The 144,179-nt window shown below is 41.2% G+C and overlaps 1 long non-coding RNA gene across 1 annotated transcript; it reads right to left on the bottom strand.

The window, feature by feature from the left end:
* Positions 1-27,493: 27,493 nt before the first annotated feature.
* Positions 27,494-129,884, bottom strand: LOC140186783 (uncharacterized). Its single transcript, XR_011882946.1, has 4 exons — positions 129,846-129,884; positions 128,604-128,706; positions 42,872-42,945; positions 27,494-27,621 (listed from the first exon to the last, which is right to left on the bottom strand). It is a non-coding gene; the product is annotated as an uncharacterized lncRNA (long non-coding RNA).
* Positions 129,885-144,179: the final 14,295 nt, after the last annotated feature.

Raw genomic sequence — 144,179 nt, 5'->3', positions numbered from 1 at the left:
AAATATATAGAATGGTAACCATAACAGAATCAATGAAAAACCTCACTACCAAATACTAAAAGAAAGAAATAACGATAAACAATAAATATCAAGAGGATGAAATGAAGAAACTTTGAAAGTGAATCCATAGTTTTTGGGAACATTTCAATATTGGGATAAATGAAGTTGAGTGAAGTTGTCCCCTTTGGTTCACAGATCATTGAAAGGTATTAACTGTTCCTGAACTTGGAGGTGTGAATTCTGAGTCTCCTGTACCTTCTTCCTGATGGCAGCCGCAAGAAGAGAGCATTCCTGAGTGGTGGAGTCCCTGATGACGGATGCTGCTTTTCCGCGACAGTGTTTCATGTAGACGTGTTCAATGGTGAGAGGGTTTTACCCATGATGGACTGGGGTGTACCCATTACACTTTGTAGGACTTTCCATTCAAGGCCATTGGTGATTCCCTACTAGGCTGTAAAGCAGCCAGTCAATATACTCTCCACTACACATCTATAGAAATTTCTTGAAGTCTTAGATGGCTTGCCAAAACTTCGCTAATTCCTAAGGAAGTAGAGATGCTGCTGTGCTTTCTTCATTATTACAGTTACATTCTGGGCCCAGCACAGGTCCTCTGACGTAGTCATACTAAGGAATTTGAAGTTTCTGATCTTCTCCAGCTCTGATCCTTTGATGAGGGCTGGCTCATGGACCTCTAATGACCTTCTTCTGAAGTCAAAAATCAGCTCCTTGATCTTACTGGCATTGAGTAAGAGACTGTTGTTATGGCACCACTCAGCCAGATTTTCAATCACCCTCCTAGATTCTGATTTGTCACCACCTTTGATCCGGTATCATCAGCAAACTTGAATAAGGCATTGGAGTTGTGATTAGCCACACGATCATAAGTTTGCAAAGCTCAAGGCAAAGGCTGCAAAGGTTTCAGGGAATGTAGGTGATGGGGCCTCCTTGCTCTCATCACTGGAGATACTGGTGTAGCCTAGGCCAGTGGAATCCAGGAGATTCAAGGTTAAAAATTTTAAATTGTTTAGTGCCATTTCCAGTATATACATGTGAAGGAAAATGAAATAATTCTTACTCAGGATCCAAAGCAGTACAAAAAAATGCTATAAGATAAAAAACGCAATGAATACGAATACATAAGATAGCTTATATACTTACAGTAAATTGCTTATATCTACAGTATAGAAGTAGAGGAGTGTCTGCACATAAGTTGGCTCTGACATGAAACAATAAATAGTGGTGCCTGGGAGTGTGATGGGGTGAGTTAGCAGGTGGAGGTGTTGATCTAGCTCGCTGCTTGGGGAAAGTAACTGATTATGAGTCTGGTGGTCCTGTTGCGGATGCTGCCTAGCCTCCTCCCTGATGGGAGTGGACAATCAGTCCATGAGCAGGGGGGTGGGATCCTTCGTGATGTTACTGACCCACTTCTAGCACCTTTCTGAATTTATGCCCTTGATGGTGGTAGGCTGGTGTCGGTAATACATTGGGCAGTTTTGACTACCCACTGTATAACCTTCCTGTCAACCGCAGTGCAGTTTCCTTGCCATGAAGTGTTAGGATGCTCTCCTCTGTACATCTTTAAAATGACATGAGTATAGGTATACAAATCCAACTCGCTTCAGCCTCCTCAGGAAGGTGTTGGTGAGTTTTCTTGACTGGATAGAGTGTGTTCTGAGACCAGACGATGTTGTGTAAGGTGTGCACTCCTAGGAGTTCGAAACTAGTTGTAGTTTCCACTGACGTTCTATGTAAAGAGAGGAGTGAGTGGTGTGGGTTCTCCTGAAGTAGAGAACCATCTTCTTTGCCTTGTTGACGTTAAGGAATAGGTTATTTTCCTGGCACCAGGAACTTTTCCACCTCTGCTCTGTAAACCATCTCATTGAGCCCCACCACTGTCATGGCATCAGCAATGTGACAATGTGATTGCCTGGGTGCATGGCTGTGTACTCATGTGTGAGTGGTGGGTACAGCAATGTGCTCAGCACCCAGCCCTGACGGCACCAGTGCTGAGGATTACAGGGAGAGTGGAATGCTAGTGCATTCTGAGTATCTGAGGTCTGTTGGTTATCAAGTCCAATGCCTCGTTGTACAGCAGTGAGGCGCTAGCTGTCCATTCTATCTACCTATTAATATCTTGTATACAAGATATGTAGTGTATCTAAGTTTGCTGACGATACCAAATTGAGTGGAAAAGCAAATTGTGCAGAAGGAGAGTCTGCTGAGAGATATAGATAGGTTAAATGAGTGGGTAAGCATCTGGCAGTTGGAATATAATGTTAGTAAATGCAAGGTCATCCACTTTGGAAGGGAAAATGGAAGAGTAGATTATTATTTAAATGGTAAAAATTGCAGCATGCTGCTGTGCAGAAGGACTTGGGAGTGTTTGTGCATGAATCATAAAAGGTTGGTTTGCAGGTACAGCAGGCTATCAAGAAGGCAAATGGGATGTTGGCCTTCATTGCTAGAGGGAATGAATTTAAGAGCAGGGAGGTTATGCTGCAACCGTACAGGGCACTGGTGAGTCCGCACTTGGAGTACTGTGTGCATTTCTGGTCTCCATACTTGAGGAAGGATATACTGGCTTTGGAGGCAGTGCAGAGGAGGTTCACCAGGTTGATTCCAGTGATGAGGGGGATAGACTATGAGGAGTGATTGAGTCATCTGGGACTGTACTCGCTGGAATTCAGAAGAATGAGAGGGGATCTTATATAAACATATAAAATTATGAAAGTAGTAGATAAAATAGAGGCAGGACCGCTGCTCACCTGAGAAGAGGTAGCATTTGTGGCCACTGTTGGTAGCATGCTACAAGACATGAAAGAGTACCTTTATTTGTCACATGTACGTCAAAACATGCAGAGAAATGCTCTGTTTGCGTCAATGACCGGCGTAGTCTGAGAATGTGCTGGGGGCATCCGGCAAGCATTGTTTCTGACACCAGCAAAGCATGCCCACAACTGACTAACCTGCAGTAGGAAACCAGAGCACCCACAGGAAACCCATATAGTCACAGTGTGAATATACATACATATCTAATGTTTGAGGGAATGAGTCTTTAGGGTGGTGGATATGCTGTCAATCAGATCAGCTGGTGGTTCATTTCTTCCTGATGAACAGGATAAAACAACAGGTCAAGCACAGACAAGATATAATGGCAGTTTGGGAGTGTCTAGTTGATCATGAGAGTTCTTCAGGGCATTTAAGGAGAGAATGAATTTTAATATTCTTGATTATACTGAAAATATTCAAGCACTTAATCAATTGTGTTGGGTATGCCCTGCTTTTCTATTTATGCATATTAATAGCAAGAACTATTTACAATTGCTAATCTGATAGCCCCATATAAATCCAAATGTATTATATTGATAAAAATAGAGCAGGAATTGAGAGATTCTTCACTTAATGCCTCTTCACACGGCCTGAGACCACCAGGACAACACAAACACCTATATCAGGATGCTGTTCATTGACTATAGCTCAGCCTTTAATACCATCATTCCCACAATTCTGATTGAGGAGTTGCAGAACCTGATCCTCTGTACCTCCCCCTGCAACTGGATCCTCAACTTTCTAACTGGAAGACCACGACCTGTGTGGATTGGTGATAACATATCCTCCTCACTGACAATCAACACTGGTGCACCTCAGGAGTATGTCCTTAGCCCACTGCTCTACTCTCTATATACCGTGACTATGTGGCTAGGCATAACTCAAATGCCATCTATAAATTTGCTGACAATACAACTATTGTTGGTAGAATCTCAGGTGGTGATGAGAGGATGTACAGGAGTGAGATATGCCAACTAGTGGAGTGGTGCCACAGCAACAACTTGGCACTCAACATCAGTAAGATGAAGGAGCTGATTGTGGACTTCACAAAGGGTAAGATGAAGGAACACATACCAATCCTCATAGAGGGATCAGAGGTGGAGAGTGTGAGCAGCTTCGAGTTCCTGGGTGTCAATATCTCTGAGGATCTAACCTGGTCCCAACATATTGATGTAGTTATAAAGAAAGCAAGGCAGCAGCTATACTTCATTAGGAGTTTGAAGGGATTTTGCATGTCAACAAATACACTCAAAAACTTATATAGATGTACTGTGGATAGCATTCTGACAGGCTGCATCACTGTCTGGTACGGGGGGGGTGGGTGGTGATGGGGTGTCTACTGTGCAGGACTGAAAGAAGCTGAAGAAGGTTGTAAATCTAGTTACTTCTATCTTTGGTACTAGCCTACAAAGTACCCAGGACACGTTCAGGGAGCAGTATCTCAGAAAGGCAATGCCCATTATTAAGGACCTACAACACCCAGGGCATGTCCTTTTCTCACTGTTACCATCAGGTAGGAGGTACAGAAGCCTGAAAGCACACACTCAGTGATTCAGGAACAGCGTCTTCCCCTCTGCCATCCAGTTCCTAAAGAGACATTGAACATTTGGACACCACCTCACTTTTTTTAATATACTGTATTCCTGTTTTTGCACGTTTTTTAATCTACTCAATATACATATACTGTAACTTATTTATTTATTTATTATTTTTTAAAACTTTTTTCTCTTCTATATTACGTATTGCATTGAACTGCTGCTGCTAAGTTAACAAATTTCACGTCACATGCTGGTTTTATATAATGAACTGAAATGAGAGAGAAAACTTCAACTTCAAATTTAGTTTATTGCCATTCAACCATACACATGTATATCACCAAATCAAACAACATTCCTCCAGACCAAGGTACACAACACAATACATAAAACTCACACACAGCACATAAAGTAATATTACCATTCATAAATTAACAACTAATAAGGTGCATTTGCAATGCAAGTTAAAAAATAAGTAGTATATTGTTACTGGCACTTCTCACGTGGGGAGACTTGGGTGGTGGCAGTGAGTTCATTAGTCTCATTGCCTGGGGGAAGAAGCTGTTTCCCATGCTAACAGTCCTTGTATGAATGCTGCACTACCCACTGTCTGATAGCAAGAGGTCAAAGAGATTGTAGGACAGATGGGAGGGATTATTGACAATTCGAAGGGTCCTATGTATGCAGCGCTCCTGATAAATATCTCTGATGGATGGAAGAGAGACCCTGATGAACCTCCCAACCATCCTCGCAATCCTTTGTAGAGTCTTGCAGTTAAATGCCTTGCAATTTCAGTACCAGACTGTGATACAGCTGTTCAGGGCATCAGTGATGTTCCTGTAAAATTCAGTTACAATGAGGGCAGGAGTGGGGATTCTCACTCACCTCAATCTCCTCAGGAAGTGGAGAAGCTGCTCCAAGTACTCAGTGACTATTTTATTGCATTGAATGATTTATCTGGACATTGCAACTTTAATGAATTATTAATCTGTGTGCTGTGAGATATATTTGTGTGTAGTTTAATTGGCAAATGCACTCATTTAAAACTCTTAATCAGAGACCTACATTTGACCTGACTTGCACAATTTCAAATTTACTGGAAGTGGCTGTGAAAAATGCCAGGGCATTTCATTCATCATCAGGAAAGAGTATGCCAGCAGTTTGTAATCAAAAGGCAGCAACAAAATCTCCATCTTCAGGACAGGACAGTAAAGAGGAAGATGCCAGAATAAAAAGTTGGTGCAAGGGAAGAAAAGGAGACCAACTAGGTGATAGGTGAAGCCAGGTGGATGGGGGAGGAAGATGAAGAAAGGAGCTGGGAGCTGATAGATGGAAAAGTTAAAGGACTGAAGAAAAAGGAATCTGATAGGAAAGAGAGTAGGCCATGGGAGAAAGGGAAAGAGGAGACATCAGGGAGAGGTGATAGGCAGGGTGAGGAGAAGAGATAAGAGGCCAGACGGGGAAATAAAGAAGGCAGAAGGGAAAAGGGGTAAAAAATAACTGAAGTTGGGAGATAATGATGTTTATGCCATCAGATTACAGGCTACCCAGATAGAATATGACTGAATAACCAAAGGAATGTTATCAATGTGGATAACATAAATCTGATTCTAATGATGAAGAGTGAGATTTGTAAGGTATCTATATTAAAAGAAGCAACAAGATTTCAAGACAAGCATTGAGGAATTAATCAACCAATCAATTTATTTATTTATTTATGTATGTATGTATGTATGTATGTATGTATGTGTATATTTATTTATTTATTTATGCAAAATTAAAACTAGGGCTTATATCATTGGGGCAAACAAGGCCAGCACATTATATAGATATATTGATTCATTTCTTGCATGTTCACTGTCAATGACTTGCATGAATAGACACATATAATTCTTTGAACATTCATGCCATTGATCTCTCACCATTTAAAATACTTTATTTATTTATTTTTAGTCAGTAATTTTACTTAGAGATACAGCATGGAACAGGTCCACTGATCTGTGCCACCCAGCAACATATTGATTTAACCCTAGCCTCATGACAGGACAATTTATGATGATTAATTAATCTACTAACTGGTATATCTTTGGACTGTGGGAGGAAACTGGAGCACTGGAGGAAACTCTTGCGGTTATAGGAATGAAAGTTCAGGACTGTGCAAAACTCTTAGGCACATATACAGTAAGTAGGTAAGTGGCCTAAGACTTTTGCGCTGCACTGTATTTGCCAATGTGGAGCCGAATATACGTTCGTAAACCTGGCAGGAGCAGAGAAAAGGATGTTGGGAATGGTGAGGGTGGAGCACCACGGGAGGTGTGTGGCAGGTGGCAGAGGAGGAGTTCCAGCAGGCAGGGGTTGGCATGTGTGTGAAGACACACCCAGCCCTGAGATACCAGGCAAGGTTATTTGATTCCAAACAATTGGCTTATTGATCATTATAGAATGTCTCTCTGGTGCTTCCTGCTCCCTCCCCTCTCCCTTCCCCTTTTCCCAACCATGATTCCCCCTCTCACTTGCCCTTTCCCATTCTCAGACCAAAACAGAGACTCATATCAGAATCAGGTTTATCATCGCTCACATATGTCATGGAATTTGATTTTTGTTGTAGCAATAGTACAGTGCAATATATAAAATTACTAGAGTACTATGCAAAAGTGTTAGTCATCCTAGCTATATACAGTATATGTGCCTAAGACTCTTACACAGTACTGTATAAACTGGCTTACAGAGGAATTGATCTCCAAACTCCAATGCCCTGAGTTGTGCCAATATTCTGTTAACCACTATGCTACTGTGGCGCCCTTTTATACTTTCTTTACCTATGTACCTTTGATTTTTTTCCATATTATACTCCATCTGCCATATCCTTGTCCATTAGCTCACCCTGCCTAAATTCCCTGAAGTTCTTCTACATCTTCCTCACAGTCCAGGGTACTACTACCACAGTATCATCAGAAAATGTGATTCTCTTACTGTTGATCCCCTCATCCTAATCATTGGTTTAATTTGCTTAGAGCTGGGGCTCTACACTGCTTGCTTGCGGCATCTCGTTAGTCATAAACTCCTGCCCAAAAGTTCTTCAATTTCTATTTTTCAACAACTCCTTAATGCAGAATTCAGAATCAGAATCTTGTTTGTAATCACTGTCCTGTTGTGAAACTTGTTATTTTGTGGAAGCAGTAGAGTGCAAGATATGAAATGTTGTTGTCACGGTCCCAACTGAACAGTGGCAGGCAGCCAAGTTTCGGCGTTCCAATTCCCAGAAGTATGGTTAGCTGCCACTGTCCCTTTTAGACTCAGACTGTCAATTATTGCCTGCCACATTCCTCCATGGAAAGTCTGTGCTTAAAGGCCTTGTGCTGAACACTCAGTGCTCAATTGTAGAAGGTTCATTTCTTGTCTACAGTTTGTGATTTGGCCTTTTGATTTCATTTGTGTTGTCTTGTTTGTTTCAAGTCTGAATCTGAGTTAATTCTGGACCTTACTCTGCACTTAGGCTCACCACCATCCATGGCTGTCTCATTATAGTTGCTATAACATATAATAAGTGATATATAACTAATAAATAGTGCAAAAAGAAAACAAAACTGTGAGCTAGTGCTCGGGGTTCAGGGAAGTGATCGTGGAGGGGAAGATATACTTCCTAAAAAAATGTTAATTGTACATCTTCAGGCTCCTGTACCTCCTCCCTGATAGTAATAATGTGAAGAGGACAGGTCCTTATTGGTGGCAGACCTTAACAATGGATGCCACTATAGAATCAGGTTTATTATCAGCGGTACGTATTGTGAAACTGTTAATTTAGCAGCAGCAGTAAAATGCAAAATATGTTAACATAGGAAGAAAATAAATAAATAAATTACAGTAAATATATGTGTGCAAATATATATGTGTGTGAGAGAGAGAGAGAGAGAGAGTGTGTGTGTATATTAAATAGATCAAAAATAGTACAAAATCAGAAGTAATATCTATTTTCTAATAAGTGAGGTGTTGTTCATGAGTTCAATATCCATTTAGGAATCAGACGGCAGAGGGGAAGAAGCTGTTCCTGAATCACTGAGTGTGTGCCTTCAGGCTTCCATAACTCCTTGTGGTACTATCTGGAATATTCTTCCTTTCCTATTTCTTTACCAAATTGAATATGCTGGTATATTACATCCAATACTGTATTTTTAATTAAGATACAAGATACTGCATATACTGGAATCTGGAGCAAGCTCCTGGAGGAACTCAGCAGGACAGGCCTCTCTTCTGGAGGGAAATGGACCATTGACACCTTGTGTCTCTGGAGCTGTAATCTCAAGCTCCAGCTCATGTGCTACAGTTGCAGTGGGTTTGCAGATTCACTTCTGTTCAAAGTTCAAAGTAAATTTATTATCAAAGTACATTTATGTCATCATATACAACCCTGAGATTCATTTTGTTGTTGGCATTCTCAGTAAATACAAAGAAACTTAAAAATCACACACAACAAAGACAGACAAACAACCAAAGTGTAAAAGACAATAATCTGTACAAATACAAAGATAGGGGAAAAAGAAGATAATAATAAAACCGGTCACCATCATTATGTGCCATGTCATAGAATGTGGAGGATCATGGTCTTTCCATGTCATGATTGTTCTTGGCAAGTTTTTCAACAGAAGTGGTTTGCCATTACTTTCTTCTGAGCAGTTTCTTTACAAGATGGGTGACCCCAGCCATTACCAATACTCTTCAGAAATTTTCTGCCTGGTGTCAGTGGTCACATAACCAGGACTTGTGATATGCACCGGCTGCTCATACGACCATCCACCAGGCTGCTCCCATGGCTTCACATGACCCTGACATGGGCCTAATCAGGTGCTACACCTTGTCCAAGGGCGACCTGCAGGCTAGCAGAGGGAAGGAACACCTTACACCTGCTTTGGTCGAGATGTGTCTCTGTCCCACCACCGTAATAATAAATAAATAAGCAATAAATATTGAGAACATGAGTGGTAGAGTCCTTCAAAGTAAGTCCATAGGTTAAGGAACACAGTTCAGTGTTGGGGTGAATGAAGTTGTCCCTTCTGGTTTAAGCAGCTGATGGTTGAGGGGAAATAACTGTTTCTGAACCGGATGGTATGGGCCCTGCGGTTCCTGATAACGGCAATGAAAAGAGAGTGTGGCTTGGATGGTGGAAGTCCTTGATGATGGATGTTGCTTTCCTGCAAAAGTACTTCCTTAGATGTACTCAACAGTGAGGAGGGCTTCACCTGTGATGGACTGGACCATATCCACTACTTTTCCCTTATTCCTCTGGCACCTTCCATATACACTTTCCCCTCTGCCACCCTCATGACCTGCCTATCACCCACACTTTCCTCCCTTTGATTCCACACCTTATTCCCTTTATTCCACTGCCTAGTCTTCTGCCCTATCAGATTCCATCTTACTCAGTGCTTTGTCTCTTCTACCTGTCACTTCCACTCCACCCCTCCACCTACACATCTTCTGCCTTTTACCTATCACCCTCCAGCTTCTGATCCCCACCACTCCCCCAAGTCTTGGATTCTGGCTTCTGCCTGACTCCTTTCCAATCCCGGTGAAGTGTCTCAGCCTGAATCATTCACTGTTTATTCTGAGTTCTTCCAGCATTTTGTGTGTGTTGCTAAGATTTCCCTTGCTGATGTGATGAAAACTACATATGGAGAGAATGTTTCCAGTAGTGGGAGAGTATTGGACCAAAGGACACAGCCTCAGAATACAGGGTGTCCCTTTTGAAAAGAGATGAGGAGGAACTTATTTAGCCAGAGTGTGATGAATCAGTGGAAATCATTGCCACAGATGCTATGACTTGGACAAATGCTATCCAAGTCACTGGACATATTTTAACCAGAGTTTGGTATGTTCTTGATTAGCAGAGGCATTAAAGGTTACTGGGAGAAGGCAGGAAAGTATTAGCAGGATAATAAATCAGTCATGATGGAATGGCAGAGTAGACTCGATGTATCGAATGACCTAATTCTGCTCAAATGCCTTATGTTCATATGATTAGCGCAGATAGCCCTGCAAAGAAAATGTAAATGATTATCGTGTCATCTCGTCAGGCTGATGTCTGGGGAACTGCTGTATGTTGGTGTTAAGCATTGGAATGTGGAGACAATCATTTTCCCTGGATTGAAGACTAGGAATTTGTCTCTCTGTCAGCAATGTCCCTTTTGCCTGTGTGGTTAAAACCTGCTTTCCCCAATCTACTGAGCGATAGGGAAGTTGCTGTTTTGATGCAACTTTCCATTGGTAACTTTGCTCATCTTCCTGCAGCTGCTCACCCAGTGACTCATGTCCCTCAGCCTCCAAGTCTGCTTGTTACTCTTTTTCCAGACCCTCCTGCTGTCTTCGAATCACCAGGTTTTGCAGAAGACCAAAAAGATTTGCTAACTCCATCATGGATTGTCCCAAGCCTAGCTGCAAAAGCAGGAGAGTTGGACATGGGGCTAGCTACCCCATCCCATAAAAACCTACTGCTGTAGAAACACCAATAGAATCTTCAAAGACCCCATTCCTGGAAGAAGAAGGATCTTTGAAAACAGGCTACACCTGGAGACAACGTGAAGAACTGGCCCAGGACAGAGGACCCTGGTGAGCTGTTCCTGGTGGCCGATGCCCCAGCAGGAGAAATGGGCTTAATTAAGTAATTAATGAGATTTGCTGCAGTAAATCGTCTGCTCAGACTCTTATTATAGCAGCTTTAAATAATTTCCTCAGTATAATTACATCCCTCCAAGAGGATCACAACCTGGTTTAGAGGCTTGCATTCCTTAATGACCTGGAGAGCTGTGTTAGCTGGAGTCAGGTCTTTATGCTTTGGCTCTTGGTAGGGTCACCCATTCCACATAGGTCAAAGGATAGAGGCCAGACTAGTCCTTCACGTTCGGAGTTACAGCTCAGTGCTAACATCACTGATCGGTCATAGAAAAGCAGTGCCCATTATTGGGGATCCCCATCATCCAAGTCATGCTCTCTTCTCACTGCTGCCATCAGGTATGAGGTAAAAGAGCAGTCAGGACACACTCCACCAGGTTCAAGAACAGTTACTACCCCATAACCATTAGGCTCTTGAAAACAGGAGATATCTTCACTCAACTTCACTTGCCCCATCATTGAAATACTCCCACAACCAATTAGCTCATTTTCAAAGACTCTTCATCTCATGTTCTTGTTCATTTATATTTGCATTTGCACAGTTTGGTTTCTTCTGCACTCTGGATGAACGCCCTAGTTGGGTGGTCTTCCATTGATCCTGTGATATTTACTATTCTATAGATTTGTTGATTATGCCCACAAGGAAACAAATACCAGAGTTGTATATGGTGACATATATGTACTTTGATAATAAAATTTACTTTGTACTTTGAACTTGGATAAAACAAAACTGTTACAGGAAAAGCAATGGAGAATCTTTCTATATCTGTGAGTAGCTGTATTCTGTGCGCGGCCACTTCGAAGGTGATGTCCGTTATTTGTCCAGTAGGGGATCGTGCACAATTCTGATTTGATGGAGAGATAGACGTGAGAGTACAGAGGAACATCTGGAAAACTTCTGAAATGCCCACTTTGTTGCCGCTGCTCTTGTGTGGTAACCGGAATCTCCGGAGCAGAAGGCCCCGAAATCCTCGGCTTTGTGTGTTTCAGCAGCCGGGATGAGGTCGAAGGCGCTTGGCAGAGGATGGCGCTCGGGAGGCTGTATCGGAGAGGCTGGTCGGAGGCTCGAAGTTTTCGGACGGATGGGCTCAGTGTTTGCTGTGGTCGGCTGCTTCCAAGGCATTGGCAAGTTGACGGTGCCTGGAGGTTTATGGCAGGGAGTTTCTCCCTTTTGCCACCTGCTATCGGGGACTCAGGAGTCGATCGACTTGGGGACTTTTGAGACGTTATTTACTGTGCCCATGGTTTGTTCTTCATCAAATTATGGTATTGCTTTGCACTGCTGTAACTATATGTTATAATTATGTGGTTCTGTCAGTGTTAGTTTTTGGTTTGTCTTGTTTTCTGTGATACCACTCCAGAGAAACATTGTATCATTTCTTAATGCATGTATGCATTTCTAAATGACAATAAAAGAGGACTGAGTATTCTCATAATCTAATATTCCTGAGTCTCTACCAGGTACTTGCATGGCAAACAGTAGTGAAAACTGAGCTACTGATATAAAGAAGGAAGCACTGGATACTGTCAAAGATGGAGGACCTTCATTGCTGCCCTAAATACCAGCAGCATAATGAGCAATAAATAACTAAACAAGTATGAAGGTATAATTATATAATTTTCCAGCTGAGGTGTATCTCTCTAGATGTATGCAGCAGTTAGTTTGTTGGAGACAGTCAGGAGAGCAAACTATTTAATTCTAGCCTGTCGTACAATTAATTTAATAACAGACAACTATGTATAAAATGCATCGAGGTCGCTCTGCAAGATGGTGCATGCATATTAAATTTCCCATGAGATTTAAAATCTCTTTGATTATATTATGCCTGAATGAATTACTAGTGAATTATGCTTGTAAAAGTGTGTCTACCAATAAGCAGCAGAGCTTTTCCATTGAAGTCCTTGACATTTACTCAGTTTTGCCCTGAACTGAGGGTAAGGCTGTGGTCTGCTCCAGCTGCTCCAGGCTTCGTGGCTGAGGACTCACTTTCATTCTGAATGCTATCTGTTTACTTTTATTGTTTGCATGATTTATATTTCTTTTCTCTCTGCATACTAGGCGCCTGACGGTCTTCTTTTTTGATGGCTCCTTTTGGGTTTCTTTGTATACGTTATAGTTAATAATAGGCATCCGTTAGTCTCGTGAGACCATGGATTTGCACCTTGGAAGGTTCCAGGGCACAGGCCTGGGCAAGGTTGTATGGAAGACCGGCAGTTGCCCATGCAGCAAGTCTCCCCTCTCCATGCCACCGATGTTGTCCAAGGGAAGGGCATTAGGACCCATACAGCTTGGCACCAGTGTCATCGCGTGGTTAAGTGCTTTGCTCAAGGACACACACGCTGCCTCAGCTGAGGCTCGAACTAGCGACCTTCAAATCACTAGACGAACGCCTTAACCACTTGGCCACGCGCCAACCCGTTATATACGTTATACAACATTGACAAATCTCAAGGTTGTATATGGCATACATACTTTGATAATAAATACACTTTGAACTTCATCTTTTTTGCTTTTATTGTTTTTTTTCTTGGATCCATTCAGACAAGACTAATCTAGGACACGTGCATGTATTTCTGAAGGTAGCACTTCACTAAGGGAGTGTGACTAAACCATGGAAGTCAACATGGCCACAGATCTCTTAATGATAAAGCCATGGTACTCTGGCAAGTATTTCTCATTACCTCCCTTAGCAATATGGTTTAATAAGAAAGTCAAAGATGTTATATTGCAATCATAAAACTGCCAAGTTGATCCAAGGAAGAATGACCTATATCATTAAGGCCACTTTAGTATGGTTAATGTCATAACATTTGAATATCTTTTGAACATGGTTTAAGCATTACTCAAATTTCTACATTTTAGTAAAATTATCTCTTCTCAATTATATGCTGTAATTTTTGATAACGTTCTTTGCCATCAATGTTTAATAGAAATTTGAACAAAAACTCATTTATTAAGATTTACTTGAACGATGATGTTTAAATGGAATTTTTTCAATCTTTGGCGGAACTAAAGAGCTAGTCAGCTGGAGAGATATATTCTGAATATATTTTAATTCAATATTAACATAATTTTCTTTCCTGACATTTTTACCACTGCTTCTGAACAATTATCATATTATCTGCCTATAATCCAGTGAACCTACATATTGTTGTATGTCATTTTCTCCCTATTTCAGATAAGTTGAATTGAAAAATTCTTTTTACCTGCATGGTGAAGAGATGACCTTTAATGAACAATTGCTTACAGCTATTTTTAAAATGAAATACAGAAAGAAGGTAATTTAAAGCTTGTATGCATGTCTCTGATGACATCAAACTCAAAAAGGTTAAATTGAATAGAGAGGTTCAAGGAACAGAGAAAGGATTTCAGCATTTCTTTTTAAATAGCCAATTTTACTAAAAACGCAAAGAACAGGATCTGGAGTATGTCACAAAGCCCTTCAATTCTGTCTGCCATTCAGTGAAGTCAATGCAAGCCTTTTTCCTGTCCTCAATTTCTATTTAATTCCCATAGTCCTTGATTCTCCAAAAGGTTAAAACTCTACATGTGGTGTCTTTGAGTGGCAAACCATATAGCATTCTTACTGGCAGCATCACCATCTGGAACGAGTGGCTACTGCGCCGGATCGAAGTAAGCTGCAAAGAATTGTGAACTTAGTCAGCTCCATCGTGAGCACTAGCCTCAGTAGTATCCAGGACATCTTCAAGGAGCGATGCTTCAGAAAAGTGGCATCGATCATTAAGGACCCCCATTACATTTCTTCCAACCATTGTGTAAAGCACAATAGTACACATAGCACGCATTACACACAATAAGAAAGTTAGGAAAAAATCTACAGAAGAATTATGCATAAATAAACAAATTAAAGTGCATAAGTTAAATATTTTGAGGTACAGAGCAGATTACCCTTCGAATTCAATGAAGCAAAGACTCCAGAAGCCTAATGGCTCAAGGGAAGAAACTGTTTCCTATTCTGACCATTCTTGTTTTTATGCATTGGTGTCTCCTGCCTGATGGTAGAACGTCAAAGAGGATGCTGGATGGATGGATGGGATATTTAATAATACTAAGGGCCCCTGTGTATGCAGCGCTCCTGATAAGTATCCTGATAGACGGTAGGGAGACTTCTATGATTCTGTCAGCTGTACTTGCAGTCCTTTGTTGAGATTTCCAGTTTGATGTTGGCCGCTCCCATACCAGGCGGAGATGCTACTTGCAGGACACTCTCAGTAGTGCTCCTGTAAAATTTAGTTTAGAAGGGGGAGGGGGAATCTCGCCTGACTCAATCTCTTTTTGAAGTGGAGGTGTAGCTGTGTCTACTTGCTCAGGGAGGTGACATTACGGGACCAGGTGAGCTCATTCATGGTGTGAACTTCTATAAACTTGCTGTAGTTAACTCACCCTATGGAGCCTTACTGATGACACCAAAATCTTGCAAAACATTTTAAGAGTTTTTTTTTCACCGTCTGTAAAGCCCAGGGTTCAGTTTTATTTTTTAAGGCAATTACTTGATAGTTACTTCAGAGTTCAGCTAAAATGCTCCTTCTTGTAACTTGTTTTGGAAAAATAACCCTAAATCTGTCAAGCTCAAGCTTCCTGAAGAATTCAGATTGTCACTGTACCCTGTCAGTTGATGTGTGCAAATGAATGCTTAGATTCTCAAATCTGAGCTTCTAACTTTGCTTCTTGGAACTTCAAGACAGTAATGCCATCTGCATTTAAAATAAACTGTATCCATTATAGCTCTGCATAGTTACCCAAGGGGTTGAAACATCTCTGTAGGAATGTATTCACTCTTGTCATTTTGAAACTTTCACCCTAATTTCTCTTTAACTCTTAAATTTATAATGAGCAAATTCCCCAAGTTGCAAATTCAAGTTAATCATAATGGCTAGCTTTTATTGTGTGGAAATCTTACATTCAGAACCAGAGATTTTCCAATAATCCTTAACATAAACGGGAATTGTGCACAAACATTGCAAGGTAACTCACTGCATTGATTATTACAGAATATTTGTTTTTTTTAATTACAAGAAAGTAAACAAAATGTGCTTACAACTAAAAAAAAGGTTTATGTGTCTTTTTCCAGAAAGCTTGCAAATAATTTAGAAAAAAACGTTAAATTCCAAATGAATTAAAATTTTAACACTCATGCTATAGATAAAAGGGGAAAAAACTGAAGCCTCAGATTATTCTCACTTCATGGATTTTTTAAGGTGACACTGCTTTGTCAAATAAAAGATCCTGCAACTTTATTTTGCATTAAATAATGCCAAATTTATCCCTTAGTTACTTTCTATTCACTAGTATGAAATTAGTTTAGACAGAACAGAAATAATTCAAATCTCCTCCCAGCACAGATTTAACATCTAATGGCTCTTTCACTTCTTCCCTGTCACACGCTGTCTTCGATCTTCTCCTTGTGTGAATCAAAGAGAACTCAAAAGTTGACAACTCTCATATGCAACATTTTGAATCTCACAGATCACTGAAAAAAATTAAATCAAAAACAAAATAAGAGTTATACCAGCACTGCAACTTGACATATATTCATGTACAATTCCTTCAGATTTATTAAAGTTAAGGCTTTAAACTAAAGTGTTATTTTGTTATTGATCACACAATATGAACTGTACATTCAAACACCAACAAGTCAACTAGAACTCCAACAAGCTTCCAAAGCCTTCTCATTTTCTAATCTCTGATCTATGACAGATGTTAAAGTGTATAACCCTTCCAATACATTGAATGTTGCCATGACTAAAAGACTTGCTCCCAGGAGCATTTCATCCCTGCATCTCCTTGCTTCTATCTACTTATTTATATATTTCAAAATACGCCATGAAATACAAAATCCTTTGAATTAGATTAATGTTTTGAACTTACAAAACATAGCAATATCCATTCAATCTATATGCTCAGCCTCATTGGTACCCACAGACTGCAGTATTCAACTTCATCTGCCATTCATCCCATTTCCTTCGGGTAAAATGGAGGCACGTTCAGGTGCAGCGGCCTCTCGGGGGGCCAACTAAAGATGTTCTTTTCTTTGTTAGATGTGGTTTTGATGATTGTAGGACTATATTAGACTTCAGGAACAATGGGCACAGCAGGTCTACAGCATCAGTGAGCTGCTCACTGCTAGGGGTAGCTGGCTGGGGTGCCGTGTGCGCTGGCTGGCAGGCCGGAGAAGGAGAAACAGACTGCTGCTTCCTGTTACTCAAAGGCATCGGAGTTGGTGCGCAAAAGCAGCATGTCGTGTAACTGTGAGTGATTGTCTTAGACGTTTCACTTGCGATTGCAAGACCCTGTTGGACATTGATGATGTAAGATGCCACAGACTTTGTCTGGTACAGCAACAGGCAGCATGGCCGAGGCCCCAAGCTGCGGTGTGGCCTGCTGTTGCAGTCCAGGTGAGAAGACGCCAGAGGCATTGAAGCATAACGTCCATGCTCGGTTGGAGGGGTGGTGGCGTCTCCCACTGGTGCTGCCCTCTAGTATGCAATCAGTGGAATAACAGCCTGGATTGCTGGGAATTGGACCCTTAATGTGTGGGACAGGTCGCTCAAGATCCTGGACTTTATATACATTTTCTTAAGTGACTATGTTTCCTTTCTTGCAATTTTGAATTGTTGTATATATTTTGCACTTTGGCCCCAGAGGAACACTGTTCAGCTGTATCCATGTATGGTTGAATGATAATTAAATTTGATTTGATTTGTTTTCACAAACACATCATATCATCCTGGGGCCTAAGACTACATCTCCACTTTCAACAATCCAACAATCTTTGTGTCACTTATCAACTGACTGATCATACCACCTACTTCCAAGTCATTTAAAAGTATTACTAACAGCAAAGGTCCCAGCACCAATCCCTGTGGAACCCCCATGGTACATCACTAGTCACAGGCAACCATTTACAAAAACGAAATCCTATACCCTTACCCTCTACCATCTATTGCTGAGCCAATTTTGGATTCAAATTGCCAAATAACCCTGTATCTATGAGCCTAACATTTTAGGTCATTCGTTCATAAGACCAAGGTTCAAAGTTCACAGTACATTTATTATCAAAGAATGTATGCTGTATACAACTCTGAGATTCGTCTTTTCCAGACAGCCACGAAACAAAAATAAATTCATCGAAGCTGTTCAAAGGAAAACATCAAATCGCAGCTGTGTTAAAAAACAAATTGTGCAAATGACAGCGGGGGGGGAGGGGAGGGGGTTTGGGAATTGATATTCTTGTTGCCATTTGTGCGATTTGTCATGGGAACAGAATTAGGACATTCAACCCATGGAGTTTAATCCGCCATTCCACAATTGGGACCTAATTGAAATCCTTATTGAGGTTCATGTAAACCTCATCTATTGCTCTGCTGTCACTACTGTTATCTCCTAATGGTACAGCTGCATTAGTGAAAGTTCCTTATCCTTCCCACATCAGGTGGTAAGACGGCAGCGCTTGCAACGCATTAGCCTCTCGGAGGCAAACGATACTAAGACAATACCCCAAGAACGTTGGGTACTGCAGATCCACTCAATCAGTGAGCTGTTTGCTAATCAGAGGAACTGGACTGGAGATACCCACAGAGCTAGCCGGAGGTGTTGAAGGGGCCGGGTGGGATGCCGGGAAATGGGCTGGACGAGATGCTGGGGAAGGCTGGTCAGGATGTCAGGAAAGGGTCCAGCCAGGATCTCGGAGGAGCCCGTTTGGATTCCGAAGAGCTGACCTGGCTTCAGACCACGTCTCTGCCCGCTACTTGAAGGCATCAAAGTTGGTGCGGAAGGACTGCATGACGTATAACCGTGGGAGATGGTTTCGGAGATTTCACTTGCAATCGAAGAATCTGTGGGAAAGTAAAAGTACAAGCTGCTGCAGGCCTGTTGCTCTTGTCTGGCGATGCAACTAGCTCCATGGGAGCTGCATAGCCTCGGCTGTAGGGAAGACAAGGCCCCAAGCCTCAGGCTTGCCTGTTGCAGCAGAGCAGTTGAGAAGATGTATTTGTGTTACGGCATCAGGTCCGCACTCAGCTTGGTGTTGGCCTCTCCCGTCAATGCTGCCCTCACGTGTTCGAGTAGTGTATAGTAGGCTGGGTTGCGTGCATGTGCACACTCACCGGGAGACTCTACCACTGATTACCAGACATTGTCAATAAGCGCCTTGGACTATGTACTGTATGTTGTGAATTTTGTTGCTTTAGAAACATAGAAAACCTACAGCACAATACAGGCCCTTCGGCCCACAAAGCTGTACCGAACATGTCCTTACCTGAGAGATTACCAAGGGTTACCCAAAGCCCTCTATTTTTCTGAGCTCCATATACCAGTCCAGGAGTCTCTCAAAAGACCCTATCGTATCCATCTCCACCATTGTCACCGGCAGCCTATTCCACGCACTCACCACTTTCTGTGTAAAAAACTTACCCCTGATAACTCCTCTGTACCTACTTCCAAGCACCTTAAAACTGAGCCCTCTCATGCTAACCATTTCAGCCCTGGGAAAAAACCTCTGACTATCCACATGATCAATGCCTCTCATCATCTTATACACCTCTATTAGATCACCTCTCATCCTCCGTCGCTCCAAGGAAAAAAGGCCAAGTTTACTCAAACTATTCTCATAAAGCATGCTTCCCAATCCAGGCAACATCCTTGTAAATCTCCTCTGCACCCTTTCTATGGTTTCCACATCCTTCCTATAGTGAGGCGACCAGAACTGAGCACAGTACCCCAAGTGGGGTCCAACCAGGGTCCTATATAGTTGCAACATTACCTCTCGGCTCCTGAACTCAATCCCACAATTGATGAAGGCCAATGCACCGGACGATTTCTTAACCACAGAGTCAACCTGCGCAGCAGCCTTTAGTGTCCTATGGACTCGGACCCCAAGATCCCTCTGATCCTCCACACTGCCAAGAGTCTTACCATTAATACTATATTCTGTCATCATATTTGACCTATCAAAATGAACAACTTCACACTTAACTGGGTTGAACTCCATCTGCCACTTCTCAGCCCAGTTTTGCATCCTATCAATGTCCCGCTGTAACCTCTGACAGCCCTCCGCGCTATCCACAACACCTCCAACCTTTGTGTCATCAACAAATTTACTAACCCATCCCTCCATTTCTTCATCCAGCTCATTTATTAAAATCAAGAAGAGTAGGGGTCCCAGAACAGATCCCTGAGGCACACCACTGGTGACCGACCTCCATGCAGAATATGACCCATCTACAACCACACTTTGCCTTTTGTGTGGCAAGCCAGTTCTGGATCCACAAAGCAATGTCCCCTTGGATCCCATGCCTCCTTACTTTCTCACTAAGCCTTGCATGGGGTACCTTATCAAATGCCTTGCTGAAATCCATATACACTACATCTACTGCTCTTCCTTCATCAATGTGTTTAGTCACATCCTCAAAATATTTTGTAGCAGCAGTACATTGCAAACCATAATAATAAAATCTATAATTTATACTAAGAAGTAAATATAAATTAAATGAGAAAGTGAATTTAAATATGTAGTACAAAAGGAGATAAAAGAAAGTAGTGAGGTAGTGCTCATGGGTTCAATGTCCATTCAGAAATCAGATGGCAGAATGGAAGAAGCTGTTCCTGAATTATTGGGTCTGTGTCTTCAGGCTCCTGTACATCATCCTTAATGGTAACAATTAGAAGCCAGCATGTCCTGGGTGATGAAGGTCCTTAATGATGGATACCACCGAGCAAGCAACAGGCATTAACAGAGGTGGCAAACAATTGCTATGTTTAATACTGGCACATCCGTCGGGCAGGAATAGGCGGATATGAATCATGTTCATGAATTTAATTTGATGATATGACCATTGTAGGCCAAACGAGCCATTTCTGTGCTTTTTTTTGTTCAAACGTGATTCCACATGGTGCAGTGCAGATGTAAGCAGTTGGTGGATTGGTCAAGCCTCAGTAAAAAGCGTCCCACTGCCATAATAATCCTAATCTCTACACCTGCTCCTGAATACCCAGTATCACTGTTGGTAAATGAAATCTGTCACATAGTTTTCAAGAATCTTGATGGCGGTATGCAGCGCAACGTCTCGCCCAGCCCTCAGAGAGATGCTGTCACACTTCTGGTAAGAATGCAAAATCCATGGAGAACTAAAATCGGTCAAGAATGAAATCCTTATTCCAGAATGCAGCAGGGAACCCATTGTCTGTTGTAAACTTTACAACAGAACATAAACTGAAAGGAAAACTTAAAGAATCTGCTTGTGCAATGTACGTTTTATTTTATTGTTTTATTTTCCATGACACTCTGCTGTGCAGCAATGTCACTATAATATTTCTTTGCCTGGATAGGAAGATCAATTAAGCTTATTCAATCAGTCAATCAATCAAGATTGTTTAATGTCATTTCCAGCACACAATTGTAAAGCAGAGCAAAATAATTATTACTTTGGATCCGATTTAGCACAAAAAAAAACACAAGAAGATAAAGAACACAATGATAAACAAAACACAATAAATATAAATACATAGAATAGCTTATATACATAGATTGATTGTATGTCCATAAAGTTTCAGTTGGTAGAGGAGTGTTTGTACATAAGGTGACTCTGACAGGAAATGATAAAGTAGTGATGGTGGCTTGGTAAGTGGAAGTGTTGATCAGACTTACTGCATTGGAAACGTAACTGTTTTTGAGTCTGGTGGTCCTGGTGTGGATGTTACATAGTCTCCTCCCTGATGGGAGTGGAATAAACAGTTCATGAGCAGGGTGGACGATGCTACTGATCACCTTCCGGCACCTTTCTGTATAGCCTCGTGCCGGAGAAGCATCAGGCGGCTTTGACAACAGGTGAACTCCAGTGTGGAGGAGTCAGTCCGCAAGATGCAATTTAATATGTAATCGTCAGGAGAAAATCTTCATAACATCTTTTCGAATGCTGATGAAGTCGAGCCATTACCTCCATCAAAGCATTATTGTTGTGTTGCTGATGGAACATCAAACAGACCTACAGCAGATAATTCATGGTCTTGTAGCAAGAGTGCGGGTGAAATTACCAAAATGGAGCATTACATCAATACATTGTCATGAGTGTGATTTTTAGATCATAGAGTAAGCAAGCATCAGAGAAGATTAGAGCAATTTGGAAGGTGCTACAGCTGAAAGTGTTGCACATCTGAATGGTCGCCAAGGTGAGTATTGTCTCATCCTTTTTACGAGTGGTGTTGGGGCTTTCTAAATAGTGTCATCAATTAAATGCATTCTATTAATATAATAGAAGATAAGTACTAATTGTACAATACTGTAATAATTTTATATTTTTTCACTACTTATTTAATTTAACTCAATATAATGCACAGTTTTTTCAACATTATCATTTATTGCATTGTACTGCTGCCAGTAATATTAAACCTGATTCTGATTCTGCACTATAATGCTGCCGCAAAAATAAACAACAAATTTCATCTCGTATGTGAGTGATGATAAATCTGGTTCTGATATGGGTCTCTATAGTGGACTGAGAGTGGGAAGGGGCAGGGAGAAGGGAATCATATTTAGGAAAAGGGGAAGGGAGGGGAGGGAGCGGGAATCACCAGAGAGACATTCTGTAATGATCAATAAATAAATTATTTGGAATCAAATAAATTAATTGGTGAGTCAGGGCTGGCTGTGTCTCCACCTGCGCCACTCGCCCGCCCCTGGCATTCCTTCTCTGCCACTTCTCCCACATCTCTCCCGCAATGCCCCACCCTTGCCATTCCCAACATCTTTTGCTACTGCTTACTTTACAAACTCACTCTCCTCTCCACTCCACATTGACAAATACAGTGCTGTGGAAAGTCTTGGGCACCCTAGGTATATATATGTGCTGAAGACCTTTGCACAGTACTATGCTTCCTGTATGCATTTTTATAGGAATTAAATCTGCTTTTGAAATTAGTGCAAAATATAGGATTAAACAGAATGAAGAATATTTGATTTTTTTAAGAGTAGTTTGCAAGGAAACTGCAAAGAGGGGGAAGGAGATGGTGCATGTATGCTTTTGGCATGGCTTATTTGCAAGTGTTAAAGGGAAATGAGGTACAGGAACAGAATCGTATCAGAGGATGACAATTAACTTCATTTTACGTCATACCTTTAACTACCGTGGATTCCAGTTAATTGGGAGATATTTTGACCCAATTAGTCAGCTGTCCCAATTAGCTAAAGTTTCGTGGAAATACTGTAGCTAAGAAGGTATTTTTAAAAAAAGTCGAAGTGCCATTTAAGTGAGTAACAAATTACATATTAAAATTAAACATAGAACAAATTAAAACACTGGCAATACAGTACTGTCAAAGTGTGTATGAGTTTCTAACAGTTATTGACAGAGGAATTCATTCAGTGTACGCCGCCATATTATTTTGATTAATTGTAAATGAAAATCAGCATTGACACCTGTGTAGATAAAGAACTGCCTTCATACAATGCTATCAATGATTCCATTCTGCAAATCTTCATCTTCATTGTAACATTCAAGATGATTGTCAATACTTCAAATTCTTTGTAGTTTCTAACTTGTTGAAGTAGTGAAATTATTTCATTTTCACTCCTGGTCGTCTCTGGCATCTCCAAGCCTGAATGCTTGAAACCACAGTGAGCAAAGTAGTTCTGAATTTCTGCTAATTTCTCACCTTCTACCAGTGACTAAAATTAATGATTTTTGAACAGAAAAAAAACACCTGATGATATTTGAAAACTTTGTTGTAAACATGGTGCAGTGTCTAATGGTCACACAAATGCATCAAGCTAATGCTAGTCTGCAACTGTTTCCCATCCCAATTAAGTGGCATTGTGTCCCAAATAAGGAGCACCTGGCTATATTCCTTGATTAGATTTTGTTCTCTAAGAGTTGTCCCAATTATGCAGCTACTCTGATTAACGGATGGCCAATTAAATATAATCCATTGTAATTCATGTCCTCTTATGCTAAATTATTTTAACATGAATTTTTTTTTGTATTTCGACAATAAAGAGTATTGAGTCACAGAATAGTACAGCACAGTACTTTTATTGTTATTAAAATGTATTACTATTATTAAACACAATTACATAATTACTCATTCCCTTCAAGTCAGTATTTAGTGGATACAACTGTGACAAGAATTACAGCCTTGAGTCTGTGCGGATAGGTCTCTATCAGCTTCGCAAATCTGGATACAGCAATCTTTCACATTCTTCTTTACCAAACTGCTCAAGCTCTGCCAGATTGCTTGGGGGATTGTTTGTGAACAGTACTTTTCAAGTCCATCCACAAATTCTCAATTAGAACAGGAAGGCAGATTATTATCTAAACGGAGTCAAGTTCGAGAAGGGGAAGTACAACGAGATCTAGGTGTTCTTGTACATCAGTCACTGAAAGCAAGCATGCAGGTACAGCAGGCTGTGAAAAAAGCTAATGGCATGCTGGCCTTCATAACAAGGGGAATTGAGTATAGGAGCAAAGAGGTCCTTCTGCAGCTGTACAGGGCCCTGGTGAGACCACACCTGAAGTATTGTGTGCAGTTTTGGTCTCCAAATTTGAGGAAGGACATTCTTGTTATTGAGGAAGTGCAGCATAGGTTCATAAGGTTAATTCCCGGAATGGCGGGACTGTCATATGTTGAACGATTGGAGCGACTTGGGCTTGCATACACTGGAATTTAGAAGGATGAGAGGGGATCTGATTGAAACATATAAGATTGTTAAGGGATTGGACATGCTGGAGGCAGGAAGCATGTTCCCGCTGATGGGTGAGTCCAGAACCAGAGGCTACAGTTTAAGAATAAGGTGTAGGCCATTTAGAACGGAGTTGAAGAAAACCTTTTTCACCCAGAGAGTGGTGGATATGTGGAATGCTCTGCCCTGAAGGCAGTGGAGGCCAAGTCTCTGGATGCTTTCAAGAAAGAGATGGATAGAGCTCTTAAAGATAGCAGAATCAAAGGTTATGGGGATAAGGCAGGAAATGGATACTGATTGTGGATGATCAGCCATGATCACAGTGAATGACTCAAAGGGCCAAATGGCCTACTCCTGCACCTATTGTCTATTGATTGAGATCTTGACTCTGACTTGGCCACTCCAGGACATTAAATTTGTTGTTTTTAAGCCATTCTTGTGTAGCTTTGGCTTTATGCCTGGGGTCATTTTCTTGCTGGAAAACAAATCTTCTCCCAAGTCTCAGTTCTCTTGCAGACTGCATCAGTTTTCCTCCAGGATTTCCCTATATTTTGCTGCATTCATTTTACCCTCTATCTTCACAAACCTTCCAGAGTCTGCAGCAGTGAAGCATCTCCACAACATGACGCAGACACCACCATGCTGCACAGTAGGGATGGTATATTTTCATGATGTGCAGTGTTTGGCTTACTTCAAACATAGCAGTTAGTCTGATGGCCAAAAAGCTCAATTTTGGTTTAATCAGACCATAGAACCTTCTTCCAGCTGACTTCAGAGTCTCTCACATGCCTTCAGGCAAACTCTAGCTGAGATGTGATGTGAGTTTTCTTCGGGATTGGGAAAAAAGAGATGAGAAGTCAGAGCAAGAAGACGAGGGGAGGGGATGAAGATGTACAAAATGGTAGGTCATAGGTGAAACCAGATGAGGGGGAAGGGATGAAGCAAAGAGCTGGGAAGTTGATTGGTGGAATAAATAAAGGGCTGGAGAAGGGTGAATCCGATAAGAGAAGATCATGGACAAAGGGGAGGGAGGAGGAGCACCAGAGAGAGGTGATGGGCAGGTAAGGAGATAAGACGAGAGAGGGAAACAGCAATGGGGAATGTTGAGTGGGGAGGGTAATTACCAGAGTTTCAAGAAATCAGTGTTCATGCCATCAGGTTGGAGGCTACCCGTATAAGATGTTGCTCCTCCAACCTGAATGTGGCCTCTTCACGGCAGTAGAGGAGGCCACGGACTGACATGTCAGAATGGGAAATGGGAAGTAGAGTTGAAATGAGTGGCTATCAGGAGATCTTGCTTTTTCTGGTGGACGGAGTGTAGGTGCTGAGTGAAACGGTCTCCCAATCTACATCATTTCACTGATACACAGGAGGCCACACTGGGAGAACCGGACACATTAGATCAGTGGTCCACAACCTCCGGGTCCTGGACTGATACCGGACCGTGAAGAATGCAGGGGTGCAGCGGTGGCCGGAACGCACCCAGCACATCTTTAAGAAAAAAGCCGAAATAAACGAGCTAATTAATTAGGTGCCGCCCGACACGTAAATGTTGGCCCAGGTCAGAGGCGATTGTCAATTGCGTTGCCTCTGATCTGGGTCGACATTTACGTGCCGGGTGGCACCTAATTAATTAGCTCGTTTATTTCGGATTTTTTCTTAAAGATGTGCTGGGTGCGTTCCGGCCACCGCTGCACCCCTGCATTCTTTGCGGCTATGTGTCGGTCCGCGACCCAGAGGTTGGGGACCACGGCAGTAGATGATCCCAACAGACTCGCAGGTGAAGTGCTGCCTCACCTGGAAGGACTGTTTGGGGCCCTGAATAGTAGTGAGGGAGGAGGTGTAAGGGGTGAGAGAGAGAAAAACAGAGGTGGATTGTTACTGGAAATTAGAAAAATCAGTGTTATTTTCTCAAGAGATGATTGAAATGAATTGAGCTGAACTGAATATGCCTGGACCCTTGATTTTGTGTTTTATATTCTGTGTTTTTGCTCATTCTTCTTCTTTGCTGTTTGCTTTTCTTTCCCGCAGGTTGGGGTAGAGAGGTTGGTGTTATTCTTTAAACTGGTTCCAGGGTTTTCTTTGTTTTGTGGCTAACTGTGGGAAGACAAATTTCAGGGGTGTTCTATATCCTGCATACATGACTTGATAATAAATGTACTTTGAATCAAGATTTCCAGCGTCTGCAGAGTCTCGTTTCTCCATTTTGCAAAGTTCACCTAGGGTCATAGAAAAGTACAGCGCAGAAACAGGCCCTTCAGCCCATCTAGCTGAACCATTTAAATTGCCTCGTCTCATCGAACTGCACCCGGACCATAGCCCGGCACGGCCCTCCCATTCTGTTTTAATGTGCTCTGGTGTTTAAAGGTGCAACGGATCACTGAACACCCCAGATGATATTTTTGTACCCAATGTAAACACAGAAGGCAGTTATCACTGCAAATGCTCAGCAGGTCCAGCAGTGTCTGTGGAATGTTAATATTGCAGATCTGGGGCCCTTCATTCGATGAAAAGTGTGAATGTGTGTTAGGGTAGGTTGGATAAGTGCAACAAATGGGGGCTTAATGATTAAAATGGCCATGGTGAGCTGACGGGCTTGTGTGGTGTATTTAGTATCTGAGAAATCTCATAAACATGTTGCTGATTTAGCATTCTTGTTCATTTAAATAATTCACTCCAGGTTATATGTAAAAAATTATGAATTACATGTATCATAATGCTACGTACATGCCTCGCTTAAAGTAAACATGAAGTTAGACTCACATTTCAGACTCCCATGTCTTCCTTTGATTTAGTTTAATGTTTTGAAGTTACAAAACATAACATTGGAGACGGCGGATTTTTAAAATGATCCTGAGACGACTATTGACCAGAAGAAGTACAGTGGGATGTTCAAACTGAAAAATAATGAATGAAACAAGGAACAGCGAGTTAAAAAACAGCCCATCACATTCAGAGATGGACGTTAAGAAAAGCAGTGTAGCACATGTTCTTCAGAAGGGAAGACATGATTGAATATTTTTTAAAAAGTCAAAAAACAGAATAATTTACGGGTTCACAAACAAGAGAAAATCTGCAGGTGCTGGAAATCCAAGCAACACACACAAAATGCTGGAGGAACTCTGCAGGCCAGGCAGCATCTATGGTAAAGAGTACAGTCGACGTTTCGGGCTGAAACCTGCCTGAAGAGTCCTGCCAAAGGGCTTCGGCTTGAAGCCTCAACTGTACTCTTTCCCATAGTTGCTGCCTGGCCTGCTGACTTCCTCCAGCATTTTGTTTGTGTTTCCCTAATTCACAGGTTCATAAAGAATGAGTATCAGGTGATAATAATCATTAAGAAAAAAAACCAGGAATGGCAGGTTATGTCAGAGTAATTGAACCGTTGATTACGAAAAAGATAACTGAAATATATATACTGAGCAAACTGAATAGTAAATTGAAGCAAATGAAATAACCAATAAGAAACAAGTACCAATTTTGCAGAGTACATTGGATTTAAAGGCATACAGTTTGCTTCAAAGTTTAACTCCTCCAACCAAACCATCAGAAATGAACTTAATGATATTGTAAAAGTAATGCAGAAACATTTTGAAGCAAAACCTAAAGCAGAATGCTTTAGGTTTCATAAGCGGAATCAAAAGGAACAGGAGTCCACTTCAGCATATGTGGCTGAATTAAAGAGATCATCTGAGCATTGTGATGGCCTTAAATATCTACTGAGAGATCGTTTAGTTGGTGGAATCTTACAAGAAAGCATTCAAAAATGGCTCCTCAAAGCTGCTGTGCAGGTTGACAGTGTGTTAAGAAGGTGTATGGTGTGTTAGCATTCATCAACCGTGGGATTGAGTCCAAGAGCTGTGAGATAACGTTACAGCTATATAGGACCTCGGTCAGGCTCTACTTGGAGTACTGTGTTCAGTTCTGGTCACCTCGCTACAAGAAGGAAGTGGAGGACGTATCTTATGAGAATAGGCTGACTGTACTTGGCCTTTTCTCCTTGGAGCGACAGACGATGAGATGTGACCTGATAGATGTGTATAAGATGATGAGGGACATTGATCATGTGGATAGCCAGAGACCTTTTCCCAGGGCTAAAATGGCTAACGGGGGGGGGGGTGGGGGTCATAGTTTTAAGATGCTTGGATATAGGTACCAAGGGTATGTCAGGGGTAAGTTTTTCCACACAGACAGTGGTGGGTGTGCGGAATGCACTGCTGGCATTGGTGGTGAAAGCAGATACAATAGGGTCTTTAAGATCCTCTTAGATAGGTACATGGAGCTTAGAAAATTAGAGGGCAATGTGCTAGGGAAATTCTAGGCAGTTTCTAGAGTAGGTTACACGGTCGGCACAACAGTGTGGGCCAACGGGCCTGTAACGTGCTGTAGATTCCTAAGTTCTATGTTCTATGTTTGATGTTCTATGTTCCTAACTGAAATGCAGCAAATTTAGAAGAGCAGTTGAAATTGCTGTATCAAACAGAGACACAACTGAGCTGCAGTCAGGAATGAAAGTGAGCGTGAACCAAATTGCAGCGTCTAAACAGAAAGCTGCCTGGCCAACAAAAATTGTGTTACCATTGTGGCAGGGGCTCGCATAAACCAGACCAATGCAGATATAAGGCTTAACTTGCAACAAAGAAATGTAACAAAGTCGGACACATACAAATAGCATGTTGGGCAGACACAAATAAACAGACTGCACAGGGAGGAGAAAAAGCTAAAACGTCAAGTTGCAGTTTCAACAAGAGCATCAATCTGCATGTTGTTGATGAAAAACGTGATATTGATGAGAGTGACACAGGACTGACGCAGTGACCCTTGAGATTTACACTGCGAAAACTAACAAGAGACAAGCAACATAGCTTACACCAGAAGTGAGCAGCAAATTAATTAAAATGGAATTAGTAAGTGGTTCAGCTGTTTCAGTCATTCAATAAAACGAGTTTCAATGGCATTTCAGAGAAATCCAAATAAGTACTTATACTTGAGTAAAGACAACATCTGTAACAGTGAAATACAACAACCAACAAGCCACATTGAGGTTGTATGTTGTAAAAACAGGAGGACCAGCATTGAAGGGACGTGAGTGGCTGAGACAACTACAGCTTGATTGGAGATCCATCCCCTATTAGCATGCTATATTTCCAGCAATGAAGCCAGCTGAAAGTGAATTAAGGAAGTTACTGGATGATGCCACAACTGTCTCCATGTCAAACATCATGAACTGGTACCCAACAGAGGACAAACGGGTGTTGATGCCAACCTCTGCACTTCTGGTTGGAAAGCATTTTGGGACCAAGAAAAGACCATGCTATTCAGAGGAATAACGAAAGTTGCAAAAGCAGTGGTCCGACTATAACAGTTTTTGTAGGTAACATGTATGAGAAAGCTTCTGATATGTTAATCAGGTAGATACTTGTGAAATGTGGCTTGGTTTTAAGCTGAAAGAGAGTTCAGGGACCTTCAAAAAAAGTTGTAAGCGTTCAGCTCTTATGAGACTACAGAACCAAAATCTACTTTGTGTGCATGAGCTTCCAGTGGGAGACAGAAAGCTGCTTGTAAAAGTAGATGCAAAGACTAAATCCCAGCTGGATGTATGGAAGGCCAAAAATACAGGAGTCAATGGGGATATGAAAACAGAGGCTTTATTAGATGATGTGTGGACGAGGAAACCAAGAGGAGGGATTAGATTGTTAAGGGAGAAATAGAAGGATTAATAAGAGAATACTCCAGTGAACTAAGTGGACCTTCAGAAGATCAAGTGCACAACCTAGAAGAAAAAAATGTAGCTACCACTATCAGAACCACTTCCTGCAGTCTCAGATTCAACTCCTACAACCACCAGAGAGGACGCCCCAGAACCTGAGGTTGTTTCACAGCCTCAAGTCTCACTAGCTAAGCAGAATGACCTCGCTTGTCAGGAAAGATTTTATCCCACAGGAGTAAAAATTTCTCCACAGCAATTAAATGTTTAGGCCTGAATGGGATAATTAAAAAGTTACTATGCTGTGGATATCTGTATGAAGTAGTTGTTTTCTATAGTATACTATGTATATGGTTGAGATGCATTCTGTATTGAGTTAGAGTTCATAACTAATCAGGGAAGAGTGTTGTGCATTTAGTCTTGCAGATATGTTGCTGCTTACGCATTTTTGTTTATTTAAATAATTCACTACTGATTATATGTAAAACCATGTGAATTGCATACGTTATAATACTACCAGGTGATACGTGTGCGCCTCGTTAAAGTAAGCACAAAGTTAAGACTTTCATTTAGAACTCTCCGCATCTTTCTTTGGATTAGCTTAAAGTTTTGAAGTTACAAAACACAATTGCCTGTTTCCATGCTGTATCTCTTTGAATCTGTTACTCGATGCTAAATGTTTCTCTTTGCCCCGATTCTGTCTGACCCATTAAGTTTTTACAGCACTTTCTGTTCTTTTTTAACTCAATAGTAGTTGGTCATCAGAACACAAAACTTACAACAGTACTGCACAGGAACAAACCCTTTGGCTCACAATGTTGTGCTGAACCAATAAATTAGTAATCAAATGGTCAATTAAACCAAACTAATTCTTTATGCCTACACAATGTCCATTTCCTTCCATTTATCTCACATTCATGTGCCTATCGAAACCTCCCTTAAAAGACTCTAATGTATCTGCCTCCATCACCAACCCAGGCAGAATATTCCAGGCACCCACCACTATCTGTATAAAATTCTTGCCCCTAATATCGCCTTTGAAATTACCTCTCTCACCTTTAATGCTTGCCCTCTGATATTAGAACCCTGGATAGAGTCTCTTTACTCTATCTATGCCTCTTATAATCTTATAAACCTCAATAAAATCTCCCCTCAGCCTCTGCCGCTCCAGAGAAAACAACCCAAGTGGGTCCAATCTCTCGTTACAGCACATGCCTTCTAAACCAGGCAGCTTCCTGGTAAATCTCTTCTGCACTCTTTCCAAAGCCTTGATATCTTTCCTATAATGGGCTGACCAAAACTGTATGCATTATTCCAGGTGAGGCCTGACTAGAGTTTTATGAAGCTGCAACACAACTTTCTGACTTTATAACCCCATGCCTCAAAATTGCTATAATATTATTTCCTGTATTCACATTTGTTCCTATACCATTCTCATGAATAATTGCTCGCATTGCCTTGTCCCTGCAATGCTTAATGAGCGTACAGATTTGGTCTGGCTCCACTTGTTTGCAATTAACTCCAAATAATAAATAAAGAACTGGTTGCACAAGAGGTAACTGCATAGAAAAAGCCAATTCAAGGAAGAGGCATTTACACCTTATCAGTTCTGCAACGTCTCCTAAGGTAATTTCAAATCAAAAATTATTTTTAGTTAACAGAAACAGGTATGGTTTATATATTACTGCACCACCTTTTAAAACTTAAATAAGCTAACATTTCCATCATGCCTTACAATTACTGCTTTGTTACAGTTCCCAAATAAAAGATCAAGTGAGTTCTTCAATGTGATGCAATTATCCTTTGCAACACACACGAAATGCTGGTGGAACTTAGCAGATCAGGCAGCACTGGTGGACGTGAATAATTCACAATCTATGTTTTGGGCCGAGGCCCTTCACTGGTCACATGAGACCTGATAAAGGGTCTTGTCCTAAATCATCGACTGTTTATTCACTTCCATAGTCACTGCCTGACCTGCTGAGCTCCTCTGCACTTTACATGCATTGTTCCGGATTTGCAGCATCTGCAGAATCTTTTGTGTCTACTTGTATCCTTTGCTTTGTGTCAGAACATTCAGATATGACCCAACTGTGGAGTGAGAGAGGGAGAGACACTGAAGGAGGTCAACAGTTCACTGACTTTAATGAGAACTGTTGCAGAATTTAAAGGAAAAGAAAAACAATAAGCACTAGGCCAACAAGGCCTTTAACCAAAACCCTCAAACTAAAAGTTGAATGCTAACACTGTGGCAGGAACCAATATGTAAATATTAAATGACAGCATCTGTTGAAATGATTGTCTTCTTTCCCAGATAAGGACAAGAGTAAGCAGGGAGCGTGAATGTTGTAGGTGAAACTGGGAGAGGGGGATGGGGTGAAGTAAAGAACTGGGAAGTTGATTGGTGAAACAGAAGGGGGGATCTGACAGAAGACCATGAAAGAAAGGGAAGGGGGAGGAGCACCAGAGGGAGGTGATGAGTAGGTAAGAAGAGAACATGAGAGAGGGAAGCAAGAATGGGAAATAGTGAAGGGGGGGTGCAATTACCGCCCTTCGATGCTCATGCTATCAGGTTGGAGGCTACCCAGATGGCATATAAGGAAAAAGGAATAAAGCGAATTAGTTCAATTTCACATTGTGTTTGCTACCCAAATTGTGGACTGCCCCTGTACTCTGTTCTTCTATAGGTGGTTAAAACCTAGAAATAACCACCATGAAGGCCAAGATGATCTTCATTCCATTGATTCTGTTGCCTGTGCTGCCCCGTAAATCAGCAAGTCATTGAACCTTGCTGACTTGCCTTTGTAAACTAATTATATCAATTAATCATTCTGACTCCTGAATTAATCTTATCTGGTAAGCAATCAAACTGCAATCCTGTTTATTTACAGAAAACACCACTGCTTATCTTGTTTCTGTTCTCCAACCTCAGCTTTACTGTTTAATTACAATGACTAACAACTTTTTGTATTTTCACTGAAAATCACTTGACTTCAGTTAATTAATTACAGAGGAATTTTTATATCAATTGAGGGGATTAGGGAAAATGAGAATGTGAAGTTCAGAGAAGTAAGGGAAGGTATCTCTGAGTTTCCAATGTTATCTTGTGTAGCTTTAGCCAATGACCTTTGAAAAGGTGTGATGTAGATTTACCAACTCAAGGATTAAAAACTGAACTGTTTTTAATTTAAAAGGTTGAGATTAACCTGGTTGAGGTCTTTAAATTGATGGGAGAGTGTTGGGTCACAAGAGAAAATCTATAGATGCTGTAAATCTCCTGTGTATTGGTGAGAGCTGACATGAACTGGATCACCGCTTTGCCGAGTACCTATGCTCTCTCCACCAAAAGAAGCAGGATCTCCCAGTAGCCACCCATTTTAATTCCCCTTCCCATTCCGATATGTTTATACATGACCTCCACTACTGCCAAAATGCAGCCACACTTAGGCTGGAGGAACAACACCTTATATTCCATTTGCATAGCCTCCAACCTGATGGCATAAGCATCAATTTCTCAAATTTCCAGTAATGCCCCCACACCCTCCTTCACCATTCCCCAGCCCCTTTTCCCTCTTTCACCTTTTCTCCTTGCCTGCCCATTGCCGCTCTCTGATGCTCTTCCCTCTTTTTCTTTCTTTCATGGCCTTCTATCCTCTCTTATGAGATTCCCCCTTCTCCAGCCCCATTATCTCTTCCACGAATCCACTTCCTAGCTCTTTACTTCTCCCCTCCCCATTTCACCTATCTCCTTATGTTTCTCCCTCTCCTCCCTCCCACCTTTAAAATTTACTCCTCATACTTTTTTCTCCAGTCCTGCTCAGTCTGAAATGTTGACTGTACTCTCTTCCGTAAATGCTGCCTGACCTTCTGAGTTCCTCCAGCAATCTGGAGGCTTGTTGGGTGCCTGGAATATACTGCCTGGGTTGTGTTAGAGACAGGAACATCAGGGACTTTTAAGAGTGTTAGATAGCTATGTGAATATGAGGAAATTCGAAGGACTTGGACATATATAAACACGTAATATGGTAACTAATCGCACAATTTGGGGAATTGATTTGACTTTATCACTTACATCCTTCATAGACATGAGGAGTAAAAATATTTATGTTATGTCTCTGTCCAAATGTGTAATGTGCAATTTATTGTAATTTATAATGAATAGTATGTACAACAGGATCATCAATATAACTTAGAAATACAGTTGTGTCAACATGAGTTAAGCAATCTGATGGCCTGGTGGTAGAAGCTCCCCCAAAGCCTGTTGGTCCTGGGTTTCATGCTGCGGTACTGTTTCCTGGATGGTAGCTGCTGGAACAGTTTGTGGTTGGGGTGACTCGGGTCCCCAATGATCCTTCGGGTCCTTTTTGCATACCTGTCTTTGTAAATGTCCTGAAGAGTGGGAAGTTCACATCTACAGATGTGCTGGGCTGTCCACACCACTCTCTGTAGGGTCCTGCGATTGAGGGAAGTACAGTTCCCATACCAGTGAGTGATGCAGCCAGTCAGGATGCTCTCAATTGTGCCCCTGTAGAATGTTCTTAAGATTTGGGAGCCCATACCAAACTTCTTCAACCGTCTGAGGTGAAAGAGGTGCTGTTGTGCCTTTTTCACCACACAGCCAGTGTGTACAGACCACGTGAGATCTTCGGTGATGTTTATGCCAGGAACTTAAAGCTATTCACCCTCTCAACCCCCAATCCATTGATGTCAATAGGGGTGAGCCTGTCCCCATTCCACCTGTAGTCAACAATCAGCTCCTCTGTTTTTGCAATATTGAGGGAGAGGCTGTTATCTTGACACAATTGTGTCAGGGTGATGACTTCTTCTCTGTAGGCTGCTTTATTATTATTTGAGATTAGACCAATTAGTGTAGTGTTGTCAGCAAATTTAATTAGCAGATTGGAGCTGTGGGTGTGAGTATTAAAAGTAAAGGAAATTAGTTGCGTGCCCTTGCTTTGTTCTGGGCAGTTTGGAGCTGGATGTCATATTTTTTGTTGTCAGCTTATTTAGCTTTGCGTCAAGACTGCAAGTTTTGCTAGTTGCCAATAAGTATAAGATACGTTTCTTCAGCTCTGTGGACCATCATTACTGGAGTGGTCAGAGGGTGTGTCATATAAGGATAACATTCCATGCCGGTTGCTAGCAGAGGCTACTGGTTTGTTCGAACTGACAGCTACAAGCCATTTGATGACTAATTTAATTGATTTAGCAGAAGTTTGTGAGCCAAAGTGTTGTGTGTTTCTGTGCTGAACTGTTTTTATGTTGTATGTTCTATAACAAAAGGATTTGACAGAGGAAAAGTGGAGAAACTCAATTCTCTTGTGATGGAAACAGCAGGGAAAATCCTAAAATTGTAACTTGATTACTTGTGGGTGAAATCGTGAAACGTTTGTTCTGGACGCAAATGGCTGTCAAAATCTGTGAAGGCTGCAGATGGTAGATTAACACAAAAATTCTGCAGATGCTGGAAATCCATAGCAACATACACAAAATGCAGGTCGGACAGTAGCTACAGAAATGAATACACAGTCGACATTTCAGGCTGAGACCATTCATTAGGACACAATGGATTAATAGATATATAGATATCTTTGTTTTAATGGGATATGGAGGAACACAGCAATTAGCAAGCAAATATATTAGACATAAAGGCCAGGTATGTTCTTATTGAATGGTGGAAGAGCTTAAGGGGATAAATTACCTGTTTCTGTTCCTATGTTCAATCATAGCAGTTCTCTCTCTATTAGAAGCTTGAAGGAATACACTTCACTTTCCTTGATGTAGGCACCACCAATATTCAACATATCCAACTCTATCCAGTTCATTCATTAGTTATGTGCTGTGTCATATGATGTGGGTGATTACGGTCTTTCCAAGACCATGATTATACTTAACAAATGTTTCTACAGAAGTGGTTTCCCATTGCTACCTTCTGGGCAGTGTCTTTACAAGATGGGTGACCCCAGCCATTATCAATACTCTTTAGAGATTGTCTGCCTGGTGTCAGTGGTCACATAACCAGGACTTGCGATATGCACCAGCTGCTCATACGACCATCCACCACCTGCTCCCAAGGCTTCACGAGGCCCGAATTGAATTGAATTGAATTGACTTTACTTCTTACATCCTTCACATACATGAGGAGTAAACATCTTTACACTATGTCTCCATCTGAACAGGTGCTACACCTTGCTCATGGATGACCTGCAGGCTAGTGGAGGGAAGGAGGGCCTCACACCTCCTTTGGCAGAGATGTATCTCCACCCCACTAGCCAGTAATTAGTTTGATTGGCATTCATCTTCTCCATTGGCAGTGGCTATGGAGAGTACTATTTATGAAAGAGATTGTTGTTAGTCATTTGAGCTACTCTGACAGCATCTTCTAAATTTTAGACCTCAACCACTAAGAGTGGCAAGTGAGTTCTGCATGCAAAGTCACTGTCTGCATATTCCACTCAAGGCTTCACACCATCCAAATTTCATTATCATTCATTGTTGCTATATCTAAATTCTGGGACTTCCTTTTCAATACCCCAGCAAGGATGACTTCAGGTAAAAGAACAGCAGCACTTTTAAATATGTCTCACTACCATCTTCTCAAGGTCTCCACATGCGCAATAAATACCCATCTGTAGATACCTTGAGAAAATGGTGGTGAGGTACCTTTGCTGCAATACCCTCACACCAAAATTTCAATAAATAAACAAATAATAAATGTCATATAAATAGACCTAAGAATTTAGGGTAATTTATAGGAGGACACGTGAGTTTAAATTTATGTCTGGTCAAGTGATTGCAGTATAGAAGTCTGGAAATGGCCCAAGGAGAGCACAGGTGGGTGGTTAGCTTGACAGAGAAATGTTGTCATCTTTCCAATGAAAACTGATAACTGGGCAGGGAACAATACTTTAGCTTTAGTCATTTTCAGAATTAAATATTGGTACCTCAAAACATCTGAGCCAGCGACCTGGGTTCAATACCATCATTGTCTGTAAGAATGCAAACATGAGGAAATCTGCAGATGCGGGAATTTCAAGCAACACACACAAAAAATGCCGGTGAACGCAGCAGGCCAGTCAGAATCTATAGGAAGAGGAACAATCGATGTTTCAGGCTGAGACCCTTCATCAGGACTGACTGAAAGGAGAGATAGTAAGAGACTTGAAAGTGCAAGGGGGATGGGGAGGGGGAGGGGAAGACCATCCCTCCCCCTCCTGTCTTCTCCTATCATTTTGGATCTCCCCCTCCCCCTCCCCCTTTCAAAACTCTTACTATCTCTTCCTTCAGTTATTCCTTGACGAAGGGTCTCGGCCCGACACGTCGACTGTACCTCTTCCTATAGATGCTGCGTGGCCTGCTGCGTTTACCAGCATTTATTGTCTGTAAGAAGTTAGTCATTTTATTTTGTGGAACAGGCCCTTCTAGCCCAATGAGCCACACCACCCAACAACCCACCTATTTAATCCTGGCCTAATCACAGGACAATTTTCAATGGCCAACCAACACATCTTGGAACTGTGAGAGGAAACTGGAGCACCTGGAAGAAATCCACGTGGCTCAGAGGAAGGATGTAGGAACTCCTTACACAACACTGGAATAGAACTCCGAACTGTAATTCCATCATACTGACCATTGTGCTATGTGGCAGTGTTTTGTCACATTCTCCCTGTAACAGCGTGTGTTTGCTCCTGATGCTGCAGATTTCTTCTGTGCTCCAGAGAAGTACTGAATGGCTTAGTAGGTTAATTGGTTATATTGCGTCAGAATGGCCTGATACTGTGCTGTATCTCTAAATAAATAAATAAGTATCATGAGGGATTCAGGAGGCCTGGAAAAGTCAAAATCAGGGAATATTGACACCTGCACAAGAATGTTGGGCAGGTGAGGCTCATTAGCCTTGGATGGCAGCCCGCCTACGAGATGGAAAACTCTGATTTTACACCTCCGCTGCCTCGTGGCCATACCCATCCATGGGAAAGGCTTCGGGAGTAAACCCCGAGGAAGAAATCAGGAGCCGGGGACCCTAAGGCAGTTTGATGTTGTTTACAACTTCACTCTGGCAGCCTCTGCAATGACACTGGTGCCAAGGTGTATCAGCACTTGCCCTTCCCTTGGACTACATCAGTGACGTGGAGAGGGGGGACCCACTGCATGGGCAACAGCCAGTTCTTCAAATATTCCCACCCAGGCTAATGCCCTGGAAAGGACACAGTCCACTAGAGGCGCAAACCCATGATCCCCTGGGATCGACAGCTGCCTACTACACAAGAATGGACAGTTTATTGAAATGATGTGTTTTGAAAAGTAGGAAAGGAGTGAAGGCGCATAGGCTGTCAGATGGGGGAACAAAAATGGTGAGGTGAGGTGTCCCTTCAAATGTCATGTCATCATCTTTCACTAGTGGCAGACAGCTAATAGAAGTTGTGATTTTGCTTTAAGCCTGAGAAAGAAAAATATTTCATGCTACCATCGATAAATTAGCATAATCATGGCATTGTTAGCCATACAAGAATGTGTGGACAGGGTCTCCACCTTCAAGTAGACCAGCACAATGTAATAGCAGTCAGATTTTCTTTTTGATGTGGGGAGTTATGAGGGTGTGGTCATTAAAAATTACTTGCTTCTTGTGAGATTCCTGTCTCTAGTAAGGATGTGCCTTGTGTTATCATATTGTCCTTTCAGAATTTTTTTGTGGTTAGGCTGCTTTTCTATGCTTTCATTAAGGAAGATTTAAAAATTAGAATCAGGTTTAATATTACTGGCTCACTTAGTGAGATTTGTTGTTTTGCAGCAGCAAAACATTGTGCAAAAGTCTTACGCACATATATATACCTAGTCTGCCTAAGACTTTTACACAGTACTGTGTTTGTCAATGTGGAGTAGACAGTGAGTTTGTAAACTGGCAGGAGTAAAGGATGTTGGGAATGGCAAGGATGGAGTACTGCGGGAGGGTTCTGGAACAGGTGGCAGAGAAGGAGTGCCAAGGGCAGCTGGGGGGCAGGGGGAGTGGCGTTGGTGCAGACACACCCAGACCTGAAATACCAGGCAAGCTAATTTCATTCCAAGTAATTGGTTTCTGATCATTACAACATGTCTCTCTAGTGCTTCATACTCCCTCTTCTCTCACTTCCCCTTTTCCCAACCATGATTCCCCTCTCCCGGCCTCCTTCCCACTCTCAGTCCACAATAGAGACCCAGATCAGAATCAGGTTTATCATCACTCACATATGTCATGAAATTTGATTTTTTTTATGTTAGTTGTACAGTGCAATACATAAAATTACTACGGTAAGGTGCAGAATTCTTAGGCACCCTAGTTATACATATGTGCCTAAGAACTTTGCATGGTACTGTACAAAATAATACAAACCATCAATTACAGTAAGAAGTATATATAAAAAAGAAAATTAAATTAAATATTTAATTCCAGGAGAAGGCTCAGGAGCTTGAAGACTCGTACGGCCAGATTTGGGAACAGCTTCTTTCCAACTGTGATAAGACTGCTGAACGGATCCTGACCCGGATCTGGGCCATACCCTCGAAATATCCAGACCTGCATCTCGGTTTTTTTGCACTACCTTACTTCCCATTTTTCTATTTTCTACTTATGATTTATAATTTAAATTTTTAATATTTACTAATTTTACTATTTTTAATATTTAATATTTGTAATCTAGGGAGTGGGAAGCACAGAATCAAATACCGCTGTGATGATTGTACGTTCTAGTATCAATTGTTTGGTGACAATGAAGTATAAAGTATATCATGCAAAAAGAGAGGGGGGAGGAAATACTGAGGTAGTGTTCATGGACTCACTGTCCATTCAGAAGTCTGTTGGCAGAGGGATAGAAGCTGTTCCTGAAATGTTGAGTGTGTGTCTTCATGTTCTTGTACCACCTTCTTGATGGCAGTATAGGGAAGAGGGCATATCCTGAGTGATGGGGTTCTTAATGATGGATACTGCCTTTTGAAGATGTCCTAAATGCTGGGGAGGCTTGTGCCCATGACGGTTTTTTCAATTCTATACAGTGGCCCCTCCATACCAGACGGTGATACAACCAGTTAGAATGGCGTAGTAGAGAAAGGTACAGAAAAAACGATGCAATTAGGTCATTTTGATGCCCATTTTAGAAGGATTTAATTTGGAAGCATTAAAACAGAGATCAAAGCCAGGAAGTTATGTTGAACCTTTACAAAGCAGTGGTTCTCCACTGGAATAAAAACAGAAATAGGTCTTCAACAGGCAATGTTTCCAGCTGATGCAAATGTCTCTGCAAGCCATGATGGCCTTCCTCACTGTCAACTATACCCCCATCTTAGAGTCTTCTGCAGATTTGCTGCTCCAGTGACCACACTATCATCCAGATCATTGATATAAATGACAAACAACAAAGCATCCAGCACTGATCTGTGTGGCACAGCACAAGTCACAGGCCTGTAGTCAGAGAGGCAACCCTTTACTACCACTCCTGGCTTCTCCCACAAAACCAATCCCTAAACTCTGTATTTTGATGTTTTATATTCTGTGTTTTTCTCACTCCTTTTTGCCATTTGTGCGATTTGTTATTTTTGCACATTGGGGATTTCATGTTTTTCTTTGAATGGGTTCCTTGAATTTCTTTAGAAAAACATAGAAACATAGAAAACCTACAGCATAATACAGGCCCCTCGGCCCACAATGTTGTGCTGAAAATGTACTTACTTTAGAAATTACCTAGGGTTACCCATAGCCCTCTATTTTTCCTGTATCTCTGAAAAAAAAGACCAACCACGATTTTGAAAACATTGGAATGACAATATTGCAATCTAGATTTTCTGACCTCATTGATTATAATGGTGCAGACAAAATGTCAGGTTCAGTTGTGACTTGCAATAGAAATAGACTTAACAGATGCTGAGCAGAATCTGTCAGGACAGTCAGTTCAGTAATTGACAGTTTATATTGCATACCTTAATACTACGGTGCTCCCCAGAAGGAAAGTAAGTGCAAATTGTGTGACCCTACACTCTCAGCGGGGTTATACACTCATGAGAAAATACGCAGATGCTGGAAATCCAAAGCAAAACACATCTGCCTAACGATGCTGAGGATGTTCTACGAGTCTGTGGTGGCCAGTGTGATTTTGTTTACTGTTGTGTGCTGGGGCAGCAGGCTGGGGGTAGCAGACACCAACAGAATCAACAAACACATTCGTAAGGCCAGTGATGTTGTGGGGATGGAACTGGACTCTCTCACGGTGGTGTCTGAAAAGAGGATGCTGTCTAAGTTGAATGCCATCTTGGACAATGTCTCCCATCCACTACATAATGTACTGGGTGGGCACAGGAGTACATTCAGCCAGAGACTCATTCCACCGAGATGCAACACAGAGCATCATAGGAGGTCATTCCTGCCTGTGGCTATCAAACTTTACAACTCCTCCCTTGGAGGGTCAGATACCCTGAGCCAATAGGCTGGTCCTGGACTTATTTCCTGGCATAATTTACATATTACTATTTAACTATTTATGGTTTTATTACTATTTAATTATTTACAGTGCAACTTTAATGAAAACCAATTTCCCCCAGGATCAATAAAGTATGACTATGACAAAATGCTGGCGGAACTCAGAGGACCAGGCAACATCTATGAAAAAGAGTACACAGTCAATGTTTTGGGCCAAGACCCAAACATTAGGAGGAACTCAGAGGACCAGGCAACATCTATGAAAAAGAGTACACAGTCAATGTTTTGGGCCAAGACCCAAACATTAGGAGGGTCTCTATGGACCCTTCATTAGGAGGGTCCATAGATGCTGCTTGGCCTGCTGAGTTCTCCAGTATTTTATGTGTGTTGCTTTGATTTATACACTCAATGGCTCTACACCTGCTCACTCATGCAAATATCTAATCAGCCAATTATATGGCAGCAACTCAATACACAAAATCATGCAGACATGGTTAAGAGGTTCATTTGTTCAGACCCAGCATCAGAATGGGGAAATATGTGATCCAGGTGATCTGCATTCACCAGCAACTTTGATGTGTGTTGCTTGAATTTCCAGCATCTGCAGAATTCCTCGTGTTTGCGTTTTTAAATATGTGATCCAAGTGACTTTGACCGTGCTGCCCTCTAGTGATTACTCAATGGAAGAACAAGCTGGACAGGATAATCTGCAGCCATGCCACTCAGGGGCTTGGGCTATATATTTTTTTTCCTTTGTGACTGTATGATTTTCTGAAATCATAACTATATATGCTATTTGTGCTATGTGCCGTTGGTAATGTGTTTTGCACCTTGGCCCCAGAGGAATATCGTTTTGATTAGTTATTCACGTTTGGTTCAATGATAATTAAACCAGAAGTTGAACTTGAACTTGAGATTTGGCTAATTGTCTGGTAAACTTAAGTGTGTTGCTAACTTTGAGCCTTGGATTTTAATGTGATGCGTAATTTCTGCTTACCTTTGCAAGGATCTTATCCATAGCCTAAAGTTTGGAAAGGTGATAATGTGATGTTCAGTGTTTATCTCAGAGTGCTGGAAGAAAGTAGGGAAGAGATTTGTAAAGCAATAACTATTATATTAATATGAACATTAGTTATGTGATTCCCACACACTGACAACATAATAAAACAATTTTACAAGTTAGCTACAACCTATATTATGTGCAGATTTCCATCATTGTTTCACAAGCTATATTGTTGTAATCAGAGTGAGAATACAACCAAGCATGTTTTAAACTAACACTTTTATAAAGATGACATATCAGTGATTATACCCACACATTTGTTTGAGCAACTTAACCTGAAAAAAGACATCCCGCCTACAGAGAGTCATTATTGGTATTCATTCTGTGCCACTACTATCTATGAACACTTCCTTTTTCATGATGCTAAAGAAACAGAAAATTACAAAACCACTGTGCCTCAGAGGGGTCGATACACAGAAAAGGTGGGAGATACTCAACTCTTTAGTCCTGATGAAGGGACTCTGTCTGAAAAGTCGACTTCCCTTCGTGGGTGCTGCCTGACCCATTGAGATCCTCCAGCATTTTGTGTGTGTTGATCCGGATCCCAATCATCTGCAGGACATCTTGTGTCTCTCTATAGCCATTTGACCTATGGAGTCCTTTAATTAACAGAGAACAGTACAGCACTGGACTTGTCACCTTCTCTGTATCAATTTGCTAATACAAGAGGGCATACACGATGGGCCCCTCCTATGTATCAGCCATTTCCCTCCATTGCTTTCACATTATTGTGTCCATCTCAAAGCCTTTTAAATTCCATCAAATTGGCTGCTTTGAGAATGACCAGAACAGCAAGCAATACATTCTTCTTCTTCTTCTTCTTCTTCTGGCTGTTTAGACGCATCTCGGTGTATTACAGCCTCCGCAGGATGTATAATTAATGATAGAACTTCAAGGAACTCAAATTCTCGAATACGATCTAGTCTCAAGTATAAACTGAACAACAGACTCTTCAATCAGTTGTCGATTCTCTTGATGGCCAAATAAAGATTTAATAGAAAACCAAAATAAATTTAAGCCAGATAGCCTCTTGAACGACATGCTTCTTTCAATTTTGTGTCGATTACAGCTCAGCAAAACATGCTGGACTGTCTCTGGACAACCACAGTCACATAATCCAGTAGGATGTTTTCCTATTATCTTTAAATAATCGTTTAGCCCACAATGCCCCAACCTAAGTCTTGTAAATTTCACCATATCTCTATGACTTAAAAGGCAACAGTCTGAGACCTTTTTAACTAGTGGGTGACTAGAAAAATAATGCCTGCCCCTTAATTCATTTTTCCAATCCTCCTGCCACTTCTTCTCTATACCTTTTTTAATCCTACTTCTCAATTCTGCTCTGCCTAGGGGAACTCTAATGTCCACTTGCCTGCTCTGTAAGAAAGACTTTGCAATGCCATCCACAATTTCATTTCCCTCCACCCCAGCATGCCCAGGTATCCATGAAAATCTAACTGCACAACCCATCTTCCCTACTCCAGTCAACACTAAGAGAATCTCAATAGCTATGTCAGGATGAGCTTTTGATTTACTCCCTTTTATAGACTCTGAGGCAGCAGCAGAATCCGAACAGATGATAACCCTACGTGGTCGAGAGTCTTCTATCCACTATAAGACCCAAAGAATTGCTAATAATTCTGTTGCAAAGACAGAAACACCATCTGAAACCCGGTGATCAATCTTAACTCCAAGTTGAGACACATACATCCCAAATCCTGCCCTACTGCTCTCTGGGTCCACTGAGACATCAGTAAAAATCTTCAGATAAGATCCTCATTTATTATTTAAATATTCATTTGTGATCAATGCTGATGAAATTGCACTGCTTCCTTTAAGCTGAAAAAGGAGGAATAGGTCTACTTCTGCTTCTGGAAAAAGCCAAAAGAGGATGGGTGGGAAGCAAATTTGGTCAACTTCCTCAGTCAGTTTCAATTTCACAGCCCAGTTATCAACCAAATCTAAAAATGGGTATCTTTTAATTTTACTTTGGCGCTCCAACTTCCCCTGCAAAAGACACTTTGATGGACAGCTGTGATTGAATCTGTTTAGTTTTACCCAACACTGCAGGCCCAACTGAATTTGTCTTAAATGCAAAGGCAGTTCTCTCATCTCCACACATAATGCCGGGACTGATGTTGTTCTAAAAGCTCCACAACAGAGTCTAAGTGCTTTGGACTGCACAGTGTCTAGTTTTCCAAGCACTGCCGTATCAGCGGAACCATAAGCAATACAACCATAATCTATAACTGATCTAATCATAGCTAGATATATAAGTACATAGTTTCCCTCCCTGCTCCCCAGTCACATCCAACAATACTTCTCTATATCTATATGAACCCTCCAAGTAAGTCTTTCATCAAACCAGACACCTAAAAACTTGAATATCTTGACTTTTTCTAATGGAGAGTCATATAGACACAATTCACAATCAGGAATCTCTCTTCTAAAGCCAAAAATCATGTATTTGGACTTAGAAGCAGAAATCCTGAAACCGCATTTATTAGCCGAGTTTTCAACTGATCTTAAAGCCTTTTGTACCTGCTTTAATATATACTTGATGTTTCTTCCTCTTTTCCAGATTGCACCATCGTCTGCAAACAACGATTTGCCAAATCCTGCCCCTACCTGATCAAAGATATCATTTATCATGACATTAAAAAGAACAGTCTGAATTGATGCACAAAGGCAATGTGCATTCTAACAGTGAGTGATTGTTTTAGTCACGTTTCTTGAGGTCACAGGACCCTGTTGACTTTGGTAATGTGGAATACTGCAAGTCCAGTTGACTGGTTTACTGGTGAATGGTGGGGCTGGATGGCATTGGTGCTCCAGTGTTGACTTGGCTGAATACAAAGCCATATTGTGTTTGACTGTGGACTGCTGCAACACTAATGGACTCAGGTACTTGGACTATATATATTTTTTGAGTGACTGTATTTTACTGCTGAACTGTATGTGCCTTGTGCTGCTTGTGACTGTTGGTACTCTGTTTTATACCTTGGCCCCAGACTACACCTAAGTGCAGTCTAACTAAGGTTTTATATAACTGCAGTATGACTTCCTTCCTCTTATCCTCAAAACACTTACCAATGAAGGCAAGGATTGCATATGACTTCTTTACCACCACCTCCACTGCGGTGCCATATTCAGTGAAGCCCAACATCGCTCTGTACCATAGTGTTACTATGGGATAGATAGATAGATAGATAGATAGATATACTTTATTGATCCCGAGGGAAATTGGGTTTTGTTACAGCTGCACCAACCAAGAATAGAGCGTAAATATAGCAATACAAAAACCACAAACAATCAAACAACAAAATGCAAACTATGCCAGATGGAAAAAAGTCTAGGACCAGTCTATTGGCTCAGGGTGTCTGACCCTCCATGGGAGGAGCTGCAAGTTCGATGGCCACAGGCAGGAATGAATCTCAGTGGAATGTGGCCGAAGTCCAACAGTAAAAAGTTCAATATCCGGTCTACAAACACGTTCCTCGATCATAATATGACCCAGATTGTACCAGAACAGTAAGCACCCAACTCCTTTATGCTTACCACTCTCAGTGCACTTCCAGTCAGCCCAAACGGTCTGGAAGCCATCCATGGAGAAGTTTTGAACGGGTATGTCCTCGTGCAGCCCAATTCCAATGAAACACATAACACTGCACTCCCGAAATGTTCTCTGACGCCTGGCTAGCACTGTGTGGTAAACCATGTATATATGTTGTAACTGGGTTAACTGTCTGGACACGCCCCTCTGCTGACTGCCCCTGTGGCTCCTTCCACTGAACCCTGTATAAAGGTTTTTGCCTTGCCCCTCCCCCTCAGTCCGGGGGCAGACACTCACCGTGGAGGTCGTATTGTACAGCGAATAAAAGCCTTTCAGTATTTTACCAAACCTCAGTCTTTTGGAGTTATTGAAGGTGCTTCACACTGTGAACTCGTCCATTTTATTACCCACCGAACTCCTCTTCCCCATAAGTCTCTGTTGTCTCGACCCGGTCCTCTTTCCTCGCCATTAAATGGATCTACCATTAAATAGGTAGTTCCTCTTTTCAAATAACCTCTCAATACGTCAAACTTGCCCAGATTGAACTCCAACCACAGTTCTATTTTCACACCTTTCTATATCACTTGTGAGTCACCAAATTCCACTGTCTTAATAAAAAATATGATCCTTATTTCCCTTAACACCTGCTGAACATTGAAAGGCCTAGATAGAATAGACGTGGTAAGGATGTTTCCGAAAGTGAGAGAATCTAGCGCAGCTTGGTATAGAAGGACATCCTTTTAGAACAGAGATGAGGATTAATTTCTTTAGCCAGAGGGTGGTGAATCTGTGGAATTCATTGCCACAGACAGCTGTGGAAGCAAATTCAGTAGGTATACTTAAAGCAGAGGTTCATAGTTCCTTGATTAAAATGGGTATCAAAGATTGTAGGGAGAAGGCAGAAGGGTAGGTTTGAGAGCAAAGTCCCTTCTGAATTTTGTTTACAGCTGCTCAGACCAAACATTGCATTGAGCAGGAAATGCTTATACAGCCTGAAAACTGTGCAACACTTTAAACGTTTTTTTTTGTAATGTGGATACTATGAATATTTAGAATGAAAATTGAAAAATCGCGTGCTTTTGATTTCATTCATTAATTAAAATGGTGTAGTGAAGTACAGTGCAACAAAGAAAATCTTTCATATTTCATAAACTTTTTTTTAGCTGCGTCAATTCCAGCTGCGTAGCAACAAAGGCTTTTTGTGTGGGAGCATTTCAGTTTCCACGTGGCTGCACACCTGAGCAGCTTAGAGGGAACACTGGTTGAGAGGGGAAAATAAATCAGTCAGAATCAAACAGTGGAGCAGACTCAATGGGCTGAATGATCAAATTCTACTCATATATCTTGTAGTCTCATGGTTTTAGTTACATACTCCGTTTATTTAGTCACTTTAATATGGCAAAGCTCACCTAAGGTGCATCACATGAGCAATACCAAACAGAAAATGGTGCCAAGCCATATAGAGAGATATAAAGGTAGACGATAAAAGATTCATCAGAGAGAGATTGATTTTTCAGGACTGATTCAAAGGCAGAAATACAGCAAGAGAAAGTTTGCAGTTGGGAGAAATTCCAAAGTTTAGTGCCTTGAAAACTTAAGAACAGCTTAAATTCAGAGATAAGGAAGGAGCCAGAATAGGAGAAGCATAGATATCTCAGGGGATGGAGGGATTATAGAAATAGGGGAAAGCAACACCATGGAAAGAATTGTAAGCAAGGATGAGTATTTTAAAACCCAGATGAATGTATGTGAGAGCAACTTTTAAATTAAATAAAGTAGGTTTTCAGTCATTATTGAAATTATCTTTGACCATATTTGTGAGGAAATTGACTGTTGTGTTCACTATAGAGTTTCAAGTTTTAAGTTCAATTTTAATTGTCATTCAAACATACATGAATACAGTCAAATGAAACTGTGTTACTCTGGGGCCAAGGTGTAAAACACAGTCCCAACAGGCGCAAACAGCACAAGGCACATACAGTTCAGCAGTAAAATACAGTCACTCAAAAAATATATATAGTCCAAGTACTTGAGTCCATTAGTGTTGCAGCAGTCCACAGTCAAACACAATATGGCTTTGTATTCTGCCAAGTCAACACTGGAGCACCAATGCCATTCAGCCCCACCATTCACCAGTAAACCAGTGAACTGGACTTGCAGTATTCCACGTTACCAAAGTCAATAGGGTCCTGTGATCTCAAGAAACGTGACTAAGACAATCACTCATTGTTAGAATGCACACTGCCTTTGTGCATCAATTCAGACGTCCCTCTGTTGCAGGAAGCAACACCAAGTCCAGCTTCTTCAGTTTCTCCACTAATAAGTAACTTGCTGATGGGATAGACCAGCAGTGCTTCAAGTTCTTAAAATCCAGCAGGGTCTTGCGATTGTAAGAGAATGTTTTTTTTTTAAAAAGACAATAACACCTTTGGTTGGCTCTGTAGAAGCTGCTGAGTCTGAGAGTAGTGTCAAATAATAAAGAAATGGACTGCTGTTCATTCTGACCTAATTTTGTCTATTTACATCAGACTCACTTGTCAGCATTAGGACCATATCCTCCTATAACTACATCTCTATCTTAATGCTTGATAATCACGTTAAATGTACCTGATTCATCCAGCAGCACATTCAGATATCAACTACCCACTACTTAGGGTTAAAGATCATTCTCAGATCCTCTTTAAAACACCTTCCTCACACCTTAGACCTAAGCTTTCGAGTTAAAAATGATTTTGTCTATCTACCTTATCTATTTCTCTCATAATCCAATATACTTCTGTCAATCTCTTTGGTTTCATGGAAAACAAGTCCAGATTATCTAATTTCTCTCTCTAACCAAAGTCCTTCAATCCAAGCAGTATCCTCAAGAATCTCCACTGCATACCCTCCAGCACAATTTCATCCTTCCTATCTATTGTTCGTTATGTGCCGTGTCATCTGACGTGGGTGATCATGATCTTTCGGTGGCATTGGCAAATTTTTCTACAGAAGTGGTCTGCCATTACCTTCTGAGCAGTGTCTTACAAGACAGGTGACCCCAGCCATTAACAATACAATTCAGAGGTTGTCTGCTTGGCGTCGGTGGTCGCATAACCTGGAGTTGTGATGTGCACCAGCTGCTCATACGACCATTCATCACCTGCTCCCGTGGCTTCACGTGACCCTGATCCGGCAGGGGTGGGGGGCTAAACAGGTGCTACACCTGGCGCAAGGGTGACTTGCAGGCTAGTGGAGGGAAGAAGCACCTTACACCTCCTTTGGTAGAGACATATCAGAAACATTACGTACGCAGTGCTTAGTATTATCAATGACTCCACACATCCATCCAGCATCCTCTTTTGCTTTCTACCATCAGGCAGGAGCCTCAGATACATAACAACAAGAGTGGTCCGGATGGGAACACAGGCTGTTAAGCTTCTAAACTCCCTGCCACATCGCATTCGAAGTGTCACTGTTTGATTTACGTGTAAATGATTCACTTGTTTATTCATTATTATTATTATTATTTTTTATTTTATTTAGTATTTTTTGTTCTCTGCCAGATCATGTATTGCATTGAACTGCTGCTGCTAAATTAACAAATTTCACGTCACATGCCGGTGATAATAAACCTGATTCTGATTGATCAGTTCTGTACCTTACAAAATTTAATTTGTTCACCTTATTTATGCGTAATTCATCTGTAGATTTTATCCTTACTTTCATAAGTTATATGTGTGTTGTGTGTACTACCGTGCTTTATACTCTGGTCTAGAGAAATGTTGTCTTGTTTGACAGCATACATACATATAGTTAAATGACAATAAACTTGACTTGATTTGACTTGACGCGTCTCCACCTCATCACCCATCCATTCTATAATGCTTCTTTAAAAGAAACAGAAGGAGAAGCTGATCAGTCAGGTTATTGTGCCTGATTCATCATTGAAAATAAACAATAAGACCATAAGATACAGGAGCATGCAAAATCATAGTTTTTTTTACTTGTTAAGGATCTGACCTGAACACTGGGTCAAAGGGCCTCTGCTGGTAGCTCTGGATCACGACAGTCTTTAATTTCTATTTTCTTTCACCTGGCCATGTGGGTTCTGGCCCAGCCCCTTTCCTTTTTGGACTTCTTCCAATTACCTGCTTGTCTCCTCATTTGCACCCACCTGTGTCTAATTTTCACTCATCACCCTGTCCATTTAAACCCTACCTTGACTAGTATTCTCTGCCAGTTCATCCCAGTTTTGACCTGTGTTGTTCTAGCCTGTCATTGTGATTTCTGCCAACCGATATTGCCTGATTCTGTGTTTTGGATTTTGCCTGTTCCTGGACCTGATTTTTGCCTATGTGCTCTGGATTGTCTGCCCTTGCCGGAATGCCTTTCCTGGTAAGACCTTGGCCTGCCATTTTTTGATTTGTGCCTGCCTTCTGTTTTTGAAAGACTGTTGCCTTTGTGCTCCCTAATAAATCCTGGTGGAAAAACTATTCATTGGTCTGCACTTGAGTTGCACCGAAACCCGACATTACTCCAGCACCATTGTCTTGCATGAGTCCCATTTTCCTTGAGTCTTCTTGAATCTAAATATCTATTGATCTCCACTCTCTATCCAAATTCTAAATACATGCTACCCTTGTGGCAAATTTCTTCCCATCTCTGTCTGGAGTGGCCAAACATAAATTTTGAAACTCTGTACCCTGGTTTTAGTCACATCAGCCAAAGGAAACATCACTTCCACATCTACCTGATCAAATCTAATCAAAATCCCTTTTCACTTCCTTTGTTTTATCTTTCTATTTCAATACATCTTTCCTTCATTTGTTCATTCTTTTTAATTTTCCTCTGTTTCTCTTCCATGTATTATCTTCACAACAGATTTATAAGTATTAGTAACTCTGCCGTGGGCAATCTTAAGCTGGGATCTGAAAAGAGGAGCCTGGACGTGGGGCTAGCAATCCCATCCCATAAATACCCAGAGCTACAGGAACACCAACAGAATCTCCAAATACCTTCTTCCTCAGTGAGGAATGATATCCACTTAGATGGGTTACACACGGGGGAAAATGTGAAAGAATGGCCCAGGACAGGGGACTCTGGTCAGCTGCTGCTGGCAGCCTATGTCCCGGTAAAGGCTGATTTATACTTGTGCATCAAATATATGCCATAGGTACAGTGTAGCTACGAACCGTAGGCAGTACCTACGCCGATCCCTATGCCGTAGCCTAAAGTGCATCTCTCCCAAAATGTAACTCTGCATTGCGGTGACGCAGACTGAACAACTGTGATTGGTCCACTTGGTAGCATTGCATTTCCTCCTACGCTGCAATAGCTTCCCATTGGGCAACTGAAGGGCAAGGAAGAAGCTCTGGCTGCAATGCTTTCCATAAAGCTTTACAGACCTCTGAAATTATGGAGGACCCTGTGCTTGATGCCAATTTGTAGCCAGCTGCTACAGCCTGTTGACTTCCACCTGAAGCTAAAACTCGAATGGTGATTGCCAGTCTCTGAGTATACTGTGCGTACACTGATGCGACATAAATGGTTGGAGACAATGAACCAAATTGTCAAATCTACCTGCCGACATCCAAAAGTATTTGAAATGCATTTCCTCGTCCATGTCTCTCAGTGGCCGGACAAGCACAGAAAATTCACCCTCCTTCAGTTTCCGTCGCCATTGTTTGAAGTTTGAGTTTCTTCGTGTTGCGTTTCAACACAAAGAAACTCAACACAGTAGCATAGAAACCCCACCGCCAACTAGCGTTTTGGCGAATTGCAGAGCAACCCAGACACACTAACGCATAAGTATAAATGCTCACAATGGCGTAGCCCACTTGCGTAGGCTACGGCGTAAGCTAGTACGCACAAGTAGAAATCAGCCTTGAGGGTGATGACATAAATATAAAGTATAGCTAGGGTTCCTAGGACTTTTGCCAGCGCTGTATTTGACAACATGGAATGGAGAATGGGTTTGTACATCTGGCGGGAGCAAAAGATGTTCTGAATGGTGAGGGTGGAGCACTGCGGGAGGGGTGTGGAACAGGTTACAGAGGAAGAGTGCCGGGGTAGAGGGGTGGCACGGGTGCAGACACACCCAGCCCTGAGATGCCAGGCAAGGTCATCTAATTCCAAACAATTGGTTTATTGGACATTGCAGAGTGTCCCTCTGATGCTTCCCACTCCTTCCCCTCTCTTCCCCTTTTCCCAACAATCATTCCCCTTTCTCTGTCCCCTTCCCATTCTCAGTCCACAATAAAGACCCGTATCAGAATCAGGTTTACCATCACTCACATATGTCATGAAATTTGTGTTTTTTTTTTTTTTTTTTTGTGGCAGCAGTACAATGCAATACATAAAATCAGTGAGACCCAACCACTGGGCTGCAGACCAGTATCAGGCCGCAAGGAAACGATAGGAGTCAGCTGTACCTTCCTCATTCCCTGTCATGCCCACTGTTGAACTTGGATGCACGCAAGGTCATCAGTCGGTCGTTAACCTACAACTACTTGATGAGTGAAAAACAAACGTCGCTTGAGAGTTTCTTTGGAAGAGATGGTAGGGGACACAAAAGGCCTGACGATGATGATAACGCAGAGACAGCTGAGGCCGAGACTGCAAAAATAAAGAAAGCTTCCTTCAACAGAAAATAGGATGAGTCGTACATAAAATATGGCTTTATTGCGACCGGTGACTCGCACGCTCCAAGCCCCCTGTGTTATATGTGGAGATGAGCTGTCTCATGAGGCAATGAAGCCCTCAAAACTGATTCGGCACTTTGACTCCAAGCAGCCTGCACTTAAAGACAAATCCGTTGAGTTTTCTGAGCAGAAAAAAATTGTGGGCAAGCAGAACAGAAGCAAGTGCTGAGAGCCACAACCTCCACAAATGCTGCTGCTCTGAGAGCATCATACTTAGTGGCTAGCCATATTGCTAAGGCTAAGAAGCCTTTCACGGTTGGTGAAGAATTTATTCTGCCTGCTGCCAAGGACATGTGCCGTGAACTGTTTGGAGAAGCTGCAGCTAACAAGATGGCACAGGTTTCTCTTTCAGCTACCACAGTTTCAAGGAGAATCGATGACATCGAAGCACAGCTGTTGGAATGGCTTAACGAGTGTGGTTTCACTACCCAAGTCAAAGAGGTTGCTCCTGAATGCCAGTCTACACTGTGTCACACGCAGGGAAATGCCGGCTAGCCGAAAAATGTCACTTGATCTTAAAAGCATATTGAGTGACATTGTTGAAGTTATCAATCACATGAATGCAAAAGCCTTTAACTCACATCTGTTCGAGCAGCTTTGCGAGGAAATGGATGCAGAGCATAAACACCTTCTCTTACACAGTGAGGACAGGTGGCTATCAAGGGTGAGAGCCCTGGCCAGGGTTTTTGAGATAAGAGAGCAGCTACAGAGATTTCTTTCAAGAAAAAAGTCATCACTGGCAGCACACTTCAGTGATGAGGAGTGGATAGCAAAACTCATCTGTGTGACATCTTCAACCTGCTCAATGAACTCAATTTATCACTTCAGGGGAGAATGACAACTGTCTTCAGGTTGACAGATAAAGTGTCTGCTTTCACAGCTAAACTGGAACTGTGGGGATGGTGAGTGGACAGGGGCATATTTAACATGTTCCCAACATTAGCTGGGAATTTGGGAGAGACTGAGGCTCACAGTTGTCGACAGAATTTGAGCGTTACTTCCCAAACACAAATGACCCAAGTCGTGCAAAGGAATGGGTCCGTGACCCATTTGTGAATGTCCCTGATAAATCATCCATGTCAGTGCGGGAAGAAGATCAACTCCTCGAGCTTGACGGTGGGCTGAAAAGTATGTTTGATGTAACATCTCTGCTGGCATTCTTGATCAAAGTCAAGGCTGAATATCCTGAGATAGCCACGAAAGCACTGAAAATGTTGCTTCCATTTCCAACATCATATCTCTGTGAAGTGGAATTTTCTGCAATGAGTGCAACAAAAACTAAATTGCAGAATGGACTGGACATAAGGAACCCCCTTATGACTTATAATTGACTTATCATTACATTCATGCGAGGAAAATATGTGCTGTGTGTTTAATATTAAATTCGTCAGATAAACCCTTTTAGAAATGAAATTGAGTGTATTAGCTACTGATAAATGACTTATAGTTGACTTATCACCTATATTCAGGTCGTGATTACCCCTCCACCCCCCCACCCCACCCCGGTCGGCCGGTCCACAAGAATATTGCCAATATTAAACCGGTCCACAGTGCAAGCAACGGTGGGGACCCCTGCATAAAATTATTGTAGTACTGTTTAAGAGTCTTAGGCATGCTAGGTGCCCAAGACTTCTGTACAGCACTGTACAAGTTTAAAAGCATCTTTATCATTATCTTATTACAGCTAATATTAGCTAATAATGCAGCCACATGTTATTACAGTTGATAAAATAATGTATCATTTCATTGCAGAGTTAATGATATTTCAGTTCAGTAGTTGAGTACTATTGATCACCAGGAGGGAACAGGGCAGTTTCATTTCTAAAATGGATCCACACAGTTCAAAGATTTAAAGTACATTTATTATTGAAGTATGCATGCAGTATACAACTCAGAGATTTATCTTCCTCACCAACAGTCATAAAACAAAGAAAACCATTGATTTTTTTTTCAAAGAAAAACATCAAAACTCTACCTTTCAAAAAAAAAGACCAAGTCATACTAATTGCAAAAGAAAACAAGTGAAAAGCACAATGTAAAACATTAAACCACAAAGTCATGGGAACCCTCCAAGCTTGTTCAGTCAGCTCAGTTCAGTTCAAATAGTCATAGTCATACTTTATTGTTCCTGGGGGAAATTGGTTTTTGTTACAGTTGCATCATAGATAATAAATAGTAATAAAACCATAAATAGTTAAATAGTAATATGTAAATTATGCCAGGAAATAAGTCCAGGACCAGCCTATTGGCTCAGGGTGTCTGACCCTCCAAGGGAGGAGTTGTAAAGTTTGATGGCCACAGGCAGGAATGACTTCCTATGACGCTCTGTGTTGTGTCTCGGTGGAATGAGTCTCTGGCTGAATGTACTCCTGTGCCCAACGAGTACATTATGTAGTGGATGGGAGACATTGTCCAAGATGGCATGCAACTTGGACAGCATCCTCTTTTCAGACACCACCATCAGAGAGTCCAGTTCCATTCCTACGACATCACTGGCCTTACGAATGAGTTTGTTGATTCTGTTGGTGTCTGTTACTCCTAGCCTCCTGCCCCAGCACACAACAGCAAACATGATAGCACTGGCCACCACCGACTCGTAGAACATCCTCAGCATCGTCCGGCAGATGTTAAAGGACCTCAGTCTCCTCAGGAAATAGAGACGGCTCTGACCCTTCTTGTAAGCAGCCTCAGTGTTCTTTGACCAGTCCAGTTTATTGTCAATTCGTATCCCCAAATATTTGTAATCCTCCACCATGTCCACACTGACCCCCTGGATGGAAACAGGGGTCACCGGTACCTTAGCTCTCCTCAGGTCTACCACCAGCTCCTTAGTCTTTTTCACATTAAGCTGCAGACAATTCTGCTCACTCCATGTGACAAGGTTTCCTACTGTAGCCCTGTACTCAGCCTCATCTCCCTTGCTGATGCATCTAACTATGGCAGAGTCATCAGAAATCTTCTGAAGATGACAAGACTCTGTACAGTAGTTGAAGTCTGAGGTGTAAATGGTGAAGAGAAAGGGAGACAAGACAGTCCCCTGTGGAGCCCCAGTGCTGCCTATCACTCTGTCGGACACACAGCGTTGCAAGCACACGTACTGTGGTCTGCCAGTCAGGTGTTATAGACACCTGTGTTCAATCAAATGTTATCGACACCGGATGCTTTTATAAACCCAGTGGTTGTCTCACAGCTTTAATACAAACAGAGATACAGCTCAGTTGATCAAATTTAATGATACACACTGTTTGACGGAAATAGTGCATATCACTTTCAGCAGTGCATTAAGGAGAAATTACATAACTCATCCCATTTGTGTTGGATTTGAAAGTTATATTGTTAAGATAGTGAAAATAATTTGGAACTAATTGTAATGAACAAAGACAGAGCAGGTGCAGTTTTCTCCTAACTTTCATTCTTTTTAAACCTTAGAATTTCATTCTTGGCATGTGAGGGTCAATGGTAAAGCAACCCATTTCAGAGAACAGTTAAATGCTTACCATATGTGTCACATGCAAACTATTTATTTCCTGAAAGGATGTTAAAGAACCACAATTAGTTTATTTTTCAACAATCTTGTAGGTTCATGGTAATGATTACTGATATTAAGTTTATTTATTTAACTAAATTTAATTATGTGCAATGGCCATAAAAGGGCTTTGAGCTCATCCGTCTAAGTCGCCAGAGCACTAGCCCAGTAAAATAACCATTATTCTACCAGGCACAGTAAAAGCCCTGAAGGACAGTATGTCATAAGGATAATGCAAAGAATGAAACTGGCCTTATTTGTAGTTCATGTCATCAGTGGTACTTAGTTGCAGAACAAAAACATAATTTTCTCAAAATAGGAGGCATAAAACTTCCTTGTAATTATGGCTTAAAGGTAAAACTCAATATCATTTAGAAACTTTCTGTCTTTGGAATTGTAAATCTTTGAAAGCACAGTCCTGTGCAGAAGTCTTAGGTACATATATTGTACATAGCTAGGTTGCCTATGACTTTTGCACAGCGTTGTAGTAATTTTATGTATTGCACTGTACAACTACCACAAAAAAATCAAATTTCATGATGTGTGGGTGAAGATAAATTGGTTCTGATATGGGTTTCTAATGTGGATTGAGAGAGGGAATGGGACAGGCAGAAGAAAAGGGGAACAGGAAGCACCAGAGAGACATTCTGAAGTGGATGTTGTCTACATGGACTTTAGCAAGTCACTTGACAAGGTTCTGCTTGGGAGGTTGGTCAAGAAGGTTTATTTGCTCAGCATTCAATGTAAGACAGTAAATTGGATTAGACATTAGCTTTGTGGGAGAGGCCAAAGAGTGGTCATAGATGGTATCTCTCTGACAGGAGGCCTATGACTAGTGAAGTGCTACAGGGGTCAGTGCTGTGTCTGTTGTTCTTTGTCATCTGTACCAATGATCTGGATGATGATGTGGTTAATTGGATCAGAATATTTGTGGATGACACCAAGATTGGGGATGCAGTAGGCAGCAAGGGAGGCTATCATGGCTTACAGTGGGATGTGAACCAGCTAGAAAAATGGCAGAAGGAATTTAATGCAGACAAGTGTTTGGAATCAAATAGCTTTGCTTGGTGTCTCACGGCTGGGTGTGTCTGCACCCATGGTCAACCCCACCATGATCAACTATTCTCAACTATAAACTGCCTAGCATCTTCTATACAGAGCCTTGTCACCAAGTTTAATAGATTTCTTGTCTTGATCTACTAAACATGGGTGGCTCCCAGGGCTGTGTGCTGAGCTCACTGCTATACACGCTTCTCACATGGACAAACAGCCAAGCAATCATATTATCAATTTTGTCGACGTTGCAACAGTGGTGGGGCTCTTCACCAACAATGATGAGACAGCCTACAGAGAGGAGGTGAAAGAGCTTGAGGCCTGGTGCCTGGCTATTAACCTCTTCTTTAATATCAACAAGACAAAGGAGATGGCTATCAACTTCAGGAGAACTCACACCACTCACACCCCCCTTTATATTAGCAGTTTCAAACTTCTGGGAATCCACATCACACACAAATTGTCATGGTTCCAGTACACACTCTACACAGTCAGAAAACCTCATCAAACACTTCGACTATATGAGGAAGCTGAAAAGAGCTGGACTTTGCACACTCGCCATGTCATTAAACAGATGTGCGGAAGAGAGCAACCTAACAAACTGTATCACTGCATTGTACGGAAAATGCACTGCAGTGGACAGGAGATTTCTACAATGGGTAGACAAAACAGACCAATGCATGAGCAATACAACCTACCCACCATCAAGGACATAAGTACAGAAAGGTAACAGGGGAAAAAAAAAGCTGGCAATATCTTGAAGAATCCCACTCACCCTGCTCAAGGACTGTGTCCCACTCCTCTCAAGGAGGAGGCTACGTAACATCCACATATGGACCTCCAGACTCAAAAACAGTTTCTTTCTCCAAGCAGCAGGGCTGATCAACACTTCCACCCACTAACTCTACCACTACTTTATCATTTCCTGTCAGAATCAGCTTATGTATGGACATTCCTGTGCCTAGGGTCACTTCGTGGACACACAGTCAATCTATGTATATAAGTGTTGCTACTATTTATACTCATTGTGTTTTTTAAAATTATTGTGTTCTTTATCTTATTATGTTCTTTGGTGATGCATTGGCTTGAGAGTAACAATTATTTTGAGTAAACTTTTCTTAGGCTTCCAGCTGGGTACAGGTATTGATTTTAACTGACATTTCAATGACAAGCTCTGCCATCTTCATGGTGGAAACCCACATCAAGGAGCACAGGAGGTGTATCCATTTAAATTACATGGAAAAATCAGCGGGAGCAGAACACTGCATTCACAATGACTATAGGATTGACTTCGATGGCATTAAGCTGTTGTGCCACAGCAATGGCTTTGGGCTGGTGAAGGAAGCCATTGAAATAAAACTAGAGAAAAAGTCTTTTAACAAAGGTGAAGGTCTCGCTGGAATTCGATTGTAATCAAGGTGGGATAGTAGAAAAACCTGATTGGCTGAGAAGATGAGGACTAACCAATCAGGAAGGAAGGACAACAGGAGTACATATACCACTGGAATAGACATCCTGGAGAAAAATAGCAGAGTTTGTCATCAAAATGTCAGTTAAAATCAAAACCTGGGAGCCTGAGAAGAGTTTATTCGTCATATATTGTCATGATAGAGGTGTACAAGATAATAAGAGGAATAGATAGAATGGATAGTCAGTGCCTCTTCCCCAGGGCACAACTGCTCAATACAAGAGGACATGGCTTTAAGGTAAGGGGTGGGAAGTTCAAGGGGGATATTAGAGGAAGGTTTTTTACTCAGAGTGGTTGGTGCGTGGAATGCACTACCTGAGTCAGTGGTGGAGGCAGATACACTAGTGAAGTTTAAGAGACTACTAGACAGGTATATGGAGGAATTTAAGGTGGGGGGTTATATGGGAGGCAGGGTTTGAGGGTCGGCACTACATTGTGGGCCGAAGGGCCTGTACTGTGCTGTACTATTCTATGTTCTATATATGCTGGAAAAGCACTAAATCCATTTTAACAATTATTTCATTCTCTGTTACACTTGTGTAGTGGAAATGACATTAAATAATCTTGAATCTTGCATGACATAAGATAGTTTAACAAGAATAAGGCTCAAGTTGTTCTGAATCTTATTGCAGCTGTTTAGCTCCTGCAAAGCTATCCTCAAGAAAATGGGTCAGAAGTGTTCACACCTCCTTATTTTAGTAGCTTGCTCTGAAATCACTGGCACCCTACACTCTGGGAAATCAAACATTGATAGATGTACAATACAAGTGTCTCCTATTCTCCCAGCTCCTCGGAGATTAAAGGTTTAATTCACCAGATGAAAATATCAACATTTGCATATCAAAAGTTGGATGGATTTTTGTTTTATGTGCACTGAGGACATGTGAGATCAGTACAATGAATAATTCTCATGTGCGTATGAGTTTCTTGTGAGGATCACTTGGATTCCTGTTCAATAACATTCATTTTTTTCCCCTGTGACTCTATCATTCAATAAAAACTTAAATCAAAATAGGCACAAGTGTAAAACTTATGCCAATCCATTTTGCTGCAAAAATGAGTTTTTTGGCTGTATTTAACTATATTATGTATTTAACTTGAGATGGTATTTTGGTTTATGTTTGACAAATCTTATTGAATTTTTTGAAGCAGTTACAAGGAAAGTTGACAAAGGTAAAGCGGTGGATGTTGTCTATATGGACTTCAGTAAGGCCTTTGACAAGGTTCCACGCGGAAGGTTAGTTAGGAAGGCTCAATCGTTAGGTATTAATAATGAAGTAGTAAAATAGATTCAGCAGTGGCTGGATGGGAGGCGCCAGAGAGTAGTGGTGGATAACTGTTTGTCAGATTGGAGGCCGGTGACTAGTGGTGTGCCTCAGGGATCTGTACTGGGTCCAATGTTGTTTGTCATATACATTAGTGATCTGGATGATGGGGTGGTAAATTGGATAAGTAAGTATGCAGATGATACTAAGATAGGTGGAGTTGTGGATAATGAAGTAGGTTTTTAAAGCTTGCAGAGAGATTTAGGCCAGTTAGAAGAGTGGGCTGAAAGATGGCAGATGGAGTTTAATGCTGATAAATGTGAGGTGCTAAACTTTGGTAGGACTAATCAAAATAGGACATACGTGGTAAATGGTAGGGCATTGAAGAATGCAGTAGAACAGAGGGATCTAGGAATAATGGCGCCTAGTTCCCTGAAGGTGGACTCTCACATGGATACGGTGGTGAAGAAAGCTTTTAGTATGCTGGCCTTTATAAATCAAAGCATTGAGTATAGGAAATTGGGATGTAATGTTGAAATTGTACAAGGCATTGCTGAGGCCAAATTTTGAGTATTGTGTACAGATTTGGTCACTGAATTATAGGAAAGATGTCAACAAAATAGAGAGTACAGAGAAGATTTACTAGAATGTTACCTGGGTTTCATCACCTAAGTGACAGAGAAAGGTTGAACAAATTGGGTCTTTATTCTTTGGAACATAGAAGGTTGAGGGGGGACTTGATAGAGGTATTTAAAATTGAGAGGGATAGATAGAGCTGATGTGGATAGGCTTTTTCCATTAAGAGTGGGGGAGATTCAAACAAGAGGACATGAGTTGAGAGTTAAAGGGCAAAAGTTTAGGGGTAACATGAGGGGGAACTTCTTTACTCAGAGAGTGGTGGCTGTGTGGAACGAGCTTCCAGCAGAAGTGGTTGAGGCAGGATCGATGTTGTCGTTTAAAGTTAAATTGGACAGCTATATGGACAGGAAAGGAATGGAGGGTTATTGGTTGAGTGCAGGTCAGTGGGACTAGGTGAGAGTAAGAGTTCGGCATGGACTAGAAGGGCCGAGATGGCCTGTTTCCATGCTGTAATTGTTATATGGTTATATGGTTAATTTTCATCACATTTCATGAAACTAATGGCACTTTAACATTTAAAAAGTCAAAGTTTAATTTTCAAAGCAACTTTTCCTTGCTTTGTCTGCATATTTTCATATTGGTGAGACAGATGGATTGGTCAGGGCATCAAAGGATATGGTGAGAAGGCAGATGTATGGGGTTGAGTGGGATCCCATTATGGAATGGCAGAGCAGGTGCGAGGGGCTGAATGGCCTAATTCTGCTCCAAAGTCTTATAGACTTATGAATCCCAAGATCATTGCCTTAAGGCTTCAGCAACTGAGTCTTACTTGTATGAATTTGAAATGGATCAGTGAACTTTAATTAAAGTTCAAAGTTCAAACATATCAACATATACTACGCTGAGATTCATTTTTTTCAGGTATTCACATCAAGAGGACAAACAAAATAAAATAATAACAAATAAGCAATAAATATCAAAAACTGGAGATGAAGAGTCTTTGAATGTGAGTCAATTGGGGGAGTGAAGTTGAATGAAGTTATCCCTTAGCTTTGTTGACCATCAGCACCCACTTAGCACTCAGTGTCCTGCAATACTAACACTTTATTCCTCTGACAATCACATCAACTCTTCCCAGATCTGATCATTCATAATCAGAATTACATTTCATATCACCGGCATATGTGAGAAAACTTGTTGTTTTGCGGCAGCAGTACATTACAATACATAACAATAAAAACTGTAAATTGCAGTAAGTATATATATATATATATATATATATTAGAAAAAATAAATTAAATAAGTAGTGCAAAACAGTAGTGAGGTAGTGTTCATGGGTTCAATGCCCATTCAGAAAGCTAATGGCACACACAGAAGCAATTCTCAGTGGCCAATTAATTTACAAACCTACGTTGGTTGCCCGTCATGTCTGATGATAACAGGAAACCTGGGCAGGAGAGCTTTGAAAGTGGAAAAGCCATTGTACTGGGGCAGTTACACACTCTCAGCTTTGGAAACCTGGCTCCAGTGGTTACGAGGAGTCATCACAACTGGAGTCTTCCTTGGTTGCAGTGGATGACTGTGACATCTTCTGTATCTTGTCATGACCTTCACTTTCCATGGAGTGTTGGAGAACTGCCTTCTGTTGGATCTCACTGTAGGTCTCATCTGCTCAGCCGTTGACTTCACATGCATCACAGCATGACATCACACAGCATGACTTCGCATTCTAGGACAGGCATGTCACTATTTCACTAGGTATGAGGCCTGTTGGCTACCTGCACCTGGTTTGACCTCCTGTCAAAGCAATGTGCCAGAGTGTATCTTCTATCACATGCAATCTACGACTTGGAGCCACAGGAAGGAGTTGAGGGTCTGCTGGGGCCAAAAGGTGAGTGAGTTGCCCTGGAATGGACTCAAAACCTCTTTTAGATCACATCCAAAGCAGGCACCTCAGACAGTGCAGCTGTCCCTTGGCACTGCATTGATCAGTCAGCTAATTACCCCTTGTCTACGACCAGAGGACAGGCATTTAACATAAAAGGTAGGAGATTTCCAGGAGGATTTGAGGAAGAATTGGGTAGTTGAGATGGGCAACATACTGCCAGAAGGGATGTGTGGGGTCAGGTGCTCTCTCAATATATCAGAACTATTTAATTAAGAACTTTAAAAAGTATGGAATATTAGGTCACAGGCTGGGTACTAGAAAATGCTATCTGTGTAGATAGGTGCTTGATTGCCAGTACTGGGTGGACTTATTTCCACAGATATGACTTGTTACATGACTCCATGTGTCACAGTGTGCACTGACAAATGACCGAACACAGGTGCGGAGGAATAACAGAATGTAGAGGCAGAAGCAAGAGTTTATTCACAGCAATTCCAACAGAACATCGATGGCTTCACTGAGAAACACCACGAGAGGAATTATTCTTGAAACACAACGACCCCGCAATAACTGCTAATCAGGAGACCCTTTTACATAATGGCAGTATGCAGAAAACCCATGTCAGTCAAAACAAACTTGACAAGATTAAACAGAAAGCACAAGGGCTTAACGACTCTGGATACAACAGATAACAAATATAGGTGCTCGGGCCCACTGGGCTCATGACACCATGACTCTCTAACTAAAACCCTTGCTGATGTGCTTGGGGACTCATGGTCCTCTGATGAAGTACGTGGATCTTTTGAGTTTGATAAAAGAGAGCCATGGTTGTCCCTGAAGTTTAAGCGCAAGTTTATTGTCGTCTGACTGTGTGTATGTATGTGTGTGTGTGTATATATATATATATATATATATATATATTCAACCAAAACAACGTTCCTCCAGACTGCGGTGCACCCACAAAACATATATCACACACAGTACATAAAACAAAATATTACACAAATAAGTTTATAAAATACAATTCACCGTGCATGTAGTAAAGCACAGCACAGGCAAACAGTAAACAACCCGCTGCCCTAGTGACAAGCCCTCAGAAGTGGCAGGAATTTTATCAGTCTCTCAGCCTGAGGGAGGAAGCTGTTACGTGTGCTTGCAACACTGTGAGTCCGACAGAGTGATCAGCAGAACTGGGGTTCCACAGGGGACTGTCTTGTCTCCCTTTCTCTTTGCCATTTACACCTCGGACTTCAACTACTGCACAGAGTCTTGTCATCTTCAGAAAATTTCTAATGACTCTGCCATAGCTGGATGCATCAGCAATGGAGATGAGGCTGAGTACAGGGCTATGGTAGGAAACGTTTTCATATGGTGTGAGCAGAATTATCTGCAGCTTAATGTGAATAAGGAGCTGGTGGTAGACCTGAGGAGAGCTAAGGTACCGGCGACCCCTATTTCCTTACATCTGCCAGATGATGCTGAGGATGTTCTACGAGTCTGTGGTGGCCAGTGAGATCATGTTTGCTGTTGTGTGATGGGGCAGAAGGCTAAGGGTAGCAGACACCAACAGAATCAACAAACTCATTCATAAGGCCAGTGAGATTGTGGGGATGGAACTGGACTCTCTGACGGTGGTGTCTAGAAAGAGGATGCTGTCCAAGTTGCATGCCATCTTGGACAATGTCTTCCATCCACTACATAATGTACTGGGTGGGCACAGGAGTACATTCAGCCAGAGACTCATTCCACAGAGATGCAGCACAGAGCGTCATGGGAAGTCATTCCTGTCTGTGGCTATCAAACTTTACAACTCTTTCCTTGGAGGGTCAGACACCCTGAGCCAATAGACTGGTCCTGGACTTATTTCCTGGCATAATTCACATATTACTATTTAACTATTTATGGTTTTATTACTATTTATTATTTATGGTGCAACTGTAACGAAAACCAATTTCCCCCAGAATCAATAAAGTATGACTATGATTCTGGCAGTCCTGATCCTAACCGGTAGTGAGTCAAAGAGATTGTTGATTGAGTGGTAAGGATCCTCAACAATGCTTTGGGCCCTCTGTATACAATGCTCCCAGTAAATGTCACAAGTGGGAAGAAGGAGACTCTGGTGATCCTCTTGGTGGTGTTTCTTATCCTCTGCAGGGTATTGTGGCCCGATGCCTTGCAGTTTTGAAGTATTTAGGATGTTTGAGAGATGTGAGTTGGAAAAGCTTGTGAGCTACTCCAGCATTCAAAGCAACACACACAAAATGCTGGAGCAACTCAGCAGATCAGGCAGCATCTATGGAAATGAATAAACAGTCGATATTTCGGGCCACAACCCTTCATCAGGACAGTAAAGGAAGGGGGAAGCGCCCAGAATAAAAATGTGAATCTGCTGGGGTCACCTGTTATGTCTGGTGCTGTCGATGTGGTCTCCTTTACATTGTAAATTGGGGGACCATTTGGTTGAACTCCTCTGCTTCAACCACCAAAAGGGGAACTTCTGAATGGCCAAGCAACTTAATTCTGATTCCTTTGCCTGTTCCGATTTGTTGGTCTATGGCCCTGCACTTGTGCCATGATGATGCCTTATAGTCATCTGGGTAGCCTCAATCCAGATGGCATGAATATCGATTTCTTCTTCCAGTAAAAACTTTACCCCCCACCAACTCCCCTCTACTTCTGATCCCCACACTGGTCTCTTATCTCTTCACACCTGCTTATCACTTCCCCCTGGTGATACCACCCCCCCCACTTCCTGTTCTCCTATGGTCCACTCTCCTTTCCTATCAGATTCCCTCCTTTCCAGCCCTTTACCTTTCCAGCCCACCTGGCTTCACCTATCACCTTCTAGCTAGTACTCCTTCCCCTTGCCCCTTGCCCCACCTTTTCTGGCATCTTCCCCTTTTCCTTTCAATCCTGAAGAAGGGTCTCGAATCAGAACATCCACTCTCTATTCGTTTCCGTTGATGCAGCCTGACCTGCTGAATTACTCCAGAATTTTGTGTGTGTGGCTCTGGATTTCCAGTACTGCAGACTTTCTCGTGCTTATGATTTCCAGCATTCTAATCTTACGAATTCTTAAACAGAGTGGCAAATGTTATTAACTTCAGTAAATACTGATGAAGAGTGAGGCAATATTATTTATGAGGTTTTGTTGGATGTTTCATGCATGTTTTTCCCTTGTCATATTAGATGATTAACTAGGTATATGAAGCTGTGCCAGAGAAATCCATCTTAGAGCTTTCTCCTCTCATTATTCTTTGATTATCAAAGAACACACGCCAAGAAAGACATCCATCTGTCATCCCTTTTCCATTTGCCTCTATAATTACTTACAGTAGTTCAACCAAGTAATTTATTACTGATGGATTTATGTCTGCTGAACACATGGTCATGACCACTTCCTGCAGTTCTAACCAGAATGTCAATTTGAAATGGTTCATTTACAAATAAGGTAACAATTTAAGTAAAAATTAGTAGAGATTACATTCTTGCTGCTTTATAAAATGCATAAGCTTTGAAATGAATTCTGACAGCTCACTTGAAATTATTATTGATAATTATTGTGAAATATGCACGCAAAAGAAATACAGATAACTTAGACATTTATTTCCTACATATGCTGTTCATTTATAATTGGTTGCAACCTTAATCATGGCAACAGGCTAGCAATAAAATGATCATTGCTCCTTTTATGGTCAAAGGTTGTTTGAGTGCATTTCACAGCTAATTAATTACCTTTGAATTGCAGTTGCTGTTCTGCAAATAATTACTTTATCCAAAAAGCAGGAAGATAACTTACTCTTATAGCATTATTCCGAAGCACTGTGACAAATTTCTTCAAAGGAAGACTTAGTTGCACTTACCATCTGTAAACTTGCTCTCCTTCCATCCCCACCTCCTCATTCTAGCTTCTTCCACTCCCTCCAACCAAATCCCTTCCCACCCGCTTTCCAGTTCTGATGAAGAGTCTCAGCCCAAAGCACTGACTGTTCATTGCTCTCCGTAGATGCGATCTGACTGCTAAGTTTCTTCAGCGTTTTGTGTATATTGTTCTGGATTATCCACATCTACAGAACCTCTTTATGTTTATACATTTGAAAGCCCCTAGAACACACCAACAATGGATTTTTTTAAATCATTGAGTTTCTCACACTGCTCTATCTAATTTTGTACACCTCCATTCAAGTTCCTTCTCAGTCTCTTCTGTTCCAATGAAAATAAACCCAAACTGTCAGGTCTGTTGGAGATATTCAGTCATTCAGTACAATGCAATGACTTCAAAGGTCAAAGTTCCAAGTAAATTTATTACCAAAGTACAAACATGTCACCGTATGCTACTGTGAGATTCATTTTCTTGCAGGCATTCACAAAAGAATCAATGAGAAACCACATGCAACAAAAATGGACCAACAACCACATGCAAAAGACGACAAACTGTGCAAATATAAATCAGAAAATAATAATAATAGTTATAAATAAGTAATAAATATCAAGAGAATGAGATGAAGTGTCCTCGAAAATGAATGCATAGATTGTGAGAACAGTTCAGTGATGGGTGAGTGAAGTTATCCCCTCTGGTTCAAGAGCCTGATGGTTGAGGATTAATGACTGTTCCTGACCTGGTGGTGTGAGCCTTGAGGTTCATGCATCTTCTTCCTGATGACATCAGCAAGAAGAGAGCACGGCCTGGATAGTGGGGGCTCTTGATGATGGATGCTGCTTTCCTGTGACAGCACTCCTTGTAGATTTGTCAATGATAGAGAGAGCTTTACATTTTGTGCTGTATCCATTACATTTTGTAGGCACTTCCATGCAACTGAACATAACATCCCAGTCGAGGAGTTTGAGTGCCATGGATCAGGAGTCTCTGAACTACTTCAGCAATATTTTTCCTAAGGTTCATTGAAGATCTATTCCAAAACACGTCAGTTTATAATAATGTTTAAAAAATTAGTCTGTGCCAACAACCACAGCCCTCCAAGACCTCTTTTTGTTTTCTTTTGAAAGACAAAATCATCTCTTACAAATTATAGGAGGACATAAAAAATGGAAAACACAACCTTTTGATCAGACCAAACTGCATTCAAACAGTGAAACAAACAGTTTCTGTTTCAGCTAAGTAATGTGTTCTGATGGATGGTAATCAACCGAGAAATCTATTCGCTCTCCACAGATTCTCCCCTCTCCTCCTCCCCTATTGTGACATTTACTGGTAGTATTGTATACAAAAGGCTCAAAGTATTGCCAAGGATCCCTAACACCCACCCACAATCTCTTTGACCCACTACCATAGGATAGGAGGTACAGGAGCATCAGGACTAGGACTGGCAGACTGGGTAACAGCTTCTTCCCTCAGGCTGTGAGACTAATGAATACCCTGCCACCACCGAGGTCTCGTTACTAGGACAGCAAGTTGATTACTTGACTGTTTACTGTTTATCTGATAGAAGTTTATAAGATTATGAGAGGCATAGATAGGGTAGACTGACGGTTTATTTTTCCAAGGGTTGAAATGTCTAATACCAGAGAGCATACATTGAGGGTGAGGGGGGCTAATTTCAAAGCAGATGTGGGACAATTTTTTTTTACACAGAGAGCGGTGGGTGCCTGGAATGCATTGCTTGGGGTGGTGGTAGAGGCAGAAACATCAGGGACTTTTAAGAGATATTTACGTAGGCACAAGAATGTGAGGAAGATAGATGGACATTGTGTAGGCAAAAGCAATTAGTTTAGTTGGCCATTTAATTACTAATTTAATTGGTTCAGCACAACATTGTGGGCTGAAGGGCCTGTTCTCGTGCTGTACTGTTCTACGTTCTCTGTTCTAGTATATAGCTAGGGTGCCTAAGACCTTTGCACAGTACTGCAGTAATTTTATGTCTTACATTCTACTGCTGCCACAAAAAATACTGACGTGAGGATAAACCTGATTCTAATATGGGTCTCTATTGTGGACTGAGAGTGAGAAGGAGGAAGGGAGAGGGGAATCACGGTTGTGAAAAGGGAAAGAGAGAGAGAGGAGGGAGTGGGAAGCACCAGAGATACATTCTAATGATCAATAAACCAATAGTTTGGAATCAAATGAACTTGCCTGGTGTTTCAGGGCTGGTTGTGTCTGTATCTTCGCCACCCCACTGCTCCAACACTCATGCTCTGCCACTCATCCTGCACCCCTCCCATAAGTGCTCCATTCTCACCAGTCCCAATAAACTTTGCTCCCATCATATTTATAAACTTTGTTTCTGCTCCACATTGACAAATACACACTGCACAAAAGTGTTAGGCACCCTAGTTACATATATGTGCCTCAGACCTTTGCACAGTACTGTAGAACATAGAATAGCCCAGCACAGGAGACAGATCCAAATGAATTAGTAACCAAATGGCTAACAGAACTAATCTCTTCTGACTACAGAATGTCCATATCACTCCATTATCCTCAAAGTCGTGCGCCAATCTAAACGTCTCTTAAAAGACTCTAACGTGTCTGCCTCTACCATCAGCCCAGGCAGCAGATTACAGGCACCCACCACTCTGTGTAAAAAAAACTTACCCCTCACATCTCCTTTGAATTTACCCTCTTTCATCTTAAACACATGCTCTCTGGTATAGACATCCCAACCCTGGGAAAAAGATACTGTCTGTCCACCCCAGTCATAAATTTATAAACCTAATGTAATACTCAAGATGTGACCTATATAGAGCTTCATAAATCTGCAACATAATATCCTGACTTTTGAACTCAATGCCTCAGCTAATAAGGGTAACCATACCTTGTGTCTGTAAGCACTTGCCTCTTCACATCTTTTTTGAAATCATTCCCTGTCACCTTAAATCAGCAGTTTCCAACCTAGGGTCCACAGACCGCTCAGGAATCCCTGCCTTAAATGTATGCATTCTTGCAATGTTATGCAGGTTTTAATGATCATCCAGAATTTTAGGTCTTTCCAACTAAGACAAAGTCTTCCTCCATCCAACAATCGAACACACTGCAAAGCAACAAAAGAGCAGCCAGGTATCTCTGAAAGAGAGCACCATGAGATGATTTTCAGTGTAGGACCTCCTAGTTCCATATCTGATGCTCCATTTTCTGCCAGCTCGATCTCCCTACTGAGTGAATGACACTTGCAGCATTTTCTCATCAAAGCACACAGATCAACTGGCTGACTCCCAAGCTTTGCAGAAATGATGCTTTGGTTTCCTTTGGCTCTGCAAGCTAATAAGGAAGAGAAGAGAAGAAGAACAGCCAAGAAACATTGCTCAGTTTAATTCTGCTCTTTGTTGATGTTCAACCAGGCTCTTTCTCTGTGAAAATGGAATCAAACAGTCATTTGCTCTTTTGGCTCAGTTTTCTTGGGCTTTGGTTCACCCGCCTTGTATGAGTGCCAGCTTATATTTTGTATCTTGGTTGTTTACTTCATGCAGATGTGTTTGACTGCTATAGTACAGGCAGCAAAGGATTTTGGCAAAATTATTTATTTTAGCATGAGAGAAAAAGAAAATTACTTTATTCAGCAATGGGTTAAATTCTCAAGCTCAGGACCAACCTATACATCACGGACTGGGACGAAGACATGGCTCAACATTAATTATTAAATCACATTAATATAAAGAAAAAATGTCATTTCCACAACATCCTCACAGCCTTAGGATATTTCATTTCCTTTTACAACCAAATGAAATAGCTTTTCACTGTAAATCAACAAAATGCTGATGCTGGAAATTTGAAACTGAATGAAGAGTCATGGACCTGAAAAAGTTGACCTTTTCGTATATACAGTGGTATGCAAAAGTTTGGGCACCCCGGTCAAAATTTCTGTTACTGTGAATAGTTAAGTGAGTAGAAGATGAACTGATCTCCAAAGGTCATAAAGTTAAAGATGAAATATTCTTTTCAACATCTTAAGCAAGATTAGTGTATTATTTTTGTTTTGTACAATTTTAGAGTGAAAAAACAAAAGGAGCACCATGCAAAAGTTTGGGCACCCCAAGAGATTTGAGCTCTCAGATAACTTTTACCAAGGTCTCAGACCTTAATTAGCTTGTTAGGGCTATGGTTTGTTCACAGTCATCGTTAGGAAAGGCGAGGTGATGCAAATTTCAAAGCTTTATAAATACCCTGACTCCTCAAACTTTGTCCCGACAATCAGCAGCCATAGGCTCCTCTAAGCAGCTGCCTTGCACTCTGAAAATTAAAATAAATGATGCCCACAAAGCAGGAGAAGGCTAAAAGAAGATAGCAAAGTGTTTTCAGGTAGCCGTTTCCTCAGTTTGTAATGTAATTAAGAAATGACAGTTAACAGGAACGGTGGAGGTCAAGTTGAGGTCTGGAAGACCAAGAAAACTTTCCAAGAGAACTGCTCATAGCATTGCTAGAAAGGCAAATCAAAACCCCCGTTTGATTGCAAAAGACCTTCAGGAAGAATTAGCAGACTCTGGAGTGGTGGTGCACTGTTCTACTGTGCAGCGACCCCTGCACAAATATGACCTTCATGGAAGAGTCATCAGAAAAAACCTTTCCTGCATCCTCACCACAAAATTCAGCATCTGATGTTTGCAAAGGAACATCTAAACAAGCCTGATGCATTTTGGAAACAAGTCCTGTGGACTGATCAAGTTAAAATAGAACTTTTTGGCCACAATGAGTAAAGGTATGTTTGGAGAAGAAACGGTGCAGAATTTCATGAAAAGAACCCCTCTCCAACTGATAAGCACAGGGCTGGGTTGAGCATGCTTTGGGCTTGTGTTGCAGCCAGTGGCACGGGGAACATTTCACTGGTAGAGGGAAGAATGAATTCAATTAAATACCAGCAACTTCTGGAAGCAAACATCATATCGTCTGTAAAAAAGCTGAAGGTGAAAAGAGGATGGCTTCTACAGCAGGATAATGATCCTAAACACACCTTAAAATCCACAATGGACTACCTGAAGAGGCGCAAGCTGAAGGTTTTGCCATGGCCCTCACAGTCCGCCGACCTAAACATCATCCAAAATCTGTGGATGGACCTCAAAAGAGCAGTGCATGCAAGACGGCCCAAGAATCTCACAGAACTGGAAGCTTTTTGCAAGGAAGAATGGGGGAAAATCCCCCAAACAAGAATTGAAAGACTCTTAGCTGGCTACAGAAAGCGTTTACAATCTGTTATACTTGCCAAAGGGGGTGTTACTAAGTACTGACCATGCAGGGTGCCCAAACTTTTGCTTTGGGCCCTTTTCCTTTTTTGTTATTTTGAAACTGTAAAAGATGGAAATAAAAAAAGTAATCTTGCTTAAAATATTAAAGAAATGTGTCATTTTTAACTTTATGCCTTCTGGAAATCAGGTCACTGTTTACTCAGTTAGCTATTCACAGTAACAGAAATTTTGACCGGGGTGCCAAACTTTTGCATACCACGGCAAGGGTGGAGCATCGCGGCAAGGGTTTGGGACAAGTGGCAGAGAAGGAGTTCCAGGGGTGAGGAATGGCATGGGTGAAGCCACATCCAGTTCTGAGACACCGGGCAAGGTCATTTGATCCCAAACAATCGGTTTATTGATCAGTACAGAATGCCTCTCTTGTGCTTTCTGCTCTCTCCCCTCTCTCTTCCCCTTTTCCAACGATGATTCCCCTCTCACTGCCCCCTTCCCACTCTCAGTCCACAATAGATGCTCATATCCAAATCAGGTTTATCATCACTCACATATGTCATGAAATTTGTTTTTTTGCAGCAGCAGCAGTACAGTGTAATACATAAAATTACTACAATACTGTGCAAAAGTCTTAGGCACATGTAAAGGTTCTGTAAAGCGAAGATGCTTCCAAAATAATAATATAAAAAAATTCTAAATATCAAAAATTAATATAAAGAGCAGTAAACAGTTAAAAGCTAAATCAAATCAATATTTGGTGTAACCATCTTTTGCCTTTAAAACTGCATCAATTCTCTTAGGTACAATTTTGCACTGTGATAGAAGAAAAGTGTTGGGCACGTGGCCAAGTGATTAAGACGTCGGTCAAGTGATCTGAAGGTCACTAGTTCGAGCCTCAGCTGAGGCAATGTGTTGTGTCCTTGAGCAAGGCACTTAACCACACATTGCTCTGTGACGACACTGGTGCCAAGCTGTATCGGCCCTAATGCCCTTCCCTTGGACACCATCGGTGGCGTGGAGAGGGGAGACTTGCAGCATGGGCAACTGCTGGTCTTCCATACAACCTTGCCCTGCCCTGCACCCTGGAAACCTTCCAAGGTGCAAATCTATGGTCTCACGAGACTAACAGATGCCTATTTATTTATTATTATTATAGAAGAAAATTAGCTGGTAGGTTGTTCTAAGCATCTTGGAGAACTTGCCACAGTTCTTCTGCAGACTTTGTCTGTGTTACATGCTTCTCTCTCTCTCTCTCTCTCCAGGCAATCCCAGACAACCTCAATGATGTTGAGATCAGGGCTCTGTGGAGACATACCATTTGAAACCATATAAAACATATAAGGTGCCTAAGACTTTTGCACAGTAATATATACTTGTCTTAGAAAAGTAACAAACTTGACTGACAAGTTCCCACATACGGTTACAGTACGTGAGAACAAAAGTTGTGATCTGGATTGAGAGATGAAGACTGAGAAAGATGCCAGGGAAAATTCCCTTGATCTTTTTTCCAAATATTGTCTTGAGTTCTTTTATATCCACCTGAAAGGCTAATGGGACCTAGGTTCAATGTCTCGCCCAAACTGCAGCATATCTGAGAATCCTAAACACAAGAAATCTGCAGATGCTGGATATCCAAAGCAACACACATACACAATGCTGGAGGAACTAAGCAGGTCAGGCAGCATCTATGGAAATGAGTAAACAGTCGACGTTTCAGGCCGAGACCCTTCTTCAGGACTGGAAAGGAAAGGGGTAGGTGCCAGAATAAAAAGGTGAGGGAGAGGATAGAGGCTTGTGAGAAAGTGATGGTGAAGCCAGCTGCGTGGGAAAGGTAAAGGGCTAGAGAAGAAGGAATCTGATAGGAGAGGAGAGAGCACTGTAGGAGAAAGGGTTGGAGGTGGGGTCACAGGGAAAGTGATAGGCAAGAGAGAAAACGTAAAAAGGCCAGAGTGTTAATAGAGGAAGAGGTGAGTGTGAGAGATTTTTTTCACCAGAAGGAGAAACCGATATTCATGCCATCACATTGGAGGCTACCCATGGCGGAATATAAGATGTTGTTCCTCCACTCTGGACCGAGGTATTTGACAATCCCCTTGCATTGTACTGGAGTGGTGGTCTAGGTTACTGTACCCAAGTTGTTATAACTGAATATGACCAAACTATCGCTAAAAGAGCAAGGTCCTAAAGCACAACTTTAAAAGGAAAAGAGGGTACTGGAGAAGTAAATAGATTTAGTGTGAAAACGCTTGAGTTTATGAGTAATAGGAGAGGTTATCATGCATACATCAGGATGTTCTTCATTGTCTACAGCTCTACTTCAATACCATCATCCCCTCAAAACTAATCAATGAGATCCAAGACCTTGGCCTCAGTATCTATTTGTAAAACAGGATCCTCAATCTCCTCACTTGCAGACCCTAATAAATTTGGATTGGCAACAATATCTCCTTCTCAATCCCAATCAGCGCAGGTGCACCACAAGAGCTTGTGCTTACTCCCCTGCTCTATTCATTTTATACTTAGCACTGTGAGGCTAGGGACTGCTCCAATGTATATTTAAGTTTGGTCTTTTTTCTCTTTTTCTGTATTTGCACAGTTTGTTGTCTTTTGCACATTGGTTGTTTGTTCATATTTGTTGTGTGCAAATTTTCTTTGGTTCTATTGTGTTTCTTTGTATTTACTGTGAATGCCTGAAAAATGAATCTCAACACAATATGTGGTGACATATATGTACTTTGATAATAAACCTGCTTACAATATTAAAGACAATTGCAAGTACCAATGACAGAAATAAAGCAAAGAGAAGTATATCAAAACTGGAGATATTGATGTAGAGATCTTGGACAGTTTCTGTGGATGGAAATGGCACTGAAACAGAAAGGATTGAGACGAGAGAGAAAGAGAGATGTCATTGCTCAAGACAACAAGCAATAATGACTGTCCATAAAATAAAACAAAAAACTATGTAAGCATCATGAGAAGTTGTGACTTGGGTACGGCATGATTAACCTTTGGCTTGACTAGCAATGTGAAGTTAGTACCCGTTCAGAGGGGTCCATCTGTCTAGAATATCTGTTTTTTTTCCCCACAAGCAACAGACACAGAACTCTGTATTATCTCAGCAGGTCAGGTATTATCTAAGTCCAGTATTTTCCTCTCCATAAATGCTACCTGACCTGCTGAGTTGCTTCAGCTTTTTTGTGTGTGTTCATCAGGATTTCCAGCATCTGCAGAATCTCTTGTGTTTATTAACTTTTCCTTATTCTGACCTTTCTAAAACTTCATATAAGTATAATTTTCAGTTTGACATTCTCTTCTGCTACATACTTTGAAAAGCTAGAATTTAAGACTATCTTCTGATTTAGTAAGTCATCTTAACCCACAAGTGGGAGGGTGCGTTTTCATCCAGTATCAAATTTTTAGAAATGCTTAAGGCAGGTCTGCAACCCACCAACCTGAGCTCATCAAAGTTCAAAGTTCAAAGGAAATTTATTATCAAAGTTCAAAGGAAATTTATTATCAAAGTACATATATGCCACCATATAAAACGCTCAGATTCATTTTCTTATGTGCATACTCAAAGATCTATAAAATATCAACCATTACAGAATCAATGAAAGACAGCCCAATGTAGGTGATCAGCCTGAGTGCAGGAGTCAAAAAACTGCAAAAATACAAAAATAAAGAGAAATAATAATAGTGATAAAAATAATAAATAAGCAATAAATATAGAGAACATGAGATGAAGAGTCCTTGAAAGTGAGTCCATTCGTTGTGGAAACATTTCAATGATGGGACAAGTGTAGTTGAGTGAAGCTTTCAGTTAAAATGTCAGTGTTTCCAAGATTCAAGATTTAAGATTGTTTAATGTCCAGATGGGAATAAATGAAAATTAGTACCTCATATTCAGCCTGGATAGTCTACAAACTGATGGTATCAACAGTGAATTTTGCATTTTCAGGGAACCTGCTCCCCTTGTATCACTTTTCTCTCTCTTCCTGATCTACCAAGATTATCCAGTGCCCACCTTATCATTCATCCCAATCCTCTATCATCATTTATCCTTCCCCTCCTTCACCCACTTCTTGTCTGTCACCCAGAAAATTCCTACCATTCTAGATTCAGAATCAAAATTGCTTAATGTCTTTTCCAGCACACATGAGTAAAGCAGAATGAAATAATTGTTACTCCAATCCAATGCAGCACAAACAAAACACAATACGATAAAGGACATAATGATAATATAAAAACACAGTAAATATAAATACATAAAATAGCTTCTATACATAGATTGATTGTATGTTCATAAAGTGATGCTAGGCACAGAAGTGTCTTTACATAAGGAGGCTGACAGGAAATGGTAAAATAATGGTGTTTGGGGATGTGGATGTGTGGGTTAGTTGATCAGCCTTACTGCCTCTGGAAAGTAACTGCTTTTGAGTCTGGTAGTTCTGGCATGGATGATACATAGTCTCTTCCCTGATGGGAGAGGGACAAACTATCCACGAGCAGGGTGAAAGGGATCCTTCATGATATTCCTGGCCCTTTACCAGTACCATTCTGTATGTACCTCCTTGATGGCAAGTAGGCTGATGCTGGTGATGCATTGGGCAATGTGGACTATCTGTTGTAGAGCCTTCCTCTCTGCTGCAGTGATACAGCATGTTATGATTCTCTCTATTGTGCATCTGTAGAAGCTAATAAGTATAGATGTGCATAGTCCAGATCTCCTCGGCCTCCTTGGAAAGTAGTGGCATTGGTGATATGGGATATGTTCTAGGACCTTGATAGGTCATAAGAGGACAAGCTGTAGGTGATGGTCACTCATAAGAATTTGAAGATCTCAACCTTCTCAATTTCAGAAGTGTTGATGAAGACAGGAACATGTGCACAGTCCCCTTTTCTGAGATCAAATGACCAGCTCTTCACGGTTTAAATATCACCTTGCCAGTTGATGATTTAAAGTATCTTTAATTCAATATAAAGTGGAATTCTCCGAAATATATTAGGCCATCTTTTAAGAGCACATTTAGTTGACTCATTTTCCTTAAAAAAGGAACCCTGTGAAGTTTCATGGCTGACGTATATGAGACTTCAGATCCACAGCTGCTTTGCCTCATGACCCCCACATGAAGGGTGAAACAGGATGGGCAGAATATGTTGATGAAGATCACATTTTTGAATGATTTAAAACATCTAAACATCAAATGAACAGCTGCAAGCATATTAAGGAAGCAAAAATGAGCAAGCTCCAACAATTAGCAATCTAAATTCATGACCTATTCCTGACATCTGAGTACACTCCATTCTTGTGCCAAGCTCGGGGCAGCACAGTAGCATAGTGGTTGGTGTACTTCATAGTACCAGCGACCTGGATTCAATTCCTGTCGCTGATTGTAAGGAGTCTGTACGCTCTCTCTGTGACCATGTGGGTTTCCTCGCACAGTCCAAAGACGTACTGGTTGGTAGGCTAATTGGTCATTGTGAATTGTCCTGTGATTAGGCAAGGATTAAATCAGGGGAGTTGCTGGATGGCATGGCTTGAAGGACCAGTAGGGCCTGTTCTGCGCTGTATCTCAATCAATCAATTAATCAATAAATAAGTAATGCTTGAACATGCTTGGCCTTTCATGCTGTCCTTTAGGGTCAGTAATGAATTATACAGGGATTTGTCCCAATGCACTGTGAAGAAGAGAAGTCCTCAGAGAATTGCAAGGCTGTTTTTATTCCAGCCATAGACATGCACTATATGGGTCAAAATCTCCTTTCTCATTAGAAAAGATGTCCAGCTTAGACCCTTTCCGATCTTTAGCTATGCAGGCTACAGTAGCTATTCCGAGATTTAGTGGAATGCACGATCTGATTTCACAAGAGATCCTGCAGATACTGGAAATCCAGAGCAACACACACAAAATGTTGGAGGAACTCGGCAAGTCAGGCAGCATCGATGGAGGGAAATGAACAGTCAATGTTTGGGGCTGATAGCCTTCATCAGGATGTATTAAACGTCATCTAGGTTTTGGAGATTTTTGTGCGGAGACTGCTTCCAAATTAGGGAGACTTTTGTCCCCCAGCTCTTCTCATAATTCCTCAGGCCATTAGAATCGCAGTCTGCTCCACTTTACAAGCAAAATCAACGATCGTATTCCAAAAACACCTTTAAACCCAGTGATTACATTTATACCTTAACAAGGAAAGCTCGCAATTATATGGCACATCTTGTAAACTCAATATAATCTAATATCGGAGAGTAGTCACTGTTACAATGTATGATGACTCAATTAATACCAAAGAAGTTCCTCTGGGTGAGTACAGTAGGCAACAGTTTAAGGTCTCATTCAAAGTAAAACGACTCTGACAGCAAAGCATTCCCTCAATGTTATACCAGATCTTACACTTTTGTGTTTCTGTCTCTAGAACTTGAACCAGCAGCTGTCTGACTCAGAGGTGATACAACTGAGTCATATTTGGCAGCGCAGCAATTAAATGTGAAATCTGCTCAAAATATTTCAGCTATTAAATGGGAAAATTTAATTCCCATATTTCTTTCACTGCATGGTCATGCTCTGTGTGGTACAGAATAGAGTACATGGATGAATCTTGTCATCTGACAATCAGAATTGTCTTAAAGCCAACATTTCTAGAGTGAGGGGGGACCGTTAACCATTAGTCATAGAAGGTGGCCGAATTCCTCAAAGACTATTGAGGAACACTATTGAGAGTGTCCTGACCAGCTGCATAACAAATTGGTACAGAAATTGCAAGGCATCTGACTGCAAGGCCCAACAAAAGTTGAAAAGGATTGTTGAGATGATCATCAGGGTCTTCCTTCTGCCTATCTAAGATAGGCACCGATAGCACCCTTAGCGTTGTCAATGATCACTCCTATCCACCCAACAATATCTTTGACCCCCACCGCCATCAGGCAGGAGGTACCATAGCATTAGGACAAAGACAGTTAGGCTGGGAAATTTCTTCACTTATTTACTAAGCAATATTTTGCGATACAGAGCCTGGAATAGGCCATTCTGGCCCTTTGAGCCATGCTGCCCAGCAATCCCCCAGTAAACTTGAAAAACCCTAACCTAATCATGGGACAATATACAATGGCCAAATTAACCTACCCGGAACATATTTGGACTGTAGGAGGAAACCAGAGCACCCAGACAAAACACACATATTCCACGGATAGGATGTACAGACTCTGTACAGACGGTGCCAGAATTGAACTCCAAACCCCAGAATACTTCAAGCTGTAATAGCATCATCCTAAATGCTACCAGGGCACCCATCTAACAGCTTCTTCCCCCAGGATGTGATACTACTGAACTCCCAGTCAGCACCCAGGTCTCACCACATATAAAGCATCAGTATTGCTATACTGATAACTTTTTAAATTGTGTCAGAAATAGATTTTATTTGTTAATTGATTTGTGGTAATGTTACTTTGTGTGTTGCGTGTGTGAGTTATATGTAACTCACACACATGGTGTTGATTTACACTAGAACTCAACTTAGTTTTGTCCACCTTGATCTGGAGAACATTGTTTTGTTTGATGGAATACGTGTTCTTGGTTGAAGTGACAATAAGGACTATTAGACCATAGGCACGAGAGCAAAATTACACCATACAGCCCATCGAATTCTGCTCTGCTATTCCATCTTGGCTGATCCTGAATCCCACTCAAGCCCATACACCTGCATTCTCGCCACATCCTTTGATGCCCTGACTGAGTAGGAAACGATCAACTTCCATCTTAAATATACACACCAACTTGGCCTTCACTGCAGTCAATGGCAGAACATTCTACAGATTTACTGCCTGGCTAAAAAAAATTGGCTAAAAGAATTCCTCCTTACCTCTGTTCCAAAGGGGCACCCCTCAATTTTGAGGCTGTGCCCTCTAGTTCTGGATACCCCCACCATAGGAAGCATCCTCTCCACATCCACCCTATCTAGTTCTTTCAACATTCAGTAGGTTTCAATGAGATCCCCCCCGCATTCTTCTAAATTCCAGTGAGTGCAGGCCCAAAGCTGCCAAATGTTCCTGTTGACAATACTCCAAGTGTGGCCTGACTAGTTACTTATAAAGGCTCAGCATTATCTCCTTGCTTTTATGTTCTATTCCCTTTGGAATAAATGCCAATATTCCATTTGCCTTCTTTACCACTGACTCAACCTGTACATTAACCTTCTGGGAGTCTCGCATGAGGACTCCTAAGACCCTCTGCACCTCAGATGTCTGAATTTTCACTCCATTTAGATATAACAGTCTGCACTTTTGTTCCTTTTACCAAGTGATATGCCATATCATTCATTTCCCAACACTGTATTCCATCTGCCACTTTTTTGGCCATGTTTACAATTTGCTGTAATTGCATTGCTTCTTCAGCACTACCTACTCCTCTGCCTATCTTCATATCATCCCCAAACTTTGCCACAAAGCAATCAATTCCATTATCTAAATCACTGACAAAAAATTTGAAAAGTAGCGGCCCCAACATTGACCCCTGAGGAAAACCACTAGTCACCGGCAGCCAACCAGAAAAGACCCCTTTATTCCCACTCACTGCTTCCTGCCTGTCAGCCATTCCTCAATCCATGCCAGTACCTTTTCTGTAACACCATAGGATTTCATCTTGTTAAGCAGCCTTGTGTGGCACCTTATCAAATGCCTTTTGAAAATCCGAGTAAATGACATCCACTACATCTCCTTTGTCCACCCTGCTGGTTTCTTTCTCGAAGAACTTTAACAGATTTTTCAGGCAAGATTTTCCATGACAGAAACTATGCCAACTTTGACTTATTTTATCATTAGTCTTCAAGTACCGCAAAATCTCATCCTTACCGATGAACTCCAACACTTTCCCAACCACTGTTGTTAGGGTAACTGGCCTATAATTTCCTTTCTTTCACCTTCCTCCCTTCTGAAAGAGTGAAACAACATTCACAATCTTTCAGTCCTCTAGGATGATGTCAGGATTTAATGGTTCTTGAAAGATCATGATCAATGCATCAGTTACATCCTCAGCAACCTCTCTTGGGACTTTGGGTCCAAGTGACTTATCCATTTGAGTTAAGATATTTGAGTTTGCCTAGCACTTTTTCCTTTGTAATAGCGATGGGACTCTCTCCCGTTCCCTGACACTCAAAGGGCTCTGGCACACTGCTAGTGACTTCCACATTGAAAACTGATGCAAAGAAGTTATTAAGTTCATTTTTCATTGTCCCCCATTACTACCTCACCAGCATCAATTTCCAGTGGTCCCATATCAATTCTCACCTCCCTTTTACTCTTTGTGCAACTGAAAAAAACATTTAGTATCCTGCTTTATATAATCAGCTAGTTTGCCTTCCTGTTTCACCTTCTCCCTTCTTACAGCTTTTTTAAGTTGTCTTTTGTTGGATTTTAAAGCTTCCCAATCATCCAACTTCCCACTCACTTCTGCTATCTTATATGCCCTTTCCTTGTCATTTATACAGTCCTTAACTTCTCTTGTCAGCCAAAGTTGCCTACCCCTACCATTTGTGAACAATTTCTTCTGTGGGACATATCTATCCTGAATCTTGTGAATTATTCCCAGAAGCTTCAGCCATCTCTGTTCTGCCATCATCCCTACCAGTATCCTCCTCCAATCCACCTGGGGAAGCTCCTCTCTCATGCCTCTTTATTCCATTGTGATATTAATACATGTGACTATGCTTCTCCCTCTCAAATTGCAGTATGTATTTGGTCATATTACGATCACTGCCTCCTAAGGGTTCCTTTATGTTATGCTCCCTAATAAGATCTGGGTTATTACACAACACCCAATCTAAGACAACCTTTCCCCCAGTAGGCTCAATCACAAGCTGCTCTAAAAAGCTGTCTCATAGGCATTCAACAGATTTGACAAACTTGAACTTGAACTTGAGTTTAACTAATAATTACATTTCCCTGGTAATACTCCCTGACTCTTCCTCCCTTTCTTTGATGATTGCATTGGTCCTGCTTCTTGCACCCATGCTGAGCTCATCAATTTCATTAACTTTGCCTTCACCTGCACACTGCCCTTAAATTCACTTGGTCCATTTCTAACACTTCTCTCCCCTTTCTCAATCTCTCTGTCTCCATTCTTGGAGATAAATTGTTGACCAACACCTTTTATAAACCTACCGATTCTCACGGATATCTTTAGAATACCTCTTCCCACTTGGTCTCCAGTAAAAATGCTTTTCCCTTTTCTCAGTTCCTTCATAACCACCACATCTGTTCTAACAATGTGGCAATCCTTTCCAGGACATTGGAGGTAGTCTTCTTCTTCAAGTAATGAGGTTTCCCTAACTCCACCAGTGATATTGCCCTCACCCAGATGTGTTCCATTTCCCAGACATCCAAACTTACCCTTTCTTCCCATTGTCTTAATAATGATAGAGTCTGTCTTGTCCTTACTTACCACCCCTGGAGTCTTCTGGTGTTTCAGGTCTTTCGACATCAGACAGTCTCGCCAGGTGACACAGCCAGGGTTGATCTGGCCCTGGCTTGTGTACAAGCAGCATTGATCCATGGGTCACACCTCTTGATCCATAGCCACCTGGAGGCTCGTTCAGCAGCCCCTGTGATGGTTCTGATGGATCTTACCTTTGCACCCCATATAAAAACAAGGTTCTGCTGAGCAAGCAGCCAGCAGAGCCTCTACCCCACCTCTATTGGCTGGTGTTGTGCCTACCACCCCTCTCTCCAGCACTGCTCCACCAGCTCTTGGTATTTGACTTCCTTACACTCAAACACCTCCTCAATCTGGTCTTCCCAAGTAGCTCTCAGTTCGCCAATGACCACCTGCCTCAAGGTTTGTGATACAATGTCTGTGTTTATTGCTTATTTTAAGCTAATTATTTGGCCCTTTCAAACTTTTTTGTACAATATCTAGGGTCTAGGAAAAATTTCAATTATGTAATATCCAATATCTTTTACAGGCACAGTCAAGCAAATGCCAAAATTAGAATGTTGTATTGGCTGCACGTTGAGAAAGACTACCGCAGATGAGATGCAGTATTGTTTGCTTGACAATATTGTCTTGAGTGACATTTCCCTGTCCACTATTTTAGTTCAAAGTTCAAAGTAAATTTATTATCAAAGTAGATACTGTATACGTCTCCATATACAACCCTGAGGGTCATTTTCTTGTAGGAATTCACAATTAATACAAAAGAAAAACAACAGAATCACTGAAAAGCTTTTCACAACAACATGGAGAAACAACTAATGTGCAAAAGACAGCAAACTGCGCAAATACAAAATGAAATATAATAATAATAAGTAAATAAAGAATAAATATCAAAGGCACGAGGAAGAGTCCTTGAAAGCATTAATTCACTTACAATTACATTAAAGTAGAAAAAGAAAATAATCAGAAATTCACATTCTGGCTTTATCAAGCCACTAGTAATGGAATTGTGATTCACATCAAAGTGTTAATTATCCAGAGGCAATGCGGAAAAATGCAGACACAAACAAAAATCAATCCCACACACTGAAAAAAAAACAAGTGCTGCAAAGATCCAAGTATGAAAGAATTAGAGGAAATTAGGGAACAATTTATCCCAAAGTGATTAATGCTATCATTAATCTTTGATGGTTTCAGCCAGCTTCCATGATTAAAGGCTAAAAGTTGACCTCCTATTTCCTAATAGGCAAAACATATCACCGGGCATCATTAGGAGATTTATAGTCGTGGGGTATTTTGTTTCTCCTTTCCATTTGTTCAAATGTTCCATCCTGTTTGGCCTGTACTTTGTATAGAACTATGGTGCCAGAAAGCTGTGCAGAATGTGCCAAGCTCCAAAAAAACAAATGAGTGGTAAAAATAGTTCATGAGCAGGACTTTCTGAATTTAATCCTCAGTTTTCCTTTCCTTTTACTGCCCATCCTTTTCATCTCAGCTCCAGGCTCCAGGCCACTCAGTCCAGCCTATCACTTCCTGTTGGAGCCACGTATCTATTTTCTATCGGCATTGTATTTTGCGTTCTGCACTTATTATGTTTGTTATGGTTGTTAGACATATGAGTGAGGACATGGTGGAAGCAAAGAGTTTTATTTACGTATTCATGCTTTTGGCTTTGTAAACTCAGTTAGAATCTAGAGCGAGGGAGTGAGCTGGGGTGATATCTTTTTCGTTGATCACTTTAATACGCTTAAAACTGCTTAATTACATTTAAAATTGCTTAGTTGGCTTAATTATGCTTAATTACTTTGAAGAAAGCTTAAGTATGTTTAAATGTTAAGACTGTTTACTTTGTTATATCATGAGTTTTAGATTCATTAGTTTTATAGCTTCAAGATTGTTTGTTTTGCTAGTTTCTTAATAAAGGATCAAATATATTCTTGGAGTCACATTGTTATTGGATTGGATGGAAGATGTGTCCTCCAAGATTCGTCTCCTCCCCCTGTGCTTAGTCCTTATGTGGTGTTGGTTTGTTTGAGTAGCTGCTATACTTGCATCTTGTATGGAGAGGGGTTATAGAGCAATTGGCAGTACCGCTGCTTGAATGCAACGTTAAACCAAATCTCCATTATACCTTCCAAGTGGATGTAGAAGACTCCAAACCGTTATCCAATATAAATAAAGACATGTTTTCACTGGCACTTACCCCTCAATCAGCACTGAAAATAAATAATCTGAATTCAACATCCTAATTGGGTCCGCTGATTTTGAGGAATGATAGATCCTGTTGAAGCATAGCCATTTTGTCAGAAGGGGAGAGAGATAGTCGAGTTAAAATGGCTGGCTGCATTGGAAAGATAGATACATTCGATTGCATAACAGTTAACAAAATCAATTGAGCAGTATTTTGATGCAAATGAAATGGCCAATGATAAATGAGTGCCAGTGTTACTATGAGCAATAGGTGAAAAAGCATACAGATTGCTTAGACTTGGCTGCTTCAACAAAACCAGCTGAAATGAGTGTAATGTCATGAATGTAATGCAGGAACAATTAGAACCAAAACATTGTTGATTGCAGAAAGCTTAATGTTTCATAAGCAGAATTAAAGGGGAGTCCATTTCAGCTTATGTAGCTGAATTGAAGAAATTACCCTGGCATGTTCAGTGATGGGCTTTATGATGCAGTGAGAGACCACTTAGTTTGTGGAATCTTACAAAAATGTATTAAAAATGGTTCCTAACTGAAGCACTGCTCACATTTAAAAGAGCAGTTGAAATCACTGTATCAATAGAAACAGGCAAAAAGATACAATTGAGTTACAATCAGGAATGAAAGTGAGCACGAGCAAAATTGTAACATCTAAACAGAAGTCTGTCTGGCCAAACAAACTGAATTCAATTGACTTTATTTCTTATAACGTCACATACAAGAGGAGTAAAAATCTTTACGTTATGTCTCCGTCTGAATGTGCAATGCAGAAATTATAGTAATTTGTAATAAATAGTATGTACAGTAAGATATACAGAACAGTCAATATAGATTAGAAATAGAATTGTGTCAGTGAAATTGATCAGTCTGATGGCCTGGTGGAAGAAGCTGTCCTGGAGCCTGTTGCTTCAGGCTTTAATGCTGCGGTACAGTTTCCTGGATGGTAGCAGCTGGAACAGTTTGTGGTTGTGGTGCCCAATGATCCTTTGGGCACTTTTTACGCATCTGTCACTGTAAATGTCCTGAGTAGTGGGAAGTTCACATCAACAGATGCACTGGGCTGTCTGCACCACATTCTACAGAGTCCTGTGATTGAGGGAAGTACAGTTCCCATACCAGGCAGTGATGCAGCCAGTCACAATTCTCTTATTTATACCCCTGCAGAAAGTCCTCAGGATCTGCGGACTCATGCCAAACTTCTTCAACCGTCTGAGGTGAAAGAGGCGCTTTTGTGCTTTTTTCACCACATAGCTGGTATGTACAGCCCAAGTGACGTCCTTGGTGGTGTGTATACCGAGGAACTTGAAGCTGTTCACCTCTCAACTCCAGATCCATTGATGTCAATAGGGGTGAGCTTGTCTCCGTTCCTCATGTAGTCTACAACCAGCTCCTTTATTTTTGCAATATTGAGGGAGAGGTTGTTTTCTTGACACCACTGTGTCAGGGTGATGACTTGTTCTCTGTAAGCTGTCTCATCATTATTTGAAATAAGGCAAATCAATGTAGTATCATCTGCAAATTCAATTAGCAGTTTGGAGCTGTAGGTGGTGACACAGTCATGGGTGTACAGAAAGTAAAATAGTGGGTTTACGACACAGCATTGGGGGCTCCTGTGTTGAGGGGCAGAGGTGAGGGAGCCCACTCTTAATACTCCCTCATATTAATGATTTAGATGAGCAATTAAAAGTAGCTGGGTGGCATTGTGAAATGTGAGGAGGATGTTATGAGAATGCAGGGTGACTTAGACAGGCTGGGTGAGTGGGCAGATGCATGGCAGATGCAATTTAATGTGGATAAATGTGAGGTTATCCACTTTGCTGGTAAGAACAGGAAGGCAGATTATTATCTCACTGGAGTCAAGTTTGGAAAAGAGGAAGTACAACGAGATCTAGGTGATCTTGTACATCAGTCACTGTACATCAGTCACTGAAAGCAAGCATGCAAGTATAGCAAGCAGTGAAGAAAGCTAATGGGCATGCTGGCCTTCATAACAAGGGGAATTGAGTATAAGAGCAAAGAGGTCCTTCTGCAGCTGTACAGGGCCCTGGTGAGACCACACCTGGAGTACTGTGTGCAGTTTTGGTTTCCAAATTTGAGGAAGGACATTCTTGCTATTGAGGGTGTGCAGCGTAGGTTCACAAGGTTAATTCCCGGGATGGCAGGACTGTAATATGTTGAAAGATTGGAGTGACTGGGCTTGTATACTCTGGAATTTAGAAGGCTGAGAGGGGATCTTATCGAAACATATAAGATTATTAAGGGATTGGACACGCTGGATGCAGGAAGCATGTTCCCGCTGATGGGTGAGTCCAGAACCAGAGGCCACAGTTTAAGAATAAGGGGCAGGCCATTTAGAACAGAGTTGAGGAAAATCTTTTTCACTCAGAGAGTGGTGGATATATGGAATGCTGTGCCCCAGAAGGCAGTGGAGGCCAAGTCTCTGGATGCTTTCAAGAAAGAGATGGATAGAGCTCTTAAAGATAGTGGAATCAAAGGTTATGGGGATAAGGCAGGAACTGGATACTGATTGTGGATGATCAGCCATGATCACAGTGAATGGCGGTGCTGGCTCAAAGGGCCGAATGGCCTACTCCTGCACCTATTGTCTATTGTCTATTGTCTCCACAAAGCATAAAATGTTACATTCCTTCATTTCCCGCTGGAAGGAAATTCTGGCTCTCAGTTCGCACAGCTTGTTGCCCTGGGACTGAAGGCTAGCCAGGAGTATGCTAGGGAGCAGTGGCCGATTAGCACACCATCTCAACCTCACAAGGACGCTGACCCTTCTCCCCCGCCTCCAGTGCTGCATTTGATGTAGCAACCGTGTAATAAATGAGCCTTCCATGGATGGTGTAAGCAGGGGTTCCCAGTGTTGAAAAGGTGGCATATTGTGGGTAAGTGCCATCTTCTCGATGTTCAGAAGAGTCAGTCGATAATATCCGATGTGACTGTCAGCTTTGCGTTACTATTGAGGTAGGGGCTCACATACACCAGACCAATACAGGTTTAAAAGCAAAACTTGCAGAAAGTGCAGAAAGTAGCTTACATACTCTTACCTACAAAAAACATACACATACGAAGATCTCACATAACAGTTGCTGGTGAACGCAGCAGGCCAGGTAGCACCTATAAGAAGAGGTACAGTCGACGTTTTGGGCCGAGACCCTTCATCAGGACTAACTGATAGAAACTTGAAATTCCAGCATCTGCAGATTTCCTCATGTTTGTTGTACATACAAGGATCTTATTGGGCAGACAAGTATAAATTGACTGCACAGGGAAGAGAAAAAGAGAAAAAATTAAGTTGCATATAAATTCTTCTCGGGCTTCTAGATGGGTCCAGGTATTGATTTTAACTGACATTTCGATGACAAACTCTACCATCAGGGATGAAGATAGCAGAGTTTATAATCAAAACATGTGTTAAAATCGAAGATTATGGGCTCAGAACATGACACAAGAAGTGTGATTGCTTTAAACCAAGCATCACTTGCTGTGCTCACACCATTAATGCACAAGATTACATACAAGTCTGCTGAGAAAATCCAAGCAGTGTTGGATGCCCTGACACCAATGGAAATGTCACAGTTCCAGCCCTTTTTAGGATTTGCCAACTACTATACTCTAACAGGTTCTACCAAACCTGGCTATCCTGCTACACACTTTGGCCTCATTACTACAGATCAGGAAGAATTGGCAATGGACAAAGCAGTGTGAGGCGGCTTTCAAAACGGTAAAGAAAATGGTGACATCAGACACTGTACTCACAGATTATGATCCACATTGTCCAGTGAAGCTTACCTGTGCTGCCTCAAATTCAGTCTGTGGTCAGGGACAAGAGGGTGTGACTGCGAGTGAGGCGGGTACTGGGATCCAAGAGACAGTGATGGAGGAACCTCAGCCCTTGAGCTTGTCCAACAGGTCTGAGATTCTTGCTCCCTGTGTGGATAAGAGTTGGGGCTGTAGGAAGGATGAGAAACCTCACTGTGGCACCATAGTTCAGGGAGCCATTCAAGAGTGGGGAGAGAAGAGAAATGTAGTGGCAATTGGGGATAGTATAGTCAAGGGAATAGAGAAAGTTCTCTGTCGCAGGGGTAGAAAGTCCCGAAGGCTGTGTTGCCTGCCTGGTGCCCGGATTCAGGACATCTTATCTGACCTGCAGAGGAATTTGAAGTGGGAGGGGAAAGATCCCAGTGTCGTGATCCATGTGGCTGTTAACAACATAGGTAGAACGAGGAATGAGGTTCTGCTGAGGGAATTTGAGCAGCTAGAGACTAAATTAAAAAGCAGAACCAAAAAGGTGGTAATCTGATCATTAACTGAGCCAAATGCAAACTGGCACAGGGTCAAGAAGATTAGAGAGCTAAATGTGTGGCTCAAGGATCGGTGTGGGAGAAGTGGGTTTGAATTCATGGGAAACTAGCATCAGTTTTGGGGAAGGAGGTGGCTATTCCATTGGGACAGGCTCCACCTGAACTGTGATGGGACTTGGATCCTGATGAATCGCATAATTTGGACATGGATAGAGCTTTAAATAAATAGCGGGGTGAGGGGGGGTTCAACAGATTAAGAGGGTATATGGGGTGTCAGGGAGGGGTAGCACCTCTGGTGGGGGAACATGTCGCGTCCTTTTCAGGGCGGTTAGTCCACCTTTGGTCCCCACCTGGCACTCAGCTCTCACCTGTGGCTCCCCGTAGCTGTTTGCATGCCACACCCCGGGCAACAGCTTCGACAAGCCGGCTAAACCAGGTGAGGGTAGCCGACGGGTCTCAAACCCTCGGTGAGATAGGGAGTTGTCTATCCCAGCATGTGAAGACAGACTCCGGCGGATTGAGCGGACGAGACCAATGGAAGGTCCAACGGTCAAGAAAGCGGTCTCTGCAAGCGTTGTGGAACGTGTAGAGCAGGACGAGACACAGAAGATGTCCTGGTCATCCACTGCACCTAGTCCCATCTCCAGCCGTCTGGACTCTGTCTTGCCACTGGACCCAGATGGGAAGTGGGAAGAGAGAGTGAGGCTGACGCTGCGCAACTCTCCCTCACTTAAATCCAAATCACATGCTAGTCTCGACACCATCATTATGGTGTCGAGGTCCTCATCGACGTCAACGATGGACGAACAACAACAACAGATTAAAGAAGTATGGATAAAGTACAAGAGAAAAATGTGGATAAAGATAAAGTAAAACCAAAAGTTATAAAAGAGAAAAATAAGGGTGGAGTGCAGAAAAGTCAAGTGCATAAGAGACAAAGATTACTAGATTTTAAAAGCACAATGAGTATAAGGGCACTTTATTTCAATGCACATAGTATTCGTAACAAGGTCAGTGACCTTACAGCACAAACCAGTACAAAGGCTATGTTTTAGTGGTCGTTAGAGGGTTGCAGGGTGGAGAGGATTGAGAGTTAAATATCCAAGGATATCAGGTAATAGGGAAGGATGAGCAGGAAGGTAAGGGAGGTGGGGTAGTGCACTTAATTAAGGATGAGATCAGGACGATAGTGAGAGACAATATAAGATTTAAGGAGCAGAATGCTTATTCCATCTGGATAGAGAATAGGATTAGTAAAGGGAAAAAATCACTAGTGGGAGTTGTCTATAGGACACTGAATAATATCTGAGACATGTAAGAATGGAACAGCAGTTATCATGGGGAACTTTAATTTTCACATAGATTGGGTGAATCAAGTTGGTCGAGGCAGTCTTGAGGAGAACTTCATAGAATGCATATGTGATAGCTTTCTTGAACAGCATGTTACTGAACCTACAAGGGAACATGTTATCTTGGATCTGGTCCTGAGCAATGAGACAGATCAAATGAGTGAGCTTGTAGTTAGGGATCCTCTTGGAAAGATTGATCACAATATGATTCAGTTTCTCATAAAAATGGAGGGTGCAATAGTTTGATCTAAAACCAGTGTATTATGCCTAAAAAAGGGAGACTAGATGAGGGAAGAGTTGGATAGGGTAGACTGGGAACACAGGCTATGTGGTGGGATGATTAAGAAGCAGTGAAAGACTTTCAATGAGATTTTTCACGGTGCTCAACAGAAGTATATTCCAGTTGAAAGCAAGGATAGTAAGGGTGGGGAGAGTCTGTAGTTTGAAAAATGCTTGAAGCTATTATTAAAGAAAAAATAGCAGGGCATCTGGAAAGAAATGGATCCATCAGAAAGACACGGCATGGGTTCAGCAAAGTTACTGGTCCTGTTTGACAAACTTACTGGAGTTCTTTGAGGATACAACGAACGCAGTGGATAAAGGAGAACAGATTGATGTTGTTTACTTGGATTTATAGAGGGCTTTCGATAAGGTGCCACATAAAAGACCTATCCACAAGATAATGATGCATAGATTTGGGAGTGATGTATTAGCGTGGATAGAGGATTGGTTAACCAATAGAAAGCAGAGAGTTGGGATATATGGGTGTTTCTCTGGTTGGCAATCAGTGATAAACGGTGTGCCAGGGGTTGGTGGTGGGCCCACAACTGTTTGCAATATACATTAACGATCTGGAAGAGGGGACTAAGCTTAGTGTATCTAAGTTTGCTGGTGACACTAAATGGAGTGGAAAAGCAAATTGTGCAGAGGATATGAAGTGTATGCAGAGAGATAGAAATAGGTTAAGTTAGCGGTCAAGGATCTGGCAGGTGGAGCACACTGTTGGTAAAAGTGAGGTCATCCACTTTGGAAGGAAAAATGTAAGATCAGATTATTATTTAAATGGTAAAAGATTGCAGCATGCTGCTGTGCAGAGGGACTTGGGAGTGCTTGTGCATGAATCACAAAAAGTTGGCTTGCAGGTGCAGCAGGTTATTAAGGTGGCAAATGGAATGTTGGCCTTCATTGCCAGAGGGATTGAATTCAAGAACAGGGAGGTCATGGTGCAACTGTACAGGGTACTGGTGAGGCACACCTGGAATACTGTGTGCAGTTCTGGTCCTCTTACTTCTGGAAAGATATATTGGCTTTGGAGGCAGGGCAGAGAAAGTTCACCAGGTTGATTCTAGAGATGAGGGGGTTAGACTATGAGAAGTGATTGAGCTGTCTGGGACTGCACTTGCTGGAATTCAGAAGAATGAGAGGAGATCTTATAGAAACATATAAAATTATGAAAGGCATAGATAAGACAGAGGCAAGAAAGTTGTTTCCACTGGTAGGTGAGACTAGAACTAGGGTACATATCCTCAAGATTCGTGGGAGTAATTTAGGACTGAGATGAGGAGGAACTGCTTTTCCCATAGAGTGGTGAATCTATGGAATCCTCTGCCCAATGAAGCAGTGGAAGCTACCTCAGTAAATATACTTAAGACAACGTTGGATAGATTTTTGCGTAGTAGGGGAATTAAGTGTTACGGGGAAAAGTCAGGTAGGTAGAGATGAGTCCATGGCCAGATCAACCATGATCTTAATAAATGGCAGAGCAGGCTCGACAGGCTAGATGTCCGACTCCTGCTCCTATTTCTCACGTTCTTATGTTCCATGTTCTTATATAGTATACTATGTATAAAAAAAATGACTGGAGAAAAATACATTACATATATCAGTTGAGACGTATTCTATATTGATTTGGAGTTTATTGGTAAGCAGGGAGGAATGACACAGCACTAAACTGAACTGAAGTAAACTGAACATTCCTAGACTGTTTCAAGAACTATGTGGTTTGATGTTTTATATTCTGTGCTTTCTTCATTTTTTGCCATTTACATGTTTTTTTCTTTTTTTGCCTTTTGGGTGTTTGATGTTTTATTTGAACAGAGACCATGGTGTTTCTTTATTCTGTGGCTGTCTGTGGGGAGAAGACTCTCAGGTTGTATACAGCGTACATACTTCAGTAATGAATGGACTTTGAATCTTTGAGGGGAGTAGTGTTTTTTAATATTTCAATAATATTTGAGTAATGTTGTAAATATATTGTTTGGTTAAGCATTCTTTATTGTTTACATAATTCATTATGGGCTCTATGTTAAAAGTATGTGAATGGCATACGTTATTACACCACAATAACACATATGACTGCCTCACTAAACAAAATGAAAATTAAGCATTTGATTATCCCCAGCTCCCGTGTTTTTCTTTTGACTAGTTTCTGGAGTTACAAGACATAACATGTTCCATGAAGGATTTTATATCATCGGCCATTTCCAGCATTCTTCTTCTGTTTTGTGGATTCTATAATAGCTCCAACTTGCATTTCACCACTTCTACAAATTCCTTTGTTTTTTTTTCTCTTACTCTCTGTAGCTCCTCTCATTAATCTATCAACCAGACGGCTCTGTATACTTAGGGGTCAGAATGATTCCTTTTGTTCTATCTACACACCTGCATCTCTGCAACTTAAAAATAATTCTCTCTTTTGTAAATAACAGATGATGAGTGCTCCCAAGATCTGCCCATTTTGATTTCTTGTCACCTATGTTGATTTGGGGAATAAGAAAATGTAAATTGGAGAAATGTTCTCTGCAGTGTTAAGACTTTCAGGTATGATATGCAAGCCTATGCAACTTTTTTTTTTAAATTCATAAAGATCTTTCAATTTTACTGCTGCTGCCAGTTCTTTCTTGAATTTTACCTTTTTTGGATTTTAAATCAAGTGAATCTCTTAATACCCATGGATTCAACCATTACATTGAAATGACCATCATATTTCTTTATCTTTTTATGCTCCTATTACCATCAATTCTATTTTTATGTTGCTGTTACAATCAATTCACTTGTGTCTGCCTATTACTTTCCTCTGGGACCCTTCTCCTTTCCTTTCTCCTATTGTCCACTCTCCTCTCCTATCAGATTCTTTCTTTTCCAGCCTGTGACCTTTCCCACCCACCTGGCTTCACCTATCACCTCCCAGCCAGCCTCTTTCCCCTTCCCTCTCCTTTTTATTCTGGCACCTTTCCCCTTCTTTCTCAGTCCTGAAGAAGGGTCTCGGCCCAAAACTCTATTCCATAAATGCTATCTGGCATGCTGAGTTCCTCCAGCATTTTGTGTGTGGTACCATCAATAATATTTGGAATTAGATAGAAAATAAGAACAAAGGCAGGAAATGATTATTTGCCTTACTGAGTTTTCTTCGTCACTTAACTAATTCATGGCTGATTCTATGCCTTGGCTACATTCTTTCAAATTGCTGGGAGAGGGTGCAGAAAAGATTCACAATGAAGTTATCTGGACCAAAGGCCTAGAATTGTGAGAGAATGAATCGGCTACTATCAGGTAGGAGGAGCAACACCTCATCTTCTGTCTTAGTAGTCTCCAACCTGATGGAATGAACATAAGTTTCTCTAACTTCCAGTAAATATTCTCTCTCTCCCATCCATCTTCTTTAACTCCCCAGCTGGCTCCCCTTTAACTCTCCTTTACTCCTCAGCTGCCTATCATCTCCCCAGCGTCCCTTCCTCCTTCCCTTTCTCCCATGGTCCACTTTCCTCTCCAATCAGATTCCTTTTTCTCCAGCCCTTTAGCTTTTGCACCCATCACCTCCCAGCTTCTCACTTCATACCCCTGCCTCCACCCACCTGGCTTCACCTATCACCTCCCAGCTTCTCACTTCATACCCCTGCCTCCACCCACCTGGCTTCACCTATCACCTCCTAGCTTGAGCTCCTTCTCCTCCCGCCACTTCTTATTCTGGCTTCTTTTGCCCTTCCCTTCCGGTCCTGAAGGCATGTCTTGGCCTGAAACGTCAACTGTCTATTTCGTTCCACGAATGCTGCCTGATCTGCTCAGTTCCTCCAGCATTTTGTGTGTGTTGCAATGAATAGACCGAGATTGTTTTCCCTAGAATGAACAAGACTGAGGGGCGACATTATAGAGATTTATAAAGTAAACTATTCCTGCAACCTGGACTCACTTTCAAGGACTCCTGATCTCATGTCCTAGAGATGGGGGGGGTGGGAACAGCAGGAACTCAGAACCCCTCCTCCAATAAGCATCCAATCAGCATGTGTATGTATCTTCACAGATGTGTTATTGAAACGCTGTTCAAAAAGCTGTTGAAATTAACTTTCTGGGAAGAAGTTCTGTATTATACAATACAATGCAAAAGTCCTAGGCACATAGTTGTATATATGTGCCTGAGACTGTTGCACAGTACTGTTGGTGATATATGAATAGTGAGAGCATGTCCATAAGACCATAAGACATAGGAGCAGAATTAGGCCATCTGGCCCATCGGGTCTGTTCTGCCATTCAATCATGGCTAATCCTTTCTTCTCCTCCTCAACCCCAGTTCCTGGCCGTCTCCCCATAACCTTCAATGCCATGTCCAATCAACCTATCAATCTCTGCCTTAAATACACCCAACTACCTAGCCTCCACAACTGCATGTGGCAACAAATTCCACAAATTCATCACCTTCTGGCTGAAAAAAATTCTCCGCATCTCTGTTTTGAAAGGGTGCCCCTCTATCCTGAGGCTGTGCCTTCTAGTCCTTACTCTCCTACCATGGGAAACATCCTTTCCAAATCTACTCTGTCTAGGCCTTTCTATGTTCGAAAGGTTTCAATGAGATTCCCTACCCCCCTCCCCATCCTTCTGAATTCCAGTGAGTACAGACCCAGAGCCATCAAATTTTCCTCATATGATAATCCTTTCGTTCCTGGAATCATCCTTGTGAAAACATAAAAAATACAGTGGAATCTGTTTGTCCAGGCACATACAAATAGTTCAGTGCTACAATTCGAAGCATGGAATGAGATTCATGGGCTCAAATATGTAAGCTATCTTATGTATTTATATTTATTGTGTTTTTCATTATTCTCTTATTTTGGGCTGCATCAGATCTGGAGTAACAATTATTTTCTTCTCCTTTATACTTCTGAACTGAAAATGACATGAACCACTCTTGAATCTTGAATTTCCAGGCAATGAGTGCCATCACAGTCCCGACCCCCATACCTGCTATGTCTGTGCTTTCCTGAGGATATTTTCCAGAAGAAGCTTCCTAGAGCTACCTCTAATGTGGTCCATGAGACCCACTGGAGCACATATCCTCAAGCCAAAGAAAAAGGTTTTATCAAAAAAAAAAGCTTTAACAGCCAGTTAAGCCATTCCCCACAGTCTGACAGCACTTCAGTGTTTAAAAACCTCTTTGATATTCAGAGATATTCAAGCTCATTCAAAACGATTAAAAATTTATTTTCCTATTTAAAAATTTAAAGATAATTAATTTTGTTTTAAAAATAGATCGAATTGCCGCTCAAAATGAAGATAAGTAAGTACATTTAAATGCACAAGTTGCTTCATATCCCCCATTATAGTTATTTATCTCTATAGGTGTCAATAATCTTAAACCACTCCATCCTCCTGTGGTTTCAGTGGGCAGCTTCCCTGGTTCAATTAGTATTATGAGACTTCAATATTCTCGGCACAGTGCGGAGCTTCCTGGCAGTTATGGAGAGTGACCCTGGCATTTGCACTCAAAACTCTCCGCATTTCTTTGGAAAACCTCGGCCAATAATCGCCACACCGATGCCACTATTTCAATGCAAGTATGATCAAACATCAAGGAGGTATAAAATACTAGCTGCCACCAATCGTCGTGACCTCCATAGCCAGCAACATATATCCTTAACACAAAATCATATCAGGAGCATAAACTTCAGAGCATTGTAATATTATATGATTCTACAAATGAGATTTTGAGCCCATGAATCTCATTCCATGCTTCAAATTGTAGCACTGAACTATGAGATGTGTTTTGGTGCCATATTTTACAGACAGTGGTTATCATGGTGGAAGCTGACAGATTACACTCTCTATGCCATTAATCTCTCCCCAGTATCCATTATTTAACTGGTATCTCTGTGTAATGTTGAAGCATTCACACATAGCTTGCATTAAGATGATAACAGTGGTGTTCCAAAGTCACTTTTGAGGGTATAGCTAACCTGATCAGAATATAATTCTGTCCTTTTTTATTGTGACAAATTCCTGTGTTAAAGGTTTTCTAGTGGCAGGTATTGTTTCAAATCGAATTGTGTTTTTACAGCTACAGTCTATCTGACATCAACTGGCTGTGTCAATGGAAATTCCACTCCCTGGTGCCAGTTTAGTTCTAGCAGTTAGCTTTAGGAAAATGAAAGGAAATATCACATATGGTACTACATGGTTACGGGGCACCACAGTAGAGTAGTGCTTAGCGCAACACAATTTCAGTTTAGGGTGTTATGGGCTTCGAAGTTCAATAAAGGTTTATTTAATTATCAAAGTATGTATGCAGAATGCAACTCTGAGATTTGTCTGCTCCAGACAGCCATAAAATACAGAAAAACCATTGAAGCAGTTAAAAGAAAGACGTCAATCCTACCCCGCACTAAAAGAAGAAGAATCAAAAGCTCGTAAATCCCAAATCCCACCAACCCCTCTCTTGCACAAAACTAACAGATCACCTACATGTAGAAACAACAAGAACATCAAACCCCAAAAACCCCAGCCCACCAATCAGCAACAAGAAAGACTGGGCCAGAGCGCGAAAAAAAGGGTCGAGCTGAAAGAAGCCAATATGAACTACAGTTAGTTTGAACTACAGTTCAATCCATAAATCACAGAATTTCAGTAACATCTCCGAGAGCATCAGGACCCAGCGAGGGCAGCGGTCCCTCCAAGGCAGTAAGGAGCTTGTACATCCCCTGTGGACATGTGGGTTTCTTACAGCTGCTCAGGTTTCCTCATACATTCCAAAGGTTAGTACGTTCACTGGCCATTGTAATTTGTCCTGTGATTAGGCTAGAATACCATAATTTCTATGGGTATGAAACTCAGAGTGTTACGGTGCTACGTTCATTCCACACTAACATGTGGAAGCGAATGTTGGACAATTTCAGAGCAAAATGAGGGAAGGCTCAAAGCAGCAGAAATGTGTTTTTTGAGAAGAGTGATGAAAGTATCGTGGAAGGACAGAGTAACAAATCAGGACGTGTTGCGAAAAGCCAGAATAAGAGGAGAGCTGACATCATCAATCAGGAAATGGCAGCTGGAATTTCTGAGATGTACTGAGGACAGAGAAGCTCATACTTCTTGCAGTGATGGGAAGAAAAAGTCACAGCTGACAGCAGAGCATATTCATGAGTTACATCAAGGGATGGACAGGCAAAAGTTTTGTAGAACTTCTGAGGATTTCTCAGATTAAAAACGGATGGAAAGTCATGATCACCTATGTCATAAGAAATGGCACATAAACGTGATAATGATGATTAGACAGGTTGAATAGGTGGGATTCTGGGTAATGTGGTTTATTTTCCACATTGTAGCCCAAACTAAAATAAAATGCTTGATGAATGGTTCCAATGAATGAAATGAGGAATGTGGATTTTAAAATAAACAATTTTGATTGTAATCACTTTAAATAGTGAAGTTTAATGTGATTCACTGATTACTTTGTTAACAATTGAAAGACAGTGTTCTCTAATTACTTACTGTGTGGTCAAATTTCAACTTGTCCGTTATGTACCTTCCCGCCATTGAGCACATCTACAAAGAGCACTGTCGCTGGAATGCAGAGTCCATCATCAGGGATCCCCACCATCCAGACCATGCTCTCATCTTGCCGCTCAAGTGGCACACCACCAGGTGCAGGAATAGTTGTTACCCCTCAACTATCAGGCACTTGAACCAGTAGGATAACTTCACTCATCTTCACCTGCACCATCACTAAACTCTTCCCACAAACTATGGACCTAACTTTAAGGACCGTTCATCTCATGTTCTCAACACTTATTGCTTATTTCTTTATTATTATAACTATTTGTCTTCTTTTCTATTGTATTTTCAGAGTTTGTTGTCTTTTGCACTTTGGTTGATTGCCCATCCTGTTGGGTGCAGTTTTTCAATGATTCTAATACGTTTCTTGGATTTACAAAGTATGCCTGCAAAAAAAACGAGTCTCAGGGTTGTACAACTTTGAACTTCTGATCCATGCACTATCAGCAAAACATTAGATTTCAGAACCTATCAAATGTTGGAAAGCCTAAATAGAGTAGATTTGGAAAAGATGTTTCCTATGGTAAGGAAGAATATACAGGTGGGCATCAGAATAGGGGGACATCTATTTAAAACAGTGATAAGGAGGAATTTCTTCAGCTAGAGGATGATGAATCTGTGGAATTTATTGCCACGGATGGCTGTAGAAGACATTGAATATACTTAAAGAGGAGGCTGATACATTCTTGATACTTTATACTTTATACTTTATTCTTGCCAAACGATTCATACTAGAACGCACAATCATCACAGTGATACTTGATTCTGCGCTTCCTGCTCCCTGGATTACAAATATTAAATATTAATAATAGTAAAAATTAGTAAATATTAAATATTTAAATTATAAATCATAAATAGAAAACAGAAAAATGGAAAGTAAGGTAGTGCAAAATAAAACCGAGAGGCAGGTCCAGATATTTGGAGGGCACGGCCCAGATCCGGGTCAGGGTATCAAAGGTTATGAGGATAAGGCAGGAGAATAGGGTTGAGAGGAATAATTAATTAGCTATGATGGAATGGTGGAGCAGCGTTTCTGAATTCCCCTCCTATGTCTTATGATCTAAAATTAAACAACAGTCAAACCTGTAAATTCACACAACTGGGTGTAGAGTGAAGACAATTCTGTCTTATTTAAACACTCAGATTGTGTGTGCTTTTTCCTCACAGATGTATCTGAGCTCCTGCATCCTCCAGGATAGTCTCATGCACTCCAGGACTGCTGTGTACCTACCTGTTCTCAAATCACTCCAAAGTGTTGAAATCTTGTTAACACATTTGCGTTCTTCACCACAGAAACCCAGCAGCCTTTTGTTGCAAACCTAGTGTACTAGCACTCCATGAATGTAGTGGTACTTACACAGAATGTATTGTTTTAGGAATAGCACCATCTAGTGTGAGGAGAATTACACAATAGGAATAATCATAATATCAATATAGTTTCAGTTTCAGAAACAGAATCAGGTTTAATGTCACTGGCTTATGTTGTGACATTTGTTGTTTTGCGGCAGCAGTACATTGCAATACATAATAAAAAACTACAATTTACAATAAGAAAAATATATATAATTCAATTAAATGAGTAATTCAAAAAGAGAGCAAAAAATAATAGTGTAGTGTACATGGGTTAAAAATCTATTCAGAAATCTGATTGTGCAGGGGAAGAACTTGTTCCTAAAATAGTGAGCATTACTCGGGTAATTCATATGTGACTATCTTGTGAAGAATTTAGACTTTGTGTTGCATCTGTATAGGGTAGCGGGGTGGAGATACGTCTCTTCCAAAGGAGGTGTAAGGTATTCCTCCCCTCTGCTAGCCTGCAAGTCACCCTTGGGCAAGCTGTAGCCCAAGGGTCAGGTAAAGCCATGGGAGCAGATGGTGAACGGTCTTTTAATTAATGTCTTTTGTTGTACACGAGACTGTGAAAGATGGACTGAGAAAGATGAAAGGGGTGAAACTGAGAGAAAGTTACAGTTTTATTTTCTACTGGAATGCACTATGCTGAGATATAGGACAGAGACCTGACGTGTTATCTGTGGGAAGATATATCATAATAAACTTGAGCTTGATGAATGAACAACAGAGGAAGGTTCTGTGTAAGACATAACAGAAGAAACATCATGGCTTTGGAGTGCAGGATCAGCACATTGAAGTAGGTAGTCATGGATTCATGCGTCAAAAAAGTCCGAGGCTCATACAGCACAGACACAGACTCGTCAACCCACTATCTCCACCACTATTTTATTATTCCCCATCAGTCTCTTTATGGACATACAAGCAATCTATATATATAAGCTGTCTAATGTATTTATATTTATTGTGTGTATTTTTTAGCATTATAGCATTCATTATCTTTTGTGTTTTTTTTGTGCTGTACCAGATCCAGAGAAACAATTACTTCATTCTCCTTACATTTGTGTACAGGAAATGACATTAAACAATCTTGAATCTTGAATGGTCGTCAGATCTCCCTGCTGATTGCTACCAGATGAACATTATTTGTGATTCACCTGGATGACAGCATTTAAGATCCTTAAGGCTATTGAAGCCAATGTACCTCACAGATATCATCTCAGCCAAAAGAAAATGTGCTGGGATGTGATGTTATTATCTTTTTATAGTGGGGATCAAGAAACATCTGGCAAGGTCAATTTTAATAACAAATCCTTAACAGTTATTGAAGTGAATGACTTGCTTTGTTGTTTCAGAAATCCTTGACAAATTAGTTGAAAACTACTGACAAACAAATGATGTTCAAAAGAACACAAAAGGAAGAAAGAAGGGAGGAAGAGAGGAGGAAGGTAGGAAGGAGGGAGAAAGGAAAGGGGAAGGAGGGAATAGGACATGAAGAAATTAAGGAAGCAGGAAGAGAGGGATGAAGGATGGAAGAAGAAAGGAAAGGGAGGAAGGGAGGAAGAAGAGAAAAAGGAAGGAAGGAAGACGAGAAGGAGGGAGTACAGAGGGAGGAAGAAGGGAAGGAGAAGGGGAGGAAGTAAGGAAGGAGAAAGGAAGAAACAATGGAGAGAGGAAGGAAGGAGGAAGGAAGGGAGGACTGAAGGAAGGAGCAAAGAAAGAAGGAAGAGAGGAAGATGCGAGAAACTGAAGAAAAAAGAGGGAAAAAGGAAGAAAGGAATATAGGAAGGAAAGGAGGAAGGGGAGGATGGAAGAATATGGATATGTTGATTTGAACAGACCAGACTATATAACAATGGTAGATTTGATTCTGCAAAGGTAATTATAAGACCATAAGGTATAGGAGCAAAATTAGGCCATTTGGCCCATCGAGCGTTCTCCTCCATTTCATCATGGCCGATCCTCTTAGCCTCAATCTCCTGCCTTCTCCTCGTATCCCTTCATGTCCTGACCAATCAAGAATCCATCAACCTCTGCCTTACATATACTTAAAGACTTGGCATCCACAGCTACAAATGACAAAAGAAATGGCAGGTTCACCACTCTCTGCCGAAAGAAATTCCTCATCATCTCTGTTCTAAAAGAACATCCCTCTATTCTGAGGTTGTGTTGTTTGGTCTTAAACTCTCCACATCCACTCTATCAAAGCCTTTCAGCATTCGATAGGTTTCAATGAGGTCATCCCTCATTCTTCTGAATTCCAGTGAATACAGGCCCTAGCCATCAGACACCCTTCATATGACAAGCAATGCAACCCTGGAATCATTTTTGTGAATCTTCTTTGAACCCACTCCAGTTTTAGTACATCCTTTCGAAGATAAGGGGCCCAAAACTGCTCACAATACTCCAAGTGAGGCCTCACCATTGCTTTAAAATGTCTCAACATTACACCCTTGCTTTTACATTCTAATCCTCTTGAAATGAACTATAACATCACATTTCCTTCCCCACTACAGCCTCAAATTGCAAATTAACCAGCAAAAGGTCTCTCAAGTCCCTTTGCACCATGATTCTTTGTATTTTCTCTCCATTTAGAAAATGGTCAACCCTTTTATTTCTTCTGCTAAAGTGCATGACCATACACTTCCCAGCACAGTATTCCATCTGCCATATTTTATCCATTTTCTTAATCTATCCAAGTCCTCCTGTAGCCTCTCTACTAGCTCAGAAGCATCTGCCCTTCCATCTATCTTCATATCACCTACAGACTTTGCAACAAAGCCACCATTATCCAAATGTAAAAAGAATCGGTCCCAACACAGAACCTTGTGGAACAGCACTAGTCACCGGAGGCCAACCAGAAAAGGCTCCCTTTATTCCCACTCTTTGCCTTCTGCTAATCAGCTGCTGCTTTATCCATGCTAAAGTATTTCCTGTAATACTATGGGCTTGCAGCTTGATAAGCAGCCTCACATGTGGCATCTTGTCAAAGGCCTTCTGAAATCCAAGTACACAACATCAACTGATTCTTCTTTGTCTATCATGCTTGTTATTTTATCAAAGAACTCCAACAGAGTTGTCAAGATTTTCCCTTGAAGAAACCAGGCAGACTACAGCCTATTTTATCATGTGTCTCCAAGTACCCTGAGACCTCATCCTTAATAATTGACTCCAACATCTTCCCAACCATTGAGTTTAGATTAATTGGCCTATAGTTTCCTTTCTTCTGCCTCACTCCCTTCTTGAAGAATGGAATGGCAGTTGCAACTTTCCAGTCTTCTGGAACTATTCCAGAATCTAGTGATTCTTAAAAGATCATTACTAGTGGCCCCACAATCTCTTCTGCCACCTCTTTCAGGACTCTGGGGTGTACACCATCTGATCCAGTTTCCCAAGAACTTTCTCTCTGGTAATGGTAACTTCAAACACATCATAATCCTCGAAGCATGTGACTGACTTTGCAGAGTGTGACACAACTCAAGATCAGATGCCATCGACTCTTGCTCACGTTCCAGCACAAACTAAGCGTGTTATTTTCTTTGAGGAAAGCAGCTACCAGGTAGAACAACTCCAAAATAGATAAGCCATTGTAGTCATGAATAAGACCTGTTTGCTGGCAGAGGATACCAATTATACTGAATTTTTCTTTTGATTTTAGAATACTGCACATGAATTTTAATTACAATAATAATTCGAAGATGTGGAAGAAGCTAGATGAAGGTGGTGTGGAGTGAGTGGTGTAAAATAAAGATGTGTAAAAGCATGGCTGTATATTTAGCTGCCAAAAGCAGTAATATAAAAGAAAATCAAAGTTTTGCAGAAGGGATGAAGGGGATGTCTGAGCTAGTTTTTAATAGTTGAAATAAAACACAAGATTCTGGATACATTTGTGAAAATTAAAAAAAGTCATAAGATTTTAAATTGAAGACACTTCAACAGATGTTGATTTGTAAATACAGAGTGGGCACAAAAGAATACACTCCCAATTAAATGATAAGTATCCTTGACCTGTGTTACGCACAGACGTTGTTAACAAAAAATGACCCTTCCCATTCCCTAAGGCCATAAGCTATAGAAGCAGAATTAAGCCATTTGCCCCATCGAGTATGCTCCATCATTTCAGCAGAGCTGACCCATCTTCCTCACAGCTTCAATCTCCTGTCTTCTCCCTGTATCCACTCATGCCATGACCTATCAACAATCTATTAATCTCTTAATAGTCTTAAATATACCCTTTGAATTGACCACCAAAGCTGCCTGTGGCAAAGAATTCCTCAGACTCATTATTCTCTGGCTAAAGAAATTCTTTCTCATCTCCATTCTAAATGGACATTCCTCTGTTCTGAGGCAGTGTACTCTGGTCCCAGACTCCTGCACTATATGAAACATCTTCTCCACATCCACTCTATTGTGGTTTTCAACATTTGATAGATTTCAGTGAGTTCCCCTCTCATTCTTCTGAATTCCAGAGAGAAGAGGCCCAGAGCCATCAAACACTCCTCATATGATGATGCTTTCAATCCCAGAATAATTTTCATGAACTTCCTTTGAACTATCTCGAATTTCAGAACATCCTTACTTAGAAAGGGTGCCCCAAACTGCTCATAATTCTCCAAGTGAGGCCTTGCCAGTGCTTTATAAAACCTCAACATTACATCCCAGCTTATATATACCAGTCCTCTCAAAATGAATGCTAACATTCCACTTACCCTCCTCACCACCAACTCAACCTGCAAGTTAACCTCAAAGGAATCCTGAACGAGGGCACCCGAGTCCCTTTGCACCTTAGGTTTTTGAATTTTATCTCCATTTAGAAAATAGGCTGCACTTATATTTCTTCTACAAAAGTGCATGACCGTACACTTCCTAACACTGTATTCCATTTGCCACTTCATCCAACAACCTCCTTAATCCCCTACCACCAGACAGAAGGAGAATGAAGACAAGAAACCTAGAAGCATAGAAAACCTACAGCACAATACAGGCCCTTTGGCCCTCAAAGCTGTGCCAAACAGGCCCTTACCTTAGGAATTACCTAGGGTTAGCTATAACCCTCTATTTTTCTAAGCTCCATGTACCTATCCAGGAGTCTCTTAAAAGACCCTATTGTATCCGCCTCCACCACCATTGCTGGCAGCCCATTTTACACACTTCCACTCTCTGCTTAAAAAACTTACCCCTGACATCTCTTCTGTACCTACTTCCAAGCATCTTAAAACTGTGCCCTCTTGTGTTAGCCATTTCAGCCCTGGGAAAAAGCCTCTGACTATCCACGGGATCAATGCCTCTCATCATCTTGTACACCTCTATTAAGTCAACTCCTTACCATAGAATCATAGAACATTACAGCACGGAAACAGGCCTTTTGGCCCTTCTTGCCTGTTTTAAACCATTTTTCTGCCTAGTCCTATTGACCTGCACCTTTACCATATCCCTCCATACACCTCTCATCCATGTACCTGTTCAAGTTTTTCTTAAATGTTAAAAGTGAGCCCGCGTTTACCACTTCATCTGGCTGCTCGTTCCACACTTCCACCACTCTCTGTGTGAAGAACCTCCCCCCCCCATGTTCCCTTTAAATTTTTCCCCCTTCACCCTTAACCCATGTCCTCTGGTTTTTTTCTCCCCCAGCCTCAGTGGCAAAAGCCATCATAATTTTATATAACTCTATCAAATCTCCTCTCATTCTTCTACGCTCCAGGGAATAAACTCCTAACCTATTCAACCTTTCTCTGTAACTGAGTTTCTCAAGTCCCGGCAACATCCTTGTAAACCTTCTCTGCACTCTTTCAACCTTGTTAATACCCTTCCTGTAATTCTTCAGGACAAGAGATGTTAGGATGGAAAACGGCTTCTACACCCAGGCCATGAGGCTACTGAACAATCTGCCACTACCCAGGTATCATCATGTATCAAGCCAGAACAGCATTACACTGTTTACTTTTTAACTTGTTACGTAAATGTTCCTTATTATTTGTTAATTTATTTATGGTAATATTACCTTGTGTTATGTCTCTGAGTTATATGCGTCTTCGTCCAGAAGAATATTGTTTCATTTGGTGGTATACATGTGTATGAATGAATGACAATAACCTTGAATTTGAACTTGAAAAGAAAGCATGAAACAAGCAATGCGCACAAACCTTGCAGGGACTCAGCAGCCCAGGTAGAAACTATGGAAATGAATAAACCGTCAACATTTTGGGTTGAAACACTTCTTCAGGACTGGAAAGGAAGGGGGAAGAAGACAGAATAAGATGGTGGGGGAAGGGGAAGGAAGATAGCTAGAAGGTGGTAGGTGAAGTCAGGTAAGTAGGAAATGCAAAGGGCTGGAGACAAAGGAATCTGATAGGAGCAGAGGGTGGACCATAGGAGAAAGGGAAGATGGAGGGGACCGGGGGGGAGGGAGGGTGAGGAAGAGGTGATAGGCAGGTAAGAAGAGGTAAGAGGGTAGTTGGGTAATAGAAGAGGGGAAGGAGAGAAGATGAATTTGTTAAGACGATGATGAGTCATGTCAGTCAAATGGATGGCTATCTTGGTGAAGAGTTTAGCTGTAGAACCGAGGACTGCTACATCCAACTAATTTTACAGTGAGTACTTGCCAGAGATCTTTGCAAATGATTTGCAGTATATTTCTCTCAAGATAAATGATCAGTAAAAACGAATATACTTGTTGAAAACCCTAAGGAGCATAAGAACGCAGCTGTATTATCCTATGCAACTTTTACAAAAATGAGAGAATTACTTTAATATGTGACATGGAAATTATACAAGCATGAAATTTCCTTCCTGGCAATAACGTTTAGAAGAGTTCTCATTCTGTAAAGAAATGTCACAACTAATGTTCTATAAATGCAAGAGATTATGCAGATACTGGAAATCTACAGTAACACACACCAAATGCTGGAGGAACTCAACAGGTCAGGCAGCCTCTATGGAAAAGAATAAACCGACAGCAATTCAAGCTAAGACCCTTCTTCAGGACAACCAGGGCACTAGTCTTGATGAAGGGTCTCAGCTTGAAAAGTTGACTCTTTTTTCCCTTTCCATAGATGCTGCCTGACCTATTGAGTTCTTCCAGCATTGTGGATCTGTCACAATTGATGTACCGTATCTGGGAACTGCTTCTGTAAATTACACAATGTTCATATCTTCAGGAAGGGTATTTGAAAGATTAACTTTGTTTCTGTTTTTGCAGCTGTTGACTGACACTCACTGCTGAGTAAAGTACAAAGTTCAATGTAAATGCTATTATCAAAGTACATATATATCATCATATACAACTCTGAGATGTATGTTCCTGTAGGCATTATCAGCAAATCTATAGAATAATAATTACAACAGGATCAACAAAATATCATCCAGAGTGCAGAAGATAACAAACTGTGCAAATTCAAATATAAGTAAATAGCAATAAATAATGGGAACATGAGATAATAAGTCCTTAAGGTGATATCATTGGTTGAAGTCACATCTCAATGGATGGGCAAGTAAGTGTAGTTGTGTTCTTGAACCTGTTGGTGCAAGTCCTACAGCTCTTGCGCCTTTTACCTGATGGCAGCAGTGAGAAAAGAGCATAGTCTGGGTGGTGGCAATCTCTGATAATAGATGCTGCTTTCCTAGGACAGCATTTCACGTAGATATGTTCAATGGTTACAAGGGATTTAACTGTGATGCACTGGGCCAAAACCACTACCTATGGTAGGATTTTCTTTTCAAAGACTTGGTGTTTCCATGACAGGCCATGATGTATCTAGTCAATACACTCTCCACCACATACCTATAGAAGTTTTTCAAAGTTTTAGATATCATGCCAAATCTCTGTAGACTCCTAAGGAAGTAAAGGCACTGACATGCTTTCTTCGTAATTGCACTTATGTGTTGCATCCAGGACAGACCCCCAGAAACAGTAACACCCAGGAATGTAAAGTAGGAATGCTCTCCACCTCTGATCCCCTGATGACTACTGGCCCAAGGACCTCTGATTTCCCTCTCCTGAAGTCTACAATCAGTTCTATAATTGCTATTATTTTCAGGATTTTTTGTTGAAAAGATTTGACATGATCTGGAATCTACATATCACAGCCTTAGACAATCTCTGCAACTTGTCAGACATAATGATAAAAGAAGTTGTAAAGCCAATTTTTAAGGAGGTATTGGATTTCAACATTCATGGAAGTGCAGATGAACAAACCTAATGAGAAATCTAAATGGAAATTAGTTTAATGCCGAATTGGATCTTGACAGTTACATTGTTTCATTATCTTTTACTTGATGATCAACTACTTTTTTGAATATGGGAGAAAGCTGAACAAAATCTCTAATCTGGAGTGAAATCCCTCGGATAAAACCATAAGATATAGGACTAGAATTAGGCCATTTGGCCTATTGTGTCTGCTGTGCCATTTCATCATGGCTGATCCAATTTTCCTCTCAGCCCCAATCTCCTGTCTTCCCCCTGTATCCCTTCATGCACTGACCAATCCAGGAGCTGTCAACCTCTGCCTTAAATATACAAGAAGATTTGGCCTCCACAGCTGCCTGTGGCAAAGAATTCCAAAAATTCACCTCTCTCTGGCTGAAGAAATTCCTCCTCATCTCTGTTCTAATAGGACACGCCTGTCTTCTGAGGCCATGTCCTCTGGTCCTAGACTGTCCCACCATTGGAAACATCCTCTCCACAACCAGGCTTTTCACCATTCCATAGGTTTCAATTAGATCACTCCTCATTCTTCCGAATTCATGAATACAGGCCCAGAGCCATCAAAGAGTCTTCATCTGACAAGCCATTCAATCCTGAAATAATTTTTGTGAATCTCCTTTGAACCGTCACCAGTTTCAGCACATCCTTTTTGAGATAAGGGGCTCAAAGCTGCTCATAATACTCAAGTGAGGCCTCACCAATAATTTATAAAGTTTCAACATTACATCCTTGCTTTTACATTCTAGTCCTCTAATGCTAACATTGAACATAGAAATTTACAGCACATTACAGGCCCTTCAGCCCACAATGTTGTGCCAACCATGCGATCTACTCTAGAGACTGCCCAGAATTTCCCTAGCACATAGCCCTCTATTTTTCTAAGCTCCATGTACTTATCTAAGAGGATCTTAACAGACCCTATTGTATCCGCTTTCCCCACCGCCTCCGGCAGTGCATTCTACTCTCTGTGTAAAAAACTTAATCCTGACATCCTCTCAGTAATTATTACCCTGCACTTCAAAACTATGCCCCCTCATGTTAGCCATTTCAACTCTGGGAAAAGGCCTCTGGCTATCCACACAATCAATGCTCCTCATCATCTTATACACCTCTATCAGATCACCTCTCATCCTCCATCGCCTCAAGGAGAAAAGGCCAAGTACATTCAATCTATTCTCATAAGGCACACCCTCAATCCAGGCAATACCCTTGTAAATCTCCTCTGCACTCTAAAATATTCACATCCTTCCTGTAGTGAGGTGACCAGAACTAAACACAATACTCCAAGTGGTTCTGACCAAGGTCTTATATAGTGGTAACATTACCTCACGGTTCTTGAATCCATCCCATGGCTGATGAATGCCAACACACCATGCACCCTCTTAACAACACTGTCAACCTATGCAGCAGCTATGAGTATCCTATCGACACGGACCCCAAGATCTCCCAGAACCTCCACACTGACAAGAGTCTTACCATTTATATTACATTTTGTCTTTAAATTGGACCTACCAAAATGAACCATTTTACACTTATCTGGGTTGAAGTCCATCTGCCACTTCTCAGACCAGTTCTGCTTCTTATTAATATCCCACTGTAACCTCTGACAACCCTACAGACTATCCACAACATCCCCAACCTTTGTGTCATCAGCAACTTACTAACTCATCCTTCTATCTTGAAGGCTCGTATGGCCAGATTTGGAAACAGCTTCTTTCCAACTATGATAAGACTGCTGAATGGATCCTGACCCAGATCTGGGCCGTACCCTCCAAATATCCGGACCTACCTCTCGTTTTTTTTTTTGCACTACCTTACTTTCCATTTTTCTATTTTCTATTTATGATTTATAATTTATGTTTTTAATAATTTTACTATCTTTAATATTTAATATTTGTAATCCAGGGAGCAGGAAGTGCAGAATCAAATATCGCTGTGATGATTGTACGTTGTAGTATGAATATTTGGCAACAATAAAGTATAAGGTAAAGTAAAGTATTTCTTCAGCCAGGTGATTAATAAAAATCATAAAGAGGAGGGGTCCCAGAACAGATCCCTGTGGAACACCACTGGTCACCAACCTCTATGCAAATTACGAACCATCTACAGCCTTCTGTGGCCAAGCCAATTCTGGATCCACAAAGCAAGATCTCTTTGGATCCCATGCATCCTTACATTCTGAAGGTGCCTTGCATGGGGAACCTTATCAAATGCCTTACTGAAATCCATGTACACTACATCACTGCTCTACCTTCATCAATGTGTTTTGTTACATCCTCAAAGAATTCAATCAGGCTCTTAAGGCCTTGACAAAGCCATGCTGACAATCCCCAGGTAGATTATGTCTCTTGAAATGTTCACAAGTCCTACCTCTTAGGATCTTCTCTGTGGTGGGAAAGCTGTTGGAAAAGATTCTTAGAGATAGGATCTATGGGCATTTAGAGAATCATGATCTGATCAGGGACAGTCAGCATGGCTTTGTGAAGGGCAGATCATGTCTAACAAACCTGATAGAGTTCTTTGAGGAGGTGATCAGGCATATAGATGAGAGTAGTGCAGTGGATGTGATCTACATGGATGTTAGCAAGGCGCTTGACAAGGCTTATTCAAGAAGTCAGAAGACATGGGATCCAGGAAAGTTTGGCCAGGTGGTTTCAGAATTGGCTTGCCTGCAGAAAACAGAGGGCCATGGTGGAGGGCGTACAATCGGATTGAAGGGTTGTGACTAGTGGTAACCCACAAGGATTGGTTCTAGGACCTTTACTTTTCGTGATTTTTATTAACGACCTGGATGTGGGGGTAGAAGGATGGGTTGGCAAGTTTGCTGATGATACAAAGGTTGGTGGTGTTGTAGATAGTGTAGAGGATTGTTGGAGATTGCAGAGAGGCATTGATAGGATGCAGAAGTGGGCTGAGAAGTGGCAGATGGAGTTCAACCCGGAGAAGAGAGGTGGTACACTTTGGAAGGACAAACTCCAAGGCAGAGTACAGAGTAAATGGCAGGATACTTGTTAGTGTGGAGGAGCAGAGGGATCTGGGGGTACTTGTCCACAGATCCCTGAAAGTTACCTCATAGGTAGATAGGGTAGTTAAGAAAGCTTATGGAGTGTTAGCTTTCATAAGTCAAGGGATAGAGTTTCAGAGTCATGGGGTAATGATGCAGCTATATAAAACTCTGGTTAGGCCACATTTGGAGTACTGTGTCCAGTTCTGGTCGCCTCACTATAGAAAGGATGTGGAAGCATTGGAAAGGGTACAGAGGAGATTTACCAGGATGCTGCCTGGTTTAGAGGGTATCGATTATGATCAGAGATTAAGGGAGCTAGGGCTTTACTCTTTGGAGAGAAGGAGGATGAGAGGAGACATGATAGAGGTATGCAAGATATTAAGAGGAATAGATAGAGTGGACAGCCAGCGTCTCTTCCCCAGGGCACCACTGCTCAATACAAGAGGACATGGCTTTAAGGTAAGGGGTGCGAGGTTCAAGGGGGATATTAGAGGAAGGTTTTTTACTCAGAGAGTGGTTGGTGCGTGGAATGCACTGCCTGAGTCAGTGGTGGAGGCAGATACACTAATGAAGTTTAAGAGACTACTAGACAGGTATATGGAGGAATTTAAGGTGGGAACTTATATGGGAGGCAGGGTATGAGGGTCAGCACAACATTATGGGCCAAAGGGCCTGTACTGTGCTGTACTGTTCTATGTTCTATGTAACAACTTGCCCACAACTAAAGTAAAACTCACTGGTCTGCTTAACTAGATTTTCTACATACTTTGTACACCATGGTTCTTTAACCCTACATCCTTTTCCCTGCCTCAATGGAATATACCTATGCAGAACTCCATGCAAATGTTCCCTAAACATTTGCCACATTTCTACCATACATTTCCTTGGGAACATCTGCTCCCAATTTATAATCCCAAGTTCCTGCCTAATAGCATCATATTTCTCCCTACCCCAATTAAATGTTTTCCCAAATTGTCCGCTCCTTTCCCTCTCCAGCGCTCTGATGAAGGAGATAGTTGTGGCCATTACCTCCAAAATGCTCTCCCAGCAAGAAATCTGACATCTGACCAGGTCTCATTTCCCAATACCAGATCAAGTACAGCCTCTCCTCTAGTTGACTTATGTACATATTGCATCAGGAAACCTTCTTGAACACACCTAACAAACTCCTCCCCATCTAAACCCCTTGCTCTAAGGAGATGCCAATCAATATTAGGAAAGTTAAAATTTCCCGTCATAACAACACTGTTATTATTGCACCATTCTAGAATCTGCCTCCTTATCTGCTCCTTGATGTCCCTGTTACTATTGGCGGGGTGGTCTATGAAAAACACACAGTAGAGTTATTGCCCTTTTCCGGTTTCTGACTTCCACCCACACTGTCTCAGTAGACCATCCCTCCATGACTTCCTCCTTTTCTGCAGCCGTGACATTATCCCTAATTAGCAATGCCATACCCTCACCTCCTTTGCCTTCCTCTCTGTTCTTTCTGAAACACCTAAAGCCTGGAACACTCAGCACCCTTTTCTGCTCCTGAGACATTCAAGTCTCTGTAATGGCCATAATGTCACAGTTCCACGTATTGATCCACACTCTAAGTTCATCCACCTTGTTCATGATACTCCTTGCATTAAAATAGACACATCTCAAACCTTCAGGCTAAGTGCATCTTGCACAGGAACTCCCAAGTTCCTTTGCTTCTCCGCTTTTTGTATTTTCTCTCCATTTAGAAAACAGTCAACCCTTTCATTTGTTCTGCCAAAGCTCATGATCATTCATTTCCGGACACAGTATTCCATCTGCTATTTTTTTGTCTATTTTCCTAATCTGTACAAGTCCATCTGTTGCTTCTCTACTTCCTCAATACTAGCTGACCCTCCACCTATCTTAATATCATCTGCAAACTTTACAACAAGACCATCAATTCTATCATCTAAATAATTGAGATATAGCTTAAAAAGTATTTGTCCCAAGACTGGCCCCTGTGGAACACCACTAATCACTGGCAGCCAACCAGAAAATGGTCCCTTTATTCCCACTCTTTGCCTCCTGCCAAGCAGCCACTGCTTTATCGATGTTCGAATCTTTCCTGTAATAGCATGGGCTTTTAGCTTGTTAAGCAGCCTCGTGCATGGCAACTTGTCAAAAACCTTCTGAAAATGCAAATACACAACATCAGCCGTTTCTCCTTTGTCTGTTCTGCTTGTTATTTCTTCAAAGAATTCCAACAGTTTTGTCAGGCAAAATTTTTCCTTGAGGAAACCATGCTGACTACAGCCTATTTTGTCATGTTCCTCCATGTGCTCTGAGACCTCATCCTTAATAATCGACACCAACATCTTCCCACCAACTAAGGTCAGACTAACTGGCCTATAGTTTCCTTTCTTCAGAGTCTCTTCCTTCTTGAAGAGTGGAATGACATTTACAATTTTTTAGTCTTCTGGAACCATTCCAGAATCTAGTAATTCTTGAAAGATCATTACCCATACCTCCACAATCTCTTCAGCTACCTTATCTCTTCAGATAAAGTAATTTGCTTAGCCTGGGGAAAAAATATTTTATTCTGTCAGCTTTCAGTTTCTGACATAGAAATTCAGATTAATCCTGAATCAATCAGTCACAGGAAGTCTTGTATATCAGGTTTATAACATAGTTATGGTGAGAATTAAAACTATTCTTCAACAAAAATATAAAGTGGACTCCAGTGAGTAGCTCACAACCATTGCTTTGCTAAACTTTCATAACCTGATGTATGTGAAATGCCTGCAGCAACTATTAAGTTTTATTTTCTGCTTAAGACTTATCAAGTGACATGCAACTGCTAGACACATGGACAAGGCTCTGTTACTTTGGGGTGAGGATTCACGTTGGGCTATGTAGCAGCTACACAGGGAGTAATTTTCCGTAACCTTTGAAGATTACAGTTTAATCTTTAACTGTCTATGTGGGATGAAGATTAAGAGGCACTGCAGAATCAGTTTACGAATTACATGCTCCCTCTGGCCCCTATTATGTCAATGCTACAACATTACAGTACTGCAAAGGTCAACACGCACAATGGACAGAAATATCCAATATTTTTATTTTACTGTTGTGTGGCCTATATCCAATTCTTCCTCTTGAGTTCTTGCTATCATTGACCAAAAAGACAGAGCATTAATGTCTGCAGACTTATTAAAAATGAATGGTGTGACTTACAATAGGTTTGCTGAATCTTAATCATAACCATGGACATCTGCACTTCAATTATGTTTTTTTTACATTTATATACAGATGTATATTTTTTCCAGAATATTTATTGAAGTATCTTTATTGATGCATTTTCATATCAGGTTCAAGCAATAAATTGAATCAATTTGAATTTTATGATTTTATTGTGCAATCATTATTTAGATGTAGTTGTACTTGATAGAATCGAAAGCCATTGTGTTTTAGCATATAGCTATATGTTTAATATCCAACAACACTAATTTTGTTGATTATTAAATAAATAGTCAAGCTTAACCTGGAGGTTTAATGATATGCTAATAAATACTGAAAATACCCTAAATAATTATTTCTAATAAAATAATTAAAATACGCAGTAAACATGGTCATTCTATCAGAGACCTGAAAGCAGGTTGTCATGGTAGAACTGGCAGTGTCTTAATAAAACTGGATTGTGGAGGCGTCTGAGCATAGAAAAGCAAATACCGGGAGTTGGTAGAGTCGTGCCAGAGACAGTGGTGGAGGGCATGATGTGAGCCTACAGAGGTGGGGTGAAGAGGTTTTGCAGACTAATTATTTTGCAGAACCTATTCTGTCCTTGGCATTACAGGGTCTGCAAAGAAAAGAGTCATTAGGACCACCACACAGGCTGCTGAACGTGCTTCCAGCCAGGTATGGATCAAGAGGTGCGAACAGTAGACCAATGCTTTGGGAACACAAGCCGGAGCCTGTTCGACCCAGGCTGGATTACCTGAGTGAGGGCGTCTGAAAGACCCAAAACACCCGATGACTCCAGGTTACGTCACTGATCCTAGGATGTATCTCAGGATCAGTAGTGTCAATAGTGATTTCCCGAGATTGTATGCTTGATTTAACTTATTAATTTTGTTTGGCTTGTTTTTATTAGTGACTTCAACATGGCCAGGATGATGTTGAAATGGTTTGAATGATAGAGGGAAAATAAATTGTGTAGAACTGTGGACATGTGATATTTGGTGCTTACCCAACTTCAAACAGTTTTTCCTCAATTTTCCTCAGATTGCATTTATCTAAGTTGCTACCTTCCATCTTCCTTCTCCCTGTCCCCTCTGTTCATTCTTCCAGCCATGATCGATTCCATGGGAAGGGGCTACTGATGGATCTCATGTGGCAGCAACCAGTTTGCAAGGACATTTTGAAGACAGGTAACAATCCTTAATTTGTATTCAGTATTCATTTGTTCATTATGAGCCATGTCGTGTGACATAGGCAATCATGGTCTTTCCATGACCATGATTGTTCTTGGCAAATTTTTCTGCAGAAATGGTTTACCATTGTCTTCTTCTAAGCAGCTCTTTACAAGACAGGTGACCCACTCTTTCTCAGTACTCCTCGGAGACTGTCCGTCTGATATCAGTGGTTACTTTACCAGGACTTGTGATATGCATCAGCTGCTGATATGACCATCCACCACCTGCTCCTATGGCTTTACATGACCCTGGTTAAGGGGCTAAGCAGGGTGCTATACCTTGCCCAATGGTGATCAGCAGGCTAGCAGAGGGAAGGAGCACCTTACCTTTCGTAGAGATGTATCTCCACTCTGTCACCCATTCAATGTAGAAACTTAAAAAGGGATAAAATGAACTTGGAAAACAGCAAAGACTTGAAGAATTGCTTTGGTGGAATTGTAGAAGACGCACCAGAACTGTGGATACAGAAGATCAGATGCTTTACAACTCCATTGACTGAATTATTCCCACTTTCTGGTTGCCTCTGTATTCTCCCTGTGACTCTGTGGGTTTCCCATGGGGTCTCCTGTTTCCTGTGCTTGTTATTGAGTGAAATGACTACTGAAAATAACCTCCAAAGTTGGTAACTTCACACAGAGGGTGGTGAGTATATGGAGTGAGCTCCAGAGAAAATGGTAGAGGCCAGTATGATAACACTGAAAGACATTTATGCAAGTACATGGATAGAGGTCCACTCAGAACCATCAGACTCAACAACAGTTACCTTCCCCGAGCAGTAAGGCTGATCAACATCTCCACCCACTAGCCCAACAGCACTAATTTCTAAATAAGAGAAAAACTGCAGATGCTGGAAATCCAATCAATACAATCAAAACGCTGGAGAAATTCAGCAGACCTGACAGCATCTATGGGGAAAAAAAGTGGGTCGATGTTTCGGGCCTGGAACGTCGACTGTACTTTTCTCATAGATGCCGCCTGGCCTGCCGAGTTCCTCCAGTGTTCTGTGTGTACAGCTACTTTATAACTTCCTTTCAGACTCACCTTATGTACAGACACTCCTGTGCCAAGTGTCACTTTATGTACATACAATCAATGTACATTTATAAGCTATCTTATGTATTTATATTTATTGTGTTTTTATTATTATAGTGTTCTTTATTTTATTATGCTTTTTTGTGTTTTATTGGATCCAGTGTGACAATAATTTCATTCTCCTTATACTTGTGTACAGGAAACAAGCTTGAATCTTGAATCTTAAAACTTGAATCTTAAAACCGTAACAGCATAAGAGTGTGCTCTGCGATTTCATCATCGCTGATCCATTTTCCCTCTCAACCCCAACCTCCTGCCTTCTCCCCGAGTCCCTTCATGCCCTAAATAATCAGGAATCTATCAACCCCTGCCTTAAAGATACCTAATGACTTGGCCTCCACAGCCGCCTGTGGCAACAAATTCCACAGATTCACCACTCTCTGGCTGAAGAATGTTGAATAGAAAAGATTTAGAGCAGGGTTTCCCAACCTAGGGTTCATGGACCCCTCAATGAATGGTTGGAGTCCATGGCATAAAAAAGGTTGGGAAACCCTACTTTGGAGATATGGGCCAAATGTGTCTTGGTTGGCATGGACTGTTGGGCGAAGGGGCCTGTTTTCACACCATGTGACTCTACGACTGCTGATAGAATCAAGGAAGTCTTAACTGGTTAGTAAGTAAGAACAGATTAGAATGAAATTAATGGGGAAGTTAGATTGATTAGATTGCTGTAACTGCCACTGAAGGAAATCAAATTGGGGAGAGTCATTCCTATTACTTGATACAGTTTTCACATTGCAATGTTAAGAGAGAGGAAGGTGACAAGGCTGTACTGCCCACACTGGCATCAGATCAGAATTCCATGTTTATCGACATCATGATTTTCCTGGTTTACATCCGTCTGCTGGACAGTCAATGCCACATCTTTTCCAATATGCTGTTCTGCAGTGTGCTCAGTGCCACCTTGGTCCCTGAAGTGCCCAAGGAAGAGGGGTTGACATATCTACCTCATGGGCATCATGGCCCGAGATGGCTCTTGTAGCTACAAGTGAGAAATATTGCCTTTCCACCCACCACCACCACCCCCAGCCCCGCCATTTTGGCATAAGGGTATCAGTTTTTATTAGCCACACTGGACAACATTTTTTTTGAAAGAGTTGCTTCGTCAGAATTTTCTTTTGTTTATGATAGACGCTTGAAACTGAACTCAAATATAATTTCAGACTACTTATATCACATAGGAACCTGGAGAAACGAGGAATTAACTTTTATTGAATACAATGAGTTTAATTGCATAGTGGTACTGACATTTTGCAATAGTTTAATGAAATTGTTTTGTTGATGCTTTATATTTATACTCAGTGTCTGAGGCTTCATGCTTAAGTATCCAACAATAATTGGCCAGCATTGATGGATTCCAGTTGCCCTGATACCGTTTCTCCATGACTGCAATGTCCTGGTGAAACCTTTCACCATGCTCGTTACTGACAGCACCAGGATTTGCAGGGAAGAGGTATAAATGGGAATGCAGAAAATAAATCTTTAGTGACATATTGCATTTCATGGCTTTGTATGCTTGAAGCAAGTTGTCAACTAGCTGCACATAGTTTGGTGCTCTGTAGTTGCCAAGAATTTTTTCAACAATATCCTTGAATGCTTTCCATGCAATTTGCTCCAGTTCCACTAGAAGTTGTTGAATTGCCTGTCATTGATGACCTGTTTGATTTGTGGACCAACAAAAATACCTTCCTTATTCTTGGCATCAGTTATTCTGACCTGAATTATGAATTGAAATCATAAACATAGGTGATTTTTTAAAAAATGGTGCACGGTAGGGAAAGTTCATGGTGATTTTCATGATCTGCAGCCCAAAGTCCATAAGATACACCCAAAAGTGTTCCATAAGTAAAATCTTTGTTGTCCAGTGTTAGTGCTGCTAAATAACCAAATAATTTACTTGCAAGTCCACTTAAGAATCAGAGATGGCCCATGATACAATAAAAAATTGGGCTTCTAGTTAAATTGATCACATGGAAGGAAGAGTTAGGAAATGAAGATTTTAATATATTTAGTTATAACTTTTTAAAAGAAAAAAATAATTAAAACATTGCATCTGATTTTTTTTTTTTTACCTCAGTATAACCTATACCTCAGGGCACAATCCAATGAAGCAGACAGTTAAATGAATAATTTTTCATAACATAATAAATGCCCATGAGGGAATGACTACTTGCCCTTCCGCCACGTAAGAACAAATCAGATATTTTCAGTGAACTCTCAAGTTAAAGAGAAGATGACAGTGCGATGTCTCGATATGTAACAGATAGAAGATGGTAAGTGAATGACTAATGACTCTGGCCACCGATAATGGCAACTAATGAATCCTGAATATAATGTGTAATTTAGTTTAAATTCTGCTCTATTATTCAGTAATGCTGTAAACCATTTGCTGATGTTTTAAATTTCTGGTCAGAATTAGGAACACTACACTGATGCACACGAATACACTGATGCATACAAATAAGAGCCAGAAAAGTACTTAAATATGCTAACTGTAAAGTAAACCGGAAGAAGTGGCCAAACAATGATTGCAATAATTCAAGAAATACAATAAAACTGATCTATGATTTGTAGCCTTTGGCTAAAGATGTAACATAGCATATTCAATTTAACATATTGTTTTTATTAAGTATCTTCCAAGAGGTCCACAACCATGTCATAGGAAACTTGCAGGCTCAATGACCTGGAGAGCTATGTTGGCTGGAGTCAGGGCTTTATGCTTTGGCTTTTGGTAGGGTCACCCATGCCAAACAGATCAAAGGGTAGAGGCCACACTGAGAGTTCCACTGGTCCGCTAGGCTCAAGAGTCCATTTCAGGGTTAACAACCCTTTCTGGTCTAAAAAAAATTGTTATGGAAACAGCAATGAAGAATCCTTCTACATCTGTGTGCAACTGAGGACACTGAACCACACCTGGGGAAGAGTAGAGGACATGGCCAAGGACGGACAGAGATAGAGGAACTGCATTGCTGCCCTAAATGCCAGTGGCATAACGGGTAATAAGTAAATAAGTGTTATTAAGTATAATACCTGCAGTCTGAATTTATTTCAAATTTAGATTTTTGGATTGTCATATTGGTAGCACATTCACGTTTATCTCAGGAACTCTGGGCTCAAGCACTTTTCTGGAGATTCTAGTCCATAGTTAGGCTGGCAGTTCAGTATTAATCTGAAAGAGTTTGGCTCTGTCAGATGATCTGTCTTTTGAATGAAGTGTTTACTGATGCCATGTCTGTCCTCTCAGACACGTGGAAACAATCCCATGTCATTACTTAAAGAAAACCATCATTCAACCAGTCTTGGCCAGCTTTAACCATCACTGAATTAGATCACATATTCTATTATTTTTCATGAAAACTTGTGGTGATTGAATTGGTTGCAGTACTTCTTACATTTCAATAGTGAAAGTATTCATCATCTGCAAATACCATGGAACACCCAAATGTATATTAAATAAATCTAAGTTTTTCCATTTGTTTTAAAGCAAGATCCTATTTAGGATTTCTCACATTCTCACACTGGGCGCCATGGTAGCAGAGCGGCTAATGTGACACTATTATAACCTGGTGTGTTCCAGGGTTCAGAGTTCAATTCCTGAGCTGTCTGTAAGGATTTCTATGTTTTCCCCCTGAAGTGCATGGGTTCCTCCCTCGGTCTAAAGACATACCGTTTAGTAGCTTATTTGGTCTTTGTAAATTGTCCTGTGATTAGGCTAGGGTTAAATAGGTGGGTTGCTGGACAGTAGCTCGTTGGGCTGGAAAGCTGTAGTTCCACGTTGTATCTCTAAATAAACAATAAAAATAATTTAAAATATTTAATTAAAAATAATTAAATAATTAAAAAAAGAATGATGATGAGATAAGCCAATAATTCACATTTCAGCAGATTTGGAAGTAATGCTTCCTGATGAAAATTACCAGAGTTGAGAGCCACCATATTTATTATGTGTCATAATGCAGACTATGCTCCAAGCCTATGCTGTTGTTCAAGATGGCAAAGTTTTCTTTCTAGGACCAATCAACAATCCTAGATGGTGGGATTGAAGGTGATAGATTACAAGCAGCTGATTTGGTCAAATACAGTTTCCATGTCAACTGATGAAGAGCTTTGGGTCTGACATTTGGAACACACTAGGGCATGTGTCCAAGCAGCAAAATACTTCCAAATTCAGATATCAAGGACTGTTTAAAAAAGTATTTTGCTCCTAATTCTGCGCAATATCAAAGAGGTGCTTATTTAAATTTATCTTACAGTCTTCTGGCATTTAGTATGCTGAATACAATAGAGTCATAGAACACTACAGCACAGGAACAGACCCATTGGCCCATCTAGTACATGCTGAATTATTAATCTGCCTAGTCCCATTGACCTGTACCTGGATCATAACCCTCCAGACCCCTCCCATACATGTACCTATCCAAATTTCTCTTAAATATTGAAATCAACATCCATCATTTGCACCAGCAGCTCATTCCACACTCTCACCACCCTCGGAGTGAAGAAGTTCCTTGTCATGTTCCCCTCAAACATTTCACCTTTCATTCTTAATCCATGACCTCTAATTCTAGTCTGACCCAATCTCAGTGAAAAAGTATGTTTGTATTTATCCTTTCAATACTTCTCATAAATTTGTACACTTTAGTCTAAAACAGACCAAAACCAGAAAAATTTGAAAGAGCTCAAACTTTCAAGCAGCATCTGTCAGGAACACTAGAGAACTCAAGAGCAAGAATCACAGAGACTTCGGCAATTCAAAAAAAAACAAAAGATTTATGACAGAAATTAACCATAAAAATGAACAAGAACTCAGGCAAACTGTACAGAATCTTGAAGGCCTGAAATCGTTTACGATATGCGGAAGAATTTTGTCGAAGTTTCACCAGGCATGACCCACAATAACCGAGCAAAGAAGAGCTGGCCTGTCTCGTTGAAATACACCATAGATCATGTAGGAATTCAGGACTAATCAGACAGCCCCAGTGTCCAGATGAAGCAATAACCGCCAAAGACAACAACTACAATGCAAGACATTGAAAATCCCCTGCTAACTTAATTTCCCCAAATTAAAGTGATAAATACTAAGAGATTAACAATCACTATGATACAAAATGAGACTCCTACTACACAAAGTGAAAACCCAGAGTTTATCCAAAGACAAACAATTAGACATAAAAAGTAAACAATCCAAGGAACGCTGCACACCCACAAGGTGACCCTGAGAAAATACAATCCACATACAATCTGAAAAATAACCATTTCTTTTATTTTTTAAAATGACTTCTGGTTGTGACAGCACTGGTAGAAAGAGAAACAAGTTGAAGTTTTGTGTCAGGTACTCATCCCCAGAATTGGGGTTAGAATGAAGTGATTACAGTCTCCAAAGCAGATTGGTTGGTGTGGATTGTTTTCGGATGACTCTGCCATAGTTGGATGCATCAGCAAGGGAGGAAACTTTGTCACATGATGTGAGCAGAATTATCTGCAGCTTAATGTGAAAAAGACTAAGGAGCTGGTGGTAGACCTGAGGAGAGCTAAGGTACCGGTGACCCCTGTTTCCATCCAGGGGGTCAGTGTGGATATGGTGGATGATTACAAATACCTGGGGATACGAATTGACAATAAACTGGACTGGTCAAAGAACACTAAGGCTGTCAACAAGAAGGGTCAGAGCCGTCTCTATTTCCTGAGGAGACTGAGGTCCTTTAACATCTGCCGGACGATGCTGAGGATGTTCTACGAGTCTGTGGTGGCCAGTGCTACCATGTTTGCTGTTGTGTGCTGGGGCAGCAGGCTGAGGGTAGCAGACACCAACATAATCAACAAACTCATTCGTAAGGCCAGTGATGTTGTGGGGATGGAACTGGACTCTCTCACGGTGGTGTCTGAAAAGAGGATGCTGTCCAAGTTACATGTCATCTTGGACAATGTCCCCCATCCACTACATAATGTACTGGTTGGGCACAGGAGTACATTCAGCCAGAGACTCATTCCACCGAGATGCAGCACAGAGCGTCATAGGAAGTCATTCCTGCCTGTGGCCATCAAATTTACAACTCCTCCCTTGGAGGGTCAGACACCCTGAGCCAATAGGCTGGTCCTGGATTTATGTCATAATTTACTGGCATAATTTACATACTACTAGTTAACTATTTATGGTTCTATTACTACTTATTATTTATGGTGCAACTGTAACGAAAACCAATTTCCATCGGGATCAATAAAGTATGACTATGATTGGGAGGAGCGGGGAGGAATGAGGTACAAGACAACACTTTACAAGGAAATAGATTAAGACAGATTAGATGTTAAGGATTAGAGTAAGACATTCTAAGGAAACAAACAAAATATGAATTGCTGGAAGAACTCAGTGAGTCAACAGCATTTGTGCAAAAGGATGTTCACCACTTCGGGTTGAGACCCTGTGTCAGTCCTTATGCAGGGTCTTGAATTTGCCTCCAGCAGTTTGAATTTTCCTCCCATTTCCAGCATCTGCAGACACCCTTGTGTCAAAGTGAGCTGAGAAGTTGACAGACACATCAAAATGGGAAACAACGTGAGGGCAGTGTTCAAGGTTCATTGCTGAAGGTTGCTAAATACTGAGATGGTGTTTCTCTAGTTAAAATGGAGCTTAGCTATGTTAGTAAAAGAGGTTATATATATATATATATATATATATATATATATATGTGTATATACTGTATATCTGTTTGTGTAGCCTCCAACCTGATGGCATGAATATCGACTTCTCTTTCAGATAAACAAATTCTCCCCATGCCCCCACTTCCCCTAATTTCCATTCTGACCTTTTACTTCTTCGTATCTGCCCTTCACTTCCCCCTGGGTCCCCTTCTCCTTCTCCTCTGGTCCACTCTCCTCCTCTCCTATCTGATTCTTTCCTTTCCACCTAGCTGACTTCACCTCTCCCTTTCCAGCAAGCCTCTTCCCCCTCCCTTCATCTTTTTTATTCTGGCCCCTTTCCCCTTCCTACTCAGTCCTGAAGAAGCAGTCTTGGCCCAAAAAAGTTCTCTGCTTATTCATTTCCACAGCTGCTCCCTGACCTGCTGAATTCCTCCAGCATTTTGTACGTATTCTTGCCTGCTGTTTCTGATTGAATTTATCTCAAAATGAGCAGCTTGGAAAAGTAGTAAATTAATAAAAAAACAGTGGAAGCAGCTCAAATGGGTTTAATTAGTTCATATTGTTGAGGTAATCTGGAAGTCTAATCAACAATAACTGGAGAGAAATTACCAACATCTATAAAAATAATTTCAAATTAGACATACTGCTTGTTGGAGTGGTTCACACATTTTTCTGTGCAGTGTTAACATCCTCTATTGAATTTTCTTTTCCCACTGATGGAACTCTGACTGCTTGTACACAGAGAAGTGGCTGTTAGCTAGGCTTATCCTGAAAGTTAGAGGTCTACAGAGACCACAGCTCTTGGGGATTGTTGAAATGCTGGTTAACAGTAACGACACAATGGGAGTCACAAGCAATAAGGCCAACATTAGCAAGCAAGCACCATCAAAAACAAACTTCTTTAGGCATTTGGGATTCGTTTTGCATAGAACTCCAAAAATTTTGTAACGTATACATAAATTTCATATCTGCTTTTCTTGCAAACAAACTAATGCCAAGTTTATTATAAAAAGTGAATAGTTGCCAAGAGAAAACTTAAAACTACAATGCTGTGCAAAAATCTTAGGCATATACAATGCATAGAGCTTGGGTGTCTAAGACTTTTGCACAGTTCTGTAACAATGTTATGTATTGCACTGTACTGCACTGCTGCAAAACTCCCACAAGTTTCATGGCATATGTGAGTGATGATAAACCCGATTCTGATGTGGGTCTCTATTGTGGACTGAGAGTGGGAAGGAAGCAGGGGGAGGGGAATCATGGTTAGGAAAATGGGAAGCAAGAGGGGAGGGAGTGGGAGGCCACAGAGAGACATTCAGCAATGATCAATATACCAGCTGTTTGGAATCAAATGACCTTGCCTGGTGTCTCAGGGTTGGATGTGTCTGCACCCGTACCAACCTCTGCCCCTGGCACTCCTGTCCCATTGCCCTCCTGCAGCAGTCCAGCCTTATTCCCAACATCCTTTGCTCCCACCAGATTTACAAACTTACTGCCCACTCTATGTTGACAAGTACAGTACTGTGCAAAAGTCAGGCAGCCTAACTATATATGTTGTATGTGTCTGAGACTTTTGAATAGTACTGTAAAGACTTTTCACAAAAACATGGTTCTGTGAATAATACTTCATGGAAATTTGTATACATTAGGAGGTTTGCAGCTTTCATCTTTTATTTCCCATTTGCAAACTCGATTCACTAACTAATTACACCAGCACTCTCCCTACCTCCTTAAGAAAGCCGTTTCAAAACTTGATCCTGAGATTGGGTCCAAATACCTGTTCCTTTATTGTGGCTGCCTATACACTCAGTGGCCACTTTATTAGGTACAGCTGTACACCTGCTTATTAACACCAAGTATCTAATCAGCCAATCATGTAGCAACAACTCAATATATAAAAGCATGCAGACATAGTCAAGGGGTTCTGGGAAACAGAGAGAGATAATGAGAAATAAATTAAGGGAGTTGGGGATGCAGGAATTCACATTAAAAGGGTTGTTGGGCATGGGTGAGAGAGCACAAGTCCGGGTATTTTTAGCATTTTTAAGGGGTACAGGGGTTTTTTATAGAATATGATGAATAAACAGGAATAGGATACTAGGATGGTCAAAGATGGGAGGGTGAAGTGTAGGTTTGTGTGTATGTATATATATATATGTGTGCGCGCACGCGCGTGTGATTGAGTGAAGGGATTTAGAATGTATGTCTAGTGCACATTCTGGAGCAGAGGGTGGCGGTAATGCACTATTAAGCTGGATGCCAACCGCCGTAAAACAAGATACAGACAGACAGACAAGGGGTTCTGTTGTTGTTCAACCAAAATCAGAGTGGAGAAATAAAAAGGAAGATGAGAGTTGATATGAGGAAATCTGCAGATGCTGGAATTTCAAGCAACACACATAAAAGTTGCTGGTGAATGCAGCAGGCCAGGCAGCATCTATAGGAAGAGGTACAGTCGACTTTTTGGGCCGGGACCCTTCGTCAGGAACTTTTATTAATGTTGTTTGATGAGAGTTGATATTGGATGACTGGAAAATTATGCTGGTGAGGTAGTAATGGGGGAAAAAGAAAAGGCAGTTGAACTTAATGAGTAGTTTGCATCAGTCTTCACTGTAGAAGACAATAGCAGTGTACCAGAGGTCCAGGAGTGAGGTCAGGGAGAAGAGTGAGAGCCATTGTCGTTACAAAGGAAAAAGTGCTGGGGAAACTTAAAGGTCCTAAGGTGGATAAGTCACCTGGACAAGATAGACTACATACCAGAGTCCTGAGAGAGGTTACTGAAGAGATAGCAGATGCATTGGTCATGATTTTTCAAGAACCACTTGATTCTGGCATGGTTCCAGAGGACTAGAATTTTCAAATATCACTCCACTCTTTAAGAAGGGAGGAAAACAAAAGAAAGGAAACTATAAGCCAGTTCACCTAACCTTAGTGGTTGGGAAAGTGTTGGGGTCTATTATTAAGGATGAGGTTACAGGATATTTGGAGACTAATGATGAAATAAGTCAAGGTCAGTATGGTTTCTTTTAAAGGGAAATCTTGCCTGAAAAATTGGTGAGAATTCTTTGAGGAAGTAACCAGCTGGGTGGACAAAGGAGAGGTAGTGGCTGTCATTTACTTCAGTTTTCAAAAGACGTTTGATAAGGTACCACACATGACATTGCTTAACAAGATACAATCCTCTGGCATTACGGGAAAGATACTGGCAGGAGGCAACGAGTTGGAAAAAATGGGGGCTTTTCTTGTTGGCTGCCAGTGACTAGTGGTGTCTCTAAGTGGTCAGTATAGGCACCATTACTTTTCCCATTGTTTGTCAATAATTTAGATAATGGTATTGATGGCTTTGTGGCAAAGTTTGTGGATGATACGAACATAGGTGGATGTTGAGGAAGCAATATGATTGCAGCAGGACCTGGACAAATTGGAAGAATGGGCAATAAAGTGGCAGATGCAATATAGTGTTGGGAAATGAACAATAATGCATTTTGGTAAAAGGAACAATAAAGCTGACTATTATCTACATGGGGAGAAGATTCAAGCATCAGAGGTGCAGAGGGACTTATGAGTCCTTGTGCAAGACTCCCAGAAAGTTAATATACAGGTTGAGTCTCTGGTAAAAAAAAATTAAAATGCAAATTTGGCATTTATTTCAAGGGGAATAGAATATTAAAACAAGGAGATAATGCAGAGGCTTTATAAGACACTAGTCAACCACACTTGGAGTATTGTCAACAGTTTTGGGCCCTGTATCTCAAAGAATGTGTTGTCATTGGAGAGAGTCCAGAGGAGGTTTATGACAATGATTCCAGGATAGAAGGGGTTAACATATGAGGAGTGTCTGGTAGTTTTGGGCCTGTACTCACAGGAATTTAGAAAGATGTGTGGGGATCTCATTGAAAAAAACAAATGTTGAAAGGACTAGATAAAGTGGATGTAGAAGGGTTTGTGCTATGGTGAGGGTATCCAGAACTAGAGGGCACAGCCTCAAAATTCAGGAGCAACCTTTTAGAACTGAGGTAAGGAGGATTTTTTTTTAGTCAAAGAGTAGTTAATCTGTGGAATGTTCTGCTACAGACTGCAGTAGAGGCCAAGTTGATCGTTTCCTGATCGATCAGGGCATCAAAGGATTATGGCAAGAAGGCAGATGTATGGGGTTGAGTGGGATCAAGGATCAGCCATGATGGAATGGAGCATACTCGATGGGCTGAATGGCCTAATTCTGCTCCTATATCTTATGGTCTTATGATCTAGGTGACATTGACTGTGGAATGATTGCTGATGCCTTACAGCTTGATTTGAGTATCTCACGGACAGTCTCTAAAGTCCCCTTTGCCATCCGATTCCTAAATGGACATTGAACCCGTGAACACTACCTCACGTTTTTAATATATATTATTTCTGTTTTTTTGAATGACTTTTAATCTATTCAATATATGTATACTGTAATTGATTTACCTATTTATTTATATTATTAATTTTTTTCCTCCTATATTATGTATTGCACTGAACTGCTGCTGCTAAGTTAACAAATCTCATGACACATGCTGGTGATAAGATACTGATTCTAATGTGTACTAAGAATGATGTGAAAAACAAAAGGCATCCAGTGAGTGGCAGTTCTGTGGGTGAATTTGCTTAATGAGAGTGGTCAGAGGAGAACGGGCAGACTGGTTCAAAATGACAGAAAGGTAATTCAAATAACCATGTGTTACAACAGTGGTGTGCAGAAGAGCAGCTTTGAAGGCACAAAACATTGAATCTTGAAGTGAATCCACTACAGCAGCAGAAGACCACAAACATACTCAGTGGCCACTTTATACAGTACAGGGGGTATGTAATAAAGTGGCCACAAAGTGTATCCACCTGGAATCATAGAATACTTAGAGGAAAGAGGGAAATTACATTGTCCCTTATGACTTGATGAGCACTCACTTCGTAGTCCAATCAGTTCCATTATACCTTTCTTTCCCTACAGTCCCCAAATAATTTTTGGGAGGCCTGATCAATTCTGCTTCTAAGCATCTTGTAATCCAAGAGTTGCTGATCATAACTAGACTCCAAATTAAAATAAGATTTTCTTCCAATCAATTTGTGTTTTGCCCACATTTAAAACCTGCTTTACTTTTTAATCTTGCTCCACTCCTTCCAGAGCATTTCAAATCTATCTCAGCCTCACTCTATTTGCTGTTAAGATCTGATGGTTTTGACTAACAATATACACCCCTTATTTGCCTTCCTCTGTTCATCATCTGACGATTTCAAAACACTGCATTCCAATAATTAGCAATTATTATTATTACTAGGTTCTTTTTGTGTTAGCACAATTTATCAGCCTTTGTTTGTTGGTAGTTTTTCATTGATTCTATTGTCCTTTGTTCTACTGTGAATGCTTGCAAGAAAATGAATCTCGGGATGGTATTTGGTGACGTAATGCTTATGTACTTTGATAATAAATTTACTTTGGACTTTGAACATTGAACACAGTTCACAATTAGATCTATCTCATTTTGTGCATGCTGCCTTGTATTGGCACATGCTTAAAAAAACCCCTCAATATTAAAATTCACACCCATGTTTTCAAATTCTTTCATAGACTTGTTCCTTCCCAACCTCATAGCCACCATTGGCCTGTAATCACTGAGATATCAGAGATCTTTCAAATCTACTGCGATAAACAACCTACCTTCAGTTGTTACAGGCCCTCTTCATAAACCTTTCAGCCTCTGTAAAGTTGAACTTCAACTTTTCTCTCTTCAACAAGCCTTTCAGTGATTTTGTTTAGAAATCTAAATGTAGGAATAGACAAAAGACATTAGAAAACAAGAACAGGTAGGACATTGAGCATTAGTACAGCACAGAAGTGGGCCCTATAGATTACAATGTCTCTGCCAACAATGATCCCAGTCACAAATAATTCCACCAACCTGCGTATCATTTGTGTCACTTCATTCCCTATCCGTCCATGTGCCTGACAAAATGCCTCTTGCTGTCATAAATCTCTTTAAAACATTATGTTTAATATTTTAAAATGTTTTATCATCATCATTATGTGCCATGTCATATGATGTAGGCAATCATGTTCTTGACTGTTCTTGGCAAATTTTTCTACAAAAGTGTTTTGCTACTTCCTTCTTCTGGGCGGTGTCTTTAGGAAGTGGGTGACCCCAGCCATTCTCAATACTCTTCAGAGATTGTCGGCATGTCATCAGCGGTCACATAACCAGGACTTGTGATATGCACCAGACACTTATACGACCATCCACCACCTGCTCCCATGGCTTCACGTGACCCTGATCTTGGGGCTGAGCAGGTGCGACACCTTGACCAAGGGTGACGGGTGACTGCAGGCTAGCAGAGGGAAGGAGCACCTTACACCTCCACTGGTAGAGACATATCCCCACCCCATCACCCATAAATTGCCATACAATAAAATTTCACAACACATGCCAGTGAAATTAAATCTGATTCTAATACTAAATCTGAAAATTAACATACGTAGTGCATAAGAGGAATAGTGAGGTAGTGTTCATGGGTTCATGGACCTTTCAGAAATCTGATAGTGCTAGAAGAGAAGCTGTTTCTAAAATTTTGAGTATACGTCTTTAGGCTCCTAAACTTCCTCGCTGATCGTATGAATAAGAAGGAGGCATTGTCTGGGTGGTAGGTGTCCTTAATGATGGATGGCTCCTTTTTGAGGCATCGCCTTTTGAAGATGTCGTTACTGAGGGGAAGACTCGTGGCCGTGACGCAGCTGGTTGAGTCGATAACCTTCTACATTCAAGCTTCCATACCAGACAGCCACAAAACACAGAAAACCATGGAACCTATTCAAAGCAAAACATCACACTCCCAATGCACAAAAACATTGTGCGAATGGCAAAAAAAATAATGAGCAAAAAACACAGAATATAAAACACCAACTCACAAACTCATCGAAAGAGACTGGGTATGCTCAGTTCAGTTCAGTTCAGGATCTGAATTAGGTTTATTATCACTGACATTTAGTAAGTTGTGAAATGTTGTGACAGCACTACAGGGCAAGACAAAACAAAATAACTAACGTTTGTCCGTTATGTGCCGTGCTGTATCACATGGGTAATCATGGTCTATCTGTGACCACGATCGTTCATAGCAATTTTTTTCACGGAAGTGGTTTTCCGTTGCCTCCTTTTGGACAGTGTCTTTACAGGACAGTTGACCTAAGCCATTATCAATACTCTTCAGAGATTATCTGCCTGGTGTCAGTGGTCACATAACCAGGACTTGTGATATGCACCATCTGCTCATATGACCACGCACCACCTGCTCCCATAGCTTCACATGACCCTGATTGGGAGGGCTAAGTGGGTGCTACAACCTGCCCTAGGGTGACCTGCAGGCTAACAGAAGGAAGGAGTGCCTTATACCTCCTTTGCTAGAGATATATCTCTACCCTATCACCCATTAAGTGTTTAAGTCTCTTTATGTGGCTCACGGTCATTTTATTTTCTAATTGCTGATGATTCTATGAAGCAGCTGCAGCTATTTTACCACATTAAAAGTTTTTTAATGTCAGCTGTTTCTATGCCTCTTATCGTCTTGTACTCTCAATCAAGTCACCTCTCATCCTCCTTGGCTCCAAAGAGGAAAGCCCTAGCTCTCTCAACCCTGTCTTCATTAAGCCTACTCTCTAATCCAGGTAATCCTGATAAATCTCCTCTGCGCTCTTTCTAAGGCTTGCACATCCTCTCTATAATAAACTTCCTACAGTTCACTATGGATAAATGTTCCCTGGCCATTTAAATTAATACTGGAAAAGAAATACTTTTACTAGTTATTGAAATTATTACAAATCAAGGACAAGATGTTGTAATAGTGATATTAAACATAGTTTCATTTCAAAGACTGAAATTTATTTAATTCACCTATTGTATTTTTTATAATCTGAACCTTTTACAGTTCCATTTAAATGAAGTGTAAAGAGGTAACTGAGCTCGTAACATTCTGTTTAATTTCATTGGAACATTAACACACCCTGCAGTTGCAGGCTATACTTCGCCATTTGGGAGTACACAATACTAAATGTCATGGTCAAAATAAAATTTAGTGTTTCTAGCTATCTGCAATTTTTTTCCTTCTGCTCTTGAAGGAGCCAGTTATAAATTCGTAGTTGACCTGCATGACTAAAGTATGGCAGTCTCCACAATTGTACACAATCCTGTCCTACAGACAACAATAGTGGTACACCTAGTGGATGTGCTGCCTTGCAGTGCCAAAGACCCTGGTTCAATCTTCATTTTGGGTGCTAATTGCATGGAGTTTGCTCATTTCCTGTTAGCACATCATATAACTGAACAGCAGATTGATCCATATAACTGTCCTCGCCCTCAGACCTCTTTTAAATTTCTCCCCCCTCATCCAGCGATGTCTATTATAAACCAACGGACTCTCACAGCTACCTGGACTATATCACATCCCACCCTGCTACTTGTAAAAATGCCTTCCCCTTCTCTCAATTCCTCCGTTTCTGCCACATCTGCTCTCAGGATGAGGCTTTTCATTCTAGAACGAAGGAGGTGTTCTCTTTTTTCAAAGAAAGAGGCTTCCCTTTCTCCAATATCAACGCTGTCCTCAACCACATCTCTTCCATTTTACACATGTGTGCTCTTACCCGATCCTCCCACCACACTATCAGGGATAGGATTCCTCATGTCCTCGTATACCACCCCACCAGCCTTTGCGTCCAGCACATAATTCTCCAAACCTTCCACCACTTCCAACTGGATCCCACCACCAAACACATCTTTCTCTGCCCCCCACATTCTGCTTTTCGCAGGGATCGTTCCCTATGCGACTCCCTTGTCAATTCGTCCCTCCCCACTGATCTCCCTCCCGGCACTTATCCTTGCAAGTGGAACAAGTGCTATACATGCCCCTATACCTCCTCCTTCACAATAATCCAGGGCCCTAAACGGTCCCTCCAGTTGAGACAACACTTCACCTGTGAGTCTGTTGGGGTCATATACTGTGTCCGGTGCTCCCGGTGTGGCCTCCTGTATATTGGTGAGACTCAACGTAGATTGGGAGATTGCTTCACTGAGCATTTATGCTCCATACGCAGAACAAGCGGGATCTCCCAGTGGCCACCCATTTTAATTCCACTTCGCATTCCCATTCCAGTATGTCCATCCATGGCCTCCTCCACTGTTGGGATAAGGGCACACTTAGGTTGGAGGAACAACACCTTGTATTCTGTTTGGGTAGCCTCCAACCTCATGGCATGAATATCGATTTCTCAAACTTCCAGTAATGCCTCCAACACCCCTCCCTTCACCATTTCCTATCCCCTTGTCCCTCTCTCATGTTATCTCCTTTCCCACCTATCATTTTCCTCTGGTGCTCCCCCCCCACCCCCCATTTTTATTTCTTCCATGTTCTTCTGTCTCCTTCATCAAACAACTTCCTAGCTCTGTGCTTCATCCATCCCCCTTCGGATTTCAACAGTGTTTCTCTTTCTCCTCCCACCACCTTTCAAATCTACTCCTAAGCTTTTTTTCTCCAGTCCTGACGATGGGTTTCAGCCCAAAATGTCGACTGTACTTTTTTCCATAGATGCTGCCTGGCGTGATAATTTCTTCCAGTATTATTTTGTGTGTGTTTACCCCTCATCAATCCCTATCTATCCAAATACTTGTAGAATACCTTCCAATAACTTCCTCACTACTGATGTCAGCCTCCCGGCCTAAAATTTCCAGGTTTATTCTTTGAGCCTTTCTTAAACAGCGGAACAACGTTAGCTATGCTCCAGTACCTCACCTATCACTGAGAATGGTTTAAATATCTTTGCTTGGGCCCCTGCAATTTCTGTACTTGCTTTCCACAGGATCTGAGGGAACACCTTGTAATTCCTGGGGATTTGTCCACCCAATTTGCCTCAAGATAGTAAACACCTCCTCCGCTGTAATCTGCATAGAGTCCATGACCCTTCTGCTGCTTTGCCTCACTTTGAGAGCTTCTGTGTCTGTCTCCCGAGTAAATACCAAAGCAAAAAATCCAATAATTAGTCCTACCATATATATAGAGTAGCTAGAGTGCCTAAGACTTTTGCACAGTACAATATTTACAGTCCTTGGGATTCATTTAAGATTGTTGGCTTCTATGTTAACCAATGTTTAAATTTCTACCGGAATTGGCCTTCCTGATGTAAGGGCATTGACCTTTGACATTATCTCAGTCTATCCTATGATAAGACTTCCCTTTGATCCCTCCCTCCCATCCCCCAACAAAACCACTAACACCATTCTGCACCCCTTAAAACCCCTATTTTCCTCCACCCCACCCCTATTTTCAAACATTTCTCATTTATGAAGTCTTAGGGCCGTAAGACCAGAAGATAAAGGTGCAGATTTAGGCCCATTGAGATGGCTCTGCCATTCAATTATGGCCAGTTTATTATCCCTCTCAATGCCATTCTTCTGCCTTCTTTTCATGATGCTTCTCTCACCTCTGATGCTGCCCAACCTTTTGAGTACTCCCAACAGTCTTTGCTTTCATAATGTTGATGGCAACCTGACAGACCAGGCAATGTAGCTCTATTTCCTACTAGTGTTACGCCCAGTCCAATCTGAATTCAGCACCATCATTCCATTCAGTAAGAATAGTGCTTACTATGAGAATATTTAGTGCTATGGAAATTTCAAAGTTCAAAATAAATTTACTATCAAAGTGTGTACATATATATATAGGCATCCGTTAGTCTTGTGTGACCATGGATTTGCACCTTGGAAGGTTTCCAGGGTGCAGGCCTGGACAAGGTTGTATGGAAGACTGGTAGTTGCCCATGCTGCAAGTCTCCCCTCTCCATACCACCAATGTTGTCCAAGGGAAGGGCATTAGGACCCATACAGCTTGGCACTGGTGTCGTCACAGAGCAATGTGTGGTTAAGTGCCTTGCTCAAGGACACAACACACTGCCTCAGCTGAGGCTCGAACTAGCGACCTTCAGATCACTGGGCGTCACTAGACTGATGCCTTAACCACTTGGCCACGCACCAACACAAAGTACATATCTATCACCATATATACAACCCTGTCATTTTTTTCTTGCGGGCATACTCAATAAATCCATAATAGAATAATAACCGTAATAGAATCAATGAAAGGCCACACCTACTCACCTTTCAACCAAAGTGAAAAAACAACAAAGATAAAAAGTTTAACAGAAATGATGATATTCCAAAAGAGAAATATCAATAAGTGAATGTTGCCGTAATTGTAAGGTGCTCTGCCTCAACAACCAGTATTTTATACAGAACTTGACGTGTGATTTACTACTTGTTTAGCAAGTGTCTTTTGTATATCAAGTCAAAGTGATACCGATGTATATTAATTCTATGGCATCTGAGTGAATTGTTCGTATCCTTCACAGCCCATATTGTAATACTATATTCCTTTAAACAATTATTGGATTTTCATTATGTAACTAGTAGAACATTAAAAACTAGTTCATAAAACCTTGCTGTATATCATAATTTGATTCAGTAGTTTTGCTTTATAGAGATTCTTTTAAAGGGGATATTTTATATGTTTCTTTCTAGCAGTGAATACAACATTAATGATGTTTGGCATATACAGTATATTAATGTTAAAAGATAATAAAATGGAATGAAACAGCCCAATAATTCTGCCTCCATACTCAATCTTATGATGTTGAGACTGAACATATTCAGATAACATGCTGGGAGACAAGATGAAGGTGATTAATCTAGAAGCCCCATCAGTCATTGATCTGGGACCATGGAAATGTCATTCATCCAAAGTCTCGTATATCTACATATATAAGAATCAGAATCAAGTTTCGTATCACTGGCATAAGTCGTGAAATTTGTTGTTATGTGGCAGCAGTACATAAGAAAAAAAGAGAAGAGTAATGAGGAGGTGTTCGTGGGTTCAATGTCCATTAGGAAATCCGATGGCAGATTGGAAAAAGACATTTCTAATTGACTAAATGTGTGTCTTCAGGCTTTGGTACCTCCATCCTGATGGTAGCAATGAGAAGAGGGCATATCCTGGATGTTGTGAGTCCTTTTGCTGTCTTTTTGAGACATTACTCCTTGAAGATGTCCTGGATGCTGGTGAGGTTAGGGCCCATGACCCAGCAGGTGATGAGGCATGGCAGCAGTGGCCTTTCGGATCTGGTGCTACTTTAATTTAGTTTTTAATTTAATTTTAAAGTGCAATTAGGGTTTAGGGCAATGGATGACAGAGCGACTATCTACCATCGCCAGATACTGCTACAATACAGAGATCGCCCAAAAACAAACCTTCATGAAGATCTGCTGGTTAAATTGCGCGACCTCGGCTTGCTGAGAGAATCAGGCCCGCAGTCCTCGGAGACGCCTGATGCCGGTGGCTGGAGGTGGGGACGTTGTAAGCGGTGTGCGAGGAAGAGGAAGCGAGGCGAGCCGCCAGGAGTCGTGCCAGGAAAAAAGCAAGCCCTAGCCAGCTGGCTCTCCCATCCATTCTTCTCTCCAGTGGCATTAAATTGGACTACATCCGACTCCAAGGAAATACTCGGTGGGAGTACAGAAACCGACGGAATCCTGGACACCGCCATTCAGCTGTTTATTTATGTAACAGCTTTCCCCCCAAGCCATCCTATTGCCCTCCAAAATGCCTATTGTCTTGTTTATTATTTATTGTAATGCCTGCACTGTTCTGTGTACTTTATGCATTCCTGGGTAGGTCTGTAGTCTAGTGTAGTTTTTGTGTTGTTTTACGTAGTCTAGTGTAGTTTTTGTATTGTTTCATGTAGTACCATAGTCCTGAGAAACGTCGTCTCGTTTTTACTGTGTACTGTACCAGCAGTTATGGTCAAAATGACAATTATAAAGTGACTTGACTTGATGGTGCTGGCTGAGTTTACAACTTTCTGCAGCTTATTTTGGTCCTGTGCAGTGTCCCGCCACCCCCACGTACTAGGCAGTGATGTAACCAGTTGGAATGGTCTCCACAGTATATCTGTATAAACTTGCGAGTGTCTTTGAAGACATACCCAAATCTCCTCAAACTCCTAATGACATTGCCCAGAAGAAGGCATTGGCAAACCACTTCTGTAGAAAAAATTGCCAAGAACAATCATGGTGAAAGACCATCATCCCGACGTCATACGACACGGCACATAATAATGATGTTGGTGTGTGCAAAAAGAGAAAAAAAAAACAAATATTACAGAAACAGCAAAATAGTGTGCAGCACTCACAAAATGCTGGCCTGAAACATTGACTGCTTATTCATTTCTATAGGTGCTGCATGAGCTGCTGAGCTCCTCCAGCATTTTGAATGCATTGCTCTAGATTTCCAGCATCTGCAGAATCTCTTTTGTTTGCCTAATAGGGAGGTAGTGTTCATGGGTTCATGGACCGTTGAAAACTGTGATCTATTAAAAGCCTCCCCGGCATCAAGGACATCTTCAGAAGTCAACACATCATAAAGGTGACATCCATTATTAAGGACTCCTATCACCCAGCACATGCCCTCTTCTCATTGCTACCATCAGCAAGGAGGTACAGGAGTCTGAAGAGACACACTCAACATTTCAGGAACAGCTTCTTCCCCTCCGCCATCAGATTTCTGAATTGACAATGAACCCATGTACAATACTCACAATTTTATTTATTTTTTAATCTCTCGTTTTGCATTGCTTACTTAATTTAACTTTAAATATGTATTCCTTATTGTAATTTATAACTTAAATTACTATGCATTGCATTGTGGTCTGGTTCATCATGTCTGACGATGACAGGAAACCTGTGCAGGAGAGTGCTTAAAGTGAAAAAGCTGTTCCACTGGGGCAGTCCCAGTTTCTCAAACTCAGAAGTCTGCGTCCAGTGGTACAAACAAACATTGCAAAATGGAGTCTTCCTTGTTGCAGTGGATGTCCATGACGTCTTCTTTGCGTTCACTCTCCATGGAGCATTACAGTGTCCACTTCCTAGCTGTTGGATCACATCCACCCAGTCCGCTGGAGCTGACTTTACATGCTAGGAGAGGCATGTTCAATGGGTTTTGAGGCCCGCTGGCTACCCTCACCAGGTTTAGCCCACCCGTTGAAGCAGTGTAGAAACATAGAAAATAGGTGCAGGAGTAGGCCATTCGGCCCTTCAGGCCTGCACCACCATTCAGTATGATCATGGCTGATCATCCAACTCAGAATCCTGTACCTACCTTCTCTCCATACCCCCTGATCTCTTTAAGCCACAAGGGCCTTATCTAACTCCCTCTTAAATATAGCCAATGAACTGACCCCATCTGTTTCCTGTGGCAGAGAATTCCACAGATTCACCACTCTCTGTGTGAAGAAGTTTTTCCTCATCTTGGTCCTAAAAGGCTTCCCCTTTATCCTTAAACTGTGACTCCTCGTTCTTGACTTCCCCAACATCGGGAACAATCTTCCTGCATCTAGCCTGTCCAATCCCTTTAGAATTTTATACGTTTCAATAAGATCCCCCCTCAATCTTCTAAATTCCAGTGTGTATAAGTCTAGTCTATCCAGTCTTTCATTATATGAAAGTTCTGCCATCCCAGGTATCAATCTGGTGAACCTTCTTTGTGCTCCCTCTATGGCAAGAATATCTTTCCTCAGATTAGGGGACCAAAACTGCACATAATACTCCAGGTGTGGTCTCACCAAGGCCTTGTACAACTGCAGTAGTACCTCCCTGCTCCTGTACTCGAATCCTCTTGCTATGAATGCCAGCATACCATTCGCCTTTTTCACCGCCTGCTGTACCTGCATGCCCACTTTCAATGACTAGTGTATAATGACATCCAGGTCTCGTTGCACCTCCCCTTTTCCTAATCGGCCACCATTCAGATAATAATCTGTTTTCTTGTTTTTGCCACCAAAGTGGATAACCTCACATTTATCCACATTAAATTGCATCTGCCATGAATTTGCCCACTCACCTAATCTATCCAAGTCACTCTGCATCGTCTTAGCATCCTCCTCACAGCTAACACTGCCGCCCAGCTTCGTGTCATCCGCAAACTTGGAGATGCTGCATTTAATTCCCTCGTCTAAGTCATTAATATATATTGTAAACAACTGGGGTCCCAGCACTGAGCCTTGTGGTACCCCGCTAGTCACTGCCTGCCATTCTAAAAATGTCCCGTTTATTCCCACACTTTGCTTCCTGTCTGCCAACCAATTCTCTATGCGCATCAATACCATACTCCCAATACCATGTGCTTTAAGTTTGCACACTAATCTCCTATGTGGGACCTTGTCAAAAGTCTTTTGAAAATCCAAATATACTGCATCCACTGGTTCTCCCCTATCCACTCTACTAGTTACATCCTCAAAAAATTCTATGAGATTCGTCAGACATGATTTTCCTTTCACAAATCCATGCTGACTTTGTCCAATGATTTCACCGCTTTCCAAATGTGCTGTTATCACATCTTTGATAACTGACTCTAGCATTTTCCCCACCACCGATGTCAGACTAACCCGTCTATAATTCCCCGGTTTCTCTCTCCCTCCTTATTTAAAAAGTGGGGTTACATTAGCCATCCTCCAATCCTCAGGAACTAGTCCAGAATCCAAAGAGTTTTGAAAAATTATCACTAATGCATCTGGGATGTGGCATGTAAATAGCTACTTCGAGCCACAGGTGAGAGCTACGTGTTTGGTGGGGGACCAAAGTTAAGTGATCTGCCCCACTTCGGACATGACATGCCCCTTCTCCAGAGGTATTACCCTCCCTGGACACCCCATACACCCCGTTGCAATGTACTGCAGCTACAAAACAACAAATTTCATGTCATATGTAGTTTCAGTGATATTTAACCTGATTGTTGCCTTACACCTCAAAGAACATTTGACAATCACGACAGAATATTAATAGTCGTTTCCAGATCCTACTCAACGATAGAGCAGCAAACAATTAAGGAGAAGATGGATTCCTTAAGTACGTTCCTTGCTTTCCTCATTATGATGGTCTGGATTAACTAAGTAGCATTTTAAGGGGTATTGGATGGATTAGAGAGATAGAGCTAATTAAATCCATGTGGATGTACTTCGAGAATCTCAATACTTCAACTACACCTTGACAAGAATATTGAAAGGCCAAGAGATGTGGAGAAGATGTTTCCTATAGTGGGAGAGTCAAGGACCAGAAGGCACAGTCTCAGAATAGAGGGATGTCCATTTAGAGCAGGGATGAGATGGAATTTCTTTAGCCAGATGGTGGTGAAACTGTGGAATTCATTGTCATAGGTGGCTATGAAGTCATTGGGTATATTTAAAGTGGAGGTTGATAGATTCTTGATTCATAAGGAAGTCGAAGATTATGGGGTGAAGGCAGGAGAATGGGGCTGAGAGGGATAATAAACCAGCCATGATAGAATGCTGGAGAAGACTCAGTGAGCCAAATTGCCTAATTCTGCCAAAATACAACAAATTTCGAAGTTTCAAAGATTCACAGAACATTTATTACGAAAGCATGTTTGCAGTATACATCCCTGAGATTTATCTTCCTGCGGGCAGCTACTAAACAAAGAAACATCATGGAATCCATTCAAGAGAAACATCAAACACACAAAGCACAGGAAAAAAAGAACAAATTGCACAAACAGCAAAAAGCCTGCAAATAACACACAGAATATTAAGTATCGAACTGCAGAGTCACATGATCCCAAACAGTCTTGGAGTGTTCAGTTCAGTTTAGTGTTGTGTCACTCGTTGACAGCAAGCTACAGTGTCAGTCTACACTGCAGTGCCCTGGTCGAATTGTACAAAGTAGCAAAAAAAACAGTAACTACAAGCCAGAAGCACATATAAAATGAACCACAGAGTCCTCCAAGAATGTGTCCACATCCATGAGCCACGCCAATCAAATCCTGCGGCATGGGACCCAAAATTCCTGCACTTTCCTCCTGCAGCAGTGAACGAGAAAGAGAGGGAGGTGAGTCAGGTGCAGGCAGATGCCACTGAACACGTACTCGCCGTCCATTCTCATCTTCGTCGATTTCAATCTTGCTCGATGCTTTAATGGGCAAGGAGTAACGGAGCCGGTCATGGGTTCGCTCTCCACCATTAGGCCACGCAGTTCACTCTCGTCCTTGCCGAATTCCCCCAGAGACAGCAAAAGTGCAGGTCACTCGGTTGGCCTAAAAAAATGTCAACATAATGCAAATTACAGACCCTAATTGCACATAGTTTAGTAGGAGAAGCATATTTGAAAGAAGAAGAAGTGGCTTGGTGAACTGTCTGCAGGACATCTGGTTGTTCACTCATACCATCTTGAAAACTGCACAACATATCTCAGTAACAATAAACCTTTTGATTCCAGTTCTGAACTGTGCTTCTTACCCACAAATCCTGCCCAACCTGCCAGATACTTATAGATTTCTGTTTTCTATTGGCTGCTTGGTGGGTTAAATTCAAATCACTGTCCAACCTCAATTAAAATCATGTGTCAATTGAGATTGTGTTAGCTCTGAGATGGCTAAAAATCTAGGCAAATCTAATCACTCTTGTAAAAAACAGTGAAGTCTCATATACGAAATTAGTTTGTGACACCAAATCCCAAAACATAAGATAACAAGTTTAAAAACAAAACCATTTCATTCATGGCTGATTTCGACAGGGTGGCATGAAATTTAAAAACAAGTTAATTTATCACTGTGAGGGCTGAAATCATAGTCACTCCTCTTGGTGGCTGTTTATCAATTGAGACTGAACAAAAGCTGATAATAATGCAGATATTATCAATGTGCTTCTGTTATGTCAGGGCTCCTGAAATGTAGGAAAATGATAAATGTAAAATGTTATTGTCCACAGGATATATATAATTTTTTGTTGCCATTCCATCCAATTTAGAGGTTCAACAAAGAAACACTAACTCCCAAACCATTAACAGGGCAGCACAGCAATGTACCGGTGAGCACAATGCTTTACAGTACCAACGACCGAGTTCAATTCCTGCTGCTGCCTTTATATTTGTATGTTCTTCCCATGACTGTGTGTGTTTCCTCTGGGTGCTCCAGTTTCCTCCCACAGTCCAAAGAAGTATTGGTTGGTAGGTTAATTGGCCTTTGTAATTTGTCCCATGATTAGGCTATGGTTAAGTCATGGTTTGTTGTGTTGCATGCCTCAAAAGGCCAGAAGTGCCATTTCTCACTGTATCTTAATAAGTAAATAGTATAAATTCCACATTTCCTGTTTTATACATATGAGCAAAGAATAAAGGGAATAACGTTGGAACTGCTTGTGTACAAAACAATCTAACTGTTGAGAAAACGCAGCAGCAGACTGCTTAGTTCATTAACAGCCGAATAAATGGCTGTACAATGTATTCTAAACTTCACTTAAAAGGAGATACCCATTATTTTTCTCCTGAAATTTATAATTTCCAAATTTTGTCCCTACTTTAAAATTAATTTTTTTGACCAAGCTTTCTGCAGCGATAAATACCTCCTTCTTTACCTTGATTTCCAGTTGTGTTTAGTTACATACATACACGAGTCTGCTCTACCATTCGATCATGACTGATTTCTTTGGTGCAGCACGGTACCGTAACACTTCTACAGCACCAGTATCCTGGGTTCAATCCTAGCAGCTGCCGTAAGGAGTGTGTGTGTTCTCCCTGTAAATGTGTGAGTTTCCTCCCACATGTCAAATACGTATGGGTCAATAAGTTAATTGGTCACATGGTGAAATTGTGTGGTATGGGACTCGCTGGGCTGGAAAGGCCTGTTACCATGATGCATTTTTAAAATTAAAAAGATATATATCTCACAGACTGGAAATTCCATTGCATAATTTTATTTTATTTTTAATTGTGATTTAATTGATTTTTTTTACTATTAGCAAAGAATAGTGACAATAATTTTTTTATTTTTGACATCTTTTGAAAATTTCAACCAGTCCTTGTAACTTCAGTGCAATTTCTACATCAACCAGGCATAGGATGAGTTAATTTCCAACACAGAACTCCTTCTGGACTATTGGACTATGCTGCACTGCAGGTGCTTATTACTGGGCTGTTATTATCTAAACAACAATGTATGGAACCAGAAGACTTGCAGGAAGTCCTACACCTCTTCTCCAATTGATCTCCTAGCCTCTGTTCCCTTGTCCTTGCTCTGAGGTTTGGCTTCGACCACTCTTCTCTCCACCACCACACACAATTACATGCATTTCTAGGTCAGAGGTAGGGCACAGTTCAAGCTCAGAACAGGCTTTGCAGTGGAGCAGCAAATCATAAGCGTGACATAGTCTGCAAATCCAAAGCCACAGACACAAAATGCTGGAGGAACTCAGTGTCCTGTTTACCTGTGCTGTGCACTATGTGCATTTTGAATTATATTTTATCTAATTACCGATAGTAACATTTTGTTTTGTGAGCTGTGTGTGATATATGAATTATGCCAGCACTGTGGTCCATAGAAAGGTTGTTTAATTTGGCTGTACATATATAGAGTTAGATGACAGTAAACTTGAGTTTGGACTTGAACTTGAGAAATAACCTAATTTCATGGCTGACCTGCATCCCAATGTCAAGACATCAAGTTTATAGTCAGTTAACTATATACATGAATGAGACAATGTTTCTCTGGACCACATTAGTACACATAGCACTTATAACTTAGGAATGTAAGAACTAAATCTACAAATAAATTATGCATAGATAAACAAAGTATATTGCATAAATTAAATATTGGAGGGTACAGTACAAATTATCTAGTGACACTTTGAATGCGGTTCAGAACCTAATGGGCTGAGGAAAGATGCTGTTTCCCATCCTGACCATTCTTATGCGTATATGTCGGAAGCTCCTGCCTGATGGTAGGATGTCAAAGAAGATTCTGGATGCACTGGTGGAATCCTTGATGATACTAAGAGCTCTGTATATGCAGCACTCCTGATAAATGTCCCCGATGGGTAATAAGGAGACCCCTGTGATCATCTCGGCCATTCTCACAGTCCTTCGTAGGAACCTCTGGTCCGATGCTTGGCTGCTCCCATACCAGATGGAGATGCAGCTTGTCAGGGCAGTCTCAATGTGCTCCTGTACAATTCAGTTAAGATGGAGGTGGCAGGGAGTTGTGGGGGTGGGGGGGGGTGTAGGGAGCCTCACTTGGCTCAATCTCCTCAGGAAGTGGAAAAACTTCTTTGCCTTCTTATTCAGGGAGGTGATATTGAGGGACCAGGTGAGGAGTCCATTACTGGAAAAAAAGAGGAAACACAAGTCAATACATATGAACCAATATCTCTAATCCACCATTTCTAACCACCCAACCCCAGTCACCCAGCGGTCTGCTGCACTCTCACTTGAATTTTCCCAACATCAAGTACCAGACATTCTGGTCTCACCCATATCACACGTGTTAGCAGCAAATTCCTGAGCCTGTATCCAGAGGTGAAAATATCCGTTACCTCATCACGTTTGACAAAATCTTGGTCACAAATTAATTTGATCCGGCATTACACTGTAACAATCCAAACAGTCTTTCACCCATCTCATTTGCACAATTCTATCACTTCCTTTGGCGTGTTCTCAAACTTCCGGACAAATATTTGTTTTACTGCATAACAGAAATGGCAGTGGGTGATGAAATCATGTTCTTCAATCTTAGGATCACCTCCCTTATAGATGGCCCCAGGTCCGGCTGCAAAAGGAGGAGGATTGGGGATGGGGTTAGCAACTCCATCCTCTATAAATCCAATGCTCTAGAAACGCCAACGGAGGCTCCAACAGCCTCACTCCTGGGAATGGGAGGACCATCAATGGGCTACACATTGAAAGACTGAAAAACTGGCCCAGGATAGAGGAATCCTAGAGTTGTGCTGTTCTGCATTTTTACTGAGATTATTTAATAAATAAGGTTGAAGGAGTACAGTGAAAAATTACAAGGATGTGTCTGGGACTATAGGACCTGAGTTATAATGAAACATTGAATAGGTTAGAACTTTATCTCTTGGAATGTAGAAGATTGTTGGGAAATTTGATAGAGGTAAACAAACTTATGAGGAGTATAGATAGGGTAAATACAAGCAGGCTTTTTCCATGAAGGTTGGGTGGGACTACAATGAGAGATCATGGGTTGTAGGTGAGATGTGAAAAGTTTAAGGGGAACATGAGGGGAAACTTCTTCATTCTGAACGTCTTGAGAGTGTGGATCGAGCTGTTAGTGCAAGTGGTGCATGTGAGCTTGATCTCAATGTTTAATTGAAGTTTGGGTAGGTACATGGATGGTCACGATATGGAGGGCT

The sequence above is a fragment of the Mobula birostris genome, chromosome 1 (genome assembly GCF_030028105.1).
Source record: "Mobula birostris isolate sMobBir1 chromosome 1, sMobBir1.hap1, whole genome shotgun sequence".
Lineage (NCBI taxonomy): Eukaryota > Metazoa > Chordata > Chondrichthyes > Myliobatiformes > Myliobatidae > Mobula > Mobula birostris.
Note: the sequence above shows the minus strand (reverse complement) of the source record. Positions and strands in the feature narration are given on the sequence as shown.